This window comes from Hippoglossus stenolepis, chromosome 5 (assembly GCF_022539355.2).
Source record: "Hippoglossus stenolepis isolate QCI-W04-F060 chromosome 5, HSTE1.2, whole genome shotgun sequence".
NCBI lineage: Eukaryota > Metazoa > Chordata > Actinopteri > Pleuronectiformes > Pleuronectidae > Hippoglossus > Hippoglossus stenolepis.
The window spans coordinates 5012042-5156220 of NC_061487.1; the positions used below are offsets into that span (position 1 = coordinate 5012042).

Below are 144179 nucleotides of genomic sequence, written 5' to 3' on the forward strand. Positions count from 1 at the left end.
TGCATTGAAGACGACCGGCCTGTTTGCTCTTCATTTCATTACAGAGTGTAAAAAATGAAAAGCGATAGAGTGAGTGGGTCACCGATTGAATATCGAAAAGATGACAGCAGTCACTGCTCGACTCAGTGACGGGCGACGGCCTCTCTGGAAGATGTGGTCTGACCTCAAGGTCGAAGTACTTCAGCGAGAAGGGGTAGAAAAGAAGTGAGACATTTTGATAGAGAAACAATGAATTGAACAAACCTTAGAGGTCCAGTGTGGATAACTTAATATATTAATAGGTATTTATTGGCAGAAATTGAATATATTGTATGTTTTCATTCGTGTTTATTCACCTGAAACTGAGAATCCTTGTGTTTGTCTAATCTTAGAACAAGCCCTTCATTGTAACATAGGAAGCAGATCCTTTTCTACAGAGTCTGTCATGTTGTACCGCCATATTTCTACACTAGCCCAGAATGGACAAGCCAAGCTCCCACTCTATGAGGCCTTTCATGTTTATATGTTATCTAAAGGCCACTGTAGAATTTCCTACATGCTTGTAAGGGGAGGGTGAGGTGAGTTATATTCAGCTAGTTGCAATCTACAACCTCAACACTAGATACCATAAAATACTACACACTGAGCCTTTCAATTTGAACCTCACAAAGTCACAGTTTAAAGAGATAGAAAATAAGGAAAAATGACATGACTGTAATGTGACTCAAATTTTTGCGGAGGGAAAAAACACATCCTCCTGCAACAAGACTCTGTTCTGATGTTATCCAGAGAATCGTCCATGGAGTTTACCCAGAGCTTGCCTTTCACACATGCACAACACAGCTGGAGGTTCTATGCACAGACGCGTCTACAACAGCAACAAATCCTCCGCATTATTCAGGCGAGAGGTGGAGCAGCTGGGTGCAGCAGACAGAGACTCTGCTACCGAGATCACGTGATTTTGTTTACAGCACCCCGACACTGTCGTCAGTTCTTATCAACACAAACTCTCTTGACATCTTCATCGGTGACTTGACAGCTTCGTCTGTGTCTTCTACGTGTATGACACCACTTTTTCACCCGGAGATATTTGTTTTCGTTTCGTTTTTTTTTTCATTTTTGCATCTGTTGTACCATCAAAATATGGAGGAACTATGGAGTCCAGTGCATGTCTGAAAGCAGGTTAGGTTTGGTGGGGACCAGATAAAATATTTTTATCACCATTGTGAGATAGGGCATTTTTCAACATGAAAAAAATCTGGCATTTTAAGGGGACGGATATTTATGAGTGTGTGTTATTTGGTGCCGATCCAGATAAAAGGATTTGGTGAGTTGTGGTTTCATTAGAGGACTGTGTGGCCTTAGCAGAGGTATACGCTAAGAGAGTGCCCCTCTCTTCAAAGGGATGCTTGAGGCTTGAGCCTTGCATTGATGGTAGAATTAGGATTACAGTTATAGAATCTATTTTGTCAGTGGAGGTCCCCACATGTCTGTGTTAAGTTGAGTCAGAATTTGTCCCTGTAAATACACATCTTTAAATAAACAGTGTTAGCCTCCCAGCACAAGTCCTCCTCCCCTCCCTCCCTCCCCGCGCCTCTTTTGTTATGTGGCAGCAGCAGTGGAGATGCTATCATGCTTTCAGCATTTCACCTTGCCGTCATATGTCACCCATAGGTGTCAAGGTATATTATGGGACTGTGGATGGGGGTTCTTGGTTATCAGCCTGTTGACAGCTCCATTTGTGGCTGCAGGGATAGATTTCTCTGCTCGGGATAAATGTCAACACCAGCAGCCAGATGTTGTTGTTGTGACGCAGTGGTCGACACTTAGATAGAAACTGACTATTTGGTTGGTATCGGCGATTGCTTTGGACAGAATTCCCTTATAACAGATTTAAGAGTCCTAATATATAAAATACTGGTACCTGGAGGGGAAGTCAAGATTTGCTTTATAACAAGATATTCTTACATGATGGGAACAAATCAAGGTTTAATGGACTTTTTTAATTTGATCAAATTTTAAGGTTCTTCATTTGAACAAAAATCTTCAAATGTTTTTCAATAATGCATCCTGTGGTTAGCTACAATGATGACTACTATGAAGGAGAATCAGGGCGACTCAAAGGAAGAAAAAAACTAGATAGAATATAAATTAATAAAAAATTGAATGAAGTCAAAATATTAAGAGATTAAATTAGTCATATTATGAGAATAAACTTGGAATAATACAATTTTAGAAAACATGTCATGTTGGAGGGGGAATATCAGAATATCAGCCTGTCACCTGTGTTAAAATGAGCAATGTGCAGCATCCTGTTAATGTTTACTTTTCATAAATAACAAAACAATTTCGATCGATTTTGACATATCAGCATCTCTTTATCATAACTGTCAAGACTTTGTAAAGGTTTTGTAAGAAACTGGGTCAATTACTTAGAAAGAACCACACAGACTTGGAGGAAACTGTCTCTTGTGGAGGAGGAAATGTTTGGAAGTGGTCGTCTGTGAAGTCATTGTTACTTCTGTGTTAGTCAAGATTTAAGACCCAGAAGTGAAACTCAGGAGAGTTTTTCTTGCTGATGATTTCATAAATGTGTTTCTTTTTCTGGAAATATTATGACTTATAACTAAGTTATTTATTTATTATATAATAATATATATATAATATAATAATATTCTCAATTACAAGATTCTCATTGTAATATTAGGACTTTATTCTCAGAATCTTTGAATTTCCTTTCTTCAATGTGGCCCTAATACTCACAGATAGTAAACCCCATCTCCTTTCATTCCCTTTCATTTCTTAACCGTCTAAATTATATTAAAGTTTAAAGATTAAAGTATTTTTTTAAACTGTCAAAGTTCCCCTCAGTTTGTTTCACCATTTGTCATGTTCTCATTGAATCTGCTGCTTTACCTGTTACCTGCTTACACTGCGGTTTGTGAACACATACAAACGGCCAATGACCTTGAAGATTTATTTTGTGCAAACTCAGTAGCCGATCTTGTCAGAACTAATTAAAGATGTGAAGTGTGTTAATGAGAGAGTGTGTAGGGGCTGACTGATATTCAATGTGGTGCAGCTGAATACTTTCCTGCTGTGTTTATGAATCAGCTGATCAATAAGTCACTTGGCTTGCAGCAGCCTGTGTGTGTGTGTGTGTGTGTGTGAGATTCACAGCTCTGTGTAAAGATGACTTTGGCTGTAACACAAACTGGTATATTGCAGCACTGAATCCTTATCGGATCATGTTGTTTGATCGATGTCAAAACATGGTTTGGCATATGGTTATGCAGCTGATACAGTGGACAAGGAGAAACTAGACCTGGGCCCTGTTTTTCAAGAGGCCCCCATGAACCCAAAATATCTAAAGGCATCATTTCACTACTTATGATCACTACGTGAGCTTTCATAAAGTTTTAAGATTCATGTTTGAGTTCTGCTCTGGAAACAAAATTATTGAATTATTGTGGACGGACAGACATATGAATAGATGGATGGACATACTGATGCCCTACATTATATGCTGGTGATATAATCTTTCCATCATGTCTTCAGACACTTTAATAAGAATCCAGTTGATTTTTGTACAAAAATGTTGTCATGGAGGAAGTTTTATCAGGCATGAACACACACAAATAATGTGCATTACATCCTGTCTATAGTTTAGCTCAAGTTTTTGGGGAGAAAAGGTTTTGGCTTGTATGATTTTTACTTACACACATACACACACACACAGTCACACACACACACACACACACACACACACACACACACACACACACACACACACACACACACACACACACACATACACACACACACACAGTCTGCAGTCTCATGCCCTTTCGCTCTGCATTTTTCGGGTTAAGTCCCTCACAAATGCTGGCTGAACCAATTAGGCCTTTTCCTCTGTAGGGCATTGCGCGTTTGCCTGTCAGCTGACGGTAGTAAAAACTTCATGGATGTTTTGACGGTGCATGTGGACCAAAGACTAACCCCTGGGCTATAACAGATGGGTAGACAGAGAAAGAGAGAGAGTGAGAGAGAGCGACAATGGGGCAAAGATTGCCGCCCACAGTTCTACAGTGAAGCAACAGCACAAAACACATGGAAAAATGTAAAAACATTATCATTATGAAACTGTGGGGGGACAAATGAGACTATGGCGAGCCGCCACAGTCTAAGATAGCCTAATTAACCACTGTGTAGGTCTATTGGTCTGTTTTATTGAGTTTTTCTTTGCTGAGTGCAGCTGCAGGTGTGTGATGAAGACTGAATCATCATCTTCTATTGTTTAAGCTGCTATTTTCATATGTAAATTGGAAGGTTAGGGTGAGAGAGGGGAATATGTGTTATGGGGAAACAGAGCAACTTTTAATTTGGGAATCTGTGAGAAAAAACTGTACAGAGCTTCACAGATCACAACATCCTAAATCCAATCAAAATTTAATAAAGACTAATTTAATTATGCTGCTGTGTTTTTTTCCATCATAAAAGCCGAGCTGTGATTGTTATGGAAATAATACAGCTGACGTTTCTTCGGGAAATAGGTCCCTGCATGCCCACTGATGATGCAAATCTCGTCTCATAAATCATCGAGGTGAGGGGCTTCAGGGTAATTCAGTTTAAAGATAAAAATACTCACTGATTCTCAGCTCCCATGGAAACATTTCAGAAAGTTTCTAGCCAAACAGCAGCAGCTCGAGTTTCAGAGCAGACTCTGTTCAGACTTGGCATCATCACCAAATCCACCGCTACAATGTTTGTTTTTTTCATGATTGCAGATAAGGCGAAACACACAGATTTCAGAGAGCTCATTATCAAACAGCAGCAATGTTACTGAAGGATTCTTTGACTGATATAAAGCTCGACTGATTGATTTTAAATGTATCAAGAGAATGAGACCAATGAATAAACATTTCCAACCGAGATCAAGTACTGAAAGTAACTGAGATTCAACATTTGTGCAAACGCAACAACGACCACAGAGAGACACAGGACAACATTATAATCTGCTTTCAGACATGCACTGAACTCCGTAATACCTTCTGATTGTCCAGGGGTCTGTATGTGAGAACGTAAAGATACTCATGTCCAAATGAGCCCATGATCATCTGGAGGATTCACCACAAGCAAACAAATGATTATGCGAACACACAATGGATTCAAACTTAAAAAAAACGAAGAGAAAACAAATATCTCAGGATGACAAAGAGGTGTCATATACACATATATACATGATGTTATAAACAAAAGAACTTAAACGTGATCTCTGCAGCATGATTCATACGCTGCCTCCTGCCTCCTGCCTCCTGCCTCCTGCCTCCTGCCTCCTGCACCACGACTCGTTTGAACGCTCCAGAGATTTATCTGTGGTTATCTGACCAGAGAATCTCCTGCTGTGCTCTTCATTTGTGAAAAACTAATTCTGGAGAATGTCAAGGCCCAATTGTCCAGACATTTTACGGAGTTCATGTCGGAAAACAGCTCAAGCGACAGAGACATAAATTAATGACAACAAAATTAGCAGACATTCAAAATTAGCACTGAAAAAAGCTTTGACAAAGAGACACAAGACAACAACTAGATGCAAAGCAATCCCAGACATACACACAATAAAAAAAAACTAGAGGCCCAAAATGACCACAGCAAGATGCACAACTACCATCAAAAAAGCTTTGTTTTGTGACCATGAACATGAACCATGCTGTCGAATGAAAATTGTCATTGGCTGTAGAAAAAGAAAAAGTGCAACGAGCAGATTTGCAGAATTGGAGCAGGAGCAGCCTCAATGCTGAAAAAAGTCAAATCTCTGCCGGGCTGCTTTTCTGGTGACAACAGTGAAACCACTTTTTGTTGTATTGAAGTTGACCTGTCAGTAGATAAGAGGAGAACCTGTCGGGAGGCCAACAACAGGTGAATGTGAGGGGGGCAGAAACATATCGCATCATTGCTGGTCATGTCTTGTCAAAGTTAATGTTCGCTGCAGTCGGCTGTCAGTTAGCGGCGGGGTACAGGTTATTGTCAGAGCCTTCCCACAATACACCAGTCCAGAAATAGCCAACAAACAATTGAAGTTTTCTTTTTTTCCCCCTTCTCCGCTACTGCTGCTTGCTGTGTGATGGCCCTCCATCCCTTCTTGTTTTGAATCGGTTAACCTTTCTTTTTGGGGCGGCACGGCAGGGTCCTGCTCCACAGATTAGCCACTGACGCATTTATCGAGGGATGACAAATGAGCTGTCCTTCCAGATGCCTGATTACTTGACCTTTATTCCACGGGAGCTGGGCTGTTAGCTGAGAGGTCCTGATGAAGCTAAGTGGTGCCAGTCTGGTATTCGCCAGCCCGTTGTGAGGAAATGCCTGAATGCAATGTCTCGAGGCAGACGTGAACACGAATTAAGAAAGAAGTTATTAAGATTGGCTGTCGCTGAGGCGAGGTAATTGAAATTCTCACATTCCCCCGAAATAGGCAGAGAGCAGGCACATCAGTTTCTATTTGAGGCCAGGGGGGCTGATGAGTATCACACATTACGGCCTGAGGGGGGAAATTGTCCATTTAGTGGCCTCTGATTCAAGATCATTACATGAGTGAGACGGCATCGGCCCCTGAATGTGGCATTTCTTCTTTTTGTCTTCTGCCAGCTCATTTCTGGTTTTGTCGGGCAGCAGATTGGCATTTACACCTCTAATTGTCTGTTTTCCCTGTTGTCCCTGAGTCTGCACACACTGAGCAGGCCTGCTTGTTATCACACACCACATTACCACACCACATGTAAGTCTGCTTCCACATGCACAGACTGCTGTTACTGCTGTCCCCCCTATTAGAGGGCGTTCAGATGTAGCATCTAAAAAACGTGCATAAACCCAGCCATGCAGCTTTCATAATTTTATCCAAGGCACTTGAGACTTGACCTGCAGCCAACCTTCCAAAAACCACTTGTTTAGTCAGTAGTGAACCTCAATTTGTCTGTAGAAAAGAATAAAACCTTGCTCTGTCTGGGTGAATCTCATGCTCGACGAGACTTTGCAAACTGATCCAGGAACTGTGTCTTGGCGATGGGAGGTTCAAGGCTTCTTTCAGAGGATAAAGGCCAGTTTGACCGTCTTCTCAGCAAGGTTGGCCCAAGCCTAAAAAAACAGAGCTTCTGTCTCAAAATTATATTCAAAGCTGTGCATTAGTATGAAGTTCTCATTAGTCATGTGACCTGCGGTGCGCTTAATGCATTCGAAAAAGTGGGGATGTCGCAATAAATGTACAATATATCTCAGCTTCTTTTATTTGGCAAGTGTGTCGGCAGTGAAAATAATGAACTTCTGCACATAGGATTTGCTAAATCTGAACTTAGCCTACACTCTGACCCTACAGAACATAAAGAAACAACTTCTTATCTCAACTTTCTGCTGCCTCCATCTTACACAGTTGTGAATTCTGGTGCTCTCAAGTTTCTGAGGTTTCCAAAAATACCAATTCAGTGTTTCTTTCAATAAACCTTTTTTTTCTTAGTCCCAGTCAGAACTACATAAAAGGGTTCATTCTAAGGTAATAAAATATATCAATTATTCGTTTCAGGTGATTACACACAGTAATGAAAACATGATGAAAATTACATTTGATATCTGATCCCCAACCGTCCTGCACACTCAAGGAGCTGTATGAACAACCCAGACGGCTGCAATAGAGTTGTCTTGTTATATTTTGATATGATGAACAATACATACATTAAATACATTTGATAAGTCTCAGTTTGAGACTATACACACATGACGTTTTCGAATTGACACCAGCCATAATCCTAGTGAATAAGCTGTGTGACCTCATTCAATTTTCATGGTTTCATCGTCAACACCATGGACAGAATACATATTTTCTTTGGATATTTAGGAAGATTGTTGAAAGCAGTTTTTGTCATTGTTAACAAACACAGACATTGACTGTCGATATGAGGAAGGACAGAGCTTTGCATTTCAATTGTTATGTTTGTCAAAAGTTTGAGATTTCCTACCTCAAGTGAACACAGAGACATTTCAGGGGAGCTTTTTTCCAAGAGTCGATAGAAGAAGAAAAGCAGAGAGGACAGGCGCTGGTCATCATCCTGTCAGACAGCTGGTGACACAGAGAGCCAGACAGTTAACTAAAGCCCTGACAGAGACTTGACAACTTCAAATAGTTTTTTTGTCGTCTTCCATGGGTAAAGATTGAGATCATACATTTATTAAAGTGATCGTAGAAGGCAGACACATATTTCTCCCTGTCTCTGTGAGGTTAACTTTGTGCTGCTGCAGCCTTTTCGTTCATCTCTTCACATCTCTCAGATTAACATGCATGGGTGCATTCAACTGGCTGTTGAGATTGTGGAGTTTTGGTGCTTTTTCTGGTCACTGCTTGCTCCTGGGATGGTTGTCTGTGTTTTTTGCTTGTCCAGATTCTGCTTATTTGCCCTGACAAGCTGTTTTCAGACACGAGAGAATGTCTTCCAGAAGAAGTGTGTCTAAAACAACACAGAATCCTCGAGAGTGTTCAGGTGAATAGTGGTGCAGCAGGCAGATGCACGACGTAATACAGTCTATGGACGTAACATATAAATTCTGCTGCAAAGATCACGTGTTCTTGTTTACAGCACATCCACACCCGTGTCGGCCCTTATCACCAGAAGCTCTCTTGACGTCTTCGCCTGTGTCTTCTATGCCAACGCTGTTTCATCCATAGGTATTTGTATTCTTCTTGTGTCTTTCATTTGTGCGTCGTTCGCATGTTCGAACTCGCTCGCTCGCCGGTGAATCCTGTGGAGGATATACTGGTGGAGTAAAGCTGCTGTTGCACTTCCTCCTCTGTCCACTAATCACTTACAGTCAGTCACATTTAATAATATTGATCTTTAAAGATTATTTAATGACTCATTCAAAAGAAGTAGAGGCCAAAATATCACCTTCCTCAACTAATCGTGTGTTGATGAATTTAAAACAAATCTGATTTTGAAGTGTCAACTTATCAACTTTAAATATATTGAACATTAGTAAAATTCATTGTCCGAAGTCAGACTTCAGAGTCACTTTTTCATCGCGCTTCTAATCTTGGAATAAAACTTTTCAATTTGTCCGTTGACTAGCTTTAGCAGCCGTCTTCACTTTAAGCAGGAGGAGTATTTCTTTCGGGTTTTTTTGTTTTTTTTAAAGCCTGAGTTCTGGAGAGTGAGGTCAGGACTTCATCAGGGGCCTCCGGGGCCCTCGGAGCCCCTCTCTCATGTCTGCAGCAGATGAGGGGATCAGCAGGGTGTGAAATGGCCATGGTGATTGCTCCGAGGCCACAGGGCCTCCAGCCCATTCACAGCCCTGTCAGCTCCGTAATAGAGCTGGTGGAGATTGGAGACAACCCCACAGTTACCACCCCCCTCCCCCAGTCACACTGTTAAAGGTACATAAAGAAAAGAAAAACTATAGTGAAAATGCTGTTTCTTCAATGTGCTGCTTTTCTGATGCTCCTTACTGACTAAAATTAACAGCATGTTTTTCACTTTTAAATTATTAAACATAACTGTCTCATATTGTCTTGTCCTTCCAGAAAGAAATAACAACACCTATTTATATTTTATCGTTGGATTTCATGACATCAAACTCTGTCTGTGCATCAATCTGTCAACAAATCAATCTAATTCAATCAAAATGCTGCTGCTGTAGCTTTTAACACACACTACGAGAAGCATTACAGTAACCATTACGGCCCTTCATTACCTGTGAGTCATATATATATATATATAGATAGATTAATGAAATGCCAGGCTTTATATATATGACCTGGTAACCCCCCTACATTCTGCCGCTGCCTGAGATCCTCCACCAGGGACCTGCTAACAGTTCCAAAATCTCAACTGGTCACTCAAGGTGGTCGGGCCTTTACTATTGTTAAGACTAAAATCTATGTTTTCCTTTGAATATTGTTAAGACTAAAATCTATGTTTTCCTTTGAATATTGTTAAGACTAAAATCTATGTTTTTCTTTGAATATTGTTAAGACTAAAATCTATGTTTTCCTTTGAATATTGTTAAGACTAAAATCTATGTTTTTCTTTGAATATGTGTCTGTGAAGATGGCAATGAAACTGAACTCTAAACAAGTGCAGTATGTTGGACGGGGGGGGGGGGGCGGGGGCAGTTTGGGCTGAATATGTGGGAAAATGTGCGGCCTTCACATAGTGACTGATAGTAGCCGTTGCTGGCTGGTTTTAATCTTGAAGTTGATTGTTGTGTGGGTGTGTGCGTCACATCACAGTTCAGTCTTGCACCTGTCTGATAATGCCTGTTGGAGAAGACTGTACATCTGTGGCAGACAATACACTGTACTTTAACTTGTTCTCATACCTAACTTACTATATTACAGCATAAACTCCATTAGCTTTATTTCAAACATCACACATACATGAATGCACTGTTTTCTTAAAAAACTGTGACATACCCTTAGAAAGAATTCAAGCAGCGGCCACTAGGGTCTGAAGGACAGATAGGAAAGGCGTTGTTTTGTCTAGAAAATGCGCATGCCATACTGAAAGCTCACAAGCTGTCAGTCGATTCAAGGCTTGTTTTAAAACACCAAACCAAACACTGTCAGAATGTGAAGATTTTCCCAGCTACTGTCAAAGGAGGGACGAAACTGGGAGCGGCTCCTCATCATTGGCGAATTCCAGTGCCTTGAGGCTGGGACCAGCCTGTGCACTAGCCACGTGACTCCCCCTCCCAATGAAGTTCTACCTATTATTATAAATATTGCACCTGTCGTCCGCTCGGGGCGACTCTTGACTTCCCCGTCGGTATTAGGCGGCTTGGGGTTGTACGTTGAGTGCCCATAGCTATGTAGTAGCTGTTCATTGCTTCTAAATAAATACTTTTTTGAACCAGACCGACTCTACCATCTCTACCTAAGGAAAAAAGAACACGACACTATCCAGGCCCCAAATCTTTGGAACCCCCTGCCTGGAGATCTCAGGCAAAATCTCTTCATAAGACTTACTTTTAATATGGATTATTTTTTATCATCTTGTCTTCCTTATTATGCTAAAATTAAATTTCAGTTCTTGAAATTCTACTTTATTTTAAAGGTGTCTGTAACTTTTTGAAAGGTGCTGTATAAATAAGTATTATTATTATTTTAATTATTATTTGTATTGCCCATTTTCACAAATCAATTTGCCTCATATGGCAAAACCAACAAAATAAACTCTTTAACAGGAAAAAACACAGAAACCTCAGGGTCACAAGTGAGGGATCCCTCTCCCAGGCCCGACAGAAGTGCAATACATGTTGCGTGTAACAGAGAAAGTCAACAAAATAACATTATTTATAACACCGATGAGAAAAGACAGTGTCTAACATGGATAAATGGAGAGGAACATCAATGTTTAAAGTATTTGTACAACGAAAATGAGCCAGAGTGTTGGCCTCCTTTTCAAAACTCCGTTTTTTTACTTAAACATGTCCCAAAATAAGAATAGGTCTCGGAAGAGGGCCTTCTATTATATTGTTTTCATAATAATGATTTTTGGTATTATTGTTACAAAGCAGTCCTTCATAGATAGGAAGTGAGCTGTGCATGGTGGACATTGAAGTGGGCCAGGCAGCTTTTTGATGTGTGCAGTGTAAATATAGCCCTCCACCCTCCTCTCTCTAATTGTAGCTGTGTTGTTTTCATATTGTTAACTCCCAGAGATGTATAATTCATCACGCAAATAATGTGGAACAAAACAAACTCTCCTCTGAGCCCCTGAGAGGCCGAGCGTCTAATGAGTTCACTCCATAAAATATTTATACCTCTTGCAAAATATACTGTCACTTTCCCTGCAACACACACACAGAGTCCTATATCCCATTAGATATAATAGCAGGGTGTTCGACTGTAACTCCCCGTTGATCATTGTCACCCAAAAACACTGTAGACTCTCCACAAGTATGTGTGTGTGTGTGCGTGTGCGTGTGTGTGTGTGTGTGTGTGTGTGTGTGTGTGTGTGTGTGTGTGTGTGTGTGTGTGTGTGTGTGTGTGTGTGTGTGTGTGTGTGTGTGTGTGTTTGTGTGTTCGTGTGTATGTGCGCATGCATTACCCAGGTGTGGTAATGTTTTCCCAAAATGTAAGAGCAGTTTCACAACAGAATGCTGGATAAAAAAAAGGTGGTCAAGCCAAAACCTCTGTAGCACCATTCTAAAGCTGTGATTGACGACTTAAAAGATCAGATAAACCAGTTAACTCTCTCTCACTTGCATATCCGTCTTCCCCTTCAATGTGTGCGACTCCGCAGACATTTGTTTTATTTTAGTTCTTTTCCATTTTTGCGTCTTTCGAGTGTTTGAAGCGTCATCAACACACCGACTCGCTTGTGGTGAATCCTGCAGAGGATCTCATGCTGGGTTCTCACATATCATTCAGGGATTATACGAGTTGTTACTAGAGCTATTTTTCCGGAACTACATTTTCTCACACTCGGGTTGGGGTACGCTAATAAATAGCTTTACCTGTGTGGCTCCTTATGAAAAATGATCAAGATGGCAAAAAATATCCTCTGCTCAGAGGGCCTTAGAAATTAGTTTTGAAAAGAGAGAAGCTTTGGAAGATGACGAAGAGAAGCGTTTTCAGAAAATAAGGATTACTTTTCTGTCAATTCAGAGTCTGACAGTGAGTTTGAAGTAGAGGATGAGATTGACCATCAGCCAGCTGCCTATGTGCTAAGGATGCCACCAGGGCCAATAATGGATGCCGGCCACTCATGTGCGGGACATCAAGTCTTCTTTTGAACTTTTCATCCCGTATGCCATACAGAAAACCATTCTGGATTGCACTAATTTGGAGGGGCTGCATGTTTCTGAATAGAGTTGGAAGGAGATGGACCAAAGCCCATTTGCATGCATACTGTGAGGTTCTTATCCTTGCAAGAGTTTTCAGGTCCAAAGGGCAATCCACAGAATCCCTGTGGGATGCAGAATCTAGCAGATAACTTTTTCTTGCAACAATGTCCCTGGAAAACTTCTAGATTATCTCCAGGAGTATCTGTTTTGAAAGCAAAGATGACAGATTAGCTCGGACAAGCTACTGCCATCAGGACAGTGTGGGTAACAAAAAGATGAACTCCACACAAGGGTTACATTACAGGAGGACCAGTGATTTTGCCAAACAACAGAAGTTAACTGCAGCTATAAATGTTATTAAATTAAATTAAGTTATCAACTTTTTCTTGTTGTACAGTTATACTGACCATGGCAGGTAAAGTTAAAATCATGGAGATAGAAGTCCATCCCAGTAGGGCTTAACTTATTTTTGTACTTTCAACTTAATGGAACTATGACGTTTCCCCTGGTGTGAAGCTGTCACCGAGCATCACGACAGACAGGTGGACCTGGCAGCTTCATCCAATCACATCCAATAATGACCTGGGGATCGAGAGATGAGAGGGGCAGCAGGTTTTTCATTTTGCGCTGAGAGGACATCGTCCTTCGCCGACTCATTTCTCCTTCCGAGGAGAGAATTAAGTCCAGCAGGCTCTTCAGGATATTATCTCTACTCTTCAATATTCCCCAACATCACGTGGCTTCTCAGGTAGCTGAGGTGATGAAAGGTCGAGGACTGGCTTCATGATCAGCGGCCGCATCACGGTGCCAGCGAGGAGGGAGGGCTGCGCTGATTTTCATTAAGATGGACTCTGGAACGCTTGTCTGATTAGCGGGTCATTAGGCTCTCCATGGCCGACAGATTGGTTGAACAGGAAGCAGGGGAGTAGGCAGACGGTAATTGCAGTTGGAGTGACCACACAGGTGCCCGCTATAGTCCTGCTATCCTTGATTGGTTAATTAGTGCGTTGTCAATCAGCCCCCTCCAGCAGCACGCTCTCACAGTAGTTAAAAGGTGTGTGTGGGGGTTCTAATGAAGACTGAAACTTCTCTTTCAGCTAATTATGGCTCCAATTAAAATAACGGTTGGACTAAATAGAGTGAACACCAACACACACACACACACACACACACACACACACACACACACACACACACACACACACACACACACACACACACACACACACACACACACACACACACACACACACACACACACACACACAGAAGGTTTCTACTGTTACAGGATGTTCAAGATGGCGACATGAACATCAAGTGTCTGAGTATAACTGCTGCCCCTTATTTTGATTTTAGAAAAGAAAGTTTAGTCATAGCTTGTAAGCAAAGTAAGTGGAAAACCTGCACATCTAAGGATGATTCATGCCTGTAGTAGGGCTCTCACTATTTATTTGAAATTCAAAAATGTTGCATCCGACCTGTTCAAATACAAAATATACATTCCATCTGGCTTTTATAATACAGTAATATAGCCTATGATTTGTATGTGTGCACGTATATCATTTAAATTGTTTAATGTAACTGTACATTATGTATAATTAACATCAATGTAAAACATCAGACACTACTACACATTTGCATTTAATGTTAAAGTTCGATTTTTTTTAATTAGATACAAAATAAACTATTCAGAACTCAAACCATCCCAAACTGATAATAGAACATGATGTGCAATATAACAAACAAAAAACAAATTACAATGTGCAAAACAGGAGAAGTAAACCATTTGAACAGTGAACAGTATTTGGGCATGAACCAGCTGTCAGCACCTGTTGAAAGCAGCTGTCAGAGCAATCGTCACGGTAACCTCTGAGAGAGAGTGTTCAAAATCATAGTCTCTCTGTCATTTAATTTTGGTAGTCGGCTCTTAGACGGGAGCCGTCTCCCATTGTTCACAAAAGGAAGCCAGTTCATAGAGCTGAGTCGAAACACATGACTAGAAAGTGTGTTAGACATGTTCAATGGTTCTGAAAAGAATGTCTCATTCATTTTTGCCAAAGAAAATTATACATGACCCCTAGCTCATAAAATTGTTTGAAACTAAAACGTACAGCTATTTGATGGGGTCATCAAATAATTACTGAGAGTCCCATGTTTCACTGTTATCACGAAATGGAGAAAAAGACTTCTGTAAACCAAAGTGCTGTAGGGGGGGATTAAGAATGGTTGAGATGTTTGTTAAGAGTTAAAGCAAAGACATTTTTGTCCGATTTTTTCCTTGAAGATGATCTAATTCTGTCAATCATTCATAGGATCACAATGGGAATTTATCTTGAGCCTTGGTATGTTTTGTTCACGTTGTGTCTTTAACTGTTGGTCTGAGTCCACAAATAAAGAACATTTGAACCCTCACACAGCCCTAAACAATGCAAACACAGAAGGTTTTACCACCGTCACTGCAGCTCCTGGGTTAGCCAACGCTCCTGCTGTCAGACCAAAACCTTTTTGTTTACTCCGTCCAATCAACAGCAACAGAACTTGACCTGAGAACACTGGTTTTCTATTGATTGCAAAGCCATAATTGCTGTGGAATTACTCCACACGTGGCGTTTTCAGCAGAGAGAGCTCTGTTGCTAACAGCGTTAAAACTTCAAAGGTGACCAGCCACCATGCATTAATATTCACGAGGACAGATGTGAGAGATTCTCCCAAACACAGCAACCGCTTGTTTATTTTTTCGGAGAGATGTTTTGTTTTGATGTCGGACTGCAGCTCTGCACTCAAATATGTTTATTAGAGCCCTTGTTTTGTCCCACACGCAGCGTGGAGTTGACAGATTTATGTAACAGGCCGTCTATTGCCGCAGCTTTTCTCTGCAGATGCTTCACTCAGGTGTGGGATATCCAAACTTCTGTTTCTTGGATTAAGTGATTTGCAGTGTGTAGCCTGATAGGAGCAGATTTCATTTCAGCTGTACTGATTAACCTTGGCAGCCCACATGTACAAGTTTATGTTTAGTGTTGATAATCTGTGTCTTCAGCTGCTTTAAGATATGCACTGACATTATCAGGAGGGGCTGCATGTGAGAACGCAAATTTCCAAGTGAGAAACTCAGGACTTTCTCCAGAGTTTCATCTGTCAGCCCCCTAATAAAAACTCTAGATGATGTCAGAATGAGCCAATGTGAGAAAAAAGCAGGAGCTCCTCCAGAGGAGTCATTGCGAGCGAGTGGGCGACGCTGATGCAAAACTGAAAATAACAAAAAGAAAACAAGTATCTCAGGATGAAGAAGTGGTGCCAGATGAAGACTTCTATTTGGAAAGACAACACCATTTGAGAGCTTTTGATTGTTGTCCATAAGAAATTCCCTCTTCCTTGAATCTTACTTAAAAGCAAATTGTATCTAAAGTATTTATGATGTTCAACAATGCAGAACAATAAAAAACAGCAAAAAACCCATTCAACTTATTAATGAATGCTTATTGTTTTATTGACAGTTTTGATCACTTAGTCTTATTGAACAACTGTGATATTGTCTTTTTCATGTTGCCAGACTCCAATTTCAAGTAGTATCAATATGTTGTCACACTAACAAAATTTATCAGAAGAGAACAATCCCATTCGTTTTGCTGCTTCTATTCATTATTGTGTTGACGCAGACAAACCAGGTGCTATGTGAAGGACCATCCTTTGTGCTTGTGCTTGCTTCTTCTCTTCCTACTACAGTTTCAAGCGTCAGTATCAACCTGATGCAGCAGGAGCACTGGGATTTATTCAAAGGAGCTTTTTCAAACATACTGTACCACACAGCTTGACTTGTCTTTTCTTCAGACATCGTCGTTATCCAACAGCCAATTTCAAACATTAACAATAATAATATTTCCTTGCCATCATGCTCTTCTATTTTAACTTGATCACTGGTATGATGAGACAATCATGGTTCAATATCCATCTTTCAAAAAAATTGTTTCATAATTGCATTGTTTTGAAACTTTACTGTGATGCAGTCATTTAAACTGGACTGCTGCTGTTCTGCAGCAGGTTGAAAGAAAAGAAACAGTTTGATGTTCCTTTCTCACAAAACAAAGTTAAATCGGTAAATTACGATATGTAAAGAAAAGACGGGTTCAGGTCAAGTTTTGCTTGTGTTGCACTGGTTACTTATTTTTGTTTTTAGTAATAAAAAAATATATATATAATTACAGATACAATTTGTAGATTAAAATACATACTGTAAATATGCAGCAATTTACAGGAGAATCTTTGACTGGTATTATGTTGTAAATGTACAAGAATACAGTGAAGCATTGCACATTTAATTCCAGTAATTCACCTTAATTCTAAAATTCTGTAAGAAGCTGTAAAAAAGACAGTACTTTACAGGTGAAGCTACTGCCAGTTAAATACAGTGAAGCACAGTTTTCAAAAAGTATTTTCAAATACTATGTTGCTGGCACTCTGATCTCAGATCTCTTGACAGACTCAAATTGAAATTCCTAAATAAAACTGGTTGCTAAACGTGACATGTGTGAAAACCTATTGGCCGTTGTTAAAATAGTAGGAAAGCTAACCACCCTGAACAAAAATCCTTTAACCAGAACTGCACCAATTGAACGGTTGTTCCCCGGCCTATGCCCCATCCACCCTATTCAGTTCAGTACTTCTCGTGTAATCCTGCTGAGAAATGAAGAAACAAACCAAGACACAAGAGAAAACATTACTTTCTACATAAATAATCCAAATATTAACTTGTAAAACATTAGAATAATAATCACATTTATAATGCATTTTCCATCAGGGGCCCATCAGTGTTGACCTTAAACAGAACTGAACCAGACTGAGCCGATCTGATTCAGTCGGACTCTGCTGACACCTCCAGCTGGTTTTCAGCTTTTTGCAGAAACACGCTGTTCCAGCGGTGTCGGCTGCATTAATGGTGTGTGTGCAGAGGAAATGTGTTTGTTTATGAGCTGGACACTGTTAATTACCCACTAGCATGGATAATTATCTCCAACTTCAAAGACACTTTAACCCTCAGAGACCCAGAGAGAGAGAGTGTGTGGATGAGCTGGACGACGAGTGCAGGAGGCCCAGAATATGTGCTGCTAATTAGAAGATAATGATGAGTCTAGAGTCGGCTTGATACAAACATTTAGGAGTCTGATACCTGCCTCAATGTACTGATACTGCTTCTGGAATAATTCCATATGTCTGTTCTCTTTCATTTTGAGTTTTACTTTGACTAAATAGAAGACTAGAAAATGTGCAGACCTCCATCAGGGAGATGTATCTCGTTGCTCAGTGTGTTTAGTGGACTAGTGTTCTGTTGATCACACATGTGAAAGCCTGATCTTTCTAGCAGTTTGCAAGTTACATGATAAGACAACGATAAGTTACATAAAAGGATACATTCAAAGTAAACAGTTCTCACTGTCCTGACCTGCCTCATTAAACTCTGATGGTGAAAACAGTTTGCCTGCAGTAAATGAATCTCACTTGTTTGTCTTTTCTTGAAGGTCATGATCATCATGTATTGAAGCTATCTATCACATTTACTAACCTGTCGCTCTTTGAGCAGGTGGGCATGACTGTCAGTGAGATGCTTGTTGGCTCCAGTATGACATCCATAATCATAAATAATGCTATATTTCGCTTTGTGCATCTGCTTTGTCGAAGATTTGTCACTGCGAATCTGCAAGAGAAAAAGGTTGGCATGTCCACTGTACCTGCAGGACGCACACACACACACACACACACACACACACACACACACACACACACACACACACACACACACTGTCTTACAACAATGTAACTCAGGAAATATGACTCTGACTAAAACATTGTCATAGGAGTTGAAGTTAAAGTACCAATTCTAACAAGTGAAGTGTAGTAATATTTTGAATGGCAGGGTATTGTAAAACCTTTTCAGCATCATTATCATTATTATCGTTAGAGTCATTATTATCGTATCATCGCCACAATTTAACATCTGTCTTGTGCTTAAGTCGCCTGTTTCATGTAAATCTCCATTTATTCAACAAGTCTGTTTGTTTTACACTTAAGGTGTTTAGTTTGCTCACTTCTCGGGCCGCCTCTGGGCTGCTTGATGATTGGCTCCAGGCTCTGTCACACAATGGTAAACAGGTGTAGTGTAGGTTTTCAATATACAATTTTAACTTAAAAACACATTTTTATTAACATTTGCACATTTCACATTTACAGCCGCTGTTGTCATAAAGTACAGTTAAACACACAGAAGAATACACAAAAGGGCATTGTTGGTACAAGTCTTGAATGCAGAGAAAATTAATTAAAGACGAAAAAAAGATGGATGTCATCTAATTTTGACAGCTCTGTATTATTGTGGAAGTTTTAAATATCCAGTTACATCTTTCCAAAAATACATCAGTCCTCAAATACAGTTTTGCAGTTATTTTTTTCCATCTGGTACATATTCTTTATTATCTCCTTATTAACTAATTTTTAAAGAAATATGTGTTTCAACTATTTTACTTTATATTGTTATTGTCAGGTTTTTAGTTTTCAGCATTATACATTGTTAGCGTCATTGCATTCTGTGGTATATGTAAAGAAAGCAAAGTGGGAGGAAGATTCACATTTTACTCAAGTAAAATAATCAATAATAGATATTGTATTCAATAAAAATAAGTAATTAAATGAGATTAATAATTAAATTGGATTTTCATGGATAGATAGATGGATGGATGGATGGATGGATAGATAGATAGATAGATAGATCTGATCTGACTGATAAAATAAGTAAATACTGAAGTGCAATGACAAAACTTGAAGTCCTTAAGGACTTTTGCACAAATGTGTAATTGTTATTGTGTATGTGAGTCATGAGCCACAGCCAGAGGCAGGAGCAGTCTAACTGCTGTGGGGACAAATGACCTCCGAAACCACTCAGTCCTGCAGCGCAGCGAGATGAGTCGTCTGCTCATCTTGAACATGTTCATAATATGGAGAGAAAAAAAAAAGATACATTTTCCATCGTAAAGAAAAGTGTGGGCAGTCGGGCTGCAGGAGATCTGAAGATCCAGAGCAGCAGAGGAGTCGGGCTGCAGGAGATCTGAAGATCCAGAGCAGCAGAGGAGTCGGGCTGCAGGAGATCTGAAGATCCAGAGCAGCAGTGGTCGGACGGTCCTTAGCTTTGTATTTATCATTCATCATATCTATCAAGTGCTAAGTTAACAAACAAAAACTGTGACCTAATGAACCAAACCCTAAAAATCACAGTGAAGGAAAGAGCATGTTGTGATCACACTGAATAGATAGAGATCAGCAGCACAGCTTCACGTGGTGTTTCTGAGGGAGTACTGTGGTTTAACAGACAAAAAAAGATCCCGTTAGACAGCAACATATTGTATCCTCTGTATTTGTGACCCCACTACAGTGATGGACTGACTTGCTTGGTACTGACACAAGTATCTGCTTTTATCTCCCAGTGCAGTGTCACAGCCAACAGGGAAGAGTTACATTTTGGTGTGGATTTGGATCAGAGGTTGGATCCAGTATCTTTTTTCACTTTCTTTAACATTGCGATGTTGATGTAAAATTCAAACATGTTTAGGGGACTGATAATTATCAATGTGTGCAATTTGGTGCAGATCCAAATAAAAATCTAGGTCTAGTGGAGGTATACACACTCTCTCTCTCTTTCTATATATATATAGGTCCTATATATCCTCCCCCAGCAAGTACTGGATCTCCTCCCAGTCCTCCCATCCTGATCAGACACTGAACCGTACAGAGGGTTTTCTATCAAAGCCTCATCCGGCCTTTTAAATCAGACTTGTTACCCACTCCTCTCTGTCTCCATATTCAGCCTCAACAGTGTTAATAACAGTCCAGAACAAATTGACCATGTTTTTAAACTGCAGTGTTCCCTAACGTTAAAAAAGGAGGGGGGTGGATTGTTTTATTTTAAGTATTTATTTCCAGTTAATTTGTTCTTAATGTGTTATTTAGTTATCATAGTTGTGTACCATATGTACAACATGTCTTAACAGAAATACTCTGATATTTTAAATTAAAAAAGGAATCCAAGATAATAAAAACTGAAATAACAAATAAAGAAATATATTAATACATGAATTATAATGATGAGAAACTCTGGGCTCATCTACTCAGCTGTACGTTCATGGGAAGGAGGAGTTGTAAGTAATCACTGGCATAATCAAAACCATGAATGAAGTAATAAGAAGAAAATAAAAGTAAAAACAAAAAGTGATGAAGCTGAAATGAAACTGTTATAAAGACTGTTGTGTGATGAGGTATAAGTTTTTTTTATAATTACAGGAAATATTGAACAGTTTGTTGTTTTAGCAATTTTTTTTTTAAACCCGTGTTATGAGCAGAGGAGATAAAATAAAGGAATCAACACCGTCAGGAATCCTGAGTTTTTATCTGTTTCACAAACTGAGCTTCAGCTGATGAGGACACCAGTGTCTGCTCACAGACAGGACAACAGCTCCACGTTGTGGTAGATAAAGGAAATGCAGAAAAATTGCTGTATTTCTGTGAGTTTATTGTTGTGTTCATTGAAATTTGCTGGTAAATTATTTTCTCTGAACTTGACATGGTTAATTGGTCCCTACCTGATTCATGTTAATACACAAGTAACATACATTTTCTCCTTATGAGAATAATTCAATAAATCATTGTAAAGTATAATTGAGTCTGATCTAAAAAAGTTTTTAAAGTTTCATAATCAAGAACACATACAAAAATTGGTCTGAAAATAAAAGTAAATAAAATGAAAACAGAATAACGAAATCTTTTAAAAATCTGAATGATAAAATTTCTAAAACCAAGACTGTAAAATAAAAAATACATTAAATAAAAATGTACTAAATCAAAATCGATAATAAGAATGCTAATTAATTACGATAAGAGGTAAAACCAATTAAAATGGATTTTAAAGTCATCACTTTAAAATAATAACAAGGACACATTCAGTCAGTGATTCAATAACATATTTTAATTTTTCAGTGTTTTAGTATAAAAATCCCACCGGCCTGCTGTCGGCTGGTTTCCACTCCCATTGGCTATAACTGTGGTTTTTCCCAGAGAATCAGCTAAAGTACCAAATCTATATACACACACAACATCCACATCCAGAGGAAGTGTCCCCGTCACTACCCTGCCAAAACAAAACATCAAACACTATCACCTCACCGCTCAGATTTAATGCTATTAATCCAAAAGTTAAAATAAAAAAAACCCAACAGAGGAAGAGCAGGGAGCCTCTACATGTGGCTCCTAGTGTGCCCATAGTATTTTATTACAATACTCTCTCTATAAAGTAATGCATATACATTTTCTGTTTTACAATAAATTAGTACAGGCACATTCTCTTCTCTCCTAGCTGACTGGAGGTCAGTTCAGGTGGAGAAGATGATTACAGAAGACTTGAACTCATCACAGCACACAAACAAAAAGGCAAAAAACCTAAAAAAAACAACTAAACTGTGGGGGGGGGAAAAAAACACACACACACACTCACACACACATTAGTGGGAACCTTGAGGGTAGCAGATTCTTTTTTTTGGTTTCGGTGTGAATGATGCACTTTAGGCATTTTAAACTGTGAGAGCTCCTATATAGATTTTATATAAATATGTACAAACAAAAAAAAGGAAAAAGAATAAGTAGTCCAGTAAAAACATTCAGGTAAAAAAATAAAAAGATGCACACACAAAATGAATGCCAAATACAAGAGAACTTGAAGCTTGAGAACACAATAAGTTACAAAAACTGTAAAAAAGGGTCTGAAATAAAAATGTTCAGTACAGTATGCATGTTTGTTTTTCTCTATGTAGAGATAGCACCAGCAGAAACACCGACACCGGCAGTGTCAGCGACGACGTGGATCATCACCTCTGACTGTATAAATGTGTGAACACTGCGTACCATAACAACTGAGGGGGTGAATAAATTAGTGTCAGACCTTGTACAGGATATTTACAGGAACTGCTGCCATCACTCACTCACTCACTCACTCACACTCACTCACTCTCTCACACGCACACACACTGATGGACATTTTCATGGCAGTGAGATTGTTGCAGCAGTCTTGCAGCACATTTAAGGAGGTCAGAGGTCAAACTCCGACACATTCAACAGGTTTAGACCCGTGATTTTTCGGTCCTCACAGCCAAGTTAGATTTTTTCCCCAACCTTTTGCGCCTGCTAAACGAGTCGTTCTCATTGCATAGCTCTTTGACAAAACAAGACAGCCGTCACAAGCTACAGTATTTCAGAAAGGAGGGGGCAGATGTGCGGGGAGACATGAAAACAATCCAGTTGTAGGGAATGGTAAACATGTTGCGAGTGTGCGAATGTGTACGTGTGTGTGTGTGTGTAGGTGTTGTGCGTATGAGACAGGAACAGAGTATCTCTGCAGGGGGCGATGTTCTTGCAGGGGTGGGGAGGTGCTTCAATCTGTGACGACGAGGCCGGCGCTTGGCTCCGGCTCGACGCTACCACGGTTCAGGTGCTTCATGGCTCGGTCGAAGGCAAACCGTACAGCTTTTCGGATGTGGCCAGAGCGAGCCTCCGTCAGCTTGATTCTATCGAGTGTCTCGTTGATCCCGAAGGGCACCATCTTGGATCTAGGAAGCCATTGCCTGAGAGGGAAGACGGAGGTCAGTGCGTGATCTTGCTCCACACCAAATCAGATCGTGCTGTGTATGTTCCTAATTAATCACTGTCCTGCCATCTCCAAGTAACTGATCCTCAGTTCTCATGTCTGTGGTGATGCTGATTACTGGAGCCAGTCTCACTGTGGAGTCTGAGAAGTATTAAAAACTTCTGTTACACACTGTTTCAATTGGGACTGCCCCCCAATTTATTCGTATTGGCAAGACATTGCCAAAATAAGGAGGAGTACTTTTGTTAAACTATACCTGGTCAAAATCCTGGATACTGATGCTATCCTTATCCTAATGAACTCCTGTCCAAAGTTAATGTTTCTATAAAGTTTTTTTTAATTGCGAGCAAGGAAGTCATCACAGGGAGATGGCTACGTGCAAACCTGCCATCAAAAGACGACTGGATCGCTGGATATAATGGATTCACTGTATGGAAAAACTGACCATTTCCTAAAGTCTAAGTCAGTATACAAAATGACTAAACACTTCATGAGATGGCCCGAACCAGCCCCTGTTACTTCTTGTTCTGAAACTGGCAATAATTAAAAACAACTCTTTAACGAACTGTTTTCAACTGTTTTTACATCTGTCTATTTTCTATTCTTAAACAAAAACGGTTGTGCTTGAGAGAGTGGATGACTCTTATTGTCAGACAGGTTAAAAACTGGTGAGACAGGTTTAAAACTGGTGTTACAGGCACTGGGAGATCATGACCATATGGTGGGAATAGTAACACTGTCAGCTGAACTTAAATAGAGGAAAGATTTTTCTGTTCCATTTCTTAGGTGGGTGGTAATTTGGTTGATCTGTTGGATGATGATGGTAGTACATGATGATTTAAAAAAATAAAATAATCTGGCTTGGGTCTTGTCCTTCTCATTGGACTAAAATTAAGTCATTCTAATCATTAACCCTCAGTTTCTTTATATTCAGAAAAATAACCACATCATATTAAAAATTATTTTCACATTCAGCTGATCATATGCTTGTCTTTCACCAGATGACTCACTGTGTCAAAAGATTATACTTTGATTCATGTCGGGATGATCTTTAAAGTCTAAAATTAAAAAATATATATTTGTACAATTATTTAAATCTCATCAACAAATAGATGGAGTAAGAGGCCTCTTGACCTGGGGAAGTCTTTTCTCAGGTGTAAAAAACTAAGTTTGGTCCCTTAACTGTTTCCTAACTTTAACTTACACGAATTTAACAGAGACAAAGAAAAACCACAGAAGTCCCAAAGCACATGGTTATTATAAAGACCAGCTCTAGGTGTGAGGGATTTAGAAAAGAGCGGAAGGGAAAAATCACTTGTTGAATGGCACAGAGTAGTGCTGCCTGGGGAGAGCACCCTGATACAGAGAGTGTATAATCAGAGATCTCCTACCATTCTAAGGCTTAGATGCAGCACACAAGCCTAAACTGAATGAAGGTCAAATCAATGTGGAGAGTTTAAAACTAGCTAAATCACTACACTTGTCCATTAAGAAGAACTGAGAGGAAACACTTATATTCTTGGTTTATTTCAAGCTTTCTCAGGGAAATGATTTGACCTGTTACTTTTCACCAATCTCTTTTTTCCTTTTTCCTTTGTTTTCTTCTTTGACGGTGACTTTGCTAGCAGTAAAGTGACTCTGCGAGTTCCTCACCAGCTGCGCTTGCTGTCGAAGAAGTGGACGAGGAAGAGTTTCTCTGCGGACCTGAACTGCATCCGCTCTCCGGCTCTGAGAACGTCCAGCGGCGGCTGGGGAAGCACCACCCCGTTGTGCTGAGACACCGTCCTCCGGACTCTGGGCTCCATGATCTGTGAAGACAGACAGGGGTGGAGACTGAGTGAGACGGCCTGGCAACAACAATAGTGAGGAGTAAATCCTGGTGGTGGCAGTCGCAAAGGGGAAGCCTGCACTCAAAAGACACAAACATGCAAAGCTGAGTCAAGCCGCAAACGCTCTGAGCGAAAGCGGCCAACTCCACACACACCAAACAGTCAACGACTGGCCAGCTGGAAGCTGCCGCATGGCTGTGAGCACAAATCACGAGCTACGGCACATACGATGGCAGTGGGGTAGATGGGTAATGAGACACAGAGTGGACTAACACTCACTCACCAGGGCAGGGTAGGAGGGAAATCCACTACATTTAGCCCAAACTAGTTTAAGAGGCTCCAGAACAAATGGAGAAGCAGCGGTGGGCTTCCACACCTCTACAGGAACAACGACAAGCAAGTTATGAAGGATTCACTGCAACAGACACAGAGCACAACCAGTCTGAACAAACAGCCACACACACAGGACTGGAACACACGCACCTTTTTTAAAGATAACCTTTAAAAAAACATTTGAGAATATTCCTAATGACTTGTCAATACATTTAAGGCTGGTAAAATGAAATAAATGAAGTTGAAACATGAATATATGGGGGAAGATTCTTAAGGATCCACAGATTTAGGTGAAGCTGTCAGTGAGAAGTCCTCAACAACAGAGAGCAGGGTGTAGAAATGTCTTTCCATGTTGAGCTGCTAGTTTCTGTCAACTCTACCACAGACACATTCAGCACGATGGGCTACTGTAAACACCAACAAATCTCCACGACAATTCCCATCATAGCTTCATGTTTTTCCCAGACACTCAAGTATGTAAGTACAACACACAGTTGAATCTGAAACTTGATCAGGACATCCTTACAAAGAAGTGCAAAGTTCTATATGGTATTCGTAGGAGTAGCTGTGAACACTTGATTGCAGTGTTTATACTGCAGGTTCTTGTTCAATATGTATTTACTGTACTTATGTATATACATACCTATGTAGATGCAAGTGATATTTTTACTTGCATTTAAATACTTTGTAGTTATATTGGAGGTGATAGGGATCCTAATAAATGAACAAAAAAGACAACCAGCATAAACACAGGGCCATGCATACAGGAGACACGCACACACACACACACACTATCCATAAATGAAGCCAAAATATCATGGGTACGAACGCTGCCATTTTGTACCAATGTTTATATTTGTATTTGAAGTGGACTTTTTAGTTTGGTCCCTGTCCCATCCACTAACATGGAGAGATTGAATTCATAACCTATATTGCAGACAGCCACCAGTTGGCGATCAAGACACTTTGGCTTCACTTTTGGGGAGCTGTCATTCCGTCCATCTTTTATACAGTCTATGACACACACACACACACTCACATGACACAAATAAGGGCTGGATATCATTTGAAATTTCTATATACGAGTGCAGATACAGTACCTGTGCTGAGTCTCAGGGCTGGTACCATACTAAAGCACTGCTCACCTGAAGTCTTCTTGACAATAATAACTAATGACTAAATATTGACTGTGTTGGATATACAAGTATTAGTTTAGGGTTATCGAGGGCAGGAATTGACAGAACTATGTAATGTTTGAAATGTGGCTTTGGAGGCTTCTTCCTAGTTTCACCTTTTGATTCTAGATATGTTAAAAATGTAATATCAGCTACTCAGAATAAAATTCTCAAATATAAAAAAGGGTTTGGCCATGAATATGATATGGATATTGTTTGTTGAGTGACCATGTTATGAGCGTGTAATTAACTGAACCCTCAAAGACAAATTGCAGACTTCACTTCCAGCTTGTCAATCTTAAATCTTGGTTTCCTTCTCCTGTTTTCCTTGTTCGTTAAGCACTTTGTTAAACCGTCATTGGGCTTACACTTTACGATTTGTGTCTCTGCGGATTTCATCCAGAACCTCAACCTCAGTTTGAGAACCAGTGAGGTAAAGTCCATTAGTGTGACGATGTGTGATGACCTGCTGGATTTGTAAAATCTTATTACACAATTTTCTTATATTTGACATTTACAGCAGAACCCTGGATCCTCAAATTAACAATCCACTTCACTTCAAGTGAAAGAGAAGTAGTGACGCAAGAGTCAAATAACAAAATAAGCATGCAGGGACATTAATAGTATTAGTATACGTACAAAAAGGGATTGATTGATACGTTAAGTAAAAGTCTTCAGCAGACGGAGGACAGAACTGAGCAGTCAACATGCTGCCATGCTCTTTAATGTACATATATTTCTGAGAGGACCGACGCTGCTCTGCTCACCTGAGGAGATCTTGGCAGCTTTGGTGAACTCTCCGTTTTTGATACAGGTCCTCAGAGAGTTTTTGTCATCCACAGTGCTCCTTCGAGCTGCTGCCAGCCGCCCTTTACCACCTTTAGATACAATGACGGTGCTGAAAGAGATGAGGTGGGCCAGAGACGGAAACTGTTTAAAAACGTGTACAGTCTAAGTGTGCATAAGACTGTCTGAAGTAGTTTGTCTCTTGATCCAGCAGAGGGCGATCACTATCAGCTTGACCTATTACCTGCCCTATTGACCCAACAGTAAAGTAAGTCAGTAATATTACACAGTTTTTTTATGAAAATGGAGGAAGCTAGCAAGCAAAGCAATCCTGAGTGGACAATCATGACACCAGAGCATCTGAGGCACGGCGTGTGGAAGTATTTTGGGTTCTACACCATAGATGGCAATGTGCCGATCAAAGATGAGGCTGCAACTGCTTCGTAACAAATCTGTGGGCTAGTGTGTCCTGTAAAATCCGTTCGGACTTGATGTTTTGACAAACTGACAGCCCTAATGCTGATTAATGATTATCATTAACATGCCAAATATTTAATTAATTGAGTTAATGCATAAAACGGTGGCATTTAATTTTTTTATCTAATCAATCAACAGCCCCAAAACTTCAAATTTACTTTATAATGTAGGAAGGATTATTGGTTATATACAGAAGTACATTCAAGGGAAATTTTGTTTTCTTTGTGCTTTTCTCCATGATTCTCATCATGTCACTCTGTTTCAAGATCATGTTTTCATTACTGATGGAAATGAAGAAACAAGACTCATTTGAGTAAACTCTTGACAACTATGGCCCAATCCCATTTCCCCCCTTGGGCCTACCCCTTAGCCCTTCCCCTTCGTTTTGCGCGTTCACGTGTAGGGCTGTCCCAATACCTGTTGGGACGGAGGGGAAGGGCTTTATAGCCCTCAAAACTTTGAGATTTGAGATTTTCCGACCCTCAGTTCCAACCTAGGGGTACCCAGAATGCTTTGCGAATCACCGTTAAGCTGGGAGAGAGACCCACAAATGTATTTGTGGATGTATTTTCTCTCAGGATTTATAAATTACGATAATGATTGTTATATCTTAGTTTAATATCATTTCAATGTATTATGGTTGTTTTTCTCAACAACCATTAAAAAAAGATCGCGAGCGTGCTAACGATGCTTTTTTCCCCCCATGATAGTCCCGTATTTTCACAAAATTTCCTATCGCACACAAGATTTGAGGACACACAATGTGCTTGATTGAACCTGCGTATAGCAGCGATGTTCCTGAACTTAAATGCTCCTCTAATAACAAAGCATCCTGCTAGCAGCCTGTGTGCTTTTGATTCATACGTAAAATAATGCAGAGTATCCAAGCTTTCAGATTTCAAATGTCATTGATTCGCCTGCATTAGCATAGATGTTATTTGGATAGTATAGGTTTGTCATTTTAGAAACGGCAAACAATAGCATTGGTGTATTTAAGATCTCAACAATGTTATTACAATGACATCCCCGGCAAAACCTTTTGTCTCGTCTGTTTAAATCGACGACTACTGATGACGTGTCCGGTTTTCGTGATGACTACTGATGATGTAACGGCTTCTTGAAGGGCTGTCCCAATTCGTAGGGGAAGGTTTCAACCACTCCCCTCTGTGAATCCATTTCAACGGGCAAGATTACCTTTGAAAACAAGGGGTAGGGGTAGTGCCAAGGGGTGCAATGGGATTGGGATCAGTCAACAGTAGGTCACTGGCTGTTTCTACCTGGACTCACCTCGTACCGCAGAGAACGCTTCCACTGGAGGAGATGCTCGACTCCGACGCACAGCGACGGCGAGGCTCCACCAGCCGAGGAGACGGCGAGATTTCTTCCTCATCTACCACAAATCCATTTGCAATTCCTTAGGATTATAAAAAAGGTTACTGTTTAGTCAAATATATTTCAATAAGACTTCTTTGACATTTTAGTTAATGTTTTGGATGATTATTTAGAGGGACTATTATGAGCGAGTACCTGTGCCGAGGCGTTTTATTGGTGACTCGTCGTCGTCCTCTCCATCAGCACTGCTGCTGCGGGTTCTTTTCTTCGGCAAGAGGAGCGTCTCCAGTCGAGGTATCACTACCGACAGGAAGGTTTTGGCGCCTAGAGACGGAGGCGATACAGCAGATGCCTCTTGGGTCTTGGGTGGTTTCTGTGGGCTGGCACTCTTGGACTTGCGGAAGAGGACATTGGTCCGTCGGTTGCAGGGAACAGAGACCTCGGTGCTGAGGTTGCCGTTGTGGAGCAGTTGGTCTGGGATGTGCCTTGTGGGGGTGTCTAGGGGTAGTGAGGTAGACGTGTCACTGTCGAGCTTCATGTGAGTCTGGTCCGTGCTGGGTTTGATGGGATTGAGAGGGGGCAGCTCCAAGTTGCTGGGCAAGGCGTCAAGCTCTGACTGTAAGGTCAAAGGGCTTAACGTTGGCGGAGGTAAATACTTCTCCTGTTCTGAGCAGGGCTTTGCTGTGGGTTCAGGTAGTGGTTCCTCATCTGACTCTGTGGAGATTGAGCTGGGTTCTGAGGCAGCGGGTGGTGGCGGTCGGAGAGACTTCTTCAAGCTCATCTCGCTGCGGACCTCCATGATGGTCTTTTTGAGCAGTTTGAGCCTCTTGCTGCGGGACGGGCCGTGCTTCATGGCTGTGCTCAGGTCCAACTTCTCCAGCAGCTCCTTCAGCTGATCCTCCAGAGGAGTCAGCTGTCGGTAGGTGGGGCTCAGCAGGCGGTCCACTGACAGAGACAGAGAGACAGTCAGTAAGAATCATGTGCAATCCTCATAGTGTTATCTCCATTCTATCACTCCAGCGCTTCCATTTCAACTGCTGCACTTCAGTGACCACAAGGCAACTGGCAATTTCAGCTGCAGTCAATGCTTAACACAAACAGGTACCTCCTTTTAAATAGAAGCAGGTATACATGTTTTTCTTTTAAAACGCAGGTAAACACACTTACAAGAGGAGTTTGCATTTCTGTCTTGTTTAATGACACAAACACACCGGCACACGTCAAAAACTTTCATTTCTCAACTTATGTCTCTAAGTAGTTAGAGACATGAAATGCAAATATTTGATAGATTATTTGGCTTTTGTAGTAAACCATTGCAGTTTCCCGTAACTTTGTGACCACAACAGCAGAATTGCAGAGATCCCCCTTCATCCTCCTCCAGAATAATGTGTCTTGTACAGACTGTGTCTTTCCCACAATTATTTCAGTGAATCAAAATTTATTTCATCAGTCACATGTTTAGAAAACAATGTAATTAATAGATTTTCATTTTCGCAACTTACCGTCCTCCCAGGAGAAGGGGGATGGCGCCTCAAGTTTGGGGGCCGTGGACAGATGCAAGCCGCTTGGGAAGTCAAAGCCAATCCGCTCGGATTCGCGGCGGGCCCTGCGTAGGATGGCTCCTCCGTGATCCTGCATCCTCTGAGCTGCCTTGTAGAAGAAGGTGTCCTTAGAATTGTAGGACATGCAGTTGGCAATGAGGAGGTTGAAGTCCGCCTCAAACTCCTCCAGGCTCCTGTAGTCATGAGCGTCGATGCGTTTCCTCATCGTGGAAAAGTCCATGGGGGTTTTGATGTGGTCCATGTAGTCAGGAACCTGCAGGGGACAGAGAGGTCATGTCAGGGCTGGAGACACACAGGAATAGCAGACATTGTTGTTCTTTATTCTTGCATTCAATTACTCTGAAAGCTAGTGAGTGGACCTTTGGATTTGGTTTATTGTGTGTTTTTATAATGTTTCCAAAGGCCCAAAATTTACTTCCTTACTCATTTTCTGGACATTTGCGTCAGAAAAGCTTTTGCCCAACAAGTTATCACTTGAGGATAATTTTTTGGACTGAGAAAGGGTTGCAGACCTCCTTGATGCTGACAGGCTGAGCGAAGATGCTGTACTGGTCCTTTTCCTGTAGCTGACTGAGCACGGCTCTCAGCAGGATGTTGAAGGGGGTCAGCTGGACCTCCAGCACTGACTGCTGCAGCTTCATCTGACAAAAGAACACACAGTCTAACAGGTTCAACACAGGTGAACAAGAGTTTAGAGTCTTGTTTTTTAAACTTCTACATGGAGGGGTTCCCACCACAATAACATATATCATTGCAGTTTTTTCCAACAGGGGAGTTTGCCCTGTTAACACACTATTTGCCTGCAGAGGACTCTAAGTCTTAAAAATGTTCAGCTCATTAAGGAACATCCAATGATCACTACAAAGGGTGCAAATTGAAAAAAAAAGAGTACCTAAAAAGTGGTCAAATATGTTGGCAAAGATTCTGACTCACAACCACATTGTGATGAATAAATAACATAATCATTGATTCTAATTGATAAATTAAAAACTAAACCTTATCAAAGATGTACTGGAAGCTTTGTATTGATAAATAAAGAGAAACGTGAGGTTAATCTTTCATCCTGGGCATTTTGTGACTGGCTGGTTTTTGGTATGTAGTTGTAAGTCATAAATCCACACAGGAAACTTGTTGTCATTCTCTACAGATATACAATAAATCTTGAGTCGACTACCTCCTCCCTCTTCAGCTTTTCTCTCTTCCTGATGAGCTCCAGCAGCAGACGAGCTCGCTCGAGGTCGTGGCGGAGGCGGTGCCACTCCTTCAACTGCTCCTTCAGAGCCTGGTTTGTCTCCTTGCGGTCCTGGAGAAAACACAAAAAATCCCGTTTAGTAAGATGAACTACGTTAGAGGTTAATGCTAAACTGTCTGAAGCTAATGTGTTGCGGCAGCATTCACCATCTGTTTGACTTTGGGTGGCTGAGGGTTGGCCTGCAGCCGGCGGATTAGCTGCACGTTGTTCCTCGACTGTCTCTTCAGCACCCAGTAGCTCAGCACACTCTCGACAAACAGGCGCTTCCTCTGAACCGCCACCTGGTTCAGGATAGTGTCAAAACTAAACCACAGGGAAACAGAAGGAGATATTAGTCAATAAAAGAGGCTTTTGGTAGTTTTTTCTTACTGGAGTGAATGAGTATTGATTCATAATGAAATGCATTATTTGAGTCCTGGATGCCTGCATACCTTGAGGCGGTTATACTGGGACCAGAGTTGGTGGGAGTCTCAGGTTCTGGTTCTGGTTCAGGCTCTGCTCTCTTACTCTTCTTCTTATGCCAGCCCTTGGCACGGGCCTTCCCCCTTTTCTCAACCCTCTTTTGGCAGGCTCCGTTTTTCGGATGCTGCTCCTCGTAGATGTTATGGGGCCGGCGGTCACAGCCGTTGGGTGTGTGGCTGCAGCAGTAGGCGGTCTTTTGTACAGAGAAGGTGGTAGCACCGGACGCAGTCACCTCTTTGACTGGTTCCATTCTCATGTAGAGGCCGGCCTTCTGGGCACAGCTGACATGGAAGGCTGTGTAACAGTTGATCTTGTCACACTGGATGCACGCTCCTGCACCCTTCTCCTTACACAAGTAGCAAGTTAACTTCCAGCGTGCTGGCGGAATGTTGCGGACACCATCAATTGGCTCAATGAAAACAGTGTCAGAGAAGCCGACTTCAGGGACCCACAGAGCACACGCTACGTGACCCCAGCGGCCATCATCAGTCTTCTTCAGGGCTCCACCTCGGTTGGGGCAGAAGACGCACTCTGCGGGCCGCGACGGACACTGCAGACAGTGGCGGCACAGCCACTGGCCCTCTGGGATGTACGGCACACCGTAGCACTCCTGGTGCACAGCGATATTGCAGGAGTCGCAAAAGAGGATAACATTACTGTCAGCACCGTCTCCATCCATACAGATGCAGCAGACGGCGTCCTCATCCACCAGCGACTGCATGTCACTCTGACCCTGCGTGGCTGAGTACGACTCCTTCTCGAAGCGGTCCATTAAGAACTCAAAGAGGTTGTGGGACACCTGGCTGATGCCCTCGCTCTTCCTTTTCTCATTGATGAGCTCCAACCAGGCATAGTCTTCCTCGTCCATGTCGTACTCCACCTCCTCATCCAGCTCCTCCGCCGTCCTTTCTGTGTATTTGTAATATGCTGCTGGCCTCTTCGGCACCACTGGCAGGTTGTATTCAACTGTTCTAACCTTTGGCTCCAACAGGCCGCTGGTACTGCTGTGGGTGCCGTGGGTGCCGCTGGTGCCATGTGAAGCTGTGAGTGCTGCGTTCTTCTTCTGCTGGTTGTTTTTGAGGCGCATAGAGCGCACCAGGACCTGCTGGGGCTTATCATTGTTCTCCTTGTTGCTGTTGCACTCCATGATTTCCTGGGCCGTGGGATCATCGTCAGCGATGACATCCAGCTTGTCGTAGACGCTGAGCCGATGCACTCGGCCGTCCAGCTCCAGCTCTACAATTCGCTGAGCTTGTGCATATGTCAGTGTCTCCCGATTGGGTGACGGCTTGATGGGTGACGACTCCCTCTTCAGCACAGACGGGCGGTGATTTCGACCTTTTTTCTTCATGTTGAAACCGTTAAGACCCTGAGAACGAGAGAAATGAAACAACAGTGTCAATGACAGACTGTTGTGATGCTGTGGAAGCAACTGCAAGAACAGCCATAGTTTTCATGTCATTAACTTGTTCTGTGAAGCAACAACCTGCACACAGAGCAGCGTGTGTTGGATCTGACACAAACCAGCACCAATCATTAACAGCTTTAACCCTCCAGTTACCTTCCAGGCAAAATGTTGGGCAGTTAATGCGTTTACACAAGGATGGCTCCACCTCTTCAAGCTTCAATCATAAAAACATATATAAAAATAAATACATTTCAGGGTAAGTTACAGTCTCATATTCTTGTTAAGGATTTCTATGATGCTGTAAAACTCATTTTGTGTTGAGCAACTGATTTTAAATTCAGATTTGCAAATGCAACATGAAAAAAACAATTAATGTATTACAAATGAATAGGGTCTTCATCATGGTACAGCCGAGTCTAATCTGCTGCAGGTCTTGCCTCTTGTCAACTTTTACTGAGTGCATATTATGCAAATGTCCTGGCTACATTAGGGCTGCGTATTGTTTGAAAATGTCTCTGCAACATGATACATCAGTATTGATACAAAAACTTATTTCCAGCACCTTAGCTTGGGGAATAAAAACATACCAAGCCAATACTTCAGGTAAGAACTTTGTATGAATAAATTTAGAAGAGCTTCCCTATTTATTTCAGGAACAATCCAAATAAAAAGTGTCAAGACTCAGTCTAACTAAGATATTGATATCAAAGTTTGATGCTTGACATTTTTTATATTTGGTGCCACAGAATAAAAAATGTCAGTTTTCAAGCAGGTTTGAATTGAAATTCTGTTATTCTCAATATTAATCCAGCATTTTAGTTGAATTAATCATTAGACCTGTAGATTATTTTCTTAAATAATGACTTGCGATTGTGAGATTGTGAGAAAATAGTGAACATGTCTGAGCCCCATCAGACAAAACTAAACTTCTAGTTTTGACCAACATCGCTAAAGATGATAATTGATTCAAGAATCATATACCATGAAATAAATTTACAAACCCTGATCCTAAAGAATGTGTTGAATGTGGCTGTTAAAATGACTTAAACAATTAAAGTATTATCAAAGAGTTAGTGATGCATTTTTTTGGTCAATTGTCCCAACAATTCTACTACAATTGTTATTGGCACAAATAACTTCTCTGTATGTAAATATTAGGCAAATACATAAATAAACATATTCATTAATTGATTAATAATTGAGAGTGATTTTAATTAGGCAAACAAAATCAAGAATGTGAGGTGTTCCCCTCTTCAAATGCAATAAGTCAATGTATATATTTTTTATCAGTTATCAGTTTGTGCCTGTTGGTCAACAGGCAAAGACAAAGAGGCACTGCTGAAAAGTAAAATAAATAAAAATGTGCAGAATTAGGACAATGGAAATTAAAGTAGGATGCAGGTCTACATAACAATTAAATCTTTACAAGCCTCTACAACACAAATGTAGTGCGGCTGAGTTTTACATTTAAAGCTCACGTGTTTGAGCAGCTGAACTTTCTGAAATCCACATTCTTTCATTGTGGGCTGAGTGTCGAGACCAGGATCATAAACAGACTGACTGTGAAAACTATGTTTCGTTCTCAGCTTGGCAGTGCTATTGAAAACTGTTACCTTTAAGACGTGTGGCTACATCTAAGCAACCACTGTCACCACATTAGTGCCATTACAGTTGCCTACAGAGGAGTTGAGCCGCTGCCCTCTCTGCAAGAGGCCCCAGGATGTGTTTATGCAGCATTCATTTCTGAGATCAACGTGCTTCAGTTGGTGTGTAGTGACACAACAGGGGGCGGACACACACTGGATGTGACAACATCCACTGGATGAATGAAAGAGAGACACAGGGCAGCCAGACGCCTCTACACCGACCCCTTGGAGCCCTCGGTCGGCGGCCTGGAGCCGTTGAGAGTCGGTTGTTGTTGTTGGAAATCAACATCTAACAACAACAGCTCGGTCAGGTTCTCTCCAACTGAAGCTGTGTCTGCTAACCACGGCTAACACTAGCCCAACTCAGTCGAAACACAACCATGATCTATGAGTGCAATCAAGCCTGTTTAAACATTATCCGCTAAACACGGGCCTCTCATGACAAAAGAGGACCCGGCGGTGTGGGCCAATGAGGCGGCGGCCCCTCCGCTCGTCCTACAAACGCATTAGGACACTCCGTCCACAAACCGGGCTAATGTTAGCCTGCTAGCATTACAGTTACTGAGTGGGGGAGGAAATATGGCGACCAGCACAACAAGAAGCTGGCTCGACAGAAAAAGTTGGCTTTTCCTCATAGCAGCACAGGTTGGTTCTGGGTTCAAACCAGCCCAGGCAACTGGGGGCGGATATTAAAGAGGCTCGCACAGAGTTAGGAGGAACCTACCTCGGGTTTTTTTACCAATTCAGCTCGCAAAGACAACAGCAATGGCGGCGCGGCCTGCGGGGCGAAGCAGCAGCTAAATCCACATTCAGTCCGCTCATCCACCGGCGGCCGCGGCTCGAGCTGAACCGAGTAGAACTTGAGAGAGACCGGCCGGTATCCAGGGCGAAGAGCCGGTCCCGGGCGTGCTACTGTGGTCCGGGTAGACACCAGGGGACAGGAGTGTAGAGAGACAGGTGGCAGAGCTCCACCGCTGCCCGAGCTCCTGCTTCTCTTCCCCCAACAACAATGCGGGACGTTGTGTGAGCCGTTACGGCGTGACGTCACCGCGTACACAACGTACAAATGAAAACCAGCTTTTCGGACTCGATTGTAGGATTATATATTGTTTGGATTATATTCAAATGATATATTGTATAGGGTTAACCCTAACACTATAAATGATGTAGAAATTATATATTGTAAAAATTATATTCAAATTAGTTATTGTATAAATGATATTCAAATGATATAGTGTATGAATGATATACAAATGATATATTGTATAAATGATGTACAAATTATATATTGTATGAATGATATACAAATAATATATTGTATCAATGATCTACAAACGATATATTGTATGAATGATATACAAATAATATATTGTATAAATGATATTCAAATTATATATTGTAACCAGGGCTGCGAGCAGCACTGTGCGGGCCCGAACACTTGCGATCTCGGGACCTGATGCGGCCGCGGGGGAGGGCGAACAGGGACCGGGCGAACAGGGACCGGGCGAACAGGGACCGGGCGAACAGGGACCGGGCGAACAGGGACCGGGCGAAACGGCTCCGTGTTGTGTGCGTTTTGTACAAGAATAAACACGAATAAACACGTCCCTCACGGGGCGCTGGACCACGCCCACTAATCACGCATTACGGTCCAAGTGTAGACCACACGGTGAAAATTTAATGTAAATCGAATTAAAGTTGTAAAGAGGCTTACCTTCTTTTGGCAGAAGGTGGTGGTATCACTATCACTACATACAGAGTAATAGATCTGTTCAGGTCAAACACACTCTCTTGTTTCTCTTCAGATCGTATAAATCTCTCATCTTTGCAACATTCAAAGACATCAGAGGAATCTATGACGCTTTCAGCCGCACATCAATGTTTACACGGTTTTAGGAAATGTCACAATTCTGACCATGGTCTTAAGACTTTTGAGCTGTATACTGTAAAGCAGCCAGGGGCAGTATATATTGTATAAATGATATACAAATGATTTTATAGATTATATACAAATTATATACAAATGATATATTGTATAAATTATGTACAAATTATGTAATGTATAAATGATACACAAATGATATATTGTATACCATATATACAAATTATGTATCGGATAAATGATATTCAAATTATATATAGTATAAATGATATACAAACGATATATGGATTATACTCAAATAATATACAAATGATATATTGTATAAATGATGTACAAATTATATATTGTATAAATAATGTACAACTTATAAATAATGTACAATTTATATATTGTACAGCCTATGTTATATTTCACATCCATTCTGATATGATGCATGTATGTGGTGTTTTATTTTTTCTAATATCTATTTATCTACAGGTCTGTTTGTTTATTTGTACGGTCACAGGTTGTTTTCTGTGTTGAGCACAGTAGGTAAAGGCAGGTTGTTTAACTCAAGAGGAATTTAGGGACCATGCAGAGAATGAATAGGCTAAGTAAACTCTTCACCTATCAAGCTTCAGTTCCTGTGCTTTTACATTAACAAGAATTAAAAGAATAATACAGTGTTTAATGTCAGCAGGCTTCAATATTGAAGCAACAGTGTCTTTCCAGGTAGGAGTAAAAAACACAAGCAGATGGCAACAGATCATCCAGAGTCCTCTCTGACACAAAGGAAGTCCTCAAATCACTGCACTAGTTACCCATGTCAAAGGATTCATTTTTGAAATCTTATTACTGGTCTTAAATACATCTGTGATCTATTTGTAGCATCAGACCCCTCAGGTCACCTGAGACAGGTTTATTCAGTGTTCCCAGAATAAAAGAGTTCCCAGTGTCGATCAGTTTCTAGTTGCTGTTGTCCCAACCTGTGGAACTGAGGTCTGCTGAAACTCAGTTCACATATATCAGGACTTGCTCTCTGCTGCAGCTTTCCAATAAATAACATACACAACCATGTAATCTTCATCTTTGTTGATGTCGTTGCTTGTTTTCATGTCTTTTAAATGCAATTTTGTAAGTATCTTATGTCCTTGTAAAGCACTTGTCTAAGTGGTGCAATATACATAAACATATCTTGTGTAAAGGGCAACCAATTCATAAGTTTAAGGCTCTTTAAAGCTCAGAAGAAGTACCTTCATGTGGACTTTGGTGAGTTCTCTTGTAGACTTCAAGTATCTAGAGAAAAAGTGTTTACTTCTACTTTTACTGTTTCCTTATTTTAATTAGGCTTATAAATGGTCAATAGCTCAAAGAATTTCAGCACAAATATCTTTATATATTATTTTTTTCACCTTTTTAATGCACTCAATATAAAAACACAGTTATGGTTATCAGACAGGCAGAGTTACTGTTGACAAGGTAAAGACTGGTTTGTTTGTAAGAATGATGATGAATGATGAAGGTCTAAAGACCAAAACCTGATGGGTTCTTTTTGTTTCCGAGTAAGGAGCTTTTGATCATAACCAAGATTGTGTTATGAACACTATAATGTGTTATAGAGACAGTACATTATTCAGAATTTAGTCACTCTTAAAATGAATGTAAACTTTGAACATAAAATGTTTACAATTAGTCAGCCTGATGGATGAGGGACCTGTCACGAAGCGATCTAGATAAAACCAGAGGAAAAAATAAAAACTAACTCCTGATTGAACAAACAGCCGGTACAGAGATCCACAGCATGTTGAGCCTCGCACAGCACACAGAGTGAAAGTAGGAAGGTATACTGCAGCAGGCTGACAGTTTCTGCACAGCATTGTACTGAACACATTATTTAAACTGAAGTCCATCGGCCGGTGGCTCTGTCTCGTCTCGACTCTGGTTGGGACAGACGGACGGAGCGTCCTCTTTGGAAAGCATGTTGTTTTTGCGGAGGTGGCAGGCCTGCTGGTAGGGGGGGCAGATGGGCGGCTGAGTGGGGGGCGTGTACTGGTACTGTTTATCAGAATCCAGCTGAAGAAAGAAGACAGGCAGAGTGTTTGTGTGAAAAAGCATTTTTACATAAAATACATCATCAATTCAAAAGGCTGTACACCCTCATTTTAATGAGTGCATGACTTAAACATTAAAGTCGACTCATGATCGGTATATGTTGTTATTTTAATTGGAAAACCTTGTTTGTTTAAGAGCTTTGAAAAACAATTCAGCAAAAAAGAATGTCAATTTCATGGATGTTTAATTCCACATTCACTTTAACTACTGGACACAACTTTTACAATTTACTAAACTGTAAAATGAAATTTAAATGCATTTTAATTGGGCAGCACGGTGGAACAGCAGAAATGCTTCAAGTGGAGACTTTAAATTGCCTGTAGGTGTGAATGTAAGTGTGAATGCTTATTTTTCAGCCCTGTCATACACGGCGACCTGTCCAGTGTGCACCCTTCCTCCCACCTAATGTCAGCTTAAATTAGGAGTTTTTAAGAGGTAAAATTCTCTGAATAACATTGCAGGCAATCCCTTATTTTGCACCTGAAAAGATCTTTATCTTTTAATTTAAATACAAAATCAGGGCTTCATCTACATCAACTCCCTCTAAATCCCTGTAATTTGGCAATTTTTTCTCCTTAAGTGAAAATGTTTAGTTTTTACCTAAAATATTTTAATAAATTAGAAAAAAACATCAGTTCATTTATCCATTCATTATCCCATGAAAATCCACACAACTACATAATTGGTCATGGTTAATTAATGATACTTAAAAACTAAGAGTAATAATATCAAAACAAAAATCATTCAAATTATTATAATATGTATTATTATTACAATTAAACACTTATAATCACACTGAAACTGGAATAACAACTGTTACAATATGAATGAAATGAGTAAATCTTGCTCCATGTTCCAGTTGTTCAGCATGACTCAGTGTGAACATGCAGGTTAAAGCTGCGTCTCCTCACCTGCAGAGGATAGGTTCTGTCTGAGTCAAAGGCGCTGAGGTCACCACATGCCAGGAAGGGAACAATGACACGGTTTGGACCCTCTAACTGGTTAAAGTCCACATCTGATGGACAGAGACCAGAACCCAGAGTTAGAAGAGGCATGAGTGTTTTGGCTCCGCGTCAGTTTCAATCCCCTTCCATGCTAACACACCTGAAAATGCTAATCATGTGACATTTCACATAGCCTGGGCATGCAAATGCCAACGTACACAGGAATTGCTTGAATAGTAGCTCGTCTCTTACACATGTAAACAGGTGCATCATTGTAAAATGCTGAATTTAACTGCACAACAGCTGTTAACAAAGACAACAGGGTCAGCAATGCTTGTGTTCTTCACTGGTAGTCGAGGCTAATGCCGGTTGTTTTCTTCCGGAAGTATGTATGTAGAAAAAGACCTCATTTGAAAAAGGGCTCATCGTTACCGTAGGAGTGATCCAGCAGAGGGTTGGACATGTTGGGGACGTAACCTTCAGGAGGAGAGTAATTCTGACAAACTACGAACGCCTCTGCACACACACAGACAGAGATAGACAGATTTCATGCAAACATCATGGGTCTATGAATGAGGAAAATTCAGTTTTTTACTTGTGTTTGATCAACAGTGGCGGTGGCTCACCAATGCTGGAATTCCTGCTGCTGCGAGGCTTAGCGCAGGTCACACCACTGAAGAAGATCTTCAGCTGAGAGTACAGCAGCGTCACATCTTTACCTCTGAAGATCTGAGACACACAGCACAGGATGGGGTTAACAGTCTCATTTGAAAGGAGATATGATGTCCACAGCACACAATGCACCACTGCACCAACCTGTTTCTCAGGCTACATCCATAATAAACTTTTCGTTTGAAAATGCATCAACTCTGCCCCTGAGACACCAGGCGCCTACACTACTCTGAAATCTAAAATTGAGTTTGGAAACGCTGCTGGGCCCGTTTAAGTTTGAAAACTGGTGACACCAGTAACACCGACTACCAAAGCAATACTAGTGTCATTGAGTGTCTGCTATGACTCACAAAAGCCAGAAAAGCACAAATCAGACACAGAAAGACTTTACAATTTTCTTAATTAGACATGAAATTTCTGTGTTGTTGTGAATGCGTAACAGCGGAGAATCTCCTGCTGTGTGTTAATGTGTGAAAAGAAAACTCAAAGTCTGGTCCCAATTCTCCGGACATCCTCTAGAGGTCATCCTCTTAAGAATGGCTAAATATACATCTAAACATATAGCTAATACATTAAATGAATAAAAGTTGGACTCACTTTGGCCACAAATGTTCCTCCAGGTTTCAGGACGTGAGTGGTGATATTCAGAGCCTGAAACACAAGCAGATGTCAGCAGGATGCTACACAATGATTAATACAAAGACACCTCTATACTCACAGCCAATAGGAGCTGAGCCTGGATGTACTCATCGACATCGTGAAGACCCGTTACTGTGGAAACACAAAAGGAAATCATTCCTGAGAGTTTGATAACAACAATACAACAGGGAGACACAGGAGACTTGAGACCAGGTGAGGACAAGTGGGAGGGTCGCACCGTCTGGGGCTCCATCACACACCACGAGGTCGGCCGGCTGCCCCTCAAAGTGACGGATTATCTCCTGAGCTGTCGACACCTGAGAGGAAGAGGACGACACAGTTCATGTGGCAGCTCTGCAGTGAGTTTCCCCTTCTGTTTTGGAAAATGACTCTCAGACTCATCTCCTCACCTTGGTGATGTCTCCCTGGATCTGAGTGACTCCTGAGAGAGGAGCCATGGCCTGCAGGTCCACCGCCACGATCTTCACCTCCTCATCCTTCTCCTCCCGACCTCTGAGTAGAAAAACAATTAAGTGTAAATTGTTAAACTATTGTATTATTAAGATCAATTTCATTTCATCAACTCTTTCATTTGACTGTTTTTACAATTTCATTCAAATCCATTCAATGAAATTGTCGCCACATAGAGCGCCACATTCTGCCCAGGTGAATATAAGAATGTTAATTTGGTAAGAACCTGAGTTTCCGACTGAGGACCTGACTCCAGCTGCCAGGAGCTGCACACAGATCCACTGCTCTGTTCACACCTGACAGAGAAAGAGACAAACAAAATCAATCAGACATTTGTTAAAAGTCAACCCATGTTGGACACTTCATTTAGACACTGACAGCTGTCATTCTGTTTGGCACTGTTTGCTGGAACTCCAGTTTTGAGTGTACACCATAAACTTTACTAATAAGCCAGATATGTATTCTCAATTACATCAAATAATAACTGAAAGAAAGTTAAGGTTTAGTTTCAGCCATGTTTCTATCAATAAATATGCTTTGACTCTTGCTCTCTCTCTATTTTTCTCTGTCACATTCTTTTTATGATTAAGATTTCTTTAATGTGTGAAATTGAAGGTATTGTTAGCTTCCAGCTACTAGGAGTACCTTGATGTCAATTTGCAGAAGGAAGGATCACTGGGAACAGGACATATCACTTCCTCTTTACTAAGAAAGTTTACATATGTATTTTATTAAAGCCTGAGCCTGAGCCAAACTTTTGACGACCACATCAGAGTTTTCGAGCAAACACAACAAAAACAAGGACATGGACTACAACCGGAACTGCAGCAAATTTCACGCAAAAATGGGTCTGATTTTGTTAATCAATTATTCTGAGAAATCCACGAAAATGTTGAAAAACACCCAATGTCACGATGTTAAAGAACGTGAAGAAAAAGTCCCTCAATTAGAGATCTGTACCAGAGTCTAAAAATAACCTCCTTTGCAGTCGAGACTCAGCACAGGAACCAGGCTATTTGTACGACAGATCAACAATTGTTGGAGTCCTCAGTCTGTTTAGTTTTTTTATCCACTGAAAGAAGACAAGTAAGGGCAGATTTAACTGCTCAGTCGTTTCTGTGTAAGATTTCATTTCTGCACATATAAGCAGCATTTTCAAATCTTTCTGTAGGACCCTTGGTTCCAGTGGTCTGTACTGACAGCCGTACGGGAGGCAGCTGTGTGTTAGGACAGGGATCTGTTGGTCTCTGGGTCTCACCTGTGAACAGGTTGAATTCGTTGTCAAGCTGCAGTAGCTTGAAGGCGCTCCTCGCCCTCCAGCCCTCCTCCTTGGCCAAACGGTAGTAAATGTCCCGCTTGTCTTTGGAGGAGCGACCCATCGTCACCTCCAACTCCTCTGACAGAAAACACACAGCACCTGTTACACACCTGCCTCCTTTCCTCCAGTGTCTTCTCTCAGAGGTCTTACAGCTATGACATAATATATAATGTGAAACACCACTCTGCCATCTGAAGCATTTTAGGGCTTCAGGTCATGATTGTACTAAAACCTGACTGATGTCTCATCTGTTTTTATTTATTCAGACTTAATGTAAAAAATGTATAAAACAATAAACAGAAAGAAAAAGAGTAATTAATAATGATATAAAACTGTTCAAGGAAAAAAAAAGTCATGTTATTACGACATAGAAACCTATCACGTTCTAACAACACACTTTTACTGTAATACAAATATAACACTTCTCTTATTATAACGTGAAACTGATCATTACCTCATTCGCTTGTTGTAAAGTTGAATGGATTAACAGAGTAAACCAACTCGAGTCAAGATTTTACACAAACAAGCGATGCTTGCCTTATTGTTTATTTGCCGAATTGAAGAACACACTTTTCTGAATGTAAACATGTATTTAGTTAGGATTCACTGAACACATGTCGTGCCTCACACTTGTTAACCATGTCTTAGTTAAATGTTTAAACAGAGTTTGGTGTGGAGTGCACAAGAAACGACAGATTTCATCGCTGTCTGAGCTTGTTGCCTGATGTTAGGTCAAGGCACGACTCTTTAAAATAAATAAATACATAATTGTAATAAATGACAGACCGAATAATAACATTATTTCTCATTTACAGAGACTTTAAGAGACATTTCCACTCACTGTTCACGTGTTGGCCTGATGTTGATAATGGAAGGACCTGTAGTGAAGGGTATTCCCGATGCGCCTGTTCAAAATGACGCAAACACACGAACCCACCACTCTGCGTAAAAAAGAATGTTTATCTTTTTTTAAATATTATTTAAACATTAAGATGACACCAAGACTATCAATGTATCTACATATGTATTTTTAGCCGCAATTTATTTCTATACATAACGTGGTGTATTAATATAGTTTCTCAGATTAGCCACACGGTGTCGCTGAAAGATTTACTATGTTTGTTATGTCTCCTTATTAAAGCGACAAACAAAAGAGACACGCCAGAATCATTTTATTTTAAATGAAAATACTTGCAGACAGAAAAAAACGATAAACTCGATATGGATTGTTATATTTTAATACAAAGACAAATTATTTTGTTAAAATATTACTTGAGTGCTTTCTTTTTGTGGTATTTTACACTTCCCCTATATTTATTTAACAGACTTCGATTATGAAAGCAATATATAAATCAACAAATAATTTATGATGTAATGACAAACAGAATATTGAGTACTTAACCTTTACCAGCTGTAACATTTAAACAAATGCATCCATAGTTCATTAAATTATCTGTAACATTATTTGATATTATTGGGAAAAAGACCTATTTGCATATTGACTCCTGTTAATGTTAATACATCAGTAAAGACTTAACATGTTTAATATGTAGGAGTCAAGTATTTCTAAACTGTTTGTTTTACCACTGGTTGTTTCCACCAAAACTATTGTTTACAAGATAACTACAAAAAGGTATATAGAATAAAAATAAAGAAACTATCCAAAGTCTACTCAAGTCTAAACCCAATAATTGAGAGTACTTCCTGATTTTTACAATTCAAAGATTCTGACAAGTTATTTTAATGGAAATCTTCTCTGTATTTTTCCAGTTCATTTTATTTCGATCACAACATTAAGTTCTCCAGATGTTTGTATTTTCCTCTTGTATCAGTGTCTCTCGAAGAAGCTCATATTTATTCTGAGGCAATTTTTTAGTCATGTGGTTGGTGCAGAGTTTAGAGTCTGAGAAGAGCGGAGACATCACACAGAAAATCAATTATATACAAAAGGTTTAATTTGACAAAATTCCATGAAAAAATACTTTTTCCCTGTCAATTTTACATTCAAAACAGCAACAAACACATGAAATGAGAATAAGTTCAAACCTTTAAACTTAACATGAGAACACTCAAACCTGACAGACTTTTTCCTCGTTTGGTAGCGCAAAAACAAAATACAAAACATTTAATAAAAAACTGAAGATAAATAAATAAACACATTATGAGGAATGTCTCAGTAAATAAATAAAAAAAGCACTAAATGTACAAAATATGCATATAAAAAACTAAACATATTTAAAACAAAAATAAACGGAGTATTTGCATTGACTGTGCATTTTACACCCCGAGACGAAGGGTGAGAGAGAAGAAGGAGGATGTAATGTTTTCAGAACATAAGTCAGACAAGCTGACGGGGACACCCGACAGAGAGAGAGAGAGAGAGAGAGAGACAGAGACAGAGAAAAAGAAAACAATAGGTGATGGAACCTTGTGAAAAGTGTGAAATAGTTTAACAAAAAAACATGTCTCCGCTGTGGCACTGACACCAAAAACATTTTAAACTTTCAAACTGTATGGATACCTGCTTGACTGAAATAAAACAAAACAGAGAAACACAATCAAACCTGTTGAGATGAAGTCTTGCCCCCTTCTTAAGCTTGAAGCTAACCTGAAGAGCAGCAGGATGTGAAGACTGGGTCAGAATTATTTCTTTTATCGGACATTTCCTGATGTGTTTCACACTGCTGTTCTCGCCTGCTTCTGTTCAGACAGAGTAAACACTAAAGGATGTTTATTACATGAAGAAAATTTAAGTATCAAAAAATCGTATTTTGGTATCAAAACTGAGTCAACGAGGCCCAGCCTTTCAGAGGCGCGTGTGTGTGATCAAGTATTCCACGACATCAGCAGGAGAGGACTGTTTGCCCAGTTCACCGCACACCTTGGTGGTGTGAAGTGGGTGGACAGAAATATTTTTGGAAACCTTGGAAACGTTTTTTGGGATATATGCTTGTTCACTTACTTATAATAGACGACTGATGAGCCAAGTGTGAGGCTACCACCAGCAGCTGGTTGTCTGGAAATGGAGGGGAAACCGCTCAACGATACAGGTAACATGTTACAACCAGCACCTCCTACACTTGAAGATGAACTCATTATGGGCTCTAGTTTAACAACCTAAGCAACCAAATAGAACAAGTGCATTTAGGACATGTCCAAATTCCCTTTCAGCAATTTAACAACAGAAGAATAGGTTGCTGTCGTCATTTTACGGGGGGTTATGAGCCACTAAATTTCTTGTTCAGGACCTGCCTGGAAACTGCTCACAGCCAAGTAATAGTCGAGCAAATAACTCCCTGTAAAACTTCCAACTGTTTGGATGGTTTGGTTCTGGCTGCTCGCAATAGATTCATGTTTTCTGCACAAACATGACAGTTACAACAATCCTCTCACTTGGCAAAAAGCAAATAATCATATTTTCCAAACTATTCCTCAAAGACCGCTCTGACCGCATTGGACTTGAGATGCAACACATAATTAGGGCTGAAACAATAAAGTCAATTGATTGATTAGTCAATACAAAATTATCAGTCACAATGTTGATGTGATTTATTATTTAAGTAAAGTTTCAAGCAAGAGTCCATGTTCACTCTTGAGCTTCAGCTTCTCCCACAGGAGAAGTTTCTGCTTTTCTAATATCACTGTACAGTAAAAGTTCAAAATTTGGACTCTTGAGACTCATTGTGATGAAAATGTGTTCAGCATTTTTTTTTGATATTTTATAGACTAATCAATCAATGATTACAACATTTCAGGTGTGTTCACCTTTGTCCTGTTGTTGCAATGAGACCCCACATTGTAGTTATAGAATTATTGAGTCAAGTTTTTTTCAGTGGAAAATAATCTGACTGAATTCTTCTGTGAATTCACATTCTAACCATGAAAACTCTTTGGAACACTTCCCTCACTATTCCACCCGCAGCAGCTTTTGAAGTCAAGGCACTCAAACAGCATCACTGGATGGAAAAAAAGGATCTATAGCAGCTGCTTTGTAGTTTGATCAGGAGGGGGTGCTGTGGAGCAGCAAAGAGTCAACTGGAACCTGAACTGAGACCATTAGTGGCTCCGTCACCACACAACACTTCCTTGGAGCAGCAACGCCAAAATCACGAGGTAACTGAAACTGAAAACAGGTGTCGATCAAGTCCAAGTCGCGCCCCTTGGAAGCGTCCCACTGACCAATCAGGAGCTCTGCTGGCTCAAGGAAGAGGATGTGGGAGATGAGGAGTCAGCTGTAATGGCGTGAAACGTGATGATGCCGTCTGTCTGCTGACCATCGCTGCTGGTCACCCAGGGGTGGAGGAGGATCTGCTCCAGGGTTGGCCGGTCAGATGGTTGCTGGCTGAGACACCAGCCAATCAGCTGCTGGCACTCTGTGACAGAAAAACAAGGAGGTGAAGAAAAATAGCAGGAAACACACTGCAGCACTATAGAAAAAACGAACAAATACTTTGTACCATGTAGTGTTTCGGTTAGTTATAGAGAATAGAAATAGTTACAGCCACATACAGTTTCAATCTAAAACCAGAACCAGTCTAAGACTACGACTGACCTGTGGAGATTTTGCGTCTGAAGAAGATCTGTCCTCTCAGGATCTCCTCGTCCTGTTCGAAGGGGATATCCCCACACACCATGTCGTACAGCAGCACGCCAAGCGACCAGACGGTGGCCGAGCGGCCATGGTACCGGCGGAACCGGATCCACTCCGGAGGACTGTACACCCGTGTACCTGAAGGGAGGAGTCATCAGCTATTTTAGATAATATGAAACACCTTTATATTGTTTTCTACATTTTCTACATTTCTACAGTAAACGGGCCTGATAATGAGTGTTTATCAGGCCTGTTATAGTATAACAGTACAACACAATGATTAGGCCTGTCAGTCTAGATGAGCAGACTCACCATCAAAGTCGGTGTAGGCGGTTTCTTTGAGGAGGGCCCCAGAGCCGAAGTCGATAAGTTTGATCTGTCCGGTCCTGAGGTCCACCAGCAGATTTTCATCCTTGATGTCTCGGTGGACAACACTGCAAGTGTAGCAGTGACGCACCGCCTCCAGCACCTGCAGGAAGAAGCCACAGGCCTCAACCTCATCCAGCGCGCCACGCTCCGTGATGTAATCAAAAAGGTCCTGTGCTGACTCGGGACGCTCCATCACCATCAACCAGCCGTCGACCCGCTCCCACCAGTCCAGCAGACGCACCACGCCGCCAAAGGCCCCACCCACCTTCTGCAACAGCACAATCTCCAGGGGAACCACAGCGCCACACTGAGAACATATGAGAAAGAAAGCATTTGTTTTCTCAATTCTTCTGAAAAACTGGAATCCAATTTACAGTAGATAATCATAGTAGAAGTCAACAATTTCAAAGTGTTTTATTTAACAGAAGCTTATTTTACATTTGCAAGGACATTGAAGAGAACCCTACTGTATGAGCTCTGCTGGTTGATTATAAATACTAATTACTCAATCGGATCATAAGATATTTTAGGTTTACCTTCGCTGCAGTGTATGTTCAAACTGAGCTTGGAAACTCTGTCACATTTCAAAATGAACCTTGAGGATTTTTGCTAGATTTAAAATGTGTTCATCAGGAACTAATTTGGCTATGCAAATAGTTTAAACTGTGTCCATAATGTTTACTGAACGTGATTTCAGGGAGATTAATAAAGGACTAACAAACTAAGCTATTTTAACAACTTACAGAAAATGTCTATAAAACTGCTGATTTGTACATAAAGACATGTAAATCTCACCAAGGTGGCCCACTCAGTCACTCTGTCCCTGCACACATGTTTTACCGCCACCTACATGGAAACACAAAATTACTGCACAGCCTACATACAATTAAATACAACAGGGTAGAATTGTGTTGCTTTACAAAAACACAGAATCAAAGGCAGCTATAAAGCACAACAGTAGCTGGAATACAATATGTGTGTGAACAGCAACATGAAACTTTGAGTTAGCTGCCTCCGTCTTTAAATTTGATTCTTTATTTATGAATAAACATGGTTTCCCAACCACCTATTAGTATTAACATTACTACTTCCTGCTCCCGAAGGCAAAAAACCTAGGTGAAAAGGTATTTCAGTATGTGTAGACAGGAGAGATGAAGAGATCATTACTTTCTTTGTGAAAACAAAGACCACATGCCAGACAGCATGCACCGCCTCAAGCTGCTCAGCTGACAACAATGAAACAGGAAGTACAGGGAATTGGAACGGCCTTCAAAATAAAAGCACAACTTATAACGAGATGACTAATTCTTATTAACAGCAGCTATGATTTGAGATTGTTTCAGTTTCCTTAGTCCAGATACAGACCAGCAGTTTTAAATAACAGAAAACAATCCCAGTACTTCATTGACTACCTAAAAAACTAAAAATATGCCAATTATGAAAACCATCACAACAGTGCAGATTTTGATTAGATGGCCAGAGGTACATTAGTGGACTGAAGACAGACGTTACATGTTACAGTAAACTGAATAAATCAAAGCACATTCTTGGGGGTGACACTCCACTGATGTTGTGATATAATGCGTCTCAAGCCTGATGATCAATCTCACTATTTCACCATGTCCTGTAAACATTTGTGATGGGAATTGTTTATTCATTAACTATTCCTTCACAACTAATCCATAAAATAATTGATTAATTAACGTTGAGAATAATTATTGGTTGCATTCTTAATAAATATAAAGAGTAATGCCGTGGTTGGATTAATAGCTAGTATATCCAGAGTCACTAATTTTTTTTATGGTCTCAGAAAAATGAATATTTAAACATTTGACTAATGACTATATTTTTTTGAAAATGTAAGCGCTAGTTTTATTTTGAAGGCTGAAGCCGGATATGCGGCCGCTCTCTTTAGTGTGAGCCTGACGCTGTGAACCGCGGCCATGTGCCGGGACCAAAACAAAGCGGCTCCCTGCTCTTACCGGCAGCCCGTCGGCCAGGCGGACAGCAGAGTAGACGGTGCCGAACCCTCCGGTACCGAGCACCGAGTCCAGCCGGTACAGCTTCTCGAATGGCTGCTTCTCCGCTTTGGCTACAAAACACGGGAACAAATTAGGATTAATCAGATTGTTCAGTTGTGGAGACGCAGTGTTGCACCTGAATGTGTAACCCCTCAGAATCCAGTGTCTGTTGGCCGCTGTGTGTTCAGCAGAGGACCAAACCCCACACAGCGGCCAACAGACACTGGATTCTGAGGGGTTACACATTCAGGTGCAACACTTAACACGTTTTAAAAGAAATACTCAGTCACCAACACGAGTCCATGTCCTCAGATGACTCCCGCTGTTATTGTGTCGGCCGTTTAAACATGGTGACCATCAGCTCGTCAGTTAAATAAAGACCAACAACAGCAACCGTTTTAACAAACGTTATTTAAGAGATAACACATTATCTTAAGACCCCCCCGGCTTTCAAAATGGCCCCACGCGGTATTATTTAAAGGTCACACACCAACATCCAACACTGCACTGAAAATGTGTTCATTTAAGAGTTGTTATCATTTCTCTGGAGAAAATACCGATGTTACACAGTGCAAGGTGTTCTACAGAGAAGAGGGGACACGTCACATGTTATCGGCTGAACTGATTTGAGCAAACGTGTGTTTCCAGCTAATTACCTTGAAGAAATGCCTATTAGCGGAATAATAAAGACGAGAAAATGGCGCTTGATTTGCCACTGCGTGTGTTATGTGACCCGTCTGATGCCGTGGCCTGGTTCTGAATGGAACCCAGTGGCAGTAGACGTTTGGTGAGGTACGGCAAAAGTCATAAGATCATAGAAACACGGGAGACGGTGCAACACGCGGCTGGTGTCGTGGTTCACATCGTTACCTTGCTGCAGGTGGAGCTTCGCCGGCAGATCCATGCTGTGCGAGAGGGAGAGCAGCATCGTGCCCCTGACCTCTGCAACTCTAATGAAAACACACCCGGGGGAAATATCCGCGTGAGGATCCACGGAGCACAGCGGAGCCGCCACGCCCTTCTCACGGGCGGAATGGGACAACAGCGCGGTTTAAATCCACCGAGAGTTCGTCCATTTCAGGCGGAACAAAAGACGAGCCGCGGTATGCTCACTGGTCCACAGGAGCGCGCAACTCTACTGCCGCGCTCCGCCGCCGCACATGTTTACAATCACCACACAGATCCTTCCGCCAGACATTAAATAACGCCACAGAACCGGTCGCTGCATTCTCACACCAGCACGTCCCGGTTAAGTGTGACGTGTAGACAAGTAACGGGTTCTACTGAAGTTTAAACGGGCGAGCCGTAAATAACGGGAAAACACGCGGGCTAGTTTTACGTAGTAGCACAGGCGGAGGGATTCAGAGAGGGTCACTCTGGTTGTGCTGCGGTAGAGGAGATGACTATTTATCCTTGATATTATTAGAAGTAGTAGTAGTAGTATTAGTAGTAGTAGTAATATCCAGAACTACACCAACATGCCTCAAAATTCAAATGATCAGTCCAGTTTTCTATCAGGTCTGAAATCGAGGTGTGCAGAGAAACTGTAATATACTCAAATCCTGTGTTCAAGAACAATTTGGAGGATGGCTACATTCATTTTACTTTTTTATGGTTCTACTCCACTACAATTCACAAGAAGGTGATTTTGTGTAAGCATGTTTATTATAAGATGACGTTTTAGGCATTTGAATTTGGTTCAATTGTTGAGTTACACGGTGCAAAAAAGTTTAACGTCTAGTGATACTGTACAAACTATATTGAAACACTGGCCGTCAGCAGCATCATTGTTTCCAAAAATCTATTAAGGGAAATGCTGCATATCCCTACTCTATGTCTCCTAACTCAGGATCAGTGAGATCACCTCAGGAATATGTATAGGTCTGTATTCACTTATGTAACGCAATCATTTAAATTTCCATTTGACTGTTGGCTCATCCAGAGCCACAGCGGGACCACATTGAGTCACCGCTAAGTCATGACACTAATTCAACGCCACTTTAGGACCAGAAACGAACTTGAAACTTGAATGCCATTTCTCACAGAAGGAACACATACATCACACACATTGATTGTGTTTGCCCCAGCTTCCCCTAATGGAAATAGTTTAGTTTAGTGAGTTAAGGCCATGTTAACCCATGTTCATGAAACACAGGAAACTAAAGAGCCCTACCCATCACTGATCCAGTGTGTGGGTTTGATCCTTCTGCTCAAACTGGCTCACAAATACAGACCTATGATTTCATGTTCTCAAAAGTCAAAGTACTTAAACTCAATTTAGACCAAACTGTGTTTAGTAATTCCAGCAGCAGGGTGGTGCATGTGGAAGTCAAAGCGTCCACGTAGGAGAGTCAAAATACATTACAGTAGGTTGTATAAAAGAATATGTCAACAATCAATCTGTAAGTTAACCAACCACAACTCAGATCTATTATTTTAAATGTGAAATGCAGTAAACTAATTGTGGACTGACAAGATGAGCCAATTATTCAGACATTTGAGTTTGAGCTTTGAGTTTGTACCATAATATATATTTGATACTACAGTTTTTTAAAACATTCAAATGAACATGAACTACTCTGGTGAGTTTTCTGTTCTAAACAGAGACAATTTCTTAGTTTTTTTCAGCCATGTTGGTTGGGTCTATGAATTGCAATAGATACCAGAAGTGAAAACAACTTTATTAAAAACCCTTTGATATTTGTACCTATGGCAAACAAAAAATACAGCCTCGGAAAACAAATTTTGTTGTGTTGTAAATGTTTTTTCAAATCCTCTTATGTTGTTGTTCATAATATATTTATGTAACACTACAGGCTCTGCATATACCATATTGTGGGTTAATGCTGCACTGACTCAGTCTCAGAAGAATAACAGCAAAGATTCAGTGTTGACACGTTATTTCAGGGACAATAGCACAAGTGCTAAGTTAGGAGTCACACTAGATGAATGGAGTACATTTGCTACTTTTATGTATTTATATTGGTATGAATGCATTTTTCCTTTTACCATTTGGGGGCTACAGAGTAGTAAAATAAAACATTGGTCATATTATTAGCCTGTCAAGAAGTGTGGGCAAACAGCTGCCTATACTGTCACATCCAACAGACTGGAGTTGTGTGTGTGTGTGTGTGTCCACCCTATAATGTACATAAGTCTCTTTTTAGCTCTGCTGTGGTCTGAGTTGGTGACTGCTAAATATTTCAGTATTTTCACCAACTATTCTCTAGCTGTGTCTGTCCATTGTCTGGTGTTGGGCAGGTACCGTGGGTTTCTCAGAGCGGTTGCCTGGTGCTTCTGGAAACACTGAACCCCTGAACCCAGTAAATGTGCCACAAAGCCACAGATTATTAAGACAAAAAACATTTTAGTTACCTCTATTCTCCCACAGTTCATTTTATTTCACTTTCTGCTCAACATACATTGCCTGCAATACAACCTATTTGTCCGTGTGATGATATAATTGAATCCCTTGGCACTATTCCTCCTCTAGTCGTCTTCCAGTCCTGTGTTATTACCATGTTGGACCGATCAAAACAGCACTCCTACTGTCCCACAATCCCCTCTGTCTGCTCACACATTCTGCTGGAGCCGCTGGATTTGTTTTTACTGAGGGCTGATCACATGACCTGCTGTGTTATGTCTGCCCCAGTGAGCTCAAATGTAGGTCAGCCCCTCCTCCGTCACTGTAAGTTCATGTAAAGACAAGGTTGAGAGAAAACAGATTTAAAGACGCCAACAGGGAACATGCTTTTGTTCTCTGGACAAAAACATCTTCAAACTGATCCCCGCTCACATCCACACACAGACACCCACACTCACTTGGACGATAATCACATCTCTGTTTTGGGTTTTTTGATGTTTACATCACAACTCCAGCTCTGAACCAGCAGGAGACCCTGCACTGTTGTTTGTAGAGGAATGAAAGGAAAGACAGGAGTCAGGGGAAGCTAGCAAGATTTTTACAACTTTACCGTCTTCATTTATAACAATTTAGTGTGACTCTCACCAAAGAAAGATTTTTTTTGAGAATACCCCTCTCAAAACAGCATTTGGTTCTGTCCAATGCTTAGAGCAGCCTTCAATATCATGACTTTTGTCAATCAAGAGCAAAAGATGGAAGTCAGCTGACATTTTTATAGACACAATGAGCCACACAGACGGAGGAGGTGCATGGATGGGTCAGCAAAGCATTGAACATTAACACCAGTTGATTTTGACCCTGAAACTAACCAAACCTTAACTGTAGCAGAGTAAGATCACGATTCTGAAATGGAAACGTCGTCCTGTTGTAAGGGGAATGTTATGGAAGGAATAGACAACAATTTCAGTTCTGTTTGTTGTTGCCATTTATTTTGGGTGGGTGGGTGGTTGGGGGGTTAGTGAGTTGATTAATAATGTTTGTAAATATTGTTGATACAGTAAATTTGTCCCATTCACTGGCCGTTCAACTCCTTTAAACAACTTCGTCATGTGCACATATAATATTTTTAAACAACTGAACATGTGTAGTTCACCAGCAGTGACCACTGATGTCTGGATCTTATTATAGTTACTTAAATGCACTTCGTGATTATTATTATAATTTGCAAATGTGTGCTATTTTCCTTCATTTGACTGTGAAAAACTGTATCTCTATTGCAGTTATATGGGGAGACTAGGCTGTTTTCATTGGAGCTATTTCTTGCTGAAAAAATACAGTCGGGTCCGAAAGTTGGAGCCCCTTTTCCCATCCTCACACTTTTAGAAACCACTGTAGTAAACAGTAACGAAGACGTTTTGCAAGAAAGTCTGTTCCCAAAACCTCTGTATCAATCCAGGGGGTGCATCTTTCAGAGGACATTTGTTGGCCACATTTGAAGGAGCCTTCGAAATAGGACAGCCTAGTTGCACTGCTGTGATGCAATCAGTATTCAAATGCAGCCTCTGAAGAACGCAGCCTCTGAATTGAGATACAGCTATAGTTTAGTCTCTGGATTATCAACAGTAAGAGATGTTGCAGGGTTTTTCCAAGTTTATTTTTCTTGGTCTGAGCAGAACAAACTACATTTTCTTTACCTCTCTCTTGGGGTTCAAAGCAAATGTCTAACCTCTGGACATCTCAAATCCCCCTGCAACTCAAACCAAATCAGGAAGATCAACCAACTCGTAGATAAGTCAGAAAAGGTTTTTTTTTATGATTTGGGAGAACTGACCCTTTAAATCTGCAGCAGAATTAACAGCAGATCACTAATCCTGCATTTGCTTATTGCTCTTCCCTCTACTATATGAATGTGACACATGGTCATTTGTTCTCTTCTATGTTTAGCTGCTTCTATTTTGAAAGCTATGAAACAACTGATCCTCCCAGAAGAGTGAGGCAGCTTCCTGCTGCATTGGTCACTTTTCTTCATCTGTTCTTCAAGACTTTTGGAAATGTTTCAGCTTCTCATTCCATTTTAATCGAGGATATTTTCTTGAGTGTCACTGTCAGAGAACAGTTATGTCAGCACACAGCAGTGAATCAGCTGTCTGTAGCAGCAGTGACCTTGCAGACAGTGGAGGTTATCTGCCGTGTTCTGCCCCAGGGCTCGTTTCAGCTAAATTAACCGTGGTGGTCGGAGACACTCACTTCTGCGAGGAGAAGAAGTTACTCGTCCAGAGTTGCGACTACTTTCGAGCTCTGTATCGCTCTGGGATGAAGGAGTGTCAGCAACAAGAAATCCATCTCAAGTCCCTGCGTGCTCGAGGCTTCCTTATCGCCTTGGCAGTTTTACGAGGTGAAATGCCAGTCCTGGACGCCGATGACATTGTTGAGGCCATTGAATGTGCTGCTTTCCTGCAGGTGGCGCTGCTTGCTAAACACCTAATCAACCTCATTGACTCTGACAATTGCTTGTTGATGTATCACACAGCTGCAACCTTCGGCCTCATGGATCTTTACCATGCTGCTGCACTGTTCATACGAGACATGTATGCCGACCTAGAGGTGGAGGTCAGGAAAACCTTGCCATCAGAGCTGATCTCCTATGTGGACTCTTTGACCCCAAGTGTTTTTGTGGCTGTAGGGGCCCATGCAACCTGTGGTGTGGATGAAACTGTACATGCTTCTGCCAGGACAGTCTGCTACCTGGACGAAACTGCCAATAACTGGAAAGTATTAACAGATCTTCCACTTGAGGCCAGCACCTCCATGGCTGGAGTGACCGTTTTAGACAACAAACTCTACATCGTTGGAGGAGTTATTGGAGTCCATAAACAAGTCGTGGACTCTTGTTTCTGCTACAGTGTTGAAAACAACAGCTGGAGCAGGATCACCAGTCCGGCACAGCTGCGCTACAATCTCAGCCTCGTGGGTGCAGATGGTCGTCTTTACGCCATTGGAGGGGAATATGAGCGTACAGTGATGTCATCTGTGGAAACATATGATGTAGAGAGTGGAAGGTGGACATTTGCTGCTCACTTACCTCGGCCGGCGGTGGGAGTGGCATGCACAAAAGCTATGAGAAGAATATTTGTATGTTTATGGAGGCCGATGGAGACCACAGAGATCTACGAGTATGTGTCAGCGAAAGACCAGTGGCTGCTTGTTACCACGCTGATCAGGCATCAGAGCTATGGCCACTGCATTGTCGGCCACAGGGACAATTTATACGTCATGAGAAACGGGCCATCTGATGACTTCCTAAGATGTGTCATGGACTGTTACAATATAAGCTCGGGCCAGTGGTCAGCCCTACCGGGACACTTTGCCAACAGCAAAGGTTCACTGTTCACTGCTGTGGTCAGAGGTGACTCTGTGTTCACTCTCAACAGGAGCATGACTTTGGAGTACGCCATCGATGCTAAAAACTGGAAGCCACGGCGGCAGATGAAGGGTTTTCCCAGAAGTGGATCCATGTGGACATTTCTGCTGCATCTGCCAGACTCGCTCATGTTGCACCAGTGACTTCATTTACTCTGGGGTTCATTGGAAAATCTAAATGTTTAAACCCAGACATTTGTTTGATACAGACCTGTGCTTAAATAGATGTATAGTTATACATATATCCACATTCATAGTTTTCTCCACCATTTCTATTGACCATTGATTATCAGCCATTATATTATAACAATCCAATGTAGACTTACCACGAGCTATGAGACTGTGAAATTATATGCTCTTGTAGAAGCCACATGTCCGTATTACATCAACTGTTTTTTTAAGAAAAACAGAAAGTTGTGAACTTTCTTTGTGAAGTCAAAGAGAAGTACCAAAATACCCATAATCCTCAGGTGTATTAGCGTTGTCTTTGATTGGTGGAGCTCTCTGTTACCATGGAAATGATAACAACATCCGCAAAAATATTGTATTAGGCTACAATCAGATTGTTCAGCATAACAACATACACTATACACTATTTGAAATGCTATTAATATACATTCAAAGCACAAACTACAATATAGTGCAACACTATGGTTTATGGGATGTGTAGTTCCTTTCGGTTTTTTTTGCTCCGAATCAAATGTTTTATAATCTTGATTCATTTTGTAGCTGGTCGACCTGGTTCCAGGTTCCAGGTTTTTTTAAGGATTTTCTGAAACATCAATGGGAAAATAAATGGAAGATTTACTTCTGGAACCAGGGGCTCTAACAGCGGGTGGTCACTGTTCTGCTCCATGCTCTCACCACGGTGTTTGCTGGGAACTATGGGAGCAAGGTTACATTCCTGATAAGTCCAACAGGGTCTGCAAATAGTATTTCCTGTAGTGCTCCCCTCTGTGGTTGGGGTGAGGGAAAGGCTGGGTTTTAAATGGGGCAGGGGAAGCACAAATTAACAGGGAAACAGACTAGGCTCTATAACAGAGGCTCCATTTATTCTTCTTGAGAGACTCGTATCCGCACAAAATCAAGATGTGAGCTTATCATTGACACATCATTTAATCGTTATTAATAATAATAATACAGTTCAGTGCGTCATGCCCTTCAGATGACAGTTACTCTATAAATTCGCTTTTGTGGTGTCATCACTGTTATTATCCTGAAACCAATTAAATACTTTCCCTCTGAATGTTTTTGTCACACTTGTATAGCAGCATGACAAAGTTGTACAGTTGATCCTCTGCTTCACTTGTGCTTCAGCATTTCCTAATTGTAAGAGGAAAATAAGAATCTAAGAGATTACTTGTATGATGTCCTCAGCCATCATCAGGATGTGACGTGTGTTTCATGTCTAACTTTGCCATGTGCACTCCAGTGTCCATCATCATATAGAGCCTCTGTTTCTTGCAGCAGCCTCTGTTTCCTGTTAGCACAGAGCAGTGATGCTGCTGCTGCTGAAGATGATAGAGGATAACGGCAGGCAGAGCCAGGCACCATGGGCAGCTGGGCAGCACGCCAGCAGCAGTCAGCGATGTTTAATCTAACCCAGAATAAGGAGAGTGACTGGGGTCAGGCCGGGACACAGTGTTCAGGACGACGGCCCCCAGCTCCAGTCTGGGAGTGAAGCCAGGAACCAGAGCTCTGACTGGGTGACGGATGAGTGTCTATCTGTGGACATTAATCTGGTTATCAGTGTTTGACCACATGATGAGAGGGTTTTCTGATGGATTTCTTGCCCTGAACACTCTCAACCCGCATTTGAAATGATCTGCATTCGTCATTAACAGGTTCTGCTTTAACTTATTTTTCAACAAAACCTAAAAAACCCAAATGACATTGCGGCAGCTCATTGTTCTGAAGACCACATGGAATAACTGAGTATATTTACTCACTAAAATACAGATTTTAATTCCATCTGCAGACTAATTCCACAAACTTCTGACTGTCTGTATGTAGAAGCATATCTTGCAAACCAGATTTTGTCGAATTCACACTCGGCATGTGTATTGTAAATTGCCAGAGGAAGTGCAGTATTGAATTTTGTGCAGTTTGGACTCATGATACGTTCAATATGAATAAAAATTGAACTAAGATAAATTACAACAGTGGCTGACAACTGGTGGCCCCCGATTCCAAACCCGCCTGCGAGCAATTCATATGGCCTGGCACATAATTTGGATTATTTGATTGTTTTGATTTTACCATAGGAGACTTACAAATACAAGTGCAGGTGTTGGTCTCTGTCATGGCAGCAACATTCATAAAATTACTTCCTGTAGTAAAAAGCACAACGATCATTTATTTGCTGCAATGCTTTATATGTGAACAGAATTATAGAGCTTTCATTTTTGAAAAGAGATGAACTTGGGTCTGAAGATTTTGTTTAAAAGACCCCTGGAATAGCTGACCAGCAATTAATAAAAACAAATTCCAGTTCAGTAAATCACTCAAACATATATGTAATCCACACACATGAACAGTAATAAAGCAAATTCTGTTTCATTTCATGAAAATCACAGACTATGAAATCAGTGCAAAAAAACAGGCAGGTTTCAACAGCCCCTGTATTACTTTAAACTCCAGCTCATCACACATTTTGGATTTGAATATTGTACTTTTTACTCCACTATGTAGCTTTAGTCACATGATACATTTCAGTTGCTGATAACTAATACAAAATATGGTAAACTAATGATTTATAATGCAATATAGATTGAGCTATAAATTAGTAAAAGGATGAGTCAGCACTTCTAATCCAATGTTATAAACTTGTTTTGATGCAAATTCCGATGGACTGTACTTTGGCTCAAGTCTTAAAATCTATTTTTATAGAATATTCTATTTTTATGTCTCTGTGATGGTTTTGTTTGTCTGTGTTCATGTTGTGTCTTTTCATGTATCGTATCCAAGTTCTTTGACTTTTAAACAAGAAATAATTATGCTGACTTAACATAGATGATCTATGATGACTAAAAAATCACCTCTACTCTGGACCAAGGGACCCCTGCTCCCATCTTTTGTTCTGGAGTCAGTTGGTAATCCATCCGTGCTTGAGCTGGATCAAACTGAATCTCTGATGCCTCCAAAACCTGATAAAGACAAAAGAAGAAGTGAAGGGTGAAGTTTGGCTCTTCTTTCTGTAATATTTCTGGACAAAGACCTTCCAAGTTGACGGATAACAGCTTTAAAACAGAATGAGCTCTGTGATGGAAAACAGTTGATGAGCCGATACAGATGAGTGTTGTTTTGACTGCAGGGTGAGGTCAGTGAGGTGACACATGCTTTACGATCTCTGTTTACATCCAATGTATTTTTATCCCACTAGCACTGCAGAGGAAATAGGTCACACACACACACGCTCGCACTTGATACTTGACCTCTCACTATCCTTATTAACAATTAAATAACACATGTAGGTTTTTTACAAATTAACATCACACTGGAATTCAATGAAGTAAGAGAACAATAGAGGGGAGATATCATTCCTGGTTTATCCTGTTGACATGTCATTTCTAACAAAAGCTCCTCTAACACATTCTGTTCAAGTTGGGAAGGTTGTGGCATTATTCCACCTCTCTGACGTTGTTTTGTTCTGTGTAAACAAGCAAAGTCGGCATAACAAGGAGTCTCTCTGTAAAAGGGGGGATAAGGAGATTCCACTCCTCCTCTTCTTCTTTTGTCTTAATCAGCTCTTTTTCTGAGATTTATCTGATTAGTCTCCTTTACCTCTATTTAATTAGGAAATGACGTAATCTAATTAAGTTTTTTTGTACTTATACTTACATCAGAACTTTGATGCTGTTAGATGGATACCAAACTAACAAATATAACAAAGATTGGACATTAACCATGTAAGCCCTGATACGATGGCGGCGACGGGACTTCATGCTTCTCATGACACTAATGTCTGTTCTGCATGTGAATATACAGAATCTGTGGGTAAGCAACAAGATTTTGGGGCAGGAAGTCTTCTAGTTTCCGTCTCTGTCAATCACGTTTCCCTCTGGTTCGCCCACAAGTAAAGAGTCCGTGTGGAGAGCAAAAGCATCTGCTTTCTAATTTATCTGCATTCATCTGAAGGTAACTGTAGATACAGAGTAGCCACCGACAATAAGAATCAATGATTGCATTTTGTGTGGCGAGACGTTCGACTGCTGATGGGCCAGAAACAGTTTTTATGAGGGTATTTATTGTATAAAGTAGTTTCAGTAAAATTTGTGTTTTCTATTTCTTTTTAAATCTATGTCAACCATCCCATTCATTTTCTGAGTTTTATTTGACCCTGGGTTTGTCTTGTTTATCTTTTGCTTGTCCTACCTAATAAACACCATCAATGCAGAGAACACATACAGTGTTCACCAAAAGTGAAACCAGCTACATATGTGTCACTGTGAGCTCCATGTTCAGAGGGAGTCTTGTTCCCTTTTCAGAGAGAAGAGAAAAGCCAGCCTCAGTCCTGATGGTAACAGGTGTCCCCTCCTTTGTGTCTGGTTGTTGTGAAAGAAGTCTCCTCCCACTACCCACACCCAGTCCACCCCTCATAACAATACAAACACAATGATGTGTGATTGCCATGAATATTAAGTGCATGAATATATTTTAAAGCAGACGACTGTTTCTGTCTGTTTCCCTTCAACATGGCTTTCTTGTCAGTGATTTAGTGTGTGTGTGTGTGTGTGCGTGTGTGTGTTTGTGGGTGGCGGTGGCACGACAGCCGAGGAGGCGTGGCTCGACACATTTCTCACTGGGATGGAGACAGCTGATCTTTGACCCTCTATCTTGTCTCAATATGTGTTTGTTTTTTTACATTCAGTTGTTATTAGTGTGATTAGCATTGTAGCTTCCAGGTGGCAGCAGGAAGCTGGGGTTGTTTAATCAGTCTGATGTGTTATGGTTTGAAATAAATAGCTCAACTAACCCACACTGAACACATGTATCCGTTATTGTGGAGCATGTGGTCAAAGAAGAATGCAGAGTAAAACCATAATACTACAGGCTACACTTTACCTATACCCTTGCTCTGTAGCTGTTACTTTTCAGAGGATCTGCTGCTGCAGAACTCAATTTGAAAGTTGTTGGAAAATGGATTTTGTGACAGAACTCGGCCGCATGTTTCCTACATCAAGTCTTTGTGCTGCAGGCTAAACACATTCTGGACATACAGTATTTCTGTACTGGAAACATGGAGGTGTACAGTGCATCTTGAGGTGTCAGATTTGTGGCTTTCTTTCCAAAATGTAGACACAGCATTTCTCTGCCAGCAACATAAGAACTCACTGTTTTCCATTATATTTGAAGTGGGACCCAATGTAAACCATTATGTTATTTTCCCCTTCACCATATGTTCTCTGATCTCCTATAGCCAAAGTTTGGTTCAGGTCAGCAGAGCACGCTGTGTATATTAAGAAGATCATGCAGGAGTGCAGGAAGATAATTCTGCAGTGCAGCCATAACATGCCTCCAGCCTAAATTTTTACTTTAAACACTTATTATCTTCATTATTTTGATTTAACTTCACATCTGTCAAATACTTCCTCGCAGAAAACCAGAGAAGGTTAAACATTTTAAATTAAGAAAACGCTGCAAATAAATTAACTAAGTAAAACAAATAAATGAATAATGCAGGCTTCAAAAAAGGCCTTAAGGTGGCAAAGAGGGTTTTAACAAAATTTAAAAGCAGAGGAGCGATAGCGAGGGAAATTCTAACCTCTATACCTGTTTCATTTTGGCCCCTCATAAAGTTTGAGGGCCTCCAGAGGACAGATGGATGTTTTGGTGCTGACTGAAAACCAGACTACAACAGGTTGTTGGTGTCCACTCAGTCGGGTAAAAACATTCTCCTCCCCTTCCCATTGTCGTCAAAGATCTAAGGTCAGAGGGCACATGGGGTCGTGCTTTTACTTGTCACTAACTATTTGCATATTAAATATATTATGTTTTTAAAACCTTTAAAAGGGATATTACGCGTATAGCAATATCTACACACACACACACACACACACACACACACACACACACACACACACACACACACACACACACACACACACACACACACACACACACACACACACACACAGAGTAGCTGATTAGTTCATATCCATGGTCTGTTGAAAATACACAGATCTACTACAACATTAAAACTAGTTACTTGATTTAATGTTGTGGGTGTATATATATATATACACAGTACTCTTGAATATTCAAAAAAACATCAAAACCGATTACTTTGCTATGAATGCTATGAATACAAGAAACCTACCCATTTTTCAAGAGAGAACAAATAAACATTTGGACATACATACATTCATCTATGGGTTGTATTGACTCCATGGCGCCATCTTTTGTCCAGAGACAGTAATGTTTCGGTTTAAAGGCAGGGTCAAACCCTGAAGATAATGAACGTTGTGTAATGTGTAATGTAATGATCCATGCATTGCCTCTATTAATTTTAAATTCATTCAAGACACTAAGGATCTGCTTAAAGAAATGTGGTTGTAACATTGGCCTACAGTAATATGCAAAGCATTGGTTCTAACATTGCTAACTACTGGCTTCTTAAAAAAACACCCAGTTTGCTGTATCGACCGAATGTATTCGAAGACAATATGGCTCTCTCTTGTAGCGGTTGCAGCTCATATGACAGTGAACATGAGCTCAATGGTTTCAGAACCCAAAATCAAAACAAGGTAAACTGAATGTTCTGTATCCATTTACATTGTGTGAAGCATTGATAACTATATGGCCTGACTTCTCCAGTCAGACAATTTGTGGACACAAGAACAACCACATCAGTGTTGCCAGATTGTACGATAATTATTGTATTTGTACGACAATTATGCCCTCTGTACAATGTACAATCAATAATGCCAAAATCTCAATGATGTACGATAATTGTAATCATTTTGTGACACTTAGTATTATCAGTTGCAATCTGGATGGTAAAATATGGATCACGTGTTGCTGTATAAGAGATTGGTTCTTGTCTCCACACTATGAGAGGAGTTTGAAAACCAGGGGATTCTGACAGAAGTCAAGCCGAAAACAACAGCTCTACAGTGTGTTCTCACTCTGTTTAGACAGTAAGTAGTTTATACATGTGACTTATAATGAGGACTTTGAGCTGACACTCAGATGTTTGCAGAGATTCAGATACTTTATATATTGGAAGGCTAAGCTGTTTGCCTACATTAGAATCAGTTCATATGACTCTTGTTGTTGTTCCTCAATGACCAACACCCACAATTAACATGTATTAGGTTGTTTTCAAGTTTAACACATGAACAGTTGTGGATAATATTATTATTGTAAATGTCAATGTAATAACAGACCCCAACCTTGCACATACATTTGATATATTCAAACTTTCATTTGACAAATTAAAGTTTCATTTGATATATACAAAGTTCATTCCAGATATATATTTATACATATATATTATATATATAAAGATTTTTTGCTGCTGCCACCATTGTTGATGTTGTTATGGTTATTTAAGTTATTGATGGTAATACCCTTATGTCACAGTTATTGCTGTTATTGGTGCTATTGTTGCCCTTACCACTTGTGGGTGTCCGCCATCTTGGATGTTGAAATTATTATTATTTAGATTATCATGATTAATATAGAAGTGGGCGAAAGTGGTTAACCTGAGTTCTATTTGATGTTGTGGTGATTGACTGAGACTTGTTTTTGCTGCTGAACTGCAGTACAGCACAGTGAGGTCGTCTGGGCTTATTTGAAGATGGCTGTGATGTGAGTGTGTTATGTTTGTATAGGTTGTTCCTGTCTTTATTCAAGAGCTTGGTCTTTCAGTTTGAGAGCAGGACTTGTTGACGTTGTTACGCTTATTCCACGCTCTTGAATAAAGATATGTAAAAAAATCATATGTTTATGCAGCCACCAGCACTCTGGTGGCTGCAGGTAAACCTTTCATCAGTGACATGTGTAGGAAATTACTGGTACAACTCATAAATATAAATCAAACCTCCTATATATTTCATGATTATTGCTTGTTGTTAAGCTTTTAAATGGGTTTGCGTCACTTTGCTGTTGGACAGTCCAAGATCCAGGCACAAATATACACAGAGCATTTGCAGTGGCTGTTTTTCTGGAACAGAACAGTTTAGACACTAGAAATGTTACCACCTGATGACTCATCTCTTCTCACTGGGCTTATTCTTAGTGAGAAGGCGCCGCATTGGCCTTATCTTTAATTGTGCTGAAATTCTTTTATTCTTATCATGTTTATAGTTTTATGGTATTTTTGACCAGTTTGAGTGCACTTTGATCAACTTTTTTTATAATGGGCTATATCAATAAAAGTTGACTTGACCTGACTTTGGTGAACTGTATTTTCTTTTTTTTAATATTGTCCTATTATTGTTGTTCATCTGTTCAGTCAGATAGATTTAGTTATACTTTAGTTATACGCATGGTTTGATGTATTTATCTGTGATTATTTTATCAGTCTGCTCAGTTCACGATGGACAGGAAACAATGTTGCGTGAGTCTGTCGGTTCAGCCGTCCAGAGGACAAATGGATGAGAAGTTCATTGTCCTCATCCAGAATGCCCCACCTGGTTTCAAGCTGACTGTCCACGCCTTCCACCAGTGTGAAGATAGAATCAAATCGGAGGCGTTTGGTCAGTACACTGTGAAGAGTACGATCTTCAAGACATAGACATAAAAAATATTTACAAATATTTGATGAAACAGAAACGTTACTAAATTGAGGGAATTGCATAAAGAGAATGAACATAAAAATAAATGTTTTTTGTCACAATTTTTACTTCCAGTTTCAGAGGATCTCTGTCGGGGTGGGACTTATTCTGGGGTTGAATCAATGGGTCTATTGTGGAGCCTCAGACCAGTTCCAGGCAGTAAAACTTGACTCAGGTACGCAACCAGGCCAGAACTACTTACATAATGCAAATCACAATCAGTTTTTGGTATCAAAGACTCTCCCATCATCTTTCAGGATGAGGAAGTTGAACGTCCAGACTCCCATGGAGGTCACAATCTCAGTGTACCAGGGTCACCAGACTGAGGGGTTTGGGGATCTAGTGTCGCTGGCCTCTGTGTTGGTGGAGCGCTGGTACATGGCGCCTGGCATCCGCAGGATCCCAATCACAGAGGGTGGACTCACTGCAACTCTTTTTCTGCCCCCAGGTAGTAACAGAGTAATATCTAGAGGGAGGGGTCCATGTAACTCAGAACAGCACCAAAGTCCAACTTCACACCAGCTGGTGATAAAATGTATTGGGTGGGCGCAGTGTTGGGGGGATTATTCGCGATAAACGGGGCTTCGCTTCCTTGCAACAATGATGTTAAAACACCGCGGTAAATCGTAATCTGCGAGTGTGTATGTGTGTGTGTGTGTGTGTGTGCTCGTCTCTGTCCCTCCACATTAGTTAGTAAATGAGGCCCATTGTTCCTGGCTGTTCACACCGCTTGTTGTAACCCGTTCAATGTAGGGGTTCCGGGGTAAATGATGGTCTTCATCGTTTACCCCTCTCTTTCTCTCTCTGTCTGTCTGTTTGTGTGCTTGTAGTCGATGGGCAGATGGGGAAATCTCATCATGTGGGTGAAAAAAATCGTGGAAATTGAAACTCCAGGAGAACAGCAGGGAAATTCAAAGTATGAGCTGCATATTTGATCATTTATATCGTATATTATATGTCATTTATATCGTTTATAATCGATTTTCAGTGTGTTTTCTGGCGCGATACGCTGGCGGCGAGCGGAAAAAATAGACCAGACGCCCAAACCACCGGTGCAGAGCGCGAGCCGCCCTCGGCGCTGCGCGGCGCATTGCAGCCGATGTGAACAGCACAATTGCGTAACATGGAGGCGGAAAGGAGGCGCCCGGCTTTTCTTGGCGCTGCGCGGCGTGTAAAGTAAAGTAAAAGAACAGTGCCCGTTTTGTTGCCGCAATGCTTTACATTTAGTTGAATTACAGAGATTTTATTTTGAATTGTGTTGGGTCTGAAGATTGCATTGATTCCTCAACAGACCTCTTAAATAGCTGAAATGCTAATAAATGATTCAAACTTATATATAAAACCACACACATGAACAGTAATGAAGCAAATTCAGTTTCAACTAGGGCTACGTTGTAGCACTAATGGCCCGAGCACAGGCATTTTGAAGCCTGTTGTGGTTAATGGAGAGAGCGATCAATAGGGCCTCCCACTGTTCGGTGCTCGGGCCCTAAAAAACTCTTTGCATCCAAAGATTGATTTTTAAATGGAAACTGCTCCCAGCAAAAATGTCTTGAAATGTAAACTTGAACTAGAAAACTGGTAAACTGGGATCTGTCTCAGGCCAACCAGGAAGACAGGGTGTCTATTTGTTTGTGAGCTTTATCAGACACTTTCCTGAACTGCACACTGCCAAGAACATTAAAGATGATGATGTCAGTTTTATAAATCTCTTTATACCTCATGCACAGTTTCTGAATTGTTTCATTGTCTGCAATAGACTTACAACCTCAAAGACAAAATAATAAAATGTATATATGATGTTAATCTTCCTGTTTATTATTCACATTTACTATATAGATAGAAACTCCAGAACCAACCATGATATACTGTGAGTATACTGAATCTATTACCACCAAACTAGAATAACCCACATGATAGTCTGACCAGGAAATATTCAATAGTCTTTCAAATGTAAACTTCAAATACTACATCTACTGAGTTATTTTAAATACAGCAGGTATATGGAGCCAACATATCCAGGTCAGCTTGGGTCTCACAGATCTTTGTCTTGTGGGTCTGTGTTGTGTTTGTGTGTTTGTGTTGAGGTGTTGCAGGATAAACAGCTGTGTCGGACAGGCAAACCAACGCAGTTTCCTGCTGACCCTCTTGGTGTTCGTGCTGACCTCTCTGTATGGGATCAGTTTGGTGCTTTGCAGCATCTGTCCTCGGCAGTATGTCATGACGGCTCTCTTCTACTGCCCCGGTGTCTACAGCCAGTCCAGGTACAGCACTCTATATATCATAAATACATGTTTATGTATCATATCTTCTGTCTCATCTCAACAACTACATCAGAAGTCCACATTGAAAAAGTTCACCAAAGTAATATAAACACAAAAATTTGCTTTACTTGTTGCTATTAGATAATAGGTATGATATGATGATATTAGTAGAATTTTGATACATTGATGTATTAGAGTCATCCGTATTTGATTGTGGGAAACAGTTAAAAGATTCTATTTGGACATTTTTGACTACTTATTTAAATGTAAACGTAAAGTAACGTAACTAACGCAAAGTTACATAAGTTACGTAAAGTTACGCAAGTAACGTAAAGTTACGTAATTTGCGTAAAGTTAATGGAGCAGTGTGAGGGGAGAATGATGGATGGAGGAGAAAGGGAAAGAGGGAAGAGGGAAGTTGGGTGAGAGGTCGGAGTGAAGATGGTGATGAATGAAGAGAAGTGAGTAAAACATCTCAGCTCAGTCGGCGGCAGCGATCTGATTCTTGGTGAAGCAGTTTGCGTAACGTTCATCACTTATTCATTTGGATTTAATGGGTTTCAAATGAAGATTATATCCACTACAGTATGTTGGGAAAGCTGAATCTGTGTGCTCCCTTAATGAGATTCCTTTTATGGATCCCTCAAACTAACAAAATGCTATAAATTCTTTCAGTTAAACGTATGATTCTAATTGAATGAATGATATAGTTTCTTCAATAGTAAAATTAAATGTTAAAGGAAAAGAGTGATATTATAACTAATATTTTCCCTTTAATGTCAAACTGGCAAATGAAGATTTCACCCTCAGATACACGCACATGGCCACACCCAATTAATTCACATCACCGTAAGGGAATTGGAGAATGTGCTGAAGAAAATGGGAAATGTTGCGTGTAAAGAAAAGATTGAATGAGCTACAAACAAAGAAAAACATCAGGAAAATGAGGATGACGTTCAGTAGAATGCACCAAGAACAAATAGTCCTTTTCATTTTAATCAAACTGCACCAAATTAAAAACACTCACAGATATCACTCCCCTAAATATGAAAATTGAATGGGTTCTTCCCTGACGCATAACAAGTCCTTTCACCAAGAATCGTGGAAATCTGTCCTGTATTTTTTGTGTATTTTTGTTCATAAACAGACAAACCATCAGACACGGGTGACCACATACCTTTCTTGGCAGAGGTAAACATCAGGAAAACTAGAATGTACATTAATAAATGCTTCAAGGCCAAACTGTTCTTTTAATATCTTCGAGGTTTACCAAATTGGTCACTTTCATGTATCAGTTCCCTGAATATCCCTGATTATTTTTCATCAAACCCATGAATTATTCACTGGGAAATTGGAGAAAATAATAAAAGAACAAACACCTTATGTGACAACGTTATAGAAAGTAACAAAATAATTCCTGGATCCACCCCAAAATTCAATAGGTTCTTTCTTGGCTTATGTCCCATTCCTTCCATGACCTTTGTCAAACAAACAACGAACATGGGCGGAAACATTACCTCCTTCGTTCAGTTAAGTAAAGAGTTTGTAAATAATCAATAGAATAAATAATAAATCAAGTAAATTGATTAGAAATGTGAAGAAAATCCTTGTCAGGGACCATATTGTCTACATCTCTATAATTTGATTAAGTTCAGTCAAATGAGTGTGTGTCTATAGCCACCTGGTGCCAAGAGCTCAGTCTGGATCATTCCTGCGATCACAGCAGCCTCGACGCATGTATATATATTATATACATGTAAATCAGTCAGTGATGTAAACCTCGATAGCAAGTGCATCCCTCAGCCTCTGAAACCTGGTGTCCAAGGTTACCGTTTCCCTGGTAACCAAGAAGCGGGATGCTGCTGTGAGAGTGCTGGGTGTAAAAGGAATAAAGTTCGACTGGGGGAAGGAGGAGATGTGAGGGAGTTGACACAGACAAGTTTGGGTGAAAGAAGAATTTGACGGTGAAGATAGAAAAGAAAGACAGAGGCGGTGGGAAGACGCTGAGAGAGAAAGAACTGACGGGGGCGAGCTTAGGAAAAGAGAAATGAAGGAAGTGTAGTGATGGGATACGAGTCTGATATCAGTCAATAGGTCAGACGCAGTAACACAGAGTTGACGGGGGTCAGAGCCGCTTGACATCTTTCTCACGGCTGACATTACAGTCAGGAATTACTGATTACATGGTTTCATTTCATCATCCTGCTCCTGCCGACTCAGGGCTCCAGACTAATGTTTTTTACAAGCAGCCCATATACTCTTACTTAAAATATTAGGGGCACAAGCAGAAAATGTAGGGACACACCTTAAATCGACCCCCATAAATAGACAACTAAAGTTTTTTCTACATTGGAATTTCTTTGTCAGTTTACACGGTGGAGATGATAGTGATTGCAGCAGCATTACAGCAGGTAGAAGAGTTACAAATCAGGAAGGCCGTGGTCAGATTCATGCTCAGTAATCATGTCGTTAAAGTTATTTTCATCAAAAGTAGGCAAGATTTAGTTAATGAGATATCTGAGACTCTGTACAGATTTCAAAATATGAATATTGTGGCTACTTTTATGAAGTTACCGGCACACAGAGGAATAAAGTGGAATGAAGGGGTGGATTTATTGGCTAAGCACTAAATCATGAAGAAGTTATGGACATTTAACTTGGCAAATCAGAAGGAAAAACAATAACCAAAGGAAACATTATTATACAATGGCAGCTTGGATGTAGCTCACACAGGGAGACATCTTTATGCAGTACAGCAGGAAGTGAGCACAGTGTGGACAGCTATGGGAGCAACAATGAGGAGAACATCTTGACCGGGCCGATAGGACAAACTGAACTCAGTAACACACTGCACGTAATAAACTGACATCCTACAGGATTATGTGATTACTGCCAAATCATCAGTTGGCATTTGTCTGGATCGTTGGGACTGGGAGGCTGCAGCAGTTGCTTGGGCGCGACCGCTCACTCTCCCATGCGTGAGCTGGAATTTGTGTCAGCGCCACACAGCCAGCAGTGTGGAAGACTTCCGCAGTGTTCAGCTCTACTGTACCAGTGGCACAAACACACAGTTACGCCGGGTTACAGTAGTTACGCCGGGTTAACACCGGACGCGGAAGCGCCGCTGCGAGGCAGCGCAGCGCCGTTCTCAAGCGCGAGCGCCTGGCTGTTCACACGGGACGTGCATTTCTCCGCGCTGGTCAGCCCCATAGACTGTATATATAAGGTCAGCCCGCGATTCTGCTTTCTCCGCTTGTTGTTGTACCCGTTGAATGTCGGGGTTCGGGGGTAAATGATGGTCTTCATAGCCCCCCACCTCTCTTTCTCTCTCTGTCTGTCTGCTTGTGTGCTTGTAGTGGATGGGCAGAGGGGACATTTAATTATGTGATTGGGAAAATTAAAACTCCAGGACAACAGAAGGGAATACAAAGTATGGGATGCATATTTGATAATTTATATCATATAAAATATGTAATTTATATCGTTTAAAATCATGGGGGGAGAGGGGGAGGGGGAGCTGGCTCATTAGCATTTAAAGGAACAGGCACTCAAAACAGGTCACTCTGTGGAGGGCTGTTTTATACAGGGTAAAAAGGGTGCTGTTTTATATGATCCTTGTGGTATTTTGACCAAAGTATGTTACAGACATTTCATTAAGACCCCAAGGAACCATATCAACTTGTAAAGACCCAAGGAACCATATCAACTTGTGGTAAAATGGGCATGCTATGTCCCTTTAAATGATCCTTGTGGTATTTTGACCAAAGTATGTTACAGACATTTCATTAAGACCCCAAGGAACCATATCAACTTGTGGTAAAATGGGCATGCTATGTCCCCTTTAAAACAAAATACTTTTTTATCTTGGACTCATCATTTCTTTGTTTTCACAGCTCAGCACTTTGCTTCACGTGTGCGTGGTACAGCAGCATTGTAACAGGTGGACTGCTTTACCTCTTAGTGGTGCAAGTTAGAAATATCAGCTTCAACGTGACGGAGCGGGAGGCTCAGCTGGCTCTGAGGAACAAAACGGGCCAGAGCCGCCTGTGGGGACTCGTCATCGACACAGGAGAGTATTCTCGTGGCTTCTGTCAGAACTGGGTTGAGTTCCTCACCGTGACAGATGCTTCAGTCTCTCCTCGCTCCAGCCTCACTGACTTGGTCTAGTTTCACTTTATACTTTATCCTGATCACAGACTGTTAATGCAGCATGTCTGAAGAACTTCATCTCTAGTATTTCCTTGGATTTATCAGCTGATGACTTCCAATGCTCACTGCATTCCACCCTCTTTAATATCAAACATCACAAACTGTCTTTAACTCGGAAATAAGTTGCAGGGGAATTATCAAGTGTTGGTAAGTGTTAACTGTTTCAAAAAGTACACACTACATGTTTGTTGAATTGTCTCTTTATGAAATGAAGCTGCAGGCACTGCCATGTTATTTTACATATGTCTGTACCTGCACAAATTTAACATATCATCTGCTGTCTGACTGATTTCTATTTTGACAACTCTGTTTGAAAATGAAATAGGAAAATAATAAAAAAATGTCTGTGTAGATGTCATCAGGCCGGGCCTCTTGTCTTACATGTCTAGTTTGGACTCGATTGGACCAAATATGTCCGAGATACAGAACCTCGTGTTTTGATGGCGTGTAATCAAACTTTGACGCTACGGTCACACCGTGTGACGAAAAATCAATCTTTGAGGTAGTTTTCATCTCCATCTTGTTGTGATGACACGCATCTCCATATGAAGTTGATCTGATGAAAGCCCTGGGACAAGTACATCAAAGTAAAAATGTGGAAAATGGCCAATATGGCCACTAAAGTCAAAATGGCGGGCTTCCTGTTGCTTTTTTCCCATTGCACCTCCGACCTTTTTTGTTTGTCTGGTCATGATACACCTGGGCTACGATTTTTGTGAAGATCGGTGAAAGCTAACTGAGGGGCTTTTCCTTAGATGGCGCTGTTGAGCCATTTTTCCACGCCCATTTCAAATTACTCCAGAATACAATTACTTTTTGGGGTTTTGAATTCCCTGCAAACTTTGGTAACAATTTGAGCATGTCTAGGCCCCGAAAAAGCCCCAAAAGGGAAATACAAATCCTTTGAAATACAATAGGGCCTCCCACCGGAGGTGCTCGGGCCCTAATTAATGAAAAACATTGACTATAATATTGTTTATTGCAGATAAAGCAGGTAAGATGAACACCTGTCAGTTTTCTAACTTCACTCTTCACAATAGACTGCATCCAACAACATCCAGAATGCAAACTTTAAAAAGTGACAGTATAATGTAGTTTGCTGTTTTAGGAGGATTCACTAATGACAAGTAATACATCTGAAGTAGGCTCAGTTCAGCTCTAAAGGACTTCATGCTGTTGTCTTCACTGTCAATCATGTCCATCTTTTGTAGAGAAAGCACAAAATCCTGGTCTTGTTTAACATAGTAGCCACAACATTTGGTTACATTTTTGAGGTGGCGCAGTTCGAGCAAACTCATCCACAGAAGAACGGCAAGTATGCATACTGGTTTTAATCATATATTTTGAGTGTGAGATGGATAGTCACACACTCGATTAATATTGCTATGTAGGTCAAAAATCTTCTGTGTGTGTGTGTGTGTGTGTGTGTGTGTGTGTGTGTCAATAAACCAACAAAAACTGGTTCAAAGGTTCCATTAACCTTTACTGAGTCACTCATTCACTCAGACTAGAGACTGCTCAGGTGTTGCATTTAATGCCGGGTCCCACTGGGTGGAACGGCTTACTTTTCATTTTGGCGTCCATGTTATCAGATTAGAGCGTCCACACTGCCTGCGTGAGCAGCGGGATTCAGCTGCTGTCAAGCAGCATGAGCTGTGCCTCTTCAAGGTCTCGCCTATTTTCCCAGGGTAACGTGCGCAGTTCACAGCAGAATAGACAGTGAAGTGTTAAATATCTCACAACATAAATATTTGCAACACTTCCTACAATCCTCTCCCCATTTTTATCCACTCACCCCAACCGGGGTGACCCACAATCTGAGTCTGGTTCTGTTAGAGGTTTCTTCCAGTTAATGAGGGAGTCTTTTCCCAAGTGCTGCTCATTGTGGGAACTGTTGGGTTTCTCTATACATTTTAATTGAATTGGATACATTTTATATTCATTCCTTCGTTGCCATGTATGTTGTGAAGAACTTTGTAACCTTGTTAAGACAAGTGCTATACAAACAATTAGTATTATTGTTATTATTACACCTTATTTTGAAAACCGGATGTTGTTGAGCGTGTTACCTCACGCTACCGTCCCAAAGTCCTCCGCAGTTTGAGGATCGCTGAGGTTCGAGTGAGACTCCGCCGCCTCTCTAGAGGTAAGACTTCACCGCAACTGTCGTCTTCTAATGGGGAACTAAGAAGAAGCACAGAATAAGGTTGCTGAGCTTCCTCTGCGCTTTTCCGGCGTATTTACCATTAATGTCGGGGCGGCTGGTCTGACCACGGGAAAGCGAATCACGGAGGAGCCACAGTCAACAACCATAGCAGCTGAAAGTACTGGTCTGTGTGCGTCTGGGCGGTGTTTGAACACTTTTAGTTCGGACATCTACATCTGTGTGTGGCAACACTGGCAGCAGCACCCACTGAAGGAAGTGGGGACCAGTGTGTTGTCACTCTTCTCAACTACTACTTACGCAGTAGTAGTTTATGCATGTGACTCATTTTGAGGACTTTGATTTCAGACACTCAGATGTGTGCAGTGATTCAGATACTTTATACATGAAGCCTATAAGCTGCTTGGCCACATTAGAATCCGTTTATATGACTCTACTGACCCACAGCACACAGCCAGTGGCAGATTTAGCAATTTGTTTGCATCCGTTGTTCGCCACCTTTTTGAATCCTTATTTATCTGAGAAAGACCTACTTGTAACTTCTTCCCCAAACAACAAAACATATTAATAGTTTAACAAATGCACTCACTTATTTTCATAAACAATATGATCTCTGTAAAATAAGAATGTACCATATTGTCCATTCACATGGAAGATCTGTCATCTATTACCTTGGTTTTCAGCAGGCTCTCTGATTGATGTTACCATTTCTCTTTGTCCCTGTTTTCTGTTTTTTTATTTTCATGACTTTCGCTAGTTCATTGTCATCTGTATGAACTGAACTTTGAACTTGTTCTTTTTAAGTGTGAACTGGCTCAATACTGCTTGTCAGTTTGTGTTTACCCCCCGGAATAGTCCATTGTAGTGGGGACTGAGGGGGGAGGGGGTTGCTGAGACACAAGTTACTCATAAGTTATAGGCATTCTGATGCCGTTTTGGCATATGGATTTTTAGAATGAAATGATTAATTAACAAAAGTCAAAATAATTATTTTAACCAAAAGTTTATTAGGTGTTTTATGGGGCCCCTGGTAGTTCGGGACCCAAAGCAATTGCTGACCTTTGCCAAATGGTTAAGTCCTTCTCTGCACACAGCTGAGGAAGGAGAGTTGCTGCTGTTGTTGTTGTTGTTTCTCGATGACCAACACCCACAATTAACATGTATTAGGTTGTTTTCAAGTTTAACACATGAACAGAAGGGGATAATGAATATTACTACAAATGTCAATGTAATAATGGACCATTTCCATGCACACTAACTCTAATTAAATCATGTCACGAACTAAACATGACACACACACAGAAACAATTATGTCATTGACCAACTTGATACATACACACTTGCATGCATAGAATAAATGATGTTAACAACTTAAAGGACCAGTGTTTAAGATTTAGGTGAAAGGGATCTATTGGCACACTAGTGTGTGATGATCTAAATTATACAAATTGTGGTTTTTTTCACATTAGAATGGGCCCTTTATATTTAAATACCTTGCATTTACACTGGGAGCGGGTCCCCTCTACAGAAGCCGCCATGTTTTTTACAGTCGTTCAAACTGGACAAACTAAACAGTTTGGAGTTTTTATAACAACTGAAGGCTACCACTGGTTCTCTTTCATGTTTAGAAGGGGAGGGTGAGGTGAGGGGTATTCACCTGCAACATGCAACTTCATCACTAGATGTCACTAAATTCTACACACTGAACCTTTAACTTGACACATTCACACACACACACACACACACACACACACACACACAGACAGACTTTTAAAGCTGGTGAAAATCAGGCGCAGACAAATTACAAGGACCTTGCAATGGCATCAGTGATCAATTCCCTGGTGAAATACTTTATTATTTTATTATTATTATTTTTAGTCAGAACATGCCACGTTGGCTTTATCTTTAATGTGCTGTAATTCTTTTATTATTTTCATGTTCATAGTTTTATTGAATTTTATACCTGTTTCTGCATTTGCTCAACTGTTTGTTGTACTGATTATATAAAAATTCTTTGACTTTGGGGAACAGACATATTTTACTCTATTCTACTTTATTCGTGTTTTGACGTATTTATCTGTGATTATTTTATCAGTCTGCTCAGTTCACGATGGAAAGGAAACAATGTTGCGTGAGTCTGTCGGTCCAGCCGTCCAGAGGACAAATGGATGAGAAGTTCATTGTCCTCATGCAGAATGCCCCACCTGGTTTCAAGCTGACTGTCCACGCCTTCCACCAGTGTGAAGATAGAATCAAATGGGAGGCGTTTGGTCACTACACTGCTGATGCCACTGGGACTGTGAACGGTACATGCTTCAAGACATAGACATAGAAAATGAAGGAAAATTATTTGAACGTGTCTGATGAAACATTTAATAAAATGCTGGAATTGCAAATAACGAATAAACATGAAAATTATAGTTTTTTCACACTCTTTACTTCCAGTTTCAGAGGATCTCAGTCTGGGTGGGACATATTCAGGGGTTGAACCAATGGGTCTATTGTGGAGCCTCATACCAGTTCCAGGCAGCAAACCTGGACTCAGGTACGCAAGCAGGCCAGAACTACTTACATAATGCCAATCACAATCAGTTATTGGTATCAAAGACTCTCCCATCTTCTTTCAGGATGAGGAAGTTGAACGTCCAGACTCCCATGGAGGTCACAATCTCAGTGTACCAGGGTCACCAGACTGAGGGGTTTGTGGATCTAGTGTCGCTGGCCTCTGTGTTGGTGGAGCGCTGGCACATGGCGCCTGGCATCCGCAGGATCCCAATCACAGAGGGTGGACTCACTGCAACTCTTTTTCTGCCCCCAGGTAGGATAAGATTATAGTCTGGTGGTGTGAGGGAGGTGTCTATGTAGCTAAGACTAGCATCACTTGCTGCAGTAGGGAACCAGTGTAGTGAAAGGAGAAGAGGAGATTCAGCTAAAGGAGCTGGCAGCTGCAGTGATGATCGAGGAGAATTACAGTTCATCATCCAGGGTCACGACTCAATTGTGCACTGTCTGATTTGACACCACCACAGCTGTCAATAGACAGGTCCTACTTTCCCGCTTTCCCCCTTAAGTATTGTGAGTTCAGTTTTACTAGGATGTTTGCCTCCACCTGAGTGTCAGAGGAAGTCCTCAGCATAAGGGCACCTGTATTGAAGGAGAAGAGGAAGAGACCTAGGGCTGAGCATTATGGAACTGCTGTTATCCGGATGCATGGTTCAGACAGGTTCAAGTTAAGGTTCATAGTCAGGTTAAACAGAATGTTTTTCATCGCGGACCTCAGTGCAACAAAGAACAGACCTTCACTGTTTTCAGACATGAACTCCGGAGGATGTCCACTAAATGGGGTCCGGACATTAAAGCACTCGTACCCTTAAAGCAGCTTTAGGGTAAGAGTGAGCTTGCATACCCTAACTAAATCCAAAAAGCCCTTTTATGGTTGTATCCACTGACTAACATCCATATTACATTGTGTGCTCCTGCTGAAATAAGGTGTTGTGATGTATGGTGGGTGTAGATCTGTCTGATATTTACATAAATTATATCGTCGCTGATTTTGCAGCCAATATTTTTCATCCTTAAATATGTCTTTGTTAATGTCTTATATGGTTTGTTTCTGTTTGTAGGATATTTGAGGTTGTGACAGATGGCAGTAATGACATAATGTTTAACCATTCATACTGAAAGATGCAGACAAACAAAATGTTTGTCCAATGCCTAACGGGGAGCATCAAAGTTCAGCTTCAATAAGTTGTGACTTACTTGCTGGTACTATTGCTCTAATCATATCAAAAGCCCTCAAAATACATACATCAAATATAGGCCAGAGAAGTAAGAACCTCATAAATGTATAAAGTCATTTTAATGTAAATTGACTCTTTTGGGTGTTTTGAATCATCTGAAGGACCTGGACCTTTCCCTGGTATCTTGGACCTGTGGGGGGGTGGAGGGAAGTTGGTGGAGTACCGCTCAGCGCTGTTGGCCTGCCATGGCTTTGCGTCCCTTGCTCTTGACTACCTGACAAATAAAGTCACCATTGAAACTGGGAATTTCGTGGACAACAAGTACTTTGAGGTAAACCTGAGTGTCTTAGTGTCCAAAAATAACGTTTACCCACTAATTGCACAAATGTCTCTGTCATTCTCTCTGTCTGCCTCTGTATGTGGAACACATATCTTCTAAATCATTCATCCAACCAGCTTCACACTTGGTATGTGTATTGTTAATGGCCCAGGGAAGAGCAGTGTCGAATTTGTTGTGCGATTTGGACACATGATATCTTCAGTATTAATAAAAATTGAATAAACATGTGACTTGCGCTCTGTAGCAGTATGTGGGGGCGGGGCAGTGTGTCTTCAGTCTGCGGACTGAGTTGAACATGTCTTCTTCTACATCCTTGGACTTGTTTGCTATTCTCCTAAGGTGATTAGAACACCTTAGGCCAACGTTCTGTGATCGAATTTGTGGTCGTATCATCAGATCTGAGGCTGTGTGTTCTGGACACTCGGGTGAAGAGAGGAGCAAAGCTATTAAGAAATCACTAACTGCTGGTGAGTTGGATCAGATGACAGGGAAGGCTGCAAGACAGACCTGGAACACTTAAAGGAATAGTTCACCAAAAATGAAAATTCACTCATTATCTACTCACCCCTACGCCGATGGAGGGGTGGGTGAAGTGTTTTAATCCACAAAACACTGCTGGAGTTTCAGGGGTAAACAGTGTAGCAGCCGAATCCAATACAACTGAAGATATTAGGGACTTATCTTCCACTTACACCGGGTTTTAAAACCTAAATGTCCGTTGATGTCCATTCAAACACTTCACCCACCCCTCCATCGGCATAGGGGTGAGTAGATAATCAGTAAATTATCCTTTTTGATCCCTTTAAACATGTTATTTGGGTGCATCAGGAACAGCTGACAAAGGCCACTGTCAGTCGGGTCCTCAACTCCCACCTCCGGAAGACTTTTTTATGCATTCCAAAGGAGGTATCCTAGTGGGCATGCTCAGGGCCTCCATCCAGATCATTGGTGTTGTCAAGAAGGCTACCCAAGAACCTGCTAGTGGACACCAGCGGTGAAGGCCCTCCTGTATCAGCCAAGACCACAGAAGCAGCGGCTTGGGTGGGGGATGAGTGGGAGGAGTTCAGAGAGGCCATGGAGAAGGAATTTTGGTTGGCCTCAAGGAAGTTCTGGCAAACCAGCTCAGGAGGGGAAAGCAGTGCTTGGCCCAGACCTTGTCAGGTCAGGGAGGAGAACTGCTGACCCAGACCGGGGACATTGTGGGACATGAAACCCACATGTCCTTTCGGGATGAGGCAGATTTCAAGTAGTGCCCCGAAAAAAAGTTTTCAAAAAGTTTTTTCCAGGGCACTACTTGAAAAGGTTTACAGGCTCCAATGTTCAATGTATGGATTAGTTTCTTTATTCTAGTCATTGCTGCTGCAGCAAGGACTCGCAGCAGTGAACCATGCACTCTGTATACATTCACAAAAAACATAACCCACTAGAGGACAGAGAAAGACTGAAAAAGGAGGTCCAATTTCTCAATCCTAGGTTCCTCCCATATTAGGGCCCTGTTAACTTAGGGCCCCACCTTTCCTTTCATTATGATGGTACTGAAAAGGTCAAAATAACGAAAATGTAGCATGGTGCTCCAGCCTCTATTGCTTTTATTCTGATCATTAAAATCTGAGAATGATTGCTTAATGTCAGTGCATAAAGTATTGCATAAAGTCTTAACTGTTAACTATGTTAGCGGCCTGGCTTTATCAGCAGTTCGTATTTTTGATTTTAATTTGTTCATCCATCATAAATTCTGTGATATGAGAATGTGATATGAGTTATAAGAAGCCATGCAAATTTTACAACTATGTTTTACTGCTGCAGACGGCCTACAATGTCCTGCAGCAGCATCCTCAGGTCCTTGGCAGCAGGATCGCCATGGTGGGACTTTCCTTAGGCTGCGCTATCACCTTCAAAATGGCTGTTTATTCTGACGTTTTTAAGGTAAGACAAGCAGTGTTTCATACAGAAGTAGATTTTATCTTTGACAGTAGACTGGTCAAGTGTTTTGCCGAGGTCTGCCTGCTTGCATGCTAGGATGGAGGATGGTTAAAAACTGGTCAAATACATGTTTGACAGTTGACCATCAGCAGCCTCAGAATATCCCCGACTATGACAGACAGGTCAATTTGTTTGTGTGAGAGAGAGAGAGAGCAACAGTGTGGCAAAGAGTTCTACTTGACAATGAAGCAACGATGCAAATCACTTAGAGATCTTCATGGTATTATGAGAACATTCAGATCACTGTGAAACTAAGGCAAGATAAATTAGACTATGGTGTACAAATACTTTTGGGTCATTGTGAAACTGTCGTGTGTTAGTGCAGCAATGTACATGTACTTGCCTCATTATAACACTCTTAACATGTATGACCAGCGAACATTTCCCATTGGGCTAATGGTAAAAGACTGGATTTTTGGTATTAGCATAATAGTGTAGATACAAATGTCCGTGGAATTTTGATTGAGCCATGCTGAACATTTATAGCTAGTATGTGTTAACCTGTCCCATTAAATATTGGAACAGATCTGGAAGACTGGGTGTGGCAGTTGACCACGCCACGGGGCTGTCATCACAGCAGCCAGAGACAAACTATTCAGGTTTTCGCATCTTTTATGAAAACCAAAACACACACGTGAACAAACACAAATAAACTGACCTAAAGGGACTAGCTTTGTAGCTTTGCAGCTTTGCAGCTCAGTGTCTCTGAGTGTTCTCTGAGTGTTCTCTGAGTGTTCCCCAGTTCTCCATGAGGCAGCTCAGTTGCTGCCTTTTAAGTGTGAGGATCGATCATTTAACAGCTCTCACCTGTGCTGATTGACCCTTGGGTGCCGGTGAAGGGGCTCTCCCAGCCCCCTCACCTCCACATTGGGCGAACTCAGAAATGTTTTTTTTTTTTCTTTCTTTAGCATGGCAAGATAAGGCTCTTTAGTGTCACTTATTGAAACTTGTTCTCAAAAGACTTCTGCCAAGGTTTTCTTTCTTAGCTGATCCTATGTAAATATTTACAAACACATATTTATATACCTATATAAATAATATGAATTGTGTCTGTGTGTCTCCCAGCTCAGGTGTGCGGTGTGTATCAGTGGGAGTCATGTGCAGCCAGTTGGTGGATCTTTGGAACAAATTATGGATTTTTTTAAGGAGTAAGTTGTTGTCTGTGACTCAAAGGTTTCTGTTCAAGAATTCAACAATTACAGCCTCCCCAAACAAACAATGCTCCATCAGGAGACTGGCATTATATTAGGAAGAATGGCAAGGCCTTAGAAGAGTCATCTACTGCAATTAGTTTTTATTTTCTTACCAAATACTAACCATATTCAAAAAGAGATCAAGAATTAAAAAGGGTTGGTGATCCCAGCCAAAGGAAACAAAAGTTTGAGAAGTTACTGAGCCAGCCACGCAACTGGCCATCGCACCAAGCTCATCCCCTTAAATTACCAAAGGAAAAGGAAAACCGATTACTGAAGACCTCCACCAATTGTGTCCTTTTCTATTTAATACAATTCAATCCAATGTTATTTGTATGGAACCAAATCACAGTATCTCAAGAAACGTAAGGCTGAGGCTTTAGAATAATAGAGAGAAACCAGCCAGTTCCCACAATGAGCAAACACTTGAGACTGTGGGGAGAAAAAAATCCAGTTTACAGAGTCCAAACTATCTCAAAACACTCATTCTTGATCTACTAAAACTCTCTTAATATTTTAGCCCCCTGTCTTCAAAATCAACACCCCAGGCAAACTAAGCTTCTCCTCCAGTATCCCTCCAACACTGAGAGCTATACTTTTGTCTCAGTTGACTTTGGCTGAAGATATCGAGCCGAACTGGACAAAGGATGAGCAAATCATCTGCATATGCTGAAGAGTCAGTCCCCGAAGGTCAGATCTAAGTTTGTCTAATAAGATTCAAGATTAGGGCTGCACGATATTAGGAAAACATGCGATATTCAATATCATTGTTGAATATCGCGATGATTACATGATGCAATAAATAAACAAATGCTGAGGTATACAGTGTTAAAGTCTGTCTGCTTTGGTTTCACTGCTAACATAGACCTCATACAATAGGTGGTCTATGCAAACACTGAAAAAAAGAGAAGCATTATTTCCATTCCAAATTTCACCTGCTATGGATGCAGGGAGAGGTTTTTAGCTCTATTAGTAATTCACTGCTCCTCTGTGTCTCTATCATTCGCGCTGCGCCAACCGCATCAAGCCAAACCGAGCGCGCCCCGACATCTCCTCCTGCTTTGTGTGTGTCTGTGTGTGTGTGTGTGTGTGTGTGTGTGTGTGTGTGTGTGTGTGTGTGTGTGTGTGTGTGTGTGTGTGTGTGTGTGTGTGTGTGTGTGTGTGTGTGTGTGTGTGTGTGTGTGAGAGAGACGGCTGATGGATGCGTGCTCGCTGAAGAAAGATTTAACTCTATCACTCTTGTGTCTTCATCAAATTTAAGGATTTTAACAGAGTCACAATGTGAAATGCAGTCATTTGTGTACAGTGAATACAGGAGCGGTGATTGAACGCAACCCTGAGGGGACTGCCTGTGTTGTATACTGTAGAAATTCTAAGATCCAATGACATAAAGAATGATTAACACCTTACCTTAATTTATCAAAAGGTTTTGTAGGTAAAATGGTATTAAAAGCAGAGCTGTAGTCCACAAAGAGAACCTGTGCGTATGCGGGAGAGGCTTCTAAGTTCTGCAGGATGGAATGGAGAAAAAGTAAAGGATCTATTGGCAGAAATTGAATATAAGATAATCCTTGTGATTTTTTCACGAGTGTGTTTTATCTAAATTGTATGAATTGTTGTTTTTTACACAATTTTATATTTAAATACTTTATATTTACATCGGTAGCGGGTCCTCTCTACGGAGGCCACCATGTTTTTTTTACGGTAGCCCAGACTGGACAAACTAAACAGCCTTTGAGTTTTTATGACAACTGAAGGTTTCCGCAGGTTCTCTCTCATGTTTGAAAGTGGGATTCTGCTACAAAATGCAACTTTACCACTAGATGTCACTAAATTCTACACAGTCAACCGTTAAGAGACCTGTTGAAGAAATCAGTGAAGACTGTAGTGAGTTCATCTGCACAACATTTTAGTGTGACAGGATACAAAGTCAGAGCAGCAGGCTCCCTACCTTCATACTCGTCTATGACAAAGGGGGGAGTTAGGGAGCTGGCCATTAAGCTGGCCATTATGGGCTGTATCTTATTTGGCTATTTTTAAGCGACAATAGAATCATGCTGGCTGTCAGGCAGCTTGGGTTCATCATGACTGAGACTGTTTTTATAATTTGTGATCTGAAAACTGTCATTGGCCTTGAGTTTGTTTTCCAATTTGTACTTGTAGTCAGCTTTAGCTTTCCTGACAGCTCTCTCGAAATCATATTTGGACGATAATATTAAGGCTAGAAGGCTTCAAAAGAAAAAAACTGTACAACAATCCAGACACGGAGCCGCCTTTTGAATCTGAAAGGGAGCGTTCAAACTATCGCTAATCTTTAGCTGCTAAAGATTAGGGTAACCCTAACCCGGTTTTATATTGAGACCTATATAATGTGCTAAAGTTTAGCACATTATATAGGTCTCAATATAAAACCGTAATTTTAGCAATAAAACCAGAGCAACAACTAAATGCATCTAATGTGAGCCATAAAAACTCATGCTCAAACTCAATGCAATTTTAGGCCCAACAGTTTACTGATTTCTAAAAAGTCACAAAATGACAGCCAGTGCCTCCTCCTCTATATCCTGAGATTTAAAAAGGTCACTGTAAAACCTGACTTTTTGCTCACAGACTCCAGTCTGCTCAATCAGCTCCTGCCCAGAGTCAGACTTTGGATGTGAGTGATCCTCTTCTGTCCATTCTTAAGTTCCAGACCAAAGAAAAATTGTGAGGATAAAGGAATAAAGCAATCTACATTTAGCTGTCCAACAACAAAATAAATGCAAACCAAAGTATAATCCAAGTAAATTTTTGGAGGAATATCAAAACACGGTGTAAATTCAATAATAATAAATAAATAAAACACCTTTTGAAAAAGGTATCTTAAAATAATGTGCTTAATTTGAGAAAAAAAAAAATTAAGTTTCCCCTTTCCTTCTTTTTTCTTAATATATAACTACATATATAAACAATCTTAACAAATATGAACAACTAAGCAGCTTTAACTTTCCTCTTTGTTCCTAATTTCTCTTGTTCAGTGAGAGAAGTGAACTCTACCTGGTGCTGCCAGGATTTACCACCGTAAAGGCGCAAAAAGCTGCGCAGGTTAAATTAACACTACCGTAATCGTGAGTAAAGGTGCACAAGTTCAAATAGAAATGCTCCGTAAAAATCTAATAACAGTTCTGGGTCTGTATAGAACGGCTTCTGGGTCCGGTCCGGTCCGGACTGTGGGCTACCTATAGGTGACCTATGCTAGATGATAGTGGGCGTTTTTTTCAGCTTGCAATTATCAAAAATCGGATTACCTGTTTTGATATTTCTCCAAGTTTTTTTCCTTCAACAGAACCTTATTAAAATGTCAATAAGCACTGCTAGGTTTTAAGTTTTATAAAACCAGAACCTGCGACAAGTGAGTGATCAGAAAGAGGAATTATGTTTAAAACAGTTAAAACAATCACGTCTGGCAATAGACAGTCATTTATCTTTAGCATGTGTCCAAGTGTATTGTCTGTTTCTTATGGAAACCTCTCCACACGTCACACAACTCCTGAGCCTCCATTAGGTGCAGCAGGTGAATTCCCACCATTTAATATATATTTGTCAATTGTTTCATTTAAAACATCTAAAAAACAAATCTCTCTTTTGGGTCCAATCAGAAACGCTTGGAAGACTCGTGTCACTGAGGAGAACCAGACGATCTTGCGAGACCTGCTGCTGCCCATTCCTGCCGACACCTCATTTAAAGCAGACGTGAGTTCCACCGGTGTCTCTGTCTGATTCCCTTGTTGTTGAGTTTTTTAATAGTTTTTTTTCATGTCAAAAATAATAAAAATAAATGTTCATTGGCAGTTGCAGTCAGCTGTAGTTGTAGTTCACAAGTTTGCATGATGTGCTTTCCCTCATGGAGTCATTTGTTTCGACCATACGCTGAAGAAGCAAAGTACTTTTGGTTAAATTTACATAGAAGATTACAAGATAAAGGGGGGGGGGAGACAGAAGCCTCTATCTTATTAATGTTTAGATTTCACAAATTTAGAAAATAAAACATTGACATGGAGAAAATAACATGACTGCCAATGAGGTTCAATAGACTAATAACATTTGTGTGATAAAAACAATAATAATGATTTTACCATCAAGATGTGTGTATGTGTTCACATGTGTGTGGGTGTGGTATAGTTTTATACATCTATAATGGTTCTTAAATCAATAGTTAAAACAAAACATATCTCCATGATAAGAACGCAGGAAAAAATGGTCAAATGATATTTTAAGTAATTTTGTAACATTTGATTGGAGAACAGTTCTTTGCCACCTGTGAAAAGGTATTTTATGATTTGGCTCCCTTAAGTCTTTAAAAAACTAATCTCTTCAAGTAGGGGTGTGCGATATATATCGTCTAAGATAATATCTTAATTGTTGTTTTAACGATGTGCGAGCTCATGTTATGGAGATAATGATGATCTATGCGCCACGCAAATATATTTGGCTGATCAGATGGAGCCCTGCTGCTAAATGAACGACATTCAAATCATTGACGGGTCTCTGACTCGCCACAGTTGAAAAGTTGATTTGTTTGTCGCCACAATATCAACACTGATCATCACATAATGATCGATTCTTTTATCAATAAGAATAAGAGTTCTCTCTCTCTCTCTCACACACAAACACACGCAGACACACATACTCATACTCACAAACAAACAGTGTGATCAGACACATCTGTAAACTCAGTCTGGGTAAAAACAACACACTTATTAACTTAGTAAAAGTATGGAGCTGGAGGAGGGGGCGGGGAGCGTCTCCATTTGGTTTGACGCAGTCGGAGCAGCGCACAGCGCGAATGATAGAGACACAGCGGAGCAGTAAATTACTGATAGCGCTGCTAAAGACTGTAAAAAAAATAAATTTCACGGTCCAAACATGTAAGAAAAGACCCACATTAACTCTGTAACTGGACTTAGTGGAGCTGTGTATGGCTCCCTGGTGTCTGCCCCGGACTTGGTGGCGCTGTGACCGGGCTGTGCGCCTTCTCCTGGCTGTGGAGCTGTCTGTGGTTTATAGCCAGGGACTGTTTATGTTTATTTATCGCAAGTTATATCGTCATCGCGATATTAAACAACGTTTTCGATACCGCATGTTTTCTTAATATCGCACACCAAATTCTGCAAGTGAGAAATCGAGGAGAAGACCTGAAGATCAATGAGTTTCATAAATGCTAACCCATTAATTTGCTTTATGTAAATTTTGAAGTTCTCAGGATTATTCCCTACAATTGCTGGTATCTTGAAAATACAAAACACATTTTAAAATGATGTCTCAAATTCAATACTTGCTACTGTTTGTCTCTGAGCAGGTGGGACGACTCCAGTGTCCTCTGTTGCTGGTTGTAGGTGAGGATGATCAGAACTGGCCAGCCTACGAGTCTGCCATGGACGTGAGTTTACTACGTTAACATTATGTCCTGTGTGAAGAAATGATGTAAGATTAAAGGACTGTAGTCAGGTTAGAAAGCAGGATGGAAGAAATTGGATAAATATTTTCAGGGATATACATGTGGACGATATTCCAGCACGGTACAAACCAACCTGTGCTTTTGTCCTGATCCTGAAGCAGCAGCGTTGCTGACACATTTAACCTACCAAAATCCAACCTATTTCGCTACTTTCAGAGAAGAAATTTCTTACAAAATCAATTTCCAGAATTTACAGTCTCTAAGTGGCCTGGGAGCAGATTTGTGGTTGGAACTGTCAGACAAGAAGTGGTAGACTGTGCCAGCCTTATACAATGTAAGATCTTACTGTAAGATCTGACTGTTTTACAAATATATTTCCAGGCACATGTGATATGAAAACCATTGTGGACAATCACCTGCAAGCTTGCGCCATATGTTTTGGACTTATCACCATCTATCAGATCATTTAATAATGCTCTATTGCCTTTTTATTTTTCAATATATTTCTTTTTTATTTTGTTATTCAGCGGGAGGGTTAGGGTGTACACAAACAATGCAATGTTGCAAAACTCAAAAAAACATTTTCTAAAAAAGAAACCACTAATTTATCAATTACATTCAAGGATTCCCATTGATAAATGAAATCAAATGCATCCTGAAACCATCTGACAAATGTGAGATTTGTACTTCCAGATCCAGGAGATGATGGAGGGAGCAGGGAACAGCCACCTGCTGACTGTCCTGTCATACCCAAACACTGGTCACCTTATTGAACCTCCATTCACGCCGCACACCAGAGCCAGCAACTTTAAATCAGTCTCCTCACGTCATAAGTGTGGGTACACCTTCAGACTGAGAAACTGTGGATGATAAAAGATATCAACTGGTGTTTTAAGAGTTGCCTTTTGTCTTTACAGTAACAGCTTTGTGGGGCGGAGAGAAGGTGGCACACTCTCATGCTCAGGAAGACGCCTGGAGGAAGATGCTGCTCTTTCTGAGGGAGAATCTGTATGCTGGCAGAAACCCTGTTCTAACCTCTTTTTCCCACCTGTGATGAAGTTGATAACTAAAAGAAATGGAGTTGCTAAGTGAGATAAATTATTTCAGTCTGAGGTTATGGATGTAAAAATCCCTTTAATTGTTACCCAAAAACAATTTTATATGTCTCACAGCTGAAGCACATTTATGGCATGAAACCTTCTTGACTGAATCATCAGTACAAAAGATGAATAACCTTTAGAAAACACACTCATCAAGCACTTTGTCAGGAATACTGATACACCTGCTTAATCATGCAGTTATCTCATCAGCCAGACAGCAGCCTGATGCGTAAAATCATTCACCCAGAGGTCAGAAGCTTTACTTAATGTTCACATCGTCACATTGTTCATTTATATGTGTTAAAACCAAAACACATGTTGATTTGCATAGCACACTCAGACATAATCAAGTGAAACATATGCTCATTGATAACATGAGCGCCCTGTCGTGTGAAAGATGCACCACAACACTGGTAGCTGCAATTTTCCCATCCTGACATAACATCTGAGAAAGTAACAGCAGTTGGCTGCTTGCCAAAAACTTTGTTTAGTTGGAAGTCTGAACACATCTACATCTCATTGTCAAGATGGCTGGCCAAGGGGGAGTAATGGTCTTAAAGCCTCATTTGTCTGTTATGATTTACCAATGTATGTTTTTTTCTGAGAATTTTATTCAAGAATTTTCACACTTTTTGGTTGATAAATAACTACAGAATACATTTGCTGTGGAGATCTGATTATGAAACTGTCATCCATCCTCTTTTAAATGTTATCTGACTGACATACTAATAAGTCATTACATTAATTCAATAATTAAATAACCACTGCAAGTCTCATCAGCATCTTACTTATTCCTGTAAACCTGCATTAACTATTTGTTCTTCACCTGCCAGAACCCTCATCTCCCCAATAAATATTTGCTTTATTATTCTTACTTTTGTCATCATTGCTGTACAATTTGTGTCAGTTTATTTTTCTTCTCAAAAATAAGAGCAAAAAAGATGTGACTTTCATTTTAGTTAATCAAAACTCTACTAAATACTCAGAGATGACAAGGGACTCTACATGCTAGTCCATGATGCACACAAGTAGATGTGCTGGGTCAACAGGTAGGTCACACATTAACAAACCCTTCCAGGGAAAGAAATCTTTAAAACAAATGTCTGCCCTCCGTTGGCTTCTTTCTCGTTTATTTTTTCTTTTCTTTCCTTATTGTCTGACTTTACGTTTGTTTTCCTGACGTATTGAATATCACTTCTCCAGCAGTCAGTCACTCACTTCGATTGCGTGCGGCCAGGACTAAACCATTCATTTGTGGTTGAGACAGGTAGGAAGCCTCCACTATTTGGATAAGAATTTCAGTCAATCTATCGATGCTTTCAGCAATTTTCATTAAGTACTTACAAATTAAATTAATACTATAAATTATTATTATTCTTTTTTCGTGTCTTCAAGGTGGTAGCTCCGCCTTTGTGGAATGCTCTTCCTTTGGACATACATTCAGCAGTCTCTATTGCTGCCTTTAAAAAGCAGTTTATAAAAAGCATAATTATATTATTATCCCATTATAACAACCAGTCTGACAGCTGAATCATGATGGTTACACAACTGCTCCTAGTCTCTGAAATGAGCATCAACAACGAACATAAGGGATAACTTAACACTAACTTTAACCACATTTATTCACAGTGTTACATGAAATAATAAAGTAAGACGACATTGTAGTAATTCAAAGTTTTTTGTGTCATATATACCTGATTTTCAACATCGTCTTTTCCAAAAGACGAAACATCTTCCCACCAACATTATTGATAAAAGCAATTGTAGTGTGTGTGTGTGTGTGTGCGTGTGCGTGTGCGCGCGCGCGCTTGTGTGTGGGGGGGGACCTAGGTCACACAGGTTAGTCAACTACCACAGGGCGAGAGTCGGTTTCAGGTTAAAAGGAAAATAACTATTTAACAACAATAATTACCAATTCAACAGAAACTAAAAATGTCAAACACTAGGATCAATTACACTAATGACATCAAAGTAGCACTTTGGCAGGGTAATGAGGACAGGCCCGGGGCTTACCATGGTGGCAGGGAACCCAAAAGGGAAGGGTCCATAAACTAACCACCTGTGACACTGCCCTCCAAAAAAAGAGATCAGGAGGAAAACACCACCACCAGGGATTGGGTTGCCTCCTGAGGCCCGGAGCACCTGACCGACAAGGAGAAGAGAGAGATAGAAACTGGCCAAAGTGCTAGACATAACTGGTATAACATATCATTTTAGAAATAAAATCTTATTTCATTGTACATATATCCACTCAGCATCTACTCATACACACGCGCGCGCACGCACGCACGCACACACACAGCTTTGTACACATCATGCCACAGCCAGCTCTCTGTACTCACCAGTGGCATTAGACTATTTGGCTCTGTTGCAACTTAGGTCAGAGGCAGGCAATACAATCTTATTCCATTTTTCCCAGACTGTGGTCAATGGTCTTTTTTGCTTAGGAATGCTCCAAACTGGTTGAAATGACCTGCAAGTGTTGAGCTGGCTGATTTCTTCAAATACTGAAATCTTGTCTGTGTGGCACTGGAACTTTATGCAAGAAAAGTAGATAAAGCCATCTGACAATTGCTTGTTGCAGCAACATTTAAAGTAACCATTGCAGTTGCACCTATATAATAGTTGATATTGTCCGGAGGCTAAAGTTTATTTTTCTCCACTATGTGCACATTGACATGTCTTACAGGTGCATGCAACGCAAAGCATTGTTTTTACGCTCATTTACAATTATGATAGCACACAAGTGTCATGTGGAGTATTTTTTTGTGGTTCATTCAGATCATGTATATACTGTATATATATATATATATAGGGTTAGGGTTAACCCTATATATATAGGGTTAGGGTTAGGGTAACCCTAACCCTAACCCGCTTACTTTTCTGCGGTTGGTATATGTCTCTCTGAGGTCCGGTTGCGGCGTCCCTTTAGCTGTAGTAGTCCCGAGGGATTCACTACCTCCACTTCACTACGTAAACCTCCCACCGATCAGGAGAACTGTTTCGCCAAACTTTTTTTCCCTCTCCTTCTCCGTACTTCCGCCTCTTCCCCGAGCGACTCATCCTCACCGAATCAAAAAGGCTTGACCTCCTACGTCACGATCAGGCGACCGCTAATAAACAAACAATTTCTGATTTCTGCTTGGTGATGATCACAATGTAATTGTTTAGTGTGTGTGTGTGTCTGTATGTCTTTGTCACAGCTCAGGTGTGTGGTGTGTATCAACGGGACTCATGTGCAACAAGTGGATGAATCATTGGACACATTTTTGAGATTGTTGGAGATGTAAGTGGAAAACCTCTGAATAATTTTAATTAATATAATAATAAATGTATGTATATTACAATTTTCATCGCATCAAATGCAGCTCAAGGTCTTTATATGTAAAAAGGTACTTAAAGTAGAACAACAGGGGCTTTAGAACTGAAAGTTATCAAAATAATAAAGGCTGCTAAAACATATAGAATAAGAGAGATCAGGAGATGGACAGACATGAATCAACCATTAACTGAAGTGAGATGAGACCTTGTGTGTTTATTGTTTTTTGTTTTTTTTCCTGTCAGAGATTTTAAGAAGACAACATTCAATGAGGACAAGAAGATGATAATGCGAACTATGTTACTGCCCATCCCCACTGACCCCTCACTCAAGGTGGACGTGAGTACCATCTATTCTTATCCTCTTTGTTTTACAGTTGCATAAATGTGTTTTTGGTGTCAGAAGCAAGTGTCTTTCTTTTCCCATTTTAGTGCCTCCAACAGCTGTGGCTGGAGGCATCATGTGTTTGGGTTAGGTTGTCCAATTCATTTTCTGTAGGGATAATTTAGCGATGTGATCCAGTTATTTCACTTGCAAGCTTTATCAAGATTGTAATCATTTATTTATTCAGAAAAACATTTGTGTGATTGTATTTGAGTCACAACAATTCTCGGTTATTTGTCCTCACAGGTGGGTTGTGTAATGTGCTTCTGTGCTCACATTTCTTCAAAGACTGCGTAGAGGCATTAATTAATTTGATTCATAAATGTATTTCTAGTTCTTCTACAACAAAGTGAAGTATTTGTGGATAAATTCTCCCTGTAACGGTTATGGTGATTCAGAGGCTGCAGCAGGTGAAGCTGAAACGTTGCTGTGGTTTGTCTCCGGGCAGGTGGGACGACTCCAGTGTCCTCTGTTGCTAGTTGTAGGTGAAGACGATCAGGTTTGCCCTGCCCAGGAGTCTGCAATGGACGTGAGTATCATGAAATGACAGCACCCAGTGTAAATCAATAGCTAGCAGGCTGAAAACTTTATTGATCACAGAGAGGAAACAGAATAGTTCATTGGATGTATGTAGTTAGCCAAGACAAATAATGTCACTTCGTCAGTCAGATGTGTGCTGCTCCTAAGGATGTGGTTCAGTGTGTTCAAGTTGTGTATTTTGTGTAATGACACCACTGTATGAAAGTCCTGAAGTACCCAAACACCGGTCACATGATCACCATTCCATATTTACCTCACACTCCATTCACTCTATTCCTTTCTTTTGCAGCAAGAGCCAAAGGTTGTACATGACTGAGAGTTATCTGACCTTATCAGGACATCAGACATTTTGCTTGAACGCTTTCTGTTGCGTCCTGTCTTTGCAGAATTGGCTCTGATGGGTGGAGAGATGGTGGCACATTGTCACGCTCAGGAAGACGCCTGGAGAAAGATACTGTTATTTCTGAGGAAGAATCTGTATGGTGACACTCGCCCAGGTCCAACCCTATTGTCAGGCCTATAACCAAAGGTAACCAAATAAAAATGACCAACTACTATACTGTAGAGCTGAAAAATGGGAATTGGGAGTTTTGTCAGGACACCACTTGCGGTACATTCACACCAGATGCGAAGCCTAATTTTTTGCATAATGAGGTTATATAAAAGTCAATGCGAAGACTGGACTGAAATTTGTTTCAATTGTTCCAAGCAACACAAATGACATTAAGACGCCAAAGTTGCATCATTTGCTTCACCTGCTAGAGATGAAACATTTGAACCCAAGCAAAAGATTCACTTGATCGATTCCCGACGTCACTGACCTTCGGACTTCTCAGAAAGTGAGCAAGGAAGTTGGACTACCTGGTAAATCCTGAAAATATGTATTTGTGACTTGATTTAAGCTATTGGTTACATTCAAGAGTTCATGTTTAAATGTTTGTGTTTAGACGCGGCTGGAAGGGTCTCAGGGACATGTATCTGAAGGAGATGGAGAGAGAGTGACTCCTGTTCTCTTTTCAGAAAGAGAACAGGCAAATATTCGTGGGTTGTGTTTCACTATACTTAGTAATTATACTGTGGGCGGGACATAAAGAAGGATTCAGGCTCTGGCCTAAGATCTTCATGGAGATTAATACTTTTTTATATACAGTAGTCAAATTTACTGGAGAATTTGGTCATGTCAGTACTCTGCATTAAGAAAGTGATATAATAATCAATTATAGGAAATTGCTATGGGCACATACAGAATCCTTCAATGATAAAAGAATGGCCTGGATAGAGAATCTTGATGCACTTTACAAAGCAGGGATGGAAACAGGCTTGTTATCAGGCCATAAAAAACATTAATAATAGTAGATTCCAAATGATCCAGTTGTCATGACTCTAAACTCTGAGATGAAGAGTTTTGGTAGTTTTGTTGGACATTTTTGATTGTTTTTGGTTTATTGACTTTTACCTGTGTTTCCTGTAAGGGTTTGGGTTCCACCTCTTTTGGAAGAGGTGTTTTCTGTTTACATCCCTGTGTTTCTTGTTTCATACTCCGGGTTCTGTTTCCTGTTTTATTTTGTAGTCTGGGTTCTTGTGTCTCGTGTCTAGTTTAACTTCCTGTCTGTGATTGTCTGCACCAGTCCTCATGTGTTACACCTGTGTCCCATTGCCCCTGCCTTCAGAGGTCGGATTGTTCTGTCAGAGTTTTGTGAGGCAGATGGACCCAGATGCAGAGTTTGAACTAAAGTCTTTTTAATAAACAGTCTTTAACAGAAAAATAAGAATAAACGCAGGACTCTCAAAGTGTAAAACTGAAGAAACAAAAGCACAAAGAAAACACAGGAGGCTTACACAGGTGAACAGGACTGGAGCTCAGGAGACATGGGATACAGAAACACAGGAGGACAAGACATAACGGCACTTAGACAACGACGATAGACAACAATCCGACAAGGACAAAGGAAAGCACAGAGGCTTAAATACAGACACAGGGAAGGCAGGGGCAATGGGACACAGGTGTAACACATGAGGACTGGTGCAGACAATCACAGACAGGAAGTAAAGCTAGACACGAGACACAAGAACCCAGACTACAAAATAAAACAGGAAACAGAACCCGGAGTATGAAACAAGAAACACAGGGATGTAAACAGAAAACACCTCTTCCAAAAGAGGTGGAACCCAAACCCTTACAGGAAACACAGGTAAAAGTCAATAAACCAAAAACAATCAAAAATGTCCAACAAAACTACCAAAACTCTTCATCTCAGAGTTTAGAGTCATGACAACTGGATCATTTGGAATCTACTATTATTAATGTTTTTTATGGCCTGATAACAAGCCTGTTTCCATCCCTGCTTTGTAAAGTGCATCAAGATTCTCTATCCAGGCCATTCTTTTATCATTGAAGGATTCTGTATGTGCCCATAGCAATTTCCTATAATTGATTATTATATCACTTTCTTAATGCAGAGTACTGACATGACCAAATTCTCCAGTAAATTTGACTACTGTATATAAAAAAGTATTAATCTCCATGAAGATCTTAGGCCAGAGCCTGAATCCTTCTTTATGTCCCGCCCACAGTATAATTACTAAGTATAGTGAAACACAACCCACGAATATTTGCCTGTTCTCTTTCTGAAAAAGAGAACAGGAGTCACTCTCTCTCTCCATCTCCTTCAGATACATGTCCCTGAGACCCTTCCAGCCGCGTCTAAACACAAACATTTAAACATGAACTCTTGAATGTAACCAATAGCTTAAATCAAGTCACAAATACATATTTTCAGGATTTACCAGGTAGTCCAACTTCCTTGCTCACTTTCTGAGAAGTCCGAAGGTCAGTGACGTCGGGAATCGATCAAGTGAATCTTTTGCTTGGGTTCAAATGTTTCATCTCTAGCAGGTGAAGCAAATGATGCAACTTTGCGTCTTAATGTCATTCGTGTTGCTTGGAACAATTGAAACAAATTTCAGTCCAGCCTTCGCATTGACTTTTATATAACCTCATTATGCAAAAAATTAGGCTTCGCATCTGGTGTGAATGTACCGCAAGTGGTGTCCTGACAAAACTCCCAATTCCCATTTTTCAGCTCTACAGTATAGTAGTTGGTCATTTTTATTTGGTTACCTTTGGTTATAGGCCTGACAATAGGGTTGGACCTGGGTGAGTGTCACCATACAGATTCTTCCTCAGAAATAACAGTATCTTTCTCCAGGCGTCTTCCTGAGCGTGACAATGTGCCACCATCTCTCCACCCATCAGAGCCAATTCTGCAAAGACAGGACGCAACAGAAAGCGTTCAAGCAAAATGTCTGATGTCCTGATAAGGTCAGATAACTCTCAGTCATGTACAACCTTTGGCTCTTGCTGCAAAAGAAAGGAATAGAGTGAATGGAGTGTGAGGTAAATATGGAATGGTGATCATGTGACCGGTGTTTGGGTACTTCAGGACTTTCAGCAGGTGACTGTTACCCGCTCGCTCCATCATCTCCTTCATCTGGAAAACAGGCAGAAAAAATACACTGATGTCCTACTTGTCACTTGGTGTCATGGTGTTTTAAATTTATTTGAATGTGTTTTTTTAGTGCTGTTTTTGCTGCAGTCATTTCCCATCACGACATTTTTGGAAAAAAGTAAATAAGAATTCAGAAGCAAGTGATGTGAGCTGTCTCTTATTGTGGGAAGTTGAAAGTGTTGTATGAGGAGCATATAAACGTAGACACTAAAAAACTATAAAGGACCGAGTGAAACTTGATCTTAAAGGGGATTGAATGATGATGCAAGCAGCATTGAAGGGCCCTCACAACTTTGTGCCCGTTTGGAGGCGGTGCAGATGCAGTGCCATTATTGCGAAGGATGAAAGTTGGCCACTCTGCCATGGCACTATTTGGTAAAGACTCACATTTTTTAATTCTTAAACTTAAAAATGCGTTATGTTGCATCTCTAAATAGTGGTTTTAGTAGAGTTTATTATACTATATATATACATATATATATATATATATATATATATACACACAGTATATACAATATACGCTTCCTGGTTAGAGAAGACATGTGTAAGTGAAAGCAAAAGGGATTCAACCAGCTGAGTAGAGAGTAGATGTAAGAATACAAGTTGGTTTTAAGGTTCTGCTGAATGAAATCTGTCCCAAGAGGATAAGGAGTGAGAAGTTGCAGCTCTGCCGATGATTTAATGTTGGCGTGCTTTATTCTGGTGAGTGTCTGATGAGTATTTGCCACGTGCTGCACTAGCTAACATAACTGGAGTCAATGTACTTTGAGTCTTGGAAATTTATGACTTTGCTTTGCGGTTATCTGAGTATGTGTTTTACACTGTGGTAAATTCTTGAAAAGATTTTTACCAAGGGAAAAAAAACAATGGGAGTACAACTTTACTCGCACAAACTAAAGCATAATTAAAGGAATTAAAGGAAAATGCTACTGATGCTGTGGCAGATCAGCATGCTAGGGCCAGAGTTTTATGTGTGTAGCAGCACGAGATAATTTAATCTATATTTCTCGTGGAGATACTGCTAATTCATTCATTTGGATCTTTTGAATATTTGATCCGGATCTGGTATTTTAATTTAGAAGAGTATAATCAAATATTCCCCTTCTTAATACAATTTGGTTATATTTTGCACCTGATGACAATGTGAGTCAAAAGGACTGTTGGACAAATGGCTCATGGCCCTGAAACAGACTTGCAGAGATCGCCCAGCGGATGTGCAGAGGAGTGTTTCATCAACCTAGGGGACTGATCTACTTGACCTGTTCAACCCATCAGATAGATCTCACCATACTAAATCTAAGGGGGGGGCATGTACCTGAGTAGATGTAAATTTGTTTTATTTTATTTGATCTTGATGAGCTACTTTCCAGGTGACATCACTTCACTCATGATGTAACTTGACTCTATGACTAAAGGCAGTCTGCAGGGCTGCTGACTATTACTACTGTAAAAAATTCAGTTATCAAGATAACATATTGATACATTTTGTACTTCATCTAGACCTGTGGTTCTCAACCTTTTTTCAGTGATGTACCCCCTGTGAAATATTTTTTCAGCCAAGTACCCCCTAACCAGCGCAAAGTATTTTTGGTTGAAAAAAAGATGGAATACACGGCGCTGTGCCATCAGTGTCGGATTTATTAAACACTTATATTTTATTGAATATTTATTAAATAACTATTTTTAAAGGATTTTTTAATGGATGCTAATTTTAAATATATATTTTTTAAATCTCACGTACCCCCTGGAGTACCTTCACGTACCCCCAGGGGTACTAGTACCCCCATTTGAGAACCACTGATCTAGACAGTATAGGGACGCCTGTAATTATTTTCATTCAAAGATGATGTATTTCCATTGACTGCAATAGGTGACATGATGATAAATTTCAAAACATTTTCCAAAATTCAGTTTTTGAGATCAAATTTTGAAATATTTCCCATGAGAGTTTTTTCTTTGATTTTTGTCAACATTGGGAATCTATTTAACAATAATGTCTGTCTATCTGTTTGCAGTAAAACATTTTGATGCACCATGGGCTCAAATTTTGATGAATAACAAATCGGGCGGGATCACATGTGGAGGACAGTCCGAGGACTGCAACAGAGAATTGGATTTTATAATTGTTGCTAACTCAGAAGAGGGTTTTTGCTCAGGGGCCTATGTTTTGGTAAAAATTGCAAAGTTCTAGCACTTGATTTGCTATGTATTTTCAAACTTTTAAACTTTTAAACCAGTTAAGGTCTTTTGGCATAGGACTGGACCTATGTGCTAAGTTTCTTCCTTTGAATAATAAGAAAAGACATCTTAAAAGAATAAGACAAAGAAAAAACTGAATGAATTTGCAAATTGATTACCATATATCTCAAGCTGTTGGTTTAAGGATGGTGTAGTGGTAACTATGCCCTGTGTTAAATAAATACCAGCTATATGTTCTACATAGTATGAGCAGATGTCATTGTGTTTTCATTTCTCTACTCCTTGAAAAGTACCTGAGATAAGTGCTTGTGCATACATCACCGCATAGTGTGCTGAAGAAGTGCTAACAACTGCTAATCCTGAGTATAACATGTGTGAGCTTATTTCTGAATAAGCATCTGAACCACAGAGGTAAATTAAGAAAACTAACATAGAGTGGTGTCATTACACAAAATACACAACTTGAACACACTGAACCACATCCTTAGGAGCAGCACACATCTGACTGACTAAGTGACATTATTTGTCTTGGCTAACTACATACACTACCGTTCAAAAGTTTGGGGTCACTTAGAAATTTCCTTATTTTTCAAAGAAAAGCACTGTTTTTTTCAATGAAGATAACATTAAATTAATCAGAAATACACTCTATACATTGTTAATGTGGTAAATGACTATTCTAGGTGGAAACGTCTGGTTTTTAATGAAATATCTACATAGGTGTATAGAGGCCCATTTCCAGCAACTATCACTCCAGTGTTCTAATGGTACATTGTGTTTGCTAATCGCCTTAGAAGACTAATGGATGATTAGAAAACCCTTGAAAACCCTTGTGCAATTATGTTAGCACAGCTGAAAACTGTTTTGCTGGTGAGAGAAGCTATAAAACTGGCCTTCCTTTGAGCTAGTTGAGTATCTGGAGCATCACATTTGTGGGTTCGATTATACTCTCAAAATGGCCAGAAGAAGAGAACTTTCATGTGAAACTCGCCAGTCTATTCTTGTTCTTTGAAATGAAGGCTATTCCATGCGAGAAATTGCGAAGAAACTGAAAATGTCCTACAACGGTGTGTACTACTCCCTTCAGAGAACAGCACAAACGGGCTCTAACCAGAGTAGAAAGAGAAGTGGGAGGCCCCGGTGCACAACTCAGCAAGAAGACAAGTATATTAGAGTCTCTAGTTTGAGAAATAGACGCCTCACAGGTCCTCAACTGGCAGCTTCTTTAAATGGTACCCGCAAAACGCCAGTGTCAACGTCTACAGTGAAGAGGCGACTCCGGGATGCTGGCCTTCTAGGCAGAGTGGCAAAGAAAAAGCCATATCTGAGACTGGCCAATAAAAAGAAAAGATTGATATGGGCAAAACAACACAGACATTGGACAGAGGAAGATTGGAAAAAAGTGTTATGGACAGACGAATCAAAGTTTGAGGTGTTTGGATCACACAGAAGAACATTTGTGAGACGCAGAACAGGTGAAAAGATGCTGGAAGAGTGCCTGACGCCATCTGTCAAGCATGGTGGAGGTAATGTGATGGTCTGGGGCTGCTTTGGTGCTGGTAAAGTGGGAGATTTGTACAAGGTAAAAGGGATTTTAAATAAGGAAGGCTATCACTCCATTTTGCAACGCCATGCCATACCCTGTGGACAGCGCTTGATTGGAGCCAATTTCTCCTACAACAGGACAATGACCCAAAGCACACCTCCACATTATGCAAGAACTATTTAGGGAAGAAGCAGGCAGCTGGTATGCTGTCTGTAATGGAGTGGCCAGCGCAGTCACCAGATCTCAACCCCATTGAGCTGTTGTGGGAGCAGCTTGACCGTATGGTACGCAAGAAGTGCCCATCAAGCCAATCCAACTTGTGGGAGGTGCTTCAGGAAGCGTGGGGTGAAATTTCTACAGATTACCTCAACAAATTAACAGCTAGAATGCCAAAGGTCTGCAATGCTGGAATTGCTGCAAATGGAGCATTCTTTGACAAAAGCAAAGTTTGAAGAACAAAATTAATATTTCAAATAAAAATCATTATTTCTAACCTTGTCAATGTCTTGACTATATTTTCTATTCATTTTGCAACTCATTTGATAAATAAAAGTGTGAGTTTTCATGGAAAACACGAAATTGTCTGGGTGACCCCAAACTTTTGAACGGTAGTGTACATCCAATGAACTATTCTGTTTCCTCTCTGTGATCAATAAAGTTTTCAGCCTGCTAGCTGTTGATTTACACTGGGTGCTGTCATTTCATGATACTCACGTCCATTGCAGACTCCTGGGCAGGGCAAACCTGATCGTCTTCACCTACAACTAGCAACAGAGGACACTGGAGTCGTCCCACCTGCCCGGAGACAAACCACAGCAACGTTTCAGCTTCACCTGCTGCAGCCTCTGAATCACCATAACCGTTACAGGGAGAATTTATCCACAAATACTTCACTTTGTTGTAGAAGAACTAGAAATACATTTATGAATCAAATTAATTAATGCCTCTACGCAGTCTTTGAAGAAATGTGAGCACAGAAGCACATTACACAACCCACCTGTGAGGACAAATAACCGAGAATTGTTGTGACTCAAATACAAATCACACAAATGTTTGTCTGAATAAATAAATGATTACAATCTTGATAAAGCTTGCAAGTGAAATAACTGGATCACATCGCTAAATTATCCCTACAGAAAATGATTTATTAAATTAACGAGAATTGGACAACCTAACCCAAACACATGATGCCTCCAGCCACAGCTGTTGGAGGCACTAAAATGGGAAAAGAAAGACACTTGCTTTTGACACCAAAAACACATTTATGCAACTGTAAAACAAAGAGGATAAGAATAGATGGTACTCACGTCCACCTTGAGTGAGGGGTCAGTGGGGATGGGCAGTAACATAGTTCGCATTATCATCTTCTTGTCCTCATTGAATGTTCTCTTATTAAATTCTCTGACAGGAAAAAAACAAAAAACAATAAACATACAAGGTCTCATCTCACTTCAGTTACTGGTTGATTCATGTCTGTTCATCTCCTGATCTCTCTTATTCTATATTCATTATTCTATATGTTTTAGATTGTATTGTTTTAGCAGCCTTTATTATTTTGATAACTTTCAGTTCTAAAGCCCCTGTTGTTCTACTTTAAGTACCTTTTCCATATAAAGACCTTGAGCTGCATTTGATGCGATGAAAAGTGTAATATACATACATTTATTATTATATTAATTAAAATTATTCAGAGGTTTTCCACTTACATCTCCAACAATCTCAAATATGTGTCCAATGATTCATCCACTTGTTGCACATGAGTCCCGTTGATACACACCACACACCTGAGCTGTGACAAAGACATACAGACACACACACACTAAACAATTACATTGTGATCATCACCAAGCAGAAATCAGAAATTGTTTGTTTATTAGCGGTCGCCTGATAGTGACGCAGGAGGTCAAGCCTTTTTGATGGATGAGTCGCTAGGGGAAGAGGCGAAAGTACGGAGAAGGAGAGGGAAAAAAAGTTTGGCGAAACAGTTCTCCTGATCAGTGGGAGGTTTACGTAGTGAAGTGGAGGTAGTGAATCCCTCGGGACTACTACGGCTAAAGGGACGCCGCAACCGGACCTCAGAGAGACATATACCAACCGCAGAAAAGTAAGCGCTTGACAGTCAGCTGACTGCCGGTATCGTTGGAGGTAGAGCTGACTCACACACTGACTGACTGACTGACTGACTGACTGGTGCGATCATTATTTCCCTTTTTTTGTTGTGGATTATCTGTGTTTTTTCCATATTTTAGTTTTCCTTGTACATATCCTGAAGTTTCTTTTCTGTTTTTTCTCTCATTGACCTCGTTTTTTTCCTCTCTTTTCTTGACTCATCGACAAGAACTGTGCATCTCCTGTGGTGTTTTGTCATGGCTAGGGACCGAAAGACAGCTATTTTTGTTGTTGGAACTTTTCTATTGATAGGTCTTTTTAGGTTGTGTGAGAGTAACGTGGGTTATTGTTCATACCTCCTTTGTGTTGGCTTAGTTTAGTTTAATTTAGATCAATTATTGTCAGGGTTCTCCCTGGCTGGCACCCCAGGACCAAGAATACATACAGTGTAACATTAAGCTGTCACAACATGAAGACACACGTTTTCCTTTATGCCTCTTTCCAATATTTACATGTTAATAGATTTCCTTGTACATGCAAAGCAGACTGACTTGCCATGGATGAGACACACCCAAAGGTGCTGAGCTAGATCAAAACATGATGAAAATATGTTTCATCTCCACTTGTCTTACCTTCACAATTTGGGAGTACGCAGCCAATCTCAAGACGACACTGTTGCCTACGCAGAAGCCAAGCATGGCGATACTGCTGCCTTGGACCTGAGGATGCTGCTGCAGGACTCTGTAGGCCGTCTGCAGCAGAAAACAAACTCATACAACTGAAACACAAAGAAATGACCAGGCTCTAAGAGGCCAAACCTTTGGTCATCATTCACATGAATTTGATTTCTGTAAAACTGAAATTATACAAAAGATAATAACAGTTACTGAATGCCATTTAAACAACACAGTATATACATAAACATATGTAAATAATGGCTACAACGTACAAATACACCATTCAAGTGTTGTGTTAATAGCTGCACGTAACTTGGAAATGATTGTTAGATATACATGCAACAAAAAGCTATCAAGAGACTATTGCAAAAAAAGCCATAATTACTTGCAGCTAAATACTAATACTCAGTATTAGCATAAACTATATATATATATACATACAGTATATACATGATCTGAATGAACCACAAAAAAATACTCCACATGACACTTGTGTGCTATCATAATTGTAAATGAGCGTAAAAACAATGCTTTGCGTTGCATGCACCTGTAAGACATGTCAATGTGCACATAGTGGAGAAAAATAAACTTTAGCCTCCGGACAATATCAACTATTATATAGGTGCAACTGCAATGGTTACTTTAAATGTTGCTGCAACAAGCAATTGTCAGATGGCTTTATCTACTTTTCTTGCATAAAGTTCCAGTGCCACACAGACAAGATTTCAGTATTTGAAGAAATCAGCCAGCTCAACACTTGCAGGTCATTTCAACCAGTTTGGAGCATTCCTCTGTGTGTGTGTGTGTGTGTGTGTGTGTGTGTGTGTGTGTGTGTGTGTGTGTGTGTGTGTGTGTGTGTGTGAGTGTGAAAGGGGACGAGTAGATGCTGAGTGGATATATGTACAATGAAATAAGATTTTATTTCTAAAATGATATGTTGTGGTCATGAATCAATATTGAGGTGGTGGCCACAAATAAATCAATGTATGTGAAACACTGAGAAGTGTAAAAATACAAGAATGCTTGAATGCATGAATGTGGTCTTTGTGATCGGATCACAAATGTGTCCCCAATGTATCTTTGATGCTGCATTTAAGACTATTTGGATGAGAGGTGAAGGCCAGTTGGCCTCAATTCAACTTTTGCTACATCATATATTGTTGGGACCTAGTATTTGTGAACTATAGTTGGGCCTATATGTGTAGCCAAAGCCTTCAACCACATGTTTCCTTTATTCTGAAGACAAAGGAGAGTTTCCAGAGCTCAGTCTCCCAGGGTGATTCAACTTCACACCTAGGTGTCAAAACTGCCTCTGGACACAACTGTCTACCACTATTGGTTACTGTGTGCCCCATGACCCACAAGGTTACCAGGCCAATATAAGCCCAGTTCCCTCTCTCTTCTCTGTGTGAAGTGTGTTTTGCCAACCTCTACACTGTTAATAACTCCATATCCTTCAACTAACTGGAAGGACAACCAGTTAATTTTCCTTTTTTCGACGTACCTTCTACTATCCATAAAATTATATTATGGCAAGACGCAGAAATCTCACAAAACTTTTCATATAACTAAGATTAAATACAAGGGGACACTACAGCACTGAATCATTTGTTATTACAAAACAGGTAAGATAAGACCCATGTAAGTCTTTTAAAGGTCTTGTACACATTATGGTCCCAGAACTGATATAATATCCATAGACTGTGGTATCACAGTTTGTCCCACCACTGCCTTTTGCAGCTGGCATACCACACAGCAGTTTTTTTATCATGGTATATTTCCAAATTTTTCTCCACTTACATATAAGTGTATATTACATATATTTCTTGAAAAGAACTCACAATTTCATCATACCTGCATCCTGCACATAGAGATTGTGAGCCATCAATTTTCATTCTTAATCCCAGAAAAAAAGGCACATTTTCTACAGTTGACCACTTACCTTTGTAACATTAAAACAATTTTCACTGGACATGATCTTCATACATTTCAATAAAAACTATAAGTTGGAATGTCCTATATTCAAATATTCACACATACAAAAATATACTTGCATTTTCAAATTACATTTAGGATGCTCATCGGGTTTACCTCAAAGTGATCAAAATCAATGTCCACGATCTTCCCAGATTCCTTGATTAATAGAGGCGGCAGGTATTCAACAGTCATAGAGGCGAAGCCATGAGAAGCCAACATCGCTGAACGGAACTCTAGTCGCAACCCAGCTGTAAACCCCCACACGTCCAGGATGCCAGGAAAAGGTCCAGGTCCTGAGGAGTCAAAACACCAACCAGAAAATCTACATAAGCATGATTTGTCCTGTTTCCTGCTAATGTTTTTTAATCATGTATTCCCTCAGTACCAGCAGGTTGGGCCCACTAGTTAAAGTTACCAAACATCCTTGATTTTTCATCCACATCTTTAAGTGTGAGCAGTTGAACAAGTTGATTCATTACCTAAGACAACAACCTAACCAAAATAATAAAAAATAAATCCTTCTCAGACTACAACTTGAAACAGTGTCATTTACACCAGGTTTTTAGCCTGTAACTGCAGCTATCGCCAGTATTTGGGCGAGAGCATGGAGGCGCGAGCTTGGGCGGAGTGAACACTCAAACTTGAATGTGGCTCCGGGCTTCGGATATCAGAGGACATTTGGACTAAGAAGATGGTGTAAATGAAGCAGTTTCGAGTCAAATTGGAATGTCAGAGCTTTCGGACACTTGGATGACACCACACGAGCAGTATGGAGGCATGTTATGTTTTACGTTATGTGGAAGTGGTCCACATCAATTTCAACTGTATTGGATTTGGCTGCAATGCTGTTTACCCCTGAAACACTCAATCACTTCACCCACCCCTCCCACACTTTCCCTTCCATCCACCTTTCTACTTCATCCCTACCTTTATCCATCCTTACCCAGATTTCTTCATTCTTCTTCCGTCATCCCTTCACCCACATTCCTTCATTATCTTTCCCTCATTCCTAACCATATTCCTTCATCCTCCTACCATCCTCCCTTCATCGTCGTTGCATCATCCATACCCTCATCCCTGCATCCTTTTCCTCATCCATTTCCACATCAGTTCATCCACCTTCCCTCATCCCTTTATCATATTTCCCTCATCTCTGCCCACATCATCATGAGGCCTTCCTTTCTCCCTCATCCATTCTTATTGAGTTTGGAGCCTCTTGCATGTCTTGTTCGAGTTACTGTCTAGAGGGGCCCGTAGTAAGCTTGGCTGGAATGATGCCTGAGATACAAACCCGTCACCGAGTCTCCCCCTGTCGGTCCTCAGAGCAGCCTTAGAGATGCATCTTCACTTCAACCCCTTCTCTCACTGTCCTTTCATTTTTCCTCAACTTCTAATTGGTACTATCGTTTTCATGTCAAACCTTTGAATCACATGTTATAATGTAGTTCTTGCTAGTTGACACATGCTAATGTTATTGGTTACTGTTGCTCAGAATGTTCAATCTGACATAAATCCACAGGACACCTCCCTCCAGACTTTGACTTTCCGCTGGTCCTACCTGGGGGCAGGAAAAGAGTTGCAGTGAGTCCACCCTCTGTGATTGGGATCCTGCGGATGCCAGGCGCCATGTACCAGCGCTCCACCAACACAGAGGCCAGCAACACTTGATCCCCAAACCCCTCAGTCTGGTGACCCTGGTACACTGAGATTGTGACCTCCATGGGAGTCTGGGCATTCAACCTCCTGATCCTGAAAGAAGATGGGAGAGTCTTTGATACCAATAACTGATTCAGTACTGATTGGTATCATGTAAGTACTGCTGGCCAGGTTGGTGTACATTTGTCCAGGTTTGCTGCCTGGAACTGGTATGAGGCTCCACAATAGACCCATCGGTTCAACCCCTGAATATGTCCCACCCAGACAGGGATCCTCTGAAACTGGAAAGAAACAATTAGCAGCTATTTCTCATCTTTCCCATTTTAATTAAACATTTTTCTATATTCCTGAATTATCTTCATCTAGGTATTGAAATGTGTACCGTTCACAGTCCCAGTGGCATCAGCAGTGTAGTGACCGTACGCCTCCCACTTGTTTCCTTGTTCACACTGGTGAAAGGCGTGGACAGTCAACTTGAAACCAGGTAAGAGATTCTGGACCAGGACAATGAACTTCTGATCTATTAGTCCTCTGGACGGCTGGACCGACAGACTCACACATTGTTTTCTGTCCATCGTGAAGTGAGCAGACTGATAAAAAACAACATAAACATAAAGTATAAAAAGTAAAAGCATTAAATACAGATAGCTGCCTGCTGTGAATGTTTTAATGGGACACGTCCTATTAATTAAATCCTATGAATTATAACCTTGATTAATGTCAGAGCCCAGCAGGTCAATTGAAAATGTAAACATGTGAAACTTGTCTGCAAGCAAACATACAGTTGTTTTTATATAAGGAGAAAACACAGAGAGAGAACACACCTCGGAGCTGTTGTCTTCAGGTTTGTCTTCTGTCAGCTGATAAACTCGTCAAGGAGTCTGGAAACAAAAGTGATACAGGACTCTACAACAGCTTCATTTAAACCATCTGAGCTTCTGCCTCCTCCCACATAAACATTCCTCTCAACAGCTTCATTTAAACCATCTGAGCTTCTGCCTCCTCCCACATAAACATTCCTCTGTTTGCAGAGCTGGCCCTTGCCTTCATGGAGCCCCTCACCGCCTTGTTGCAGCCAATATAACCAATGTGCTTCAATCAATCCAGGACTCTGCCCTCGAAAATAATAATAATAATAATGGTGGTGTAACCTAGGATATTTTCTGTAGTTTATCCAGTTACAGACGTTCCTTTTGAAGCTATTCTTGGTTACGTAGCCTCCTAAGGTCCCTTAAATGCATCACATGCAAACTATGGACAGGTGCTGCTAAGCTGCTGCTCACAGTTACACACATTAACACACTGCCACCGCAGAGCGTATGGCTCAAACGTACACTACACTCACTGAGACATTTGCTTTGATACCAAAGGGAGGCAGGGAATTGCTTAATTTGCCCCTAATGAACATACAGGGAGGTGTGTCTCTGTCTGTTTGAGCCACTGAACCTCGAAAAAAATCGAGGGGGCATTGCACTCTGCAAACGCGGCTAATGCTTTGCCAACCAAAGCATGAAGATGGCGAAACAAAAGTCGAGAATGAAAGTCTGAAGGCAGTATAAACAAGGAGAGCTTCATATGGCAGTAACAGAGACAATTCGGCAGAGACCATAATAATGACACTGAAACGACAGGAAGTCTTTGTGTGGTATGTACAAACTATTATGACACCAAAGTAAAGGTTTATTTTTCGTCTTGTTTGCTGGTTTTCACTTCAATGTGATGCTTCATCATTTTTACCAGTATTAACATTAACATCAGAGCAACGCCTTATACTGTGTGAATGACAAATTCATTTACCGTGTTACATTCAAGAATAATGTGGACAATGTTGAAGTATTTTGTTGTATCATTTATTTTTTACGACTTCCCCCCTCTGAACTAGTAGCAGCAGGGGGTGTATTGTAAAGCCCGAGGCTGGCCAGTATGGTCATTAAGCATATTTACCAATGGTGCAAAATTATGTTTTTTCAGTTGCAGTCCCTGAGGGTGGAGTGTGTGTAGGTGGTGTGTGCGTGTTTGTCACCATCCACAAACCCTGAGGGTGGAGTGTGTGTAGGTGGTGTGTGAATTAGAGAGCATTTATTTTGCAAAGTTGTGAAGTTGGGTCTGAAGATTGTTTCCATTGTTTATCAGAGCTCTGAAATGACTGGCATTCAATACATGAAAAAATAACACTTGATCACTAAATCATTTAAACGTGTATACAACAAACAACACGTTTCATGAAAAGCATCGACTATAAAATCTCCGTTCAGGATAAACCAGGTAGGATGAACACAAAGTTTTTCTAACTTCACTCTGGTCCATAGACTCCACACAACGTCCAGCACAAAAATAATAAAAAGTGAGGACTCACTAATGACAAGGAATAATTCTAAGCTCCAGAGCATCAACACAAGCCAAGAGAACAGAACATTCCAAACAAGCAAGTTTAGAATGGGCACTTTATAGTGTCATAAGACTTCCTCTAAACCCTTTAATTACTTTTGTTGCTGTTCATTTTAATGGGCTAAATGTGGAGTTTCACTGGCAGCAATATTGTTATCAAGGAGTATAAGAGCTGTATGTTACGTTTCGTTGTAGAACTGGACCTGAAAGCAGACACAGGAAGGGATTGGTTAGTGAGTGAAACAAGGGTCTCTTTAATCAAGCGCTGAGGCAGGCAATTTACAAGCTGGTGGCTGGTTGATGACTGAGCAGGTGATCCTGTGAGCGCAGATAGGCAGGCAGGTTGGCCAAGTGTGTGTACCACAGAAGTGACGGAACAACGATGAGTGGAGAGAAGACCGGGGTTCTTGTAGGGCTGCTGATGAGGTGATTGCGACCAGGTGTGGGACTCGCACCAGGTGCCAGGACTACCGAACTCACACACACACTCACACACACACACTCACACACACACACACACTCACACAGGGTAGGAGGTGAAGAGAAGGGGAGCAGAGAGAAAAGGGAAAAGAGGAGAGGAACGGCCTGAGCCCTGACACTGCAATCCTTTCTGGAATAAACTGACCCTTCCACTGCAATTCTGCCTCTGTGTATTCTTCATGAGAAATCTTCTTCAACACCTGCTGGGCCCTGACATTAATCAAGGTTATTATTATATTATATTATTATAATTCATAATTCATAGGATTTAATTAATGGGACGTGTACCATTAAAACATTCGCAGCACACATCTATTTGTATTTAATGCTTTTTACCTTTTATACTTTATGTTTATTTTGTTGGATATAATTTGCTCATGTTGTATTTATCTCTGATTATTTTATCAGTCTGCTCAGTTCACGATGGACAGAAAGCAATGTGTGAGTCTGTCGGTCCAGCCGTCCAGAGGACTAAAGTAGACGTGAGTACTACCAGTGTAAATTTTCATTAATCAACAGTTTGCTGTCAGTTCCAATCTGTTCTGTCAGTTGTAGCTGCAGGTAACACGTTGTTTGCATGATGTCCTTTCACTCAGGGACTCTTATTTGTTTAGAGAATAAACACTGAAGAAGCAAAGTGTTCAGTATACATAGAAAATTACAAGATAAACTAGGGCTACGTTGTAGCACTGACGGGCCCGAGCACACGCACATTGAAGCCTGTTGCGGTCGGTGGAGATGTCGTGTTCTTTTGTCCTTAGGTATGAGAAGGGTCGGTCTTAGTTCAAAAGTATTTATTTAGAAGCAATGAAATAGGTACAGCATAGCTATGGGCACTCAATGCACAGCCTCAGCTTTTAGTCCGTAGCTCGGGTGGCCAAGAGTCGCGCGAACGGATGACAGGTGCAATATTTATAATAGTAGGTTGAAGGCGTGGTCCCAGCATCTTGGAACTGGAATCCACCAATGATGAGGAGCCGCTCCCAGGTTCGTCACTCCTTTGATAGTAGCTGGGCAAATCTTCACATTCTGATAGTGTTAAGTTTTGTGTATTAAGAAAAGCCTTTATCCGGCTGAAGCTTTGTGAGTCTTCAGTAGTTTTGCAGACACAGTGTTTTTGTTCATTGGAGTGTGAAACATTGTGTTTCTGTTTTATCGTCTGTATGTTCTGTGTGTGTAAGCATGCGTATTTATCAGACAAGACAACGCCTTTCCTATCTGGCTTTCAGAAGCTGGGGCAGCTGCTTGATTTCTTTCTAAGGCATAGGTCACAGTGTCTTAATGAGCACAGTGCATTTATGTATGTGTGATGTTGAATAAAGCTAAAGGAATACTGTAATATATATAAAGGTTTATGTATGAGAACAAGTTTAAGTACAGTGTTTATTGTATGCCACGGATTACAGTCTTAACAAATCCCTCCTTTCACACCATTTCATGGTGTGAACAACTTATTGGGGATCATCCCGAACTCCTCAACCACCATTTCATCCAATGCAAACCCATCATTATCATCACCACTCAACAAAGGCAACTGATAGGGTGGGGGATGGGGCATGTTTTCCTTGGTCAGAGCCGTGGTGATGAGTCTGTTGAGCAAGGTCCAAAAGCAGGGATGCAGCAGCAGCCACAGGTGACTAGGATAGCTGCAAAGATAGCTAGGAGAGGAGGCAGGATGCAATCAGCCCTTTCCATTTGCCGAATGCAGTGTTCATCCAATTATCTAGGGGGTTGTTAATTCCAGAGTCTGCGGCCATGTTCTGTGCCATGGTGCGTAAGGCGGAGAGGGCCCTGGTCACCGAGCCATCAGGGGCTGTATTGCTGGGGATAAATGTACAACAAGAACTTCCTATCATAGCGCACACACCACCTTTTTCTGCCAGTAGGAGGTCTAGGGCCATTCGGTTCTGTGTGACCATAAGGGAAGTAGGGGTGAGCTGTTCGGATAGGCCAGTTATGGCGTCTCGAGTAAGGTTGGTGAGGCGTTGGAGATTGAAATGGACGTAGTTAATGCGATCCACGTTTTGTTGGGAGTTACCCATATCCAGATAGACTCAAATCCCGCTGCAACTTGATTCACTAATTTATATTGGTCTGGAACACCCCGTGGAATCCCTATGGCATCTATGTATGTGGGTGAGTCCCTATTTAAGTCAAAATCCGTTGTTCTTCGTCGGCGGGTGCTAGTGGGTTGTCCTGGGCGGGGAGAGAGGATAGTCAGGGCATGGCCAATTGAACAATTGTGCAGGAAACCTTCCAGTTTGAAGGAAGGCGGTTCCTCAAGCGTTTTCCTCCACAGTACCAGAAGAGGTCACTGCGGGCCCACTCCAGCTGTGTGGCGTTGTGCCAGTCGGTAACATTGATGTTTCTAGAACACCAGGAGGACGGTATTGAACCCACCTCTCTGTGAGATGAGTTACCTTTTTTAGTCAGACATGTGTAATTTCCCTTTACTGGAGTAAATATAGGGGGCAGCGTGTTGTTTGGCGCCGGGGGAAAGAGATGACTGAGAGTAGAACATTTGGCGGGACTGGCTTCCATGTGTAAGCCATACATGCAATCAAAACCGGGTCAATCCGAGTCTATCAGTAGGGGGGCCGGGGTGGTGGTTAAGGTGGGCCGGGGCTGACTGCAGACTATATAATTAGTGAGGTTTTGGGAACGGGCGGTAAAATGGACCCATTTTAGCCATATGTTTTCATCAGTGTATCCAGTCTCTATTTCTACCACATCTTCAACGGTACTGGCATCGTAATATTGTACCGCAGGGAGCTGGGTGGGGATGGTAGTGGTGAGGTGGATTCAGGGAGAATTTGAGGAGTCATCAGACAGGGAAGGGGAAGGCTGAGTTCTAGGGGAGGAGGAACGAACGTCTACCCTAATGATGCCCATGGGGTCAGCTCCTGTCATGTCTACTCCTAAAACAAAATAATAAGGACTTGTCAGTGCGCCTCTTTTAGTCAATTTGTTATAGTGGAGATGTTTAAGAGTCATTAAGAGACTATTGTCGGGAGTCGGCAGACGTGATCCTCCGGGTGAGAGTGATGTTTCTTTGGAGCTGTCCTAAGGGGTTTGTGCATTGTATCTGTGGGTGTAACCTCTGGGGCCTGTATTCCACAAAACGTGGCTCCAGCTGCCACACCACGGGTTTTGAGCGAGTTCCTCGGGGTGTCCGGGCAGAGTACAAAGGTAAATGTCATATCCTCGGTAGACTTGGGTATTTTCCCACAATTGATGACGTTACATAAGTCGAAGGAAACTACAGTGGTGTGGTCAGAGTGAGTAATGATCTGGATTTTAGCCTTGTGGGGTCATTTTGTGGAATTGATACTTGCCTACGGGCCCTGTGGTAGCTTGCACTGTAGTGAGGCGGGGTTGGGGGTGTAGTTGGTTGGGGTGGAAGAGGTGAAGTTGTCATTGGATGAGAGTGGCTGTGGAGACATGGAGCCCAGCTCCCATAGAACGAAGGGAACCATAAACACAAAAGTGATTAGTATAGCACACGTCAGAAACTGTCCACTACCCCAGGTGCCCTCTCGGCGCCCAACTTGTAGCCGTTGATACATATACATGGTGTGTATGCTGAGGTGCGTAGCTGAGTTTAAAGTAGAGTATACAAGCTTATATTTGGAAATAATCAAGACAAGACATACAGATAGACCCTCCTTTGTGGTCAAAATTGTTTAAGTTTTTAGGAGGAGTCGGCCAAATCAGTGGCTACTTCTCGTAAAGACCGAGAAGGTGGGTCAGTGGGTGCACAATGTGTGAGGTGGTGCCAAATTGCTCCTGTTTTTCCTTTTACTCGGATCGCATGTGAGGTACACTCTGTTACCTCCCAAGGTCCTGTCCACCTAGGGTCGGGCCACTTTCTCTTGTGAAACTTGACCCTAACCCAATCACCCGGTTTTACTGGAACAGGAGTCTCCGTGGGGGTCGTCAGAACGTCCGGCAGCCGCCTGGACCTGTGCAGACAAAACTTCAGTAATGTTAGTTAAAGCTTTCATGTAGTCAGTCAATTTCTCCTGACATACATCCAACCGGGTCCATAACCAGGGTCTCGAGGAGGCCCTGGCATGGGGCGTCCTGTGAGAATCTCATGTGGGGATAGATGGGTGACACCATTGGATGAACTTCTCATTGACATGAGCGCCAAGGGCAGTGCTTCAACCCACGTGAGTGAGGTGTTGTGACATGCTTTGGCTATCTTTCTTTTTAATGTCTGGTTTGCTCTTTCTACCAATCCTTGCGACTGGGGTGATACGGAACCAAATCGATGCGTGATCCCTAGTGCGGTTTCTACCGTACCTAAATGTTTGTTGGAGAAGTGGGACCCGTTGTCTGATCTGATGACTCGGGAACTCCATACCTGGGTATGAGTTCATTTCTTAACCATTTGATCACTGTTTTAGCGTCCTCCCGTCGGCAGGGTATTGCTTCGAGCCATTTGGTGTATCTGTCTACCATTACTAACATGTACCTATATCCCTGTACTCGTTGGTCAGCGCCCATGTCTGTGAAATCAATGCATATTTCTTTGAATGGCGCATCAGGAACAGGGAAACGGCCCATGGGGCATTTGTATGGTATTTTAGGTTGTGTGCATTGCATGTATCGCATTTGTGTACAAAGTTCTCTACCAGGGCTTCCATGTGTGGATGCCACCAGAGTGTTTCCATGTTCTTCTGAGTCTGTTTCTTACTGATGTGTGTAGGTCCATGGGCCTGTTTGAGAAGTATCTGGGCTAGTTTGGCTGGGACTGCTAACCGTCCGCTGTGTGTTCTCCATAGGCCTTTTACATCTTTCGATGCTCCATGGTTCAACCATTGACTGTGTTCGTATGGTCCTCCTTGTTCTTGCATGGTGGCAATGTCATCTTCGGTGAGTGATGGTATGGGGTCTTGTGATATTACCATCAATTGTTTCTGATATCCTCCTGCCTGTTTGGCCGCGGCATCCGCTGCATCATTTCCTTGTGCGATGCTGTTGGTGAGTCTCTTGTGTCCTTTACACTTCATGACTGCAACTTGGTCTGGTCCCAAGACTGCTTTGATCAGTTCTTGTAGTGCAGCCGCATGTTTGACTGGGGTATGTGCGGCAGTCAGGAACCCTCGTCTGATCCATTGAGGTCCGTCCACATGTATGGCCCCATGTCCATAGGCTGAGTCTGTGTAGATGTTCACTTTTCTTCCTTCTGCCAGTTTCAAGGCTTCAGTGAGGGCCACTATCTCTGCTAGTTGGGCTGAGGCTGGCTGAGAAATGATGCCTGAGGTTCGAGTAGTATGTTTTCCGTCTGTTCCACGACGGCGTAGGGGGCCATGTTTCCGTGTTCTCTTTTGTAGCAGCAGCCGTCGGTGAACAGTGTCAAATCAGGTTGTTCTAATGGTTCGGATTGGAGATCTTCTCTGAGCTTGATCTCTTCTTGGGAGAGGGCCTCACAGTTATGTGGGGCGTGTGTGTCCGATGTCATTCCATTAGCCATGTTGATGGGTTTGGATTCGAAGGTGATGTGAGGCTGTTTGAGCACCTGGGAGATTTTGATTTTTCGGGCTGGTGAAAAAGTAAATGCTTTAGAGTTCAGGAACGCAGTGATGCCGTGGTCCGAGTTGACTTTTAGGGGGTGACACATAACAATGTGGCTGGTCTTTGTAACGGCCTTTGTTAGCGCGGCCATGTACCTGGCGCATGCAGTTTGTCCTCTTTCTATGGAGTCCAGCCTGGGACTGTGGTACATCAGCACATTTCTCGTTCCCTCCTTTTTCTGAAACAGGACCGCATTCACCACCGCTCCTGTTTCGGAAACATCTAAGTGAAAGTCTGCATCGTAATCAGGTGAAGCCAAACTTGCGGCATGGGCAAGCGCCTGTTTGATGGCGGTAAAGGCTTCTTCTGCGGCAACAGTCCATTTCAGGGGTGATGTGAGGTTTCTGTTGCCCGCTGCAGCCACAATGTCTCTTAGAGGTTGTGTGAGGTCCACGTATCGTGGTACGTGGTTACGGCTGTAGCCAGTGAGGCCTAGAAAGGCCAGCATCTGTTGCACAGTTGTTGGTTGTCCATGGTTGAGAATGGAGGTCCTTTGTGAGTTGGTAAGCGTCACACTGTTGGCCGAGATCATTCTTCCTAAGAAGGTGACGTTCCGCCTGCAGACTTGGACCTTGTCCTTGTTGACCTTGTATCCACAGGTCGCCAATTGACGCAGTAACGCGTGCGTGGTTTGGAGGCAGGTGGTGATGTTGGGGGCTGCCAGTAACAGGTCGTCCACATATTGGAGGAGCATAGTGCCCTCTGGCCAGGTCATGTCTTGTAGGTCCTGTTTGAGAGCCCTATTGAAAATCCCGGGGCTGTCTCGGAATCCTTGGGGCATCCTGGAGTAAGTGTACTGTTGTCCTTGGTATGTAAATGCAAACATGGCTTGTGAGTCTGGATCCAGCGGGAGGCAGAAGAAGGCGTTGGCTAAATCTATGACTGTGAAAAACTGGTGAGACGGGTTCAGGTTCTGTAGGGCCAGGTAAGGATCGGGTACTGGACAGCCTGTAGGTTCTGTGGCGTCATTAATGGCTCTGAGGTCATGAACCATTCTCCATCCCCTGCCTCCTGCTTTGGGGACTGGGAGGAGAGGGGTGTTCCATGGAGAGCGCGTAGGGAGTATGACTCCGGCTTCCAGTAGGCCATCTATTGTGTTTTTTATTCCTTCCACTTGCTCAGGTTTGAGACGGTATTGGGGCCGCCAAACGGGGTATACACCATGTTTGATTTTGACTGTTACCTGATGTTGTGGCACATGACCAACGTCATGTGGGTGTGTGGTCCATAGGGATAATGGAATATGGGTTAACATATCGGATGCATCAGGGTGGTCAGTGTGTTCTCTTCCGTGATCCCTGTCCAGGTCCTGTTTTTCGCAGATGCCAGTGTTCTGACCCTTGTGGTGAATTTTCCACCTCAGTCCACAAGGGGAGACAAAAAGTTGGGGGGCATGTGTGGGGTTCCAGGCGATAGAAAGGGAGGTCTTCACCATAGGCCCCATGGATCTAGCTTCGTATCCCACCCCCATGGCCAGTGTGATGTGAGGTGCTGCCTCGTCCTGTAGTGCATACCAAAGACTTTGTTCTTCTGAAAGCTTGCAATGTGCAGCGACTCCCTCCGGTCCGACGTAGATGTCAGTGACTTGTATGGTTTCAGTGTCACCCTCCTTTTCTTCCTCCCATCCATCCTCATACATCTCATCCATCTGTCGTAGGTAGTTGTATGTGCAGTGTAAGGGGCTCTGGGGGTGGGTGGTAAGGGTGTAGGGTCATGAGCCATGGCTTCCATTCCATGAAACACCGATGAATTTCGGGTGTGTTGATTTGAGGTGAGAGGAGTCTTGTCCAAAAACTTTGGTGGTCGGGACATCCGGGGTGTAAGGAGGGGCCATGTACAGGATTCTGTGACAGAGGGGTCTGGTGTTTCTCGCCTGGAATGTGAAGTCGGAGCCCGTCTTTAGTGCAGTAGATGGTGATTCCAAATTTGGAGAGAAGATCTCTTGCCAAGAGGTTGACTGGACAAGATGGGGAGTGGAGGAACTGATGTTGGGTTTCTTGGTTTTTCATCTGTACCGTCAGTGGCAGGGTATATGACTGTGACTGTTTCTTTCCTGAAAAGCCAATGACGGTGAGGGTTTTGTTCGAAAGTGGGTATTGGTCTGTATTTATACATGATACTGTTGCTCCCGTGTCGACCATGAAGGGGATGGGCTCTCCATTGATGTTACAGGTCACTATGGGGTCAAATTCGGGGCACAACGTGACCTGCTGTGGACACTGGGCAACTTCATTGGTCATATTCGTAGCCGTATTCCCAGGCGGAAGATGGCATCTGGTGTGGTTGCGGGGGCATGCCTCTTCCTCGGCCTCGTCCTGGGGGGCCTCTGCGCTGGGGGCCTTGTCCTCTGTAGGGGGCTGGTGTTCCTCTTTGTTCCCCATGAGGGCAGTCTCGGGCCCAGTGGTCAAGCTGGCCGCATGTGAAGCATCCGGTATTGGGGTCTCCGGTATTGGGGTTTCCTCTGGTTTGACCTCTATACTGACCACGGCCGTACCCTCCTCTTGGTCTGAATGGAGGGGGACCCTGTCCCCACTGATCGTAGCTGGGAGGTGGGGGCTGCGGGGCGACCGGGGGTTGACTGACTCTTTCAGTTTGCATAGCCCGTGCTACTGCCTCTGCTATTTCCAAATGTAATCCTGACACGGCCGCCATTTGTTTAAGGGGCTTGTTTTTCTTGTTGCTGTTGACGTCATGCCTCTTCTCTGCCAGTTGGGCTTTTAGTAGCTGTCTGGCGAGAGCCTTGTCCTCGTCGGCCTCAGTTTTTTCCTGTCGCCGATATTTGATGAGACTATGTGCCACGGTGCGTCTCCAGTCTGAGTCGGTCTGGGTGTCCAGGTTAAGGACGTCTTCTAGGTTTTCTTGGACTGTTTCAGGAAGCCCACCCACCACCTGGCGGCGCCAGAGAATAAGGGTGGTGTCTGATGTGTCGTGTCTGGTCCCCATTGCTTCCATCCAGAGTTTGCTGGCCCTGTCCAGGTAGGTGTTCAAATCTTCCCCTTCTCTTAGGGTGATGGAGCCTAAAGCCCGTGGGTCTAACTGTACAGGGTAAAGAGCCCTCATGGCATCATGCAGCGGGCCTGCACAGGTCGTCAGGGGCTTCGGTCGGGAGTCTGTCAACCCTGCTGCAGTCATTATTGCGTTGCAGACATGTGCCCCTCCTTGTCGGGTGATCAGTCCCCTGTAGTCTCCGAGGCACAGTGGGTCGCCAGCTGTTAAGGTCACCAGGTTCCTGATCCAGTTATCGGCGCCTTTTGTCAGTGGGGGGAGGTTGTTAATTAGGCTGGTTAAGTCCTTCATGGTATATGGTAGGAAAAGAGTTTGCCCCTCGAGCCCCACTCGCAGTGGAGCTTGAACAGGGACTTTCCACGGGGCAGGTTGCTGGGGGTCCAAAGGGTTTTTGGCCCTGGTGCGGCTGGCGGGGTGAGAGGGCATCGCAGCGGCCAGGGATGGCGTGTCGTTTTCTTCAGGAAACAGGCCTCCGTCTATTATCCCCACGAATTTTCCTCTGGCAGGGAACCAAGCATCAGTCGGAATGGAGGTCTGTTCTTGCTCATTGTCCTGATCCTGTGGTGGAATAGATGCATTCCTCCTGGGAGGGGTAGTACTCCTGGAAGGGGGAGGATAATTGGTTGTGGGGAGGGCATGTGGAAGATCAGGTCCGTCACTTAAGTGATTCTGTCTGTTGTCTTTGTATGGGCTCCTGCGGGGTGTGGATGAAATAATTGGGGGGTCAGGGTCCATAAGCGGAGGGCTGGCTGCTCCGCCTTTTTGACATGGGTGGTTCTCAGATTCGGTCTCCTCGTCTGCTCTTCTTTGTAATTCGTCCAACTGCTCAGCCAGGCATGCCACGCGTTCATTCAGCTCTCGATGAGCTTTTCCTGCTGCATCTATGATGTCACTTTCCAGGCCCACCTCTCCACTGATGATGCGGAAAACAGGGGTTTGTAGTGGTGGTTTTGAGCTGCAGCAAGTGTTGTCATATAGGGGAGGGTCAGGGATGTCTGGGTACAGGCCGGTGGCGGGAGGAGGGGGTGCAGAGGGAGTGTAAGAGGTGTGGGCTGGGTTTGTGGTGTTCGGAGGGTTTGTGGTACTGGGAGAGTATTTCTTCATCACGTTGGTCATGGCGGTCACTATCAGATATTTGTTCTGAGCCTTGTCCCATTTTGTTTTCTTCAGTCCCCAGGTGGGACGTCCTACACTAGTGTAGTCTGCAGCTGCCACCATGTGGCGGCTTTTTACCAGGTTTATTATTTTCCCTAAGGCAGGCCCGTCAGGGGCTGGGGCCTCAGTTTCTTTTGACAGGAATCCTAGATCCTTCCATTCTGCAAAGTATTCCCGAATTTGTTTTCTTGTGGATTCTCGGTCTTTTACTAGTACTGCTGACACGACCCTGCTTTCCACTACCTCTGCTAATGTTTTGAGGGAGGTGGGGGTCGGGACAGGGGCGGCGGCCATGATTCGGGATAAAACAAACTTTTTTTTTTTAAATTTAATTTAATTTATTTATATATATCTATATAGATATAGATATATATTATTATTATTATTATTTTATTATTATTATATCGCCAGAACAGCACACATCAGTACATCAGTATTCCAAATAGAAGGTACAGCCACAGAAGAAACCAGATCATCCAATTGTCAGCCACCCGATGTTTTCCTAGTGCTGTGACACGTTGCTGTAATGTGTGTATCTGTATGTCAAGGGTGTGTATCTCTGACTGTAAAAAGTTCCCGTCGTCTCTTAGTGGAGAAAAAAATAAAAATTAAACAAAATTAAATAAAATCAAAAATTCAAAACACAAGCCAATCCAATGATGTCAAACCAGTTGTAACCCGAGCTGTAATGTCCTTTGGTCTCCCAGGTGGCGTCCTTGTTTTTATCCCTAGCTGTAATACCCTTTATCAGCCCCCAGATGGCAGGCGTACACCGCTAGTTGTACTTCCTTTTATCCGCCACCAGATGGCGACTCGCTCCATTTTTCTTATTTCCTTATTTATTCTGTCTCTGTCAGCCGGGTGACCTTCCTCTTGTTATCTCCTCCTAATTTGGTTTCTCTCGTTTCCCACACCACACTTTCATTCACACTTGTATCAGACTTAGTGCTGTGTCACCATAGTTCCTTTACATGAAGTTCATATTAGGACTACTCGGATCAGTTCCATTACCCACACGTATTAGTTACCTTAAATTCTTTAATCAATCTCCAAAACTCTATTGTTTAGTATTTAGTAAATACCCACACATTCAGACCTCTTAAATCTTATATTTTTATGGTCAGTTTTTTTGTCTGTCAGTCTTTTTATTCTAGTCAGTCTTTTCATCTGTCAGTACTCGCGACATGTTATGGCCTTGGCGTCTTTTAATTTGTGCCCGATTCAAGCAACGGTGTGTCTGGCTAGTTAAGCTCCTCACTCGTCAGTGCCGGTAGCCCCTTCCTCCAGGTTCACACCCTAATCCCAGATTTGGTTGCACGGATGCAATCTATTGCATGAATCGTCTGTCTTTTCTCCAATCTGAATTAGTTTTAAGGGTTGGTGCGTCACAGACTTTTTAAGTGTGGCGCCCGTCCCGCGCAGGTCCCAGACCTCGCTTTTTTATCTTGTTTCTTTTGCGCCAAGACAGGGTCCCAGACCCCACACAAGGTCCCTGACCTTTCACAAGGTCCCAGACCTTTCACAGGGTCCCAGACCTCTGTTTAGTACTTTTATTTTACTTACCCTTTCATTGCTTCCATAAAACACAGAACTTTATTATTTTACCTCCTTTCTCTTCTCCGCACACTCACAATCTATATCAATGCCTATATAACTAATGCAGAATTTGTTTTAACAGGTTTCTGCTTACCTTTTAGTTTGGCGCCCGTGAGTATGTGGAGAATCGATCGGAGCGCCCTCGACCTTTGGGTCTCCGGTCTTTCTGGTCAAAAACTCTCTTCAGGATCACGTCGGTCACCAATTTTGTCGTGTTTTTTGTCCTTAGGTATGAGAAGGGTCGGTCTTAGTTCAAAAAGTATTTATTTAGAAGCAATGAAATAGGTACAGATACAGCTATGGGCACTCAATGCACAGCCTCAGCTTTTAGTCCGTAGCTCGGGGGCAAGAGTCGCGCCGAACGGATGACAGGTGCAATATTTATAATAGTAGGTTGAAGGCGTGGTCCCAGCATCTTGGAACTGGAATCCACCAATGATGAGGAGCTCCCAGGTTCGTCACTCCTTTGATAGTAGCTGGACAAATCTTCACATTCTGATAGTGTTAAGTTTTGTGTATTAAGAAAAAGCCTTTATCCGGCTGAAGCTTTGTGAGTCTTCAGTAGTTTTGCAGACACAGTGTTTTTGTTCATTGGAGTGTGAAACATTGTGTTTCTGTTTTATCGTCTGTATGTTCTGTGTGTGTAAGCATGCGTATTTATCAGACAAGACAACGCCTTTCCTATCTGGCTTTCAGAAGCTGGGGCAGCTGCTTGATTTCTTTCTAAGGCATAGGTCACAGTGTCTTAATGAGCACAGTGCATTTATGTATGTGTGATGTTGAATAAAGCTAAAGGAATACTGTAATATATATAAAGGTTTATGTATGAGAACAAGTTTAAGTACAGTGTTTATTGTATGCCACGGATTACAGTCTTAACAGAGAGCGATCATTGAACAAGCGCACGTCTCCGCGTTGCACGCGTTTTGCGCACTGCGGCAAGGACAAACGCTGCACTTCCTGCGTCCGTCGAGCGATGTCGATCCTTGCCTGCTAATTGCTCATTACGATCCACGCTATCAATTGCACATCACACTGTGAAAATTTTATGTAAATCGAATGATATTTGTAAAACAAAGCTTACTTCCTGTTGCCAGTAGGTGGCGCCATCACTATTATTACCTACAGACTAATATATCTCTTCAAGTAGGGGCTCTGATGTAGGGTGAGCAATTTTGTGTCAATTGGACAATGTTACAACAACTTAATTTTCACACTGATCAGTAGGTGGCGCTATGACCCTGAACTAATATTAATATATGGATGTGTTCAGGTCAGGATTGTGATCATAGGTCAGTAGTTCGGAGCCGGTTGGATAATGCAGAGTGGATTTACAAAGTACTTCCTGTTTCATGGCGAATCAGTAGGTGGCGCTATGACACTGAGGAAATATTGACACAGAGCTGTTCAGGCTTGGACTATAATCATGTGACAGAAGTTTGGTAGTGATAGGACAATGCACACTGGAGTTATGACAACATCGTGTCCTTTGGCGAAAGATGATCCTTCGCCGCACCTCAATGTTTACACGGTTTGAGGAAATGTCACAATTCTGACCATGGTCCAATGACTTCTCTCAGCTCATTTGAGCTGTATATTGTTAAGCAGCCAGGAGCAGTGCATCAAAGTATAAAACATGTCACTTCCTGTAGCCAGCAGGTGGCGCTGTGTTTTTAAGCCATGATTTCTATGTAGATGTCGTCAGGCCGGGACTCTTGTCTTACATGTCTAGTTTGGACTCGATTGGACAATGTATGTCCGAGATACAGAACCTCGTGTTTTGATGGCGTGTAATCAAAGTTTGATGCCACGCCACGGTCACACCGTGTGACGAAAAATCGATCTTTGGGTTATTTTTGATCTCCGTCTTGTTGTGATGACACTCATCTCAATTTGAAGTTGATCAGATAAAAGCCCTGGGACAAGTACATCAAAGTAAAAATGTGGAATATGGCCAAAATGGCCACTAAAGTCAAAATGGCGGGCTTCCTGTTTGGTCTAGCATATCTAGCCAAGAGACTTATTTGTTTGTTATGAAAAGACACATGTCCCTGTCGATTTTTGTACATGTCGGCCAATCGTAGTGCCGGGGCTGCACTTTAGGGGGCGCTAGTCAGTTATTTTGCCACGCCCATTTCTTAAAACCATCTGAATGTCTGCAGGGGGGGGCTGTTGCTACACAAATGTAGTTTGAGGGAGGTTGAACCTCCAACACGGAAGTTATAGTAATTTCGTGTGTCACGGCGAGTTGATGAACTTTGACGCCACGCCACTATTATGGCGTTTGACGAAAAGTCACAGTAATGTTATGCCTACATTATCAATGTCTTGAGACCCATTTGACACAGGTTTGATGTGGCTGCGGGCAGTGGGTGAGGAGGAATACCTCCACGTGTAAGACGTTCCAAAAACAAGACATTTCCTGTTGCCACCAGGGGGCGCTGTGATTTTAAGTCAAGATTTCTGTGTAGATGTCATCAGGCCGGGACTTTTGTTTTACATGTCTAGTTTGAAGTCGATTGGACCTTGTATGTCCGAGATACAGAACCTCGTGTTTTGATGGCGTGTAATCAAACTTTGATGCCACGCCACGGTCACACGGTGTGATGAAAACGCGAAATTCGAGGTAGTTTATATCTCCATCTTGTTGTGATGACACTCATCTCAATTTGAAGTTGATCAGATGAAAGCCCTGGGACAAGTTCGTCAAAGTAAAAATGCATTTACAAAGCAGAAGTTTTGTAGATTAGAAGTAGAATCCATTGTATCACCTACATGTGCTGATCTATCCAAGGAGCGAGGGCCCTTTAATACTCCTCGCACCTTTAACTTTACATTGAAGTTCTTAAACCATCATCACAAATACAACTTTTCATCACTGTGTTGGGATAGAGTCGTGATTGCCATTTTGTCTGTGATTCAAAGTTTGAAAATGGTCTGTTCATGTTTGTTTACACCCTCCATGTCTTTTCCTCGTGTGTTTTTTTTTTTTATGTGCCTTTTACCAAATAGAATTTTCCTTAATCTTGTTGATAATTTGCAACAAGAATTTGATCAAGTGCCTTTCTGAAAAAGATCTAAAACTTATAAAATGTTATGTTTCCATGTAAATAAACAATGTATTTCATTGGCTCTTTTTGTGAATGTAAATCAACGAAATAACCAGTGTCTGCCTGTGGAATTACAGGATTTAATCTGAATTTGTTTGTTCTCTAAAGCTAATGTCTGATTTTTCCTCTTCACATTTGCAGTATGTTGTCCAACATCAGAGTTTAAAGGTTAACACTGCATCAAATGATAACATGAAGTCAGCTTAGAATCATGTTGAAAACTAAAGAATGTTAAAAGTTAAATTTGTTCAGTGTGATATCTTTTATTTCAGACTGTCAATTGTTGTATGGTCTACGGTTGTAAAATAATCAGATCATTTAAGTCAGATCAGTTTCACTCGAGTCATTTTGTGTCATGAATGGATTCATATAGAGACAACTAACTAACATTATTACGCTAGGGTCAGGCACATCCTCACTGGTTGTAAAATAAGTATCTCCTAAGGTAGGTATACGTTGATACACAACCAGATAATGCCTTGCAGCAACACTAGAAACTAAGTGAACTGCTACCAATGCCTTGCCATCCAAAACATCGAATGCAGTTTAAAGGACAACATTTATCCGCGAGAGGGAACAGGGAAAGAGAGGGCCTCCTCCACTGGCCAGTAGTGGTCAGTTGGAGCAAGTCCGAGACTGGGAGATGCTGGTGGATGTGGGCCAGCGACTTACAGTCCCATCACATATTGTCACTACCACCCTAAGACCTGACCTGATAATCTGGTCTAATACCATGTGCATCGTCTACTTTTTAGAATTGACAGTACCCTGGGTGGATAATGTTGATGAAGCAAATGAGAGGAAAAGGCTGTGGTATGCAGACCTTGCATTTGAGGCACAGCAATGTGGCTGGAAAGCAATAGCTTGCCCTGTGGAGGTTGGCTGCACCATTAGGTTGCACAAAGATCTGGAGATCCATCGACAAGCCCTGCGCCGGACCATAAAAGAAACATCACACACTGCAGAACGCTGCAGCCAATGGCTCTGGATCAGGAGGAAAGATCCCAACTGGGCCCCAAAGGCTAGGGACATGCACCCAGGTCTGATCAACCTGTGGTGGGCCTGCCTTAAAAGAGGATGTCTTGTGATTAAAAGGCCTAAACACCTGATGACGCTAAGGTACACAACTGAAGATATGTCCCTAACATCCGCTGGTGGTCACTAACATCCGCTTACATCAACTGGCAATAGGCATTAATTGCTGCGGTCGAACGTACAAGGAATATTCTCCATCTTGTCCTATGTTCTAAAATGGTACAGAGTTTAGTTTAAAAAGGCTAAAGAGGTAATGATGTCTGATCTACTGAGCAGCCACATGGCTTTTATAGTACTGCCATAATACCCAGCAGCCAGTCAGATTTACCTTTATCCTCAGCGTACCCTCAAGTTCGGCCTGTATCATTGATCAGAAGGTCAAAACACTTGATGACGCTATGGTGCACAACTGAAGTTATGTCCCTAACATCCGCTGGTGGCCCCTAACACCTGCTAACATCTAATGTTTTTTTTGTGGTAATTTGTGCAGAAGACCTTCAGACGTACAAGGGATATTCTACATCTTATCCTATATATTAAATCATATAAACTCTTGTTGCTTTTTACAGTAAGTGAGATATAAAAAATATGTTGCAGTTGTAATATTTCCATCTTCCTGGAGAAATCTAACTCCAAAATTGAATTAGTTGAGATCTCAAATTTCCTTCAAAATTAAGACAAACACAATCAAGTAACACTGTATCGATTTACGGTGATAGTCAGCAGCAACTGTGTCTTATTCTGAAAATATCTGACAGTTAGATGCTTACTATCGCTATTTGATCACCAGCCATAATGAGGTCACTCTACTCTGCCTTATACAGCTTGTTGGAGCTAAGTTCAGGTGAAGGTGCTGATGGCTGATGAATTAAAGGAAGAAACTAAACTTGCACCTGTGAAACAGTGAATTTTCAGCTTGTAAAACAGCAAAACTTTAGTCTCAGTGGAATAAATCCTGAGAACAAATTATTCGATTTTGAATCTTTTAATAATTGTTTTAAATATGGGAGGGAACCGGAGCACCTGGAGAAAAGCCACAACAAGACTGAGTGGAATAAATACTGAGAGCAAATAATTCCATTTTATACATTTTATTCATTCTTATAAATGTGGGGATAACAGGAGCACCTGGAGAAAACATATTTAAATTTGAAAGTGAAGCTATCGGAATAACATCATCCACCTTTTATCTCCGGAAGAAGGAAGAGAACCTTGCTCTGAAAGAGGAGAAAAAGCCAGCTTTTTGCACAGGTGTCTTTTCAAAGAGGAGCTAATTGATATCTCAAGTTCTGGATCTCTTAAAAGAAAGGAAACCAATAGCATCTCTGGACAAGGCCACTTCTTACACAACTCCTTGAAAATGACCTCGTCAAGGATTGTGTTGGGGTTGAAAGTTGAGTCAATGTCTTTGACCTCGGCCCATATTCTCTCCAGCAGATGATGACTTGTGTCTGTTAAGTCGACATCAGTCCGGGTCACCTTTGCCTTATTATAGCTTTGTGTGATGAGTTGTCCAAGAGAACACTGACATACATTTTATATCTGTCTGCTGCCAGCATCTTTGCAATCTTCTCCCTGAGTTGCTGTCTGATGATGCTGAGTTCTCCTTTTCTTTGCTGACCTCTGATGATGTTGTCTGCTTCGATCTTTTCTCCTCAATGCTGCTGACCACTGCTGGTGTTGACTGCTTCGATCTTTTCTTCCCACTGCTGCTCCCTCTGATGATGTTGACTGCCTGATGTTTTCTCCTCAATGCTGTTGAACTCTGATGATGTTGACTGCTTAGATCTTTTCTTCCCTCCGCTGCTGACCTCTGATGATGACGTCTGCTTCGTTCCTTTCTCCTCAATTCCGTTGAACACTGCTGGTGTTGACCGCTTCGATCTTTTATTCTCACTGCTGCTGACCTCTGATGATGAAGTCTGCTTCGATCCTTTCTCCTCAATTCCGTTGAACACTGCTGGTGTTGACTTCTTCGGTCTTTCATTCCCTCCGCTGCTGACCTCTGATGATGATGACTGCTTGTTTGTTTCCAGTGAGTCGATGGCCATAAAAGCCTCTGACACCCTTTTTGTGTGGCAGTTAACTTGGTTGTTCAGCCACCAGCTTATCAAGGACAGAAAACAAAACACCCTGGTCTGAATGTCTGCATATATGCCCCTGTGTGCCTTAGGAACAGCCACCTTTTTCACTGGACCTGAACTAATGTCTGGATTCCTTCCAGGTGCGATGTGCGCATAGATGAGATCTGAAAGCTGTTTTGTGAATACAAGAACCTTTTCAGATGGAGTCTTTTTCAGTGTTTGGAATGCAGAACTTTCATTTCCACCTCCCGGCTTCTCCTTCTCCAGAAGCACAGCGTCAATACTAGCCATCAATGCCTGTATCGTCAGCCTCCTATTGACTTTGGTCTCCTCCTTGAATTTTTTCGCGACCCCTGTCAGTGATTTGAAGCGTCCCTGCTGTGGCAAAAGTCTTTATGAAAAGACTATTGATCGTCCTCATTCCTTTACTGATTGAGAGGTTTGGCTGTGGAGATTCCTTTCCATTTTGCTTGCTTTCCTTATTGATTGACTCAATAATTTCATCTAAAGCCTTATCAATCTCGGAGAAAGATGAATTGAGAAAGAGGCTGTCATTGAACTCATTAAAGAAGTCTGTGATGTCAGTCAAACTATTGTTGATTGTTTCCTGGACAAGCATCTTCCCACTGTCCATACTGCTTGTTGTTGAACCTCCCTCTGAGGAACTACCTGACTTGAGCTGACTCCTGAAGAGGGAGCTTGAAGAGGTCCTACACATCCGAATGGGATCATCTGAAGCGTCCTGTTCCTCTGAGGAAATGGCCCGACTTCGCCTGCGCGATTGACACTCGAGCAAGAGTTGGATTTTTGCATCTTCCTTTAATACGTCTGCAGGCATAACAGATCATCTTCTGGACTTTAGCGGGGTTAATGAGGCGTGTTGGTATAGGCTTCTCAGAGCTCACACAGGTGGAGCTTGCAGACAAGGTGGAGTTGACAGTCTTCACCTCCTCTACAACCAAGTCTGTGAGCTTATCCAAACTCTTAGACTTTGTTGTGCCTGGTGAAAGACTGTCGTTGAGAGTGTCGCCCAGAATGGACCGAACTTCTTCCTCAGACAAGGGTGCATCGGGACATCGCTTTGCAATGGCATCTGAAACGGTCGCTTAACTTCAGCAGAAGATCTGCCAACATAAATGTTGTAGCTTCATCCGGTTTGCATGACTTCAACAGCTCCCACTGCTCTGCAGTGATCTTCGTAAAAGGACTCGAAGTACGGGCGGACAGTCTCTACCTTTATATCCATTTGTTTCACCTCTCCAGTGATCTCCATTGCGACTGTTGTTTGTTTCAATGTGTGTTATGAATTGTTATTTTCGCTGTTCAAGATGTGTTTTCCAAATTCTCATGAAAATCTCTTATCTTCTTTGTTCTACCAATTCGCTGGTTAGTGCAGACTGATTCTTCACTTATTTTTCTGAGATAAAGAGCATCTTTAAAGAATAGAAAGGGAATTGAAGCAAAGGAGTTTAAAGGAATTGAAGCAAAGGTGGGGTTTAAGAAATTCAAACAAAGGGGTTAAAGGACTATGTGACTAATAGATCAAAGGAAACCATAAACTGTTTTGCCTGCTGCCGTCTGAAGCAGCATCCGGCCCGCACCACCAGGCTCAGAGACAGTTTCATCCCCCAGGCCATAAGACTTTTAAACTCCTCCAATCTGCAATAACTCCACTAAACGAGCACCTTAGCATATTTGCACTATTGCACATAATTGCACTATTGTTTTTTTTCTTTAGGTGTATATATATATTTAGATATATATATTTTATTTTCTATTTTAAAATGTTTATATTCTATTTTATATTATTTTATTCAATATTTTATTGCTTGTAATATGCAGAGCATTGCTATAAGAGAGCCTGTGACTCAAGCATTTCATTGCCAGCGACTGCTTAATGTAATTGTTGTGCATTTGACAATAAACTCTTGAATCTTGAATCTTGAATCCACTTGGATCGACCTTGTATTGCAGTACCTCTAGGAACGGTGCACCAACTCAGTAGATGGCGGTAATCAGTCCAAAATACTCTGTTTAATCTATGACAATACCATGACTCAAAGAACTTTTTTACAGTTATCTTCTGGGATCACATGATGAAAGTCCCTTTCCCAACATATTTTAAGGCCCTCCAACTTTGGAAATGTATATAAATATAATCATAGAATTTTGATGCTCCCTTATTTTTGTGCTCCATCTTAGGTGAGAGATCTTCAATTCCAGTTGTACCTTGAAAATGTGTTTATTTGAAATACAGCAATGCCTAATTTAATAACCAATGCCTAGGTACACTGAGTGGAACTAATGCAGTCCCATACAAAATGCCATATACTATATAAATATTGTACATTTCATGAAGGTAGGACATGTTTTAGGGCTGTTGGTGTTGGATTGTATTAGTTTTAGCTTGGTGTACCTAATAAACTGCTTCACTTAGTTCCTTATGCAATATGTTACCCTTCATGTCCATTGTATAATACTTTGTGCATTGTCAGGGATTTGTTCTGCAGTTGAAAAACAAATGACTTAAGATAAATTGTGAATAAAATTCACATATTTTTCATTTGGAGAAGTGATGAATGTCACTGTCTGATCTGTGTCAGCACCAAAGTTGGGATCTGCGATTTTGTTTTATGGTTTGTATTAAGCATATATTTAACAAAGCACTTTGTCAACTCCAAATACAAATGACTTCTGAGTCCTGTTTTCTATTGCTTTTTTCAAAATGTCAGTTTTTACTATGTATGACTGATCTGTGGAGAAAGGCATTTTCTTCTTCATCATTCCTGTTTATGCTGAGTGAATATTATAGAAGTGACACTAAATCTGATTCTGATTGTGTTGCAAGTTGATTTAGCGCAGCATCGCACAAGCCAAGAAGTTAAAACCTGAACAATACGAGCTCTTAACAGAAATATCAGTAGTGGCATATGTACCAACCAGTAACTAACTAAAAGCTGAAGAGCAGGTTCACACTGAACACATGGGGAACATTATGCTGCCTGTACATTCTACACACTAAACCTTTAAGGTTTCTACATTCTATTGGCCAGGTATTCAGTATCCTAAGCATCCACATTTAGATTTAAAGATGGAAAAATAATTACATTACCAGAGTTTAAATTGATAAAAAATAAGAGTCGGGTTCACAACTGCTGAGACAACCTATTTGAGAAAATAGGTTTAAGAATAGAGAGGATGACTGTGGTTTTTCCGAGCATGGGAAGTCTGAGTTTAAATCAGTTATAGCAACTCAAAACTAAACTGCAATGTGCCGGATTGGGGAGCGTATGAATGTTGTTTAACTGAAGTGAATATCAGGGACTGAACTAATCTCCAAGTCTCAGTGTCTCCGACTACACCCTGATCTGGACTCAGCTCCACCAAGAGAACAACCACAGCCAGCAGTGGTGCAGCCTGATGACCAGTCGGACACTCAGCTGCTACCGCTGCAGAGGGCCAGGCAGCAGCTCCAGCCATCCTAACCTCTATCCAGACTCCGACCTTGTTGCAGCGGAGGATGTGGACAGGCTTCCAGCATACACCACTCCATATGTGGCAGCCCATATTCCACGGACAATTCATGGCCTAAATGCAACCTCGCAAGCACCGAGGGCGCTAGTCAGTTATTTTGCCACGCCCATTCCTTAAAACCATCTGAATGTCTGCAGGGGGGGCTGTTGTTACACAAATGTAGTTTGAGGGAGGTTGAACCTCCAACACCGAAGTTATAGTAATTTCGTGTGTCACGGCGAGTTGATGAACTTTGACGCCACGCCACTATTATGGTGTTTGAGGAAAAGTCACAGTAATGTTATGCCTACATTATCAATGTCTTGAGACCCATTTGATACAGTTTGATATGGCTGCGAGCAGTGGGTGAGGAGGAATACCTCCAAGTGTAAGACGTTCCAAAAACAAGACATTTCTTGTTTCCACCAGAGGGCGCTGTGATTTTAAGTCAAGATTTCTGTGTAGATGTCATCAGGCCGGGACTTTTGTTTTACATGTCTAGTTTGGAGTCGATTGGACCTTGTATGTCCGAGATACAGAACCTCATGTTTTGATGGCGTGTAATCAAACTTTGATGCCACGCTACGGTCACACGGTGTGATGAAAAATCGATCTTTGAGTTAGTTTTTATCTCCATCTTGTTGTGATGACACTCATCTCAATTTGAAGTTGATCAGATGAAAGCCCTGGGACAAGTGCGTCAAAGTAAACGTGTGGAATATGGCCAAAATGGCCACTAAATGCAAAATGGCGATTGGTCGAGGGGGAAACCTAGGGGCTGCGTTCCAGGTGGCGCTGTTGAGCCATTTTGCCACACCCATTTCCAAATACTCCAGAATACGTAAATTTTCACCACTTTCTAGTTTACTGCAAACTTTAGAATATTTTTGAGCATGATGAAGCCCTCAAAAAGCCCCTTCTTTTGTCAGAAAAAAAAGAATAATAATAATCCTTTCAATTTCAATAGGGCCTCTCACCTTCGGTGCTCGGGCCCTAATAATATACTGTGAAGGGCGAGGCAGAAATCCTAATGTGCTTATTTAAAGCCTCTATCTAGTTAGGTTCCTCAAACTTACAGGCCTATTGGAATTGCTCTGATGAATAATGTTTGAATTTCACAAATTTAGAAAATTCAAAATTCAAAAGGAGAAAATGATTTGGCTACAACTGAGGGTCAATTAACTAATAATTACATCTGTATGATTAAAACAATAATAATGGTATGTCGGTGAAGACCAGTCATCCAGGTAATGGTATATCCAAGTGCTAAAATAAACAGGTCAACTGGACTTGGTTGAGTTTCTGAAGACATTTCACGTCTTCAAGAAACTCAACCAAGTCCAGTTGACCTGTTTTTTTAAGCTCTTGGAAATAATAATAATAGTAATATTTTACATAGCTTTTAAGCTATGTAAAATATAGCAATAGTAATCAATAGTAAGAAAAAAACATATCTTCATAAAAAGAACAGAATTCTTGAATACTTTATTAAGTGTAAGGAGACAGTTTGATGTGACAAGATAAATCACCCTATATTTATTTTTCTGTGGACACATTCAAATTTGCTTTGCTCCAACTCAAAATCTCATGAACAAAAATCCTCAGGAATCTTGACATTCGAAGCATCTCAACCTTTTCAATGGTAAATTTAGAATGTAGTATCTCCACAGTACAGTTAAATGATTCCCCACATGATGCCACGTGTTGCACAAAGATTTCAAATTCTAAAGTTACCCCTGTTTGTCTCTGAGCAGGTGGGACGACTCCAGTGTCCTCTGTTGCTGGTTTTAGGTGAAGATGATCAGAATTGGCCAGCCTATGAGTCTGCAATGGACGTGAGTTTACTGACATCACAATTTCCTGTGTGAATGAATTATTTAAGCCTAAAAGACAGTAGTCAGGTTAGAAAACAGGATGGCAGAAATCTGTGTGAGCAGAACACATGCTGCGGTGCTTAAGGTAATGGCAAACGTTTGTCTGTAGTCTGAGTGATGATGTCAGTTTGTCATGAATCTGTTTAATTTCTTATAAACTTATACTGTCTGAGACAAACCAGCCCCTCTCCCTCTCTAACAGTGGAACCTGCAAACAGGGTCACAGCAGCAGAGGAGGAGAGAAGCAATATGTCAGTTGTCAGATTTCACCATTTGATGTAATAAAGCTTCCTGCACTAACATGTATCTGATTGTCTCTCAACATCATATTTGTGGTTCTTCTTGTTACTGAATTAGTTTCTCCTGCTTTGTGTGAAACAAAGTTCATTTTAAATTTTTGTAAATTCTTAATTCCTGAAATACTTCTCTTGGCGAGATGTTACCAATCAGGTAGAAAATATCAGTGTATATGAACAAACAGTGGCCATAGAACATCCATCATTATTGTCTCTCTCATACCTCTCGGAATTTTCTGGCCTTGAGACTAACAAACACAAGCAATTTTAGAGGATAGTTTCCTGTATTTGGTTTGAATTAATTTCTTTAATGTGAAGGTTGTTAAAATCCCAGAGGAACTGAGACCTTATCCCTTGAAATATGTCTGTCCTTCAATTCAGTTCAGTTACAATAACAGCATTGAGAAAATACTAATTTATTCAAGGATTGCACATAAAAAATAAAATCAAACACATCATGGAACCATCTGACAAATATGAGATTTGTACTTCCAGATCCAGGAGATGATGGAAGGAGCAGGGAACAGCCACCTGCTGACTGTCCTGTCATACCCAAACACTGGTCACCTTATTGAACCTCCATTCACGCCGCACACCAGAGCCAGCAACTTTAAATCAGTCTCCTCACGTCATAAGTGTGGGTACACCTTCAGACTGAGAAACTGTGGACAGTGAAAGACAGTTGACAGTTTTAACAACTGTTTGTGTTGCCTTTGTCTTTATTTGCTTAGGGGGGCGGAGAGATGATGACCAGGCGTCCTGGAGGAAGATGCTGCTCTTTCTGAGGGAGAATCTGTATGCTGGCAGAAACCCTGTTCTAACCTCTTTTTTTCTCACCTGTGATTAAGGTGATAAGTAAAAGAAAAAGAGTTGAGTGAGAGGAATTATTTTGGTCCTTGGTTCTGGATGTAATGTGTGCCTCACAGCTGAAGCAGGTTTATGGCTTAGATTGAAACTTTCCTGACTGAATCATCAGTACAAAAGATGAATAACCTTTAGAAAATAAACTCATCTAGCACTTTGTCAGGAATACTGATACACCTGCTTAATCATGCAGTTATCTCATCAGCCAGACAGCAGCCTGATGCATACAATCATTCACCCAGAGGTCAGAAGCTTTACTTAATGTTCACATCGTCACATTGTTAATTTATATGTGTTAAAACAAAGCACACTCAGACATCATAAGAGGAAAAGTGAAACACTGATAACATGAGCCTCATTTTGTTAAGTCACGTGAAAGATGCACCACAAAACTGGTGAAACAAGACTCTTTTGAATGGACATGAATGCGATTTCCCCATCCTCACATAGTCATCTGACATTGTGACAGTGTTTGGATGTTTACCAAACATTTTGACGAGTTGAATTTCTGCAGGCACCCAGATGTCATTGCCAAAATGACTGGCCAAGCGAGAGTAATGGGGTTAAAGCTTCATGCACCCATGGGAAAAGGTATGCATGTATTATTGATTGATTTGAACCCAGCACTATAATTAACCTACTAATCCGTGCCCTCAGTTTAATAATCTGTGCCCTCTGAAGGACTTCATTAGATAAACTGAGGGAACGGTTTGTTAAACTGAGGGAACAGATTTTCTTTTTCTTCACCTGATACCAGGAGGGCTCCGTATTAACCCATACTGCAACACCGTAAATAGAATGAAAAACAATTTACTGTCATGGTTCTCGTCTGTGAACATTGAAAGATTATTTGGATTTTCTGTTATATGGACTTTTTTTAGGTCATGGATACTACCTTGTTTTCCTTAAGTTTAGATTTGTGTTCTGTTTGGTTGTTCAAATCTTAGTTCTCCATTTCCTCTTTTATTTTGAATTTTCTCATTTTGTGTCTCTGTCTTTACTTCCTGTCTTAGTTCTGTTTCCCACCCTTGAGATTGTCTGCACTTGTCCTAATGTTCTAATGTCTAATCTTCTCCATCGATTTGACCACTGCGGTTTCCTCTGCTTGGAGCAGCAGGGAAGTGGGCAAGGCAGTTTGGATTTCTTCTTTGATCTCAGCAAACAGACATTGAACATCTGACAAGATGGCATCATCACCTTCTATCTGGGCAATAGCTACTGCTATTGGTTTGAGGATTCTCAGGCTGCTAGTCACTCTTTCCCAAACACATCATCCAGCAGGATTCTCTGCACATGGAAGAATGCACTGCGCATGTGATGGAGGAATGCACAGTGCAGGGTTGAAATTCAACGTGCAGCGTGTGCTGCATTCCATACATCTTTAAAATAGAGTTTTGAATGACGTTTTTATTGCTCAGCGTTTAATTTGCGGTAAAAAAAAAATCAAAATTCAAAATTCCCAAAATTCCCGAGTTTAACTTCCCATGGAAAGTTTCCGGAAAGTTTCCGGAAATTTACCTGAAATGTTCCGCCCCTTTGCAACCCTATAAACAATTACACTGAATGATTGAATCAACGCTCAACCAAGTTTCAAGGCATTTAATACTGGTCAAGAAGCAAAATTACACAGAGTATATTGAACACAAACAAAGTTACAGTGTTACTATTTGGCCAAATAGGGACATAGTTCTTAAAGCCAGAGGTAGGCTCAAGAATCTGACAAATGTCTCTTATGATCAGCTGGCTTTTTTCCACAACGTTGGGAACACCCAGCTGTCCTCTGTCACATCTCTATTGATCCGTCACAAAGGCTGAGTCATTGGATATGAGAGTAGACTTGTAGGATTCCCCTGGAATACAACATTTTGGCACTTAATGGTTGTAACAATCCTCCTTCCTGTGTTGGTTTTCATGTCAACCTATTTCCATCACAATACCACATCAAATATTTTAACTGAAACCAAGGTAAGCAGCTTGGGAACACCTCCTGGAAATGCTCTCTTGATGATCTCACTAAGCTACAGGGACGCATAGCTCTACTCCAGGACCTTTTGGAATTACTTTTTGGGCATGGACCCAGGAACAACAAAGAACACCTCAAACCACAACCATTCAACCATGAAACAGGTTTGAATCATTTGGCCTGTAGTTCAGTTACTCTTTAATCTGGAGGGTGCATAAAGCTCATTGGACAGGGTGCTTTTGGGCAATGGTCTTGGACTTTCTGCTCCTTAGTCTGCTCTATATTCCTGTAACTGGCAGCTGATCAGGCTGTTGTTAAGTCAGTTGAGTAAAGTGAAGGATGGAACAGAGACAGTGTTGTGTGAACGTGTCAGTCCAGCCGTCCAGAGGGCTCATGGATGAGAAATTCCTCATTCTGGTCAAGGATGTCCTCCCTGCTTCACAGCTAACAATACATGCCCTCCACAAGAGTGAAGATGGAAACATCTGGGAGGCATTTGCTCACTACACAGCAAATGCCACCGGGACTGTGAACGGTTTGTATAAAAATGACTTCAAATGTCCATGATTTTGTAAAATGTATCTTTTTTTGAAAGTCAATTTTAATAATAATTTATAATTTTAATGATTTATGTAATCACATTGTATCCTTCGCCAAGTAGGTTATATTTTCACTCCTGTTTGTGTTTTGGTTTGTATGTTAGTTTGTTTGATTGTAAGCAACATTGCACAAAAACAATTGAATGGATTTCCATGAAACTAATTGGAAGGATGGGATATGTACCAGTGAAAAAGGATTTTTTTCCTCTACTATCATCATTTTCTTCACTATTTTACTTCCACGTTGTGAGATGGGACATTTTTCAATATTTTAATTTTCCCAGGGAATGATCTTGATGAAAAAATCTGGCACATTTAGGTAACTGATATCTATGAATGTGTGAAATTTGTTAAAACCTGATCAATCTTTGACAAGGTTAGTCTCTAGTGCCATTCTAGTGTGAAATGTGAACATATAACAAAGTAGTGTAAATTAGAATAGTTAAAACCATGAAATTATGTGAAATTGATATTTTAAAATGTCCAACAATTTCATTTCAAAGAATATTTAGCACCAGTTGTAGTTTTGTTATTCAACAGTTTTTAACTTATTGTATGTCGCTTTGGATAAAAGCATCAGCTAAATGAAATTCCCAACAACCTCGATTAAAACCTTGTATTTAATTCTACAAAAATATAATATTTGTTTAAAGTATTTGATTCACAGTTTCAGAGGATCCCAGTCTTGGTGGGACATATTCTGGGGTTGAACCTATGGGTCTACTGTGGAGTCTCCAACCAGATCCAGGCAGCAAACCTGGTGAAGGCTGGCTTTTCAAAATGAACAGCCCTGATCTATTTGATCAGTAATTAGTATCTGAGTTAACTGTTTCCAATTAACCATCAGACTGAGAAAGATGAACGTCCAGACTCCCATGGAGGTTGTCATCTCAGTGTACCAGGGGCAGCAGACTGAAGGGTTCAAGGATCAGGTACCATTGGGCATTGTGTTGGTGGAGCGCTGGTACATGGCACCTGGTGTCCGCCGGATCCCAGTTACAGATCGTGGACTCACTGGAACCATTTTCTTGCCCCCAGGTAGTTTTAAGATGATTTACAGAAATTAAATAAAATGTCTAAGCTATAATAGATAAATGATAAATAAATAACAGTTAAATATAAAATAAAAGTGACAATTTTCATCAACTTGCTGTTCTTCTTTGTCCCCATGTGTGCCCTAAGCTGAGAGAATAGGCAAGCATCATCATCTGTTGCAGGTCAATTTACAACACCACTGGAGACATTGTAACATGTACATGAGGATGATTTTGCTGTATTCTAGTGAAATCAGAAGTCTTTGTATGCTTCAACCAACTCCGGGGGCCACAAGCCTCTGCCAATTTTTCCTTATTTTTTGGGGTCGGGGGCTGAAAAGTTTGGCAAAACCTTTGACAGTGTGAGGATCATTGAAGGTACCTGGGGTGTGGTGGTTGAGGTGATGGATGGGTATACAATTATATTTTCTTCTCTACTGGAGTCACTAGTCTTAACTTCATTAACCTCTTTACTATTCGGCCATAACAACATATTTGGTTGGAAGACCTTGTCCTACCTCAAACTCAAACTGAAAACTGCTAAACCCAACTATCTGTAACCTACAGAAATTTGACAAACCATGATTGTTTCCACAAACATCAGATTCTTAACTCAGGAAGGAGTACAAACCTGACAAATGAGTCAATGCAGTAGTCAAGGTAGACAACCCAGCAACCCACATGAAAGCCAACTACGCAAAAGCAAAAATGGAAGCCAACTGCAACTTGCTAATATGCAGTGACTTTTGCTTTGAAAAGGAAAAAAGCTCCATATGCTCTGGAGGTAAAAGGGCCCATATTTTACACCTTTCTGGGATTAACGGATAGTAAAAGCCCAGGAAATAATTCACTACCGTTCAAAAGTTTGGGGTCACCCAGACAATTTCGTGTTTTCCATGAAAACTCACACTTTTATTTATCAAATGAGTTGCAAAATGAATAGAAAATATAGTCAAGACATTGACAAGGTTAGAAATAATGATTTTTATTTGAAATATTAATTTTGTTCTTCAAACTTTGCTTTCGTCAAAGAATGCTCCATTTGCAGAAATTACAGCATTGCAGACCTTTGGCATTCTAGCTGTTAATTTGTTCAGGTAATCTGTAGAAATGTCACCCCACGCTTCCTGAAGCACCTCCCACAAGTTGGATTGGCTTGATGGGCACTTCTTGCGTACCATACAGTCAAGCTGCTCCCACAACAGCTCAATGGGGTTGAGATCTGGTGACTGCGCTGGCCACTCCATTACAGACAGCATACCAGCTCCGCTTCTTCCCTAAATAGTTCTTGCATAATTTGGAGGTGTGCTTTGGGTCATTGTCCTGTTGTAGGAGGAAATTGGCTCCAATCAAGCGCTGTCCACAGGGTATGGCATGGCGTTGCAAAATGGAGTGATAGCCTTCCTTATTTAAAATCCCTTTACCTTGTACAAATCTCCCACTTTACCAGCACCAAAGCAGCCCCAGACCATCACATTACCTCCACCATGCTTGACAGATGGCGTCAGGCACTCTTCCAGCATCTTTTCACCTGTTCTGCGTCTCACAAATGTTCTTCTGTGTGATCCAAACACCTCAAACTTTGATTCATCTGTCCATAACACTTTTTTCCAATCTTCCTCTGTCCAATGTCTGTGTTCTTTTGCCCATATCAATCTTTTATTTTTATTGGCCAGTCTCAGATATGGCTTTTTCTTTGCCACTCTGCCTAGAAGGCCAGCATCCCGGAGTCGCCTCTTCACTGTAGACGTTGACACTGGCGTTTTGCGGGTACCATTTAAAGAAGCTGCCAGTTGAGGACCTGAGGCGTCTATTTCTCAACTAGAGACTCTAATATACTTGTCTTCTTGCTGAGTTGTGCAACGGGCCTCCCTCTTCTCTTTCTACTCTGGTTAGAGCCTGTTTGTGCTGTTCTCTGAAGGAGTAGTACACACTGTTGTAGGAAATTTTCAGTTTCTTCGCAATTTCTCGCATGGAATAGCCTTCATTTCTAACAACAAGAATAGACTGGCGAGTTTCACATGAAAGTTCTCTTTTTCTGGCCATTTTGAGAGTATAATCGAACCCACAAATGTGATGCTCCAGATACTCAACTAGCTCAAAGGAAGGCCAGTTTTATAGCTTCTCTCACCAGCAAAACAGTTTTCAGCTGTGCTAACATAATTGCACAAGGGTTTTCAGGGTTTTCTAATCATCCATTAGTCTTCTAAGGCGATTAGCAAACACAATGTACCATTAGAACACTGGAGTGATAGTTGCTGGAAATGGGCCTCTATACACCTATGTAGATATTTCATTAAAAACCAGACGTTTCCACCTAGAATAGTCATTTACCACATTAACAATGTATAGAGTGTATTTCTGATTAATTTAATGTTATCTTCATTGAAAAAACAGTGCTTTTCTTTGAAAAATAAGGACATTTCTAAGTGACCCCAAACTTTTGAACGGTAGTGTATTTTACACAATATTGGCCCTTTGGAGATCATAGTATTGACAGTTGGTGTTTTAATTACTCTGAAGGACCTGGACCTTTCCCTGGCATCATTGACCTGTGGGGTGCTGGAGGGTTGTTGGTAGAGTGCCGCGCAGCTCTGATGGCCTCCCATGGCTTCGCCTGCCTGGCCCTTGACTACCTGAACATCCCCCAGGAAACAGGAAAGATGGTGGACAACGAGTATTTTGAGGTAAATCCAATCAGCATCCCAAAAATATGTATTGTAATGTATACTGAACATATCTGTATTATGTGTGAAGTTTCTCATTGATCCAGGTAATGGTTTTTGAAGAAGGTTTGAATCAAGAGAACCTGGATTTGTTTTAGACACTTGAAGACGTTTGACCTCTCACTTCTATAGTTCTGAGGTTTTTCATAAACCCCCTACAGTCTGAGGTGGTTCATCCCAAAATGCTCTGTAAGATGTCTGAATTGCAGTCAATCCACGTCATGGTTATCCAAGAAGTGTTTAAAAAAACTAGTATCCATACTTGCACTTCCAGCAGACATAGAGCAATAGTTTCATTCCCCAAGTATTTGGTTCTTTAACTGCAAGTTGTTGTTTTATTTTTTTCCACAGCTAGCTCCTGACTTAAGTTTTCTTTTCACCCTGGAATATTAAATTGGGAAAGGGTCTCAAAAGCCCCAAGTTATAGTATGCACTCATTATGTGTGTGTAGGAATGATTAGAAGTTCTGAGTAGTGGGGTGCCTTGTGGCTGAGGTGTTTTCCGCATGGCTGCAACACCCAATGGCTCAATTCCTTCCTCATTCCGTGTTTGCTAAGCTAGTGGTTGTCAACATTAAAACATTCAAATTAACTACAAGAGGTTTCTTTCTGTATTTGAACCTTTTTTTTTCATATATAAATTATTTTTCTGGCAAAGATCTCACCCAAGATTAAGCAGCTTTCAATACATGGGAATTTTCTGAAGTTTGCATCCAACTAAAGACTTTTGATTGGTTTTTAAGCCGATGGTAGGTACGTGATATTTACCACTGGCTAGAACAATTCTACTGACTGTTATTAAACATTTACAGTGCATCAAAAATAATGAGAACACTCAGAGTAAATGTGTGAAAAGATGTGAAACATGTGTGTTAATGGAAGTTGTCTGCAAGCTGGTGAAAGGAGAACTCAGGCAGCAGCTGATGTCTTATGCAGAAGATTTTAATGTAGTCTTGATGCATCAAGGAGACCAGAAGGTGAAACAAACGCTAACAGAGTAACATGAGCAATTCTCACCCCCAAGTCTGAAGATGTCTCCCACAGCATCCCATTATATCTCCCTTTACTTGTGTCACCCATTCTAACAGCACATCCATGAATGGTTAGAATTGCTGTCACTCTCTATGTTACATGTAGGTGTTCACATCCTATTGGATAGTTAAGCCTAAAGTATGCATTCCTAAATCACACTGTGTCCTTACGTCTTGTCACTGGTGAAATACGCAAACGAGTTAAAGTCTGTGAGAGTTGAAGTTGGTGCCTCTCTGTCTGGAGCATCTGAGTTAGATATGAAAGTCCCTCAACGTAGACACTACAATGTACTGTTGGTTGGTCCTTTATCTATAACCTGACCTTTGGTACTGCTGAGAGAGAGAGAAGTGAGTATCTGTGGAATTAGACAGGCTCTATTCTCCTGTACAGATATAGTGTAATATACAATAATATATAGTGGCATATACAGTAATGTGTGAGGATAGTGGAAAATTCCTCAACAATGTGGATGTCTTTCTTTCCTCTGTCACTACATGTCCAGACCTGAGCATGGTGTTTGTTTTACAACTGTAGTTTGTTCTTATTGATTTTTAATCATTTTTATTTCATTAGTCATTTTGGTGGGGAGTGTAACTGTGTTGGTGAAATTCCAGAACAGAGGTGAAGGGGAAAACATGCCACATTGCCAGATCCAACCCTAAGATGTGCCATTGAACAGTTTGATGTGTTTTTCTGCTGTAGACGGCCTACAGAGTCCTGCAGCAGGATCCTCACGTGCTTGGCAGCAGGATCGCCATGTTGGGTTTTTCCCTGGGCACCAGTGTTACCCTTAAAATGGCAGTTTATTCCAAAGTTGTAAAGGTAAGACAACTATTCAACTGAAATTGAAGAAGTTGGATATTTTTAATTCCATTTTTGTTGGTGCGTTGTCATAAAACATTAAAATGTTTTCTTTATGAACTCAAATAATGCTGGTTTAAACAAGATCTCCGATTGACTCTTCTCAACTTTATCTCTAATGATTATCCAGTTATTTACATTTATGAACTTTTTCGTATTCAGTGTTTCCAGATTTTCAGTGGTAGATATTTAGGTCTGCTAATGTGGCTGAGCTGTCGAGATAATGTGTGTGTGTGTGTGTGTGTGCGTGTGCGTGTGCGGGTGTGTGCGTGCGTGTGTGCGTGCGTGCGTGTGCGCGCGTTCTATTAGCTCAGTTGTGCAGTGTGTATTAGTGGGAGTCATGTGCAGATGGAACCATGGCAGACATCTTTGGTTACTGGAGCAAGTATGTTATTCTGTTATACACGCACACGCACACACACCATCCACCCATCATTTTGTTCGATGCTGATTTGAGGTTTTTTAGTATATAGAACTGTACATTTTGTGAACAATAGCCAGACATTTATTCTTTGTGAGATATACCAGGGCTTTTTAACTTGAGAAATGGTATCATCTTCTACAGTGTTGTTGATTGAGTCTTGATTGTTAACAAGAAAAAAAAACCTGGAGAACATTCTTAATATGCCTTGCTTTGAGTATTAACCAACAAGAACAGTATTACTATGCTTATTTACTCCCTCACAGACAATATTAGATCTAACATTGTCTTTGGTTTGTTCCGATCAGAAATGCTTCAAACATTCGCTTCAACAAGGAGAACCAGATGATTTCCCGTGATCTGCTATTGCCCATCCCGACTGACCCCTCACTCAAAGTGGATGTAAGTGGAAATTATGATAATGTTTTTAAATTCATCGTGTTCCATTTCATCTCAAATACATTAATGTTAGTTTTGCACTAATTAAGTTAACTGTCTGTCAGACTAATACTTATTGCTGATATTTACATTAATTAGGAACATACAAATTTGTATTTATTTATTCAGTAATGCTATGGAGGTCACATGTGATGATACCAACAGAACCACATCATGATGTCATCATGATGTGGTTCTGATGTTCCCAAACTGTGAGGACACTCTCCTCACCACTGCACCATACAAAGAAAATGTGTTTGAATTTGTGCCGAGGATCTTGACACCTCTCGCTTGAGGAGGCTGAGCAGTGTGATCTCAGGCAAATCTCATCCACATGTGGTGAGGTTTCCCCATAGTCTTCAGACTTTGCCTCATCCACAGAGTACAGGACAGGTTCAGGAACTCCTACAAGTACTCTTTCATCTGCCCCACAATGGCTAAGTCAGCATCTAATTGACTTAACACGAACCCTGCTTTCCTGAGTTGCGGAACAGCTTGCCATCATCACAACCAGCTCACCATCAGGTGGCGATCACTTGACAGTTCATCTCCTCTCCTAGACATACGACTGGAGACCTCCCCTCGTAGAACTTCTCCCCATTACCTACCGCCTGGCCTACTCAACATACAATCCACATGCCTTTGCCACATGGTCCCACATGATGGTGATTCCACGTTGAGCTTTCAGACAGAGCCCGACCAGGTCCCTTTGTGGCCCGGACACCAGGTGGTTGCTCTGGCTAGATCTCACAGAACCCACTAACTGTTTCTGACTGACTGTTTCATCTAGGTTACTTTGAATCACCCTTAGCCTGGCCCCTCAAATTGGATTAATTTGTCTCCAGGGAACTGTTATAAGAGGGCAAATTACTTCCACCATGGTCACGCTTGGTGAACAGGAGTGAATATTTCCTAAATCTGTAATAATTAAAGAGGTAATAAACCCAAAGCAATCTGGTCTTTATGAAAGCGATGCCAATATTAATAACATTGAAAAATGTTAGGTTGAAATGTAAAAAATCATCCGTAGACCAGGCCATCTCATTTCAGTTCAGCCTATGTGACCCACTGTGCTGCCTTGTTCAAAATACTGAATCAAAATACAGATGGACCTTCCTTTCTCCTGTCCTTCCTTCTTCCATTTAGTTCTACTACTGCAGTACACGTTTTAAACTTCCCTGTTGCTTTGTCTGTGGTGGTGCTCTGCAGTCTATAAGAATTATTCTTTCATTAGTGAGTCCTCCTCAAACAGTTCTATAATATCCTGTCACTTTTTATTGTTTGCGTGCAGATGTTGTGTGCAGAGTGTTTTATACAGTCTATGATGCAGAGTGAAGTTAGAAAAAATTGTGTTTATATAAACACAATATTTTTTGTCTGTGAATGATTTCTACCAGATGACTGTATCTGTTGCTTGCTGTATTTGCAGCAATGATCTTATGGGGTGGAGAGATGGTGTCTCATTCTCAT

The 144179-nt window shown here is 41.3% G+C and overlaps 8 protein-coding genes across 8 annotated transcripts in view; 4 read left to right on the top strand and 4 right to left on the bottom strand.

The window, feature by feature from the left end:
• Window positions 1-21344: 21344 nt before the first annotated feature.
• Window positions 21345-36769, bottom strand: LOC118109579 (bromodomain-containing protein 1-like). Its single transcript, XM_035156827.2, is given in 12 exon segments — window positions 21345-23462; window positions 25139-25293; window positions 25598-25692; window positions 27590-27720; window positions 29373-29499; window positions 29613-30362; window positions 30920-31232; window positions 31492-31620; window positions 32154-32282; window positions 32378-32563; window positions 32566-34062; window positions 36472-36769. Coding segments are annotated over 11 exon segments (3684 nt in total). The 5' UTR covers window positions 34045-34062; window positions 36472-36769; the 3' UTR covers window positions 21345-23272.
• A 2230-nt stretch (window positions 36770-38999) lies between these two features.
• ftsj1 (FtsJ RNA 2'-O-methyltransferase 1) lies at window positions 39000-44703 on the bottom strand. Its single transcript, XM_035157122.1, has 11 exons — window positions 44606-44703; window positions 43705-43842; window positions 42673-42742; window positions 42386-42488; window positions 42214-42292; window positions 42055-42107; window positions 41934-41987; window positions 41291-41393; window positions 41097-41180; window positions 40632-40735; window positions 39000-39681 (listed from the first exon to the last, which is right to left on the bottom strand). Exons 2-11 carry the CDS (start codon window positions 43823-43825, stop codon window positions 39499-39501), a joined length of 954 nt encoding a protein of 317 aa, XP_035013013.1. The 5' UTR covers window positions 43826-43842; window positions 44606-44703; the 3' UTR covers window positions 39000-39498.
• A 994-nt stretch (window positions 44704-45697) lies between these two features.
• On the bottom strand, window positions 45698-51913 carry LOC118109761 (serine/threonine-protein kinase pim-3). The gene is made up of 6 exons (XM_035157124.2): window positions 51616-51913; window positions 50707-50816; window positions 49520-49570; window positions 48668-49031; window positions 48317-48493; window positions 45698-48137 (listed from the first exon to the last, which is right to left on the bottom strand). The coding sequence occupies exons 1-6, from the start codon at window positions 51671-51673 to the stop codon at window positions 47947-47949; spliced, it is 951 nt and encodes a 316-aa protein (XP_035013015.1). The 5' UTR covers window positions 51674-51913; the 3' UTR covers window positions 45698-47946.
• Window positions 51914-56111: 4198 nt separating this feature from the next.
• On the top strand, window positions 56112-58764 carry kbtbd13b (kelch repeat and BTB domain containing 13b). The gene has a single exon (XM_035157156.2). It carries the CDS (start codon window positions 56228-56230, stop codon window positions 57671-57673), a length of 1446 nt encoding a protein of 481 aa, XP_035013047.2. The 5' UTR covers window positions 56112-56227; the 3' UTR covers window positions 57674-58764.
• A 9655-nt stretch (window positions 58765-68419) lies between these two features.
• Window positions 68420-72906, top strand: LOC118109850 (palmitoyltransferase ZDHHC23-B). The gene is made up of 2 exons (XM_035157280.2): window positions 68420-68573; window positions 72467-72906. The coding sequence occupies exons 1-2, from the start codon at window positions 68530-68532 to the stop codon at window positions 72738-72740; spliced, it is 318 nt and encodes a 105-aa protein (XP_035013171.1). The 5' UTR covers window positions 68420-68529; the 3' UTR covers window positions 72741-72906.
• A 1933-nt stretch (window positions 72907-74839) lies between these two features.
• On the top strand, window positions 74840-89607 carry LOC118109849 (peroxisomal succinyl-coenzyme A thioesterase). The gene is made up of 11 exons (XM_035157279.2): window positions 74840-74928; window positions 77042-77252; window positions 77392-77491; window positions 77574-77764; window positions 78848-79017; window positions 80833-80952; window positions 82075-82157; window positions 85841-85934; window positions 87541-87621; window positions 88333-88474; window positions 88557-89607. The coding sequence occupies exons 2-11, from the start codon at window positions 77057-77059 to the stop codon at window positions 88691-88693; spliced, it is 1314 nt and encodes a 437-aa protein (XP_035013170.1). The 5' UTR covers window positions 74840-74928; window positions 77042-77056; the 3' UTR covers window positions 88694-89607.
• Window positions 89608-96109: 6502 nt separating this feature from the next.
• LOC118109371 (peroxisomal succinyl-coenzyme A thioesterase-like) lies at window positions 96110-107230 on the bottom strand. The gene is made up of 10 exons (XM_035156448.2): window positions 107038-107230; window positions 106837-106936; window positions 106558-106748; window positions 105114-105292; window positions 102978-103097; window positions 101943-102025; window positions 101544-101637; window positions 100951-101031; window positions 96332-96473; window positions 96110-96246 (listed from the first exon to the last, which is right to left on the bottom strand). Exons 1-10 carry the CDS (start codon window positions 107228-107230, stop codon window positions 96110-96112), a joined length of 1320 nt encoding a protein of 439 aa, XP_035012339.1.
• Window positions 107231-135938: 28708 nt separating this feature from the next.
• The window catches only part of LOC118109373 (peroxisomal succinyl-coenzyme A thioesterase-like), an 8337-nt gene continuing 96 nt past the window's right edge, over window positions 135939-144179 (top strand). The window contains 8 exon segments of the mRNA XM_047339777.1: window positions 135939-136134; window positions 136866-136959; window positions 137040-137236; window positions 139756-139919; window positions 141692-141811; window positions 142160-142196; window positions 142199-142235; window positions 142580-142673. Coding sequence (XP_047195733.1) covers window positions 135939-136134; window positions 136866-136959; window positions 137040-137236; window positions 139756-139919; window positions 141692-141811; window positions 142160-142196; window positions 142199-142235; window positions 142580-142673 — 939 coding nt within the window.

Coding starts and splice junctions, on each gene's coding strand:
- LOC118109761 (XM_035157124.2), bottom strand. CDS start 51,673: ATGCTGCTCTCCCTCTCGCACAGCATGGATCTGCCGGCGAAGCTCCAC. Junction 50,817..51,615: donor GAAGCTCCACCTGCAGCAAG/GTAACGATGTGA, acceptor CGTGTTTTGTAG/CCAAAGCGGAGAAGCAGCCA. Junction 48,494..48,667: donor CGCCTACACCGACTTTGATG/GTGAGTCTGCTC, acceptor TCCTCCCTTCAG/GTACACGGGTGTACAGTCCT.
- LOC118109850 (XM_035157280.2), top strand. CDS start 68,530: ATGACGGCTCTCTTCTACTGCCCCGGTGTCTACAGCCAGTCCAG. Junction 68,574..72,466: donor GGTGTCTACAGCCAGTCCAG/GTACAGCACTCT, acceptor TTGTTTTCACAG/CTCAGCACTTTGCTTCACGT.
- LOC118109849 (XM_035157279.2), top strand. CDS start 77,057: ATGGAAAGGAAACAATGTTGCGTGAGTCTGTCGGTCCAGCCGTCCAGA. Junction 77,765..78,847: donor AACTCTTTTTCTGCCCCCAG/GTAGGATAAGAT, acceptor AATCATCTGAAG/GACCTGGACCTTTCCCTGGT. Junction 79,018..80,832: donor TGGACAACAAGTACTTTGAG/GTAAACCTGAGT, acceptor TTACTGCTGCAG/ACGGCCTACAATGTCCTGCA.
- LOC118109371 (XM_035156448.2), bottom strand. CDS start 107,230: ATGGACAGAAAACAATGTGTGAGTCTGTCGGTCCAGCCGTCCAGAGGA. Junction 102,026..102,977: donor CGTACTCCCAAATTGTGAAG/GTAAGACAAGTG, acceptor TCTTTGTCACAG/CTCAGGTGTGTGGTGTGTAT. Junction 96,474..100,950: donor CCCAGGAGTCTGCAATGGAC/GTGAGTATCATG, acceptor CCTGTTTTCCAG/ATGAAGGAGATGATGGAGCG.
- kbtbd13b (XM_035157156.2), top strand. CDS start 56,228: ATGTCAGCACACAGCAGTGAATCAGCTGTCTGTAGCAGCAGTGACCTT.
- ftsj1 (XM_035157122.1), bottom strand. CDS start 43,825: ATGGGTCGCTCCTCCAAAGACAAGCGGGACATTTACTACCGTTTGGCC. Junction 41,181..41,290: donor CAGCAGGAATTCCAGCATTG/GTGAGCCACCGC, acceptor GTGTGTGTGCAG/AGGCGTTCGTAGTTTGTCAG. Junction 39,682..40,631: donor ACAGAACCTATCCTCTGCAG/GTGAGGAGACGC, acceptor TTCTTTCTTCAG/CTGGATTCTGATAAACAGTA.